Raw genomic sequence first — 144,179 nt, 5'->3', positions numbered from 1 at the left:
CCTGGACTGCAGTGGTCTCTGCAATTTTGTAGCTCCATTTATTGGGGCAGAAATTAGGGGGACATTTTGGTGATTTTCAGGAGTGGCACACAGTTTTCAGGGCAGTGAAACTCACTGGAGGTCTCTAACAATTCTGACCAGTTGGTGGCCACCAGGAATTTACCCCAGAAATCCTAATGAAGGGAGCCCCTGTGTGTCCCCCCACTGCTAAATGCAACCACTCTCCCCCCCAATAAAAAAAATCCAAAAGAGGTGGGATAAACATCCCCTCTTTCACTCCCAAGCCTCCCAAATTTAGGCTGAACTTCTGACAATTTGAAAGTTCAGCCCGGCTGTCATTGTGATACAGAAACAGCTGTCTGGAAAAATTCAACATATATCTGGTTTCACGAGATTCGGCATGCCAGAACTGTCTCATACCAGGGAATTTCAGGAAGCTGAAATGAAGCCTCAATTCTGGTGCCACTGCTTTTGCTTTGAAATGTTTTCCTAAATTGATTGTTTCCAAACCTCCATGGGGTAGATTGTATATACCACTCATCCACTATACCGGAGCAGTGGTAGCTGGTGCCCATTGGGACTCATGAGGTGGAAGGCAGAGAGACCAACAATAGGCAGAGGCAGAGCTGATGAGAGGAGGAAAGAGAGCCAATGACAGGCAGACCCAGCTACTTCTAGTTTTGCCCCCATCCTCCCTACTGAGTTCTGCAAGGCACACACTGAGACTATGGAGGAAGGTGCAGATCTTGGAAAAGTTACTTTTTTGAACTACAACTCCCATCAGCCCCAGCCAGTATGGCCACTGGATTAGGCTGATGGGAGTTGTAGTTAAAAAAAAAGTATCTTTTCCAAGCTCTGGGAAGGTGACAGTGTCACACCTGGAACTGGATATAGGCAAGAAGGGAAGTAGGTAGAGGCTGGCTGAGGTTGGTAGTTCAGTGCCCTATTCACCCTAATGGACCAGCCCCTATTGCACTATAGCCAATTTCATGCTTTCGCTGAATGATAAAGACTGTGGTATTGCAAGGGAGGGCAAGCATTTCTTTTATAGAGTTCTTCAGTGTATAGCTTCCATCTTCCTTTTATTTCATCTCGGTCAGTCAGTGTGTTTCCCTGTGGATTATTCAACATCCCTACTCGTGGTTTAAATTTCCCTTTCTTTTCTCTAATCTTTTGGAATAGGGCTCTTGTTCTTCCCTTTTTGTTGTCCTCTTTTATTTCTATACAATAACTATTGTAATAGTTTTCTTTGTCTCTACGTACTAGTCACTGTATTGTTGCATTTAGGGTTCTGACCGTGTTTCTATCTCCTTTTGCTTTTGGTTTCCTTCTCTCTTTAACCATTTTAAGAGTTTCTTCCATCATCCGTTGAGGTCTTTCTCTCTTTTTAACTAGAAGTATTGTCTTTCTGCATTCTTCCTTGATAATGTCTCTGACTTCATTCCATAGTTCTTCTGGTTCTCTGTTAACCAAGTTTAAAGCCTCAAATCTGTTCCTTATTTGATCTTTATATTCCTCTGGGATGTTATTAAAATTGTATTTTGGCATTAAGATTGCTTTGTTGTTCTTCTTTAGCTTTAGTCTGATTTTCGATATGACCAGTTCATGATCTGAACCACAGTCTGCTCCTGGTCTTGTTTTCATAGAAAGTATGGAACTTCTCCATCTTCTGCTACCAATTATATAATCAATTTGATTCCTATATTGACCATTGGTGATGTCCACGTGTACAGTCTTCTTTTCGGTTGTTCAAAAACTGTGTTTGCAAGAAACAAATTATTGGCTTCACAGAGTTCAGTAAGACTTTCTCCTTGTCTTAGGGATATAGTTAATCTTGCAGCAGCTTTTAGTAGCATTTTGAAATGAACTGGATGCTTTAAATGGTTATAAAATGACATGTAATTGATTACATACGTGTGTATGTGTGTGTGTGTGTGTCTGATGTAAAGCAGGTTATAAATCTACAAAATAAATTAATAATATTCATCCGCTTCCATTCTTGTTCTCTCTCTCTCTCTTTCTGTCTGTCTATACAATCCCACAGACATTTTCTCAACATTTGTCCTGCTTCAGGTGGCACACAGGGAAGTTAACAAGGGCAATCCTTGAATCAGCCTTAGAGCAGTTCAGAATCTCATCACAGGGACAGTACAAGAAGCAAGGTCCAGTAGCAGTCTGATGTCAAAACTCAGGGGCAATATGGGAGGCAAGGTCCAGAAACAGTTCAGCTGGTCTACTAAAAAAAAAAAGCTAAATAGCTAATGCAAAGACTTTCCAGCACTGTGGGCCTGGAAATGAAGACTTTAAAACTTGAGTTTTAGCGCAGCCTTTCTCAGTCTTTGTGTCCCAAGATGTTGCTGGATGCCAGGGACAAGCCCACATCCCAACCTTCCTGATTGGCTTCCTGTCTCCCATTTTGAAGTTATAGAATTCATTGCAGCCTTGCCACCTGGAAAAAGCACCCAGGGAGGACATGATCTGCCCCCAGATGTTTTTATTGTAGATGGCAACTGGTGGGCACCAATTTTAGTAAAATTGTTTACATATATTAACTATACTATCCCAGTCTGCATCTGTGTTGGAATTGCTTTTTAATATTTTTTAAAAAACCTTTTTTTAAAACAATATGTTTTTAACCCTTTTTTAAGATGTCTGTAAAGCTTTTAAAAGTGTTTCTAAAGTTGTTTTGTTTTAATGTATTTTAAGGTCTGTTTTTATGATGCTTTAAAGTGTTTTTAGTGCTTTTGTTTACCGCCCTGGGCTCCTGCTGGGAGGAAGGGTGGGATATAAATCAAATAATAAATAAATAAATAATACTGGCAAGCTTCCAGTAGGTTGGCAGACCAGCACTGTTGTGCCAATTTTTAAGGATGGTGATCCTTTGGACCCTAATAACTATAGACCTATCAACTATAGACCTATCAACTATCATCCTTTTAAATGTGGCATCCAGACTTTATGCAAGGTATCTTTTGCTTAAACTCCAGAAATGGTAGGACCACTCCTTTATTTATGACTGGCAAGTGGGCTTCAGGAAGGGTAGGAGTACAATCGATCAGGGGTATGTACACCATCATTTAATTAGAAAATATATCAAGAGTCCAAACAAGTTTATTTTTTCCGCTTTTATTGATTTTTCATCAGCTTTTGATTTGATAGACAGGAAACGATTATGGCAAAAACTGGCCATGACTATCATCAACAAAAGGCTACTTTGGCTTGTCCAATTACTACACCAGGACAACCTAATGCAGGTAAATGTTGGTCCCCAGGTGTCTTAACACAACCAATCTCTATCAACCAAGGTGTATTTTGGCCACTTTTCTGTTTAACCTGTATATTATAATGATTTAATTCCTGGCATGGCCTCTCTGTCTTTCTTTCCTCCTTCAATTAATAATCAGAAAGTATCAATATTGCTTTATGCTGATGATTTGGTCTTGGTTTCCTTAAACAAAATAGACTCCAAAGTATGTTGGTTAAATTTGGTCAGCTTTGTAAAGAGCAACACTTGAAGGTCAACTATTCCAAATCCAAGATTATGGTTTTTGGGGAAAGAGCTCCAGTGCATAAATGGTCCTTTGACGGGCATAACATTGAACAGGTTCAATCATTTAAATATTTAGGACTTCATTTTAATAAGTACTTATCATGGAAGCACCATTTAGCTGCAGTTAAATTAGCAAGTTCTAGTTCTATTGGACAGCTTAGGAAGTTTTTCTTTTCCAGGGGAGGTCAGCTGGTGAATCCTGCCCTGAAGATCTCTACAGCTAAAATTATTGCCCAAATGCTATATGGGGCTGAAATCGGGGAGGAGAACACATCAAATCCGTGTTTTAGGTTCTCCAAAATATATTTATGAAACAGCTTTGAGGACTTCCCTCTGGAACACCATCAGCCCATCTGAGAGCTGGGCTAGGTCTTCCTTCAATTGCAGCCAGAATTGACCTATCCTTTTTTAGATATTGGCGCAGATTAAATGGGATGGAAGACCAATCTCTGACTAAGCTTTGTGTGCCAGGCAAAGCTTGAAGAGTACAACCTTACTATGGACAGGTTTTTATCCCTCAGTTCATGTGCCCTTAAAAATTGGATTTTTGATCATGATGCAAATCAGGACAGGACAGCTATCATTGGTGCTCAATTTTCCATGTAGTTTCCTAAGTTTAAGTTAAATCATTTAAGGGCACACCATCTCGAGATTCTGACACACTCTAATCTCTGCAGGGCTTTTACTGGACATAGGTTTCAGCTGATGCCCTCAGCTTATCTTGATAGGAGCAGAGCTTGGAAAAGTTACTTTTTTGGACTACAGCTCCCATCAGCCCAATCCAGTGGCTATGCTGACTGGGGCTGATGGGAGTTGTAGTTTAAAAAAGTAACTTTTCCAGGCTCTGGATAGGAGATATCATGGGATCCCACATGAGGAGTGGAGATGTGTATATGGATGCAGCCAGCTTGAGGACATCATACATTACTTGTTGTTCTGCCCACTTTTTGAGAGAGAACCCCAGAGAGAAGTTCCTGTCTCCCATTATGCAGTTATCTTCAAATCGATCTCCACAGAATGTTGTACTTTCTTTATTAGAGGACAAAAATGTATGTATCACATATAAAGTGGCTCAGTTTGCTCTAGTGGCGAAGAGGTTGTGTTCTTGTTACTTGAAAAACTTAGAACTTTTAATATGATTGTTTCAACAGTTATAATGATATATTAAGTGGGATATTTAATGCTAATTTCCTGACCTGTTTTAAATCTTACATTTCTTTCTTTTGGTATTTTAGTATTTTTAATGAGTTTAATAATATTGTAAAGGTCTATGTCCAATGTAAAATAAATGATTGATTGATGTTGCTAGCTACAGTTCCCACCATTCTTGACCATTGGCCATGCTGGCTGGGTCTGATGGGAGTTGTAGTTCAGCAACATCTGGGGACCCAAAGGTTGGGAATGGCCACTTTAGGGCAAAATTGAAGGACCATCTGGTTGCCTGGGGATTTGGTCTACTCATGAGGAGTGATTTATGCCCAAGTAGGGATGGAAGGATCTGTCTGTTTTGGTTCTCTCACTTTTTTATTTTTTTTTATCTTAAATTCAGTTCTCTGCAGCAATCTTTTTTTAAAAAAAAAAATCCTCATGAAAATTCATCAGCATTTTAGTGTGACTTTCTCCTAACAAACACATTTTTGCAGGCAGATTTGACTAGGGGAGCAAGTTTCCCTATGATAATGCATTTTGTATGTTCTTTTCACTGAGACACTCATTTTATGCACACATTCCCCAAATATATGCATTTAAAAACATTGTTTGATTGGTGAACTGCATGGGATGGGGGGATCTGCCTTGTACATAGAGAAATAACATGTCTTAGCCAAAACCCTTCTCCTAGCCAAGGGGAACATTCATACGCAGGCACCTAAAAGGCAAAACTTTACCACTTTATTTTTTGCTGACTGGCCTGGTTCCTGTGCAAAGTGTGTGCCTGAATGCTGCTCGATTTTGCCATTCATCCTTCTCATGCATTTTGCAACCTGCTGCCTCCTCAGTCATTTCTGGTCTATCAGCTCTGACTTTATGCAGACAAGCTTACAAAGTTATTCCTTTACTGCAGTGATGAATGAGAAACAAATAGTTAACAAGTGACTAGAAGTCTCTGTATCCTTCAGCAGTCTATATAATGTAATTTCAGGCCACTGAGTAATAAATAGGCTGGCGTAATATTTACAGACATGTCTGGAATGCCGTAAGTTACTCGCTGTCTTACGGGAAAGTCATTAATGATCGTGTGTGGAGATTGACGATTACATGTTTGCCCAGGAGTCCTTCTGTGTCTCCTGACACTAGTTTAACTTATGCTTTTCTATCTTGCATTGGCTTGGCTTTCTTCAGGTTGTTTCCCAACTGGGGTTTGTTCCTAATGGGTTCCACAGTGCTAGCAAACCCTCTTCCAACAGAGCCCTCATCCAACCAACAGAAAAAGGATATAGCAACAGTCTCTCTTACTCACACCACTTGGACTGAAAAAAGTACAAGTTCTTCATATGAATGGAATTTTTCTCCCCTGTTGAAAGTACAAACTGAATCATTTTCTCTCCTTCTGGCAAGCAGATTTCACTGCTTTGAAACATGAAGATGTTTGGGGTGAAAAGGGAAAATATGGGAAATCTGTTGAAGGGTCAAAACACAAGGGAGCTCTCTCTCTCTCTCATATATTCCCTTTTAAAACATGAATAAAAAATACCAAATCTACTCCTGAAAACTTTATTGAGTGATTTAAAAGCTTCATCATTGGCCCACAGTGAATTTTGAATGCTGAGTTCTGCTGAGGATTTACTTGGTTAAGAAAAAACAAGACAAGAAAAGATCGTTTTAAAAAAAAAAAACACCATTCCAGATCAAATGCATAATATTTTGCAGTTCCATGAAAATGCTTGGTAACACTTTGAAGCTGCCCTGCGGCAGTTTTCTTGAAATTCCATAATATCATTGAAGGCGGAAAGAAAGAGGCGGAGTGCCAGTATTCGCTGATCATGGCGCTGATTGAAAACCGCTCTGCTGTGGTCTCCAAAGCTATTTTGATTCTTACTGCCTTGTTTCTGTCTTGATGCCAACTCTAGGAAAATACAGAAATCTGCTTCCTATTTAGAAGTGGGATTCAATAACAAAACAATCCCATAAGATTATAATAGAATATCTAGCTAAAAATATTTCCAAGAGACAGAAAGCAACCATTGTGGTATGGACCACTAACCCACTTTTTCAATGAGGTTTTCAGCAACTGAGAGCCTCCCAAAATCCAGGCATCAACAGGAGGAAACCTCCCTCTAAAACAACAGAATTGGACAGCACACAACTAACGAGTGGGCAACCTTCTTTCTGTTGAGGACCACATTCCCTTGGGAGTAATCTGACAGGGGTTGCATGCCCATGGCAGAGCTAATGAAAGGCAAGCAAACGAGAAACGTGTTCTGGATGAACTGATCTAGAATAAAATCACCTTGTTTCAGTTTTCACCATGGTTACCTCAGATCAGAATTCCCAATCACAACTAGGCTGGATTACTGTAATGCGTTCTATGTGGAGCTGCCCTTAAGGTTGGTCCGGAAGCTGCAGCTGGTGCAAAATGCAGTGGTGAGACTGCTCACTAGGGCAGGGTATCGCCAACATGTCACCCCACTGCTGAAAGAATTGCACTGGCTTCCCATTTGCTACCAGGCCAAGTTCAACGTTCTAGTTTTGGTGTACAAAGCCCTATACAGCCGTTGACATGCCCGTTCAAAGAGAGAAGCTCTTTGCATTAATGCTCTGTTGAGAATACACACATTATTATTTATTTATTATTATTATTTATTGAATTTATTAGTCGCCCATCTGGCTGGCTGTCCAGCCACTCTGGGTAACGTACAAAATAGGCATACAATACCTAGACATTAAAAAATCTAAAAACAATGAAGATAAAATCTAGCCCACCCCAAAAGCCTGCCTGAAGAGCCAGGTCTTCAAGGCCCAGCGGAAACTCATCATAGAAGGGGTATGGCAGAGATCATTTGGGAGGGAGTTCCACAGGGTGGGAGCCACAACTGAAAAAGCCCTCTCTCATTAGAGCAAAATGTCCATAAAATGCATCTGTTGATGAAAATGATATAAAAATGCATTATATTAGGGGAGATTGCCTTGCAAAAATGTGCATATTAGGCAGAAGTGCATACAAAAATGTGTACATTAGGAGAAATTTGCATTAAAATGCTGAGGAATGTTCATGAGGACCTTTTAAACATTTTTTTCCTCAAATTGGTGTGGAAATGTGGAGAACTGAGTTTCAGTCTGGAAAAATGAGAAACAAGAAACCAAAACTGGCAGATTCACCTACCCCTGATCGATGCTATATGGATTCAAAAAGATGAGTTAATTGAACAGTGTGTGTGTGTGTTTGATTTTTATGATGTGTTACAAGAAAATGGAAAAATCTAGACTTCTAGTCTTCTACCTGATAGCACTGGCCATCTGCCCTGCCCCCCAAGAATTCTTCCCTGATATAGTAGATATCATCATTTGATAACAGGCTGATCCTCTTGATTTTACCTTCTGGATTCATGCTCAAATGGATGTTTATCATCTGCCACTGAAGAAGACTGAATAGCTGAAATCCATCTGGCTATAGATACTGGCTCTGGAAAATATTTGTTTCATGCAAGTGCGCATGTCATTTCATTTAAATTGATTTGTATAGTCGCATAATTCAGTTTGTCAGTATATCTATATGGAGGTGAATCTATTGGCCATTGGGCAATGATATGGTTCTTATAAAGTTATCATTTCCAATTTGTTTCATATATGTAATAGATTTATATTTAACTCATAGCATACCTTGACTTTTTTTCCCCGCATTCTTATCCTTAGTCAAGTATGAACCAGCTTCAACTGTGAGGACTACTTTGGTGGTGCAGGCTCAGTGCTTAAAGCACAGCTTTCCAGGGTCTCAGGCAAGGCTATTTCCTGGCCTTGCCATTGGTGTTGCTACGGCTGGACTAGCAGGTACAGATGCGGGCCCCATGAGCCCCAGGGGCCCCCCCAGAGGTGCCACAGCAGAAAGTGGCAAAATGCCCCATAAAGAAGTGAATGGCTACATTGGCTGCTGAGGCTCCAGCTTCCCACTACTTTAACATTAAACAATTCTGATCTCAAGGTGAGGGTGGCAACAAGCTCTGCCAATATGATGCCACTTTAGTTGTGGAGCCAGTGAAAGAGCAGCAAGGGGGCAGGCTGAGAAGGCTTGGCCAATCCCCCCTTGCTACTACAGTGCGCTCCACTCCAGGTGCCATTTTCTCCCTAGAGTTAGGATAACTTCACATGGCAAGTAGCTGGAACCTAGCTGGAGAAGCTGGTCGGTGCAGCAATTTGCTTTGCAGTCCCCACTGATGCACTTGCCTGCCACCCACTTACTTGACTCCTAGGGTTACCAGGTCTATGGTTTTTGCCCAGAGATTCTGGGTTTGGGGGTTCCTCTCCAGGTCTCCAGGTGACTCACCTTAACCTCTGGACTCTCAGCTTTCATTTTTTCTAAAAACGTAAGTTTCTAGGTGGTCTGGTTCTTGAGATATACACCAAAATGTCAGCTACTCCCATTCCACAACTTCTGTTCAGTCAGCTCGAGGCAGGCTGCCCTAACCCCACACTTTCAAGTTTGTAGCCAGTAAGTGAAATCAGGGTTGTGATTTGTTGACCTCCAGGCAGTGCCTAGACCCCAGTGCAATGCCAGAAAATGATGGAAGGTTTCCTGCTTCTTTGAAAATCTCATAAATTAAGCATATAGCTGTCAGTTTTCTCTCTCTATTGTGTTCAGGAGTCAAACAAGTTTAAATTTTCCTAGGCTGTTGAAGAGGGCAGTGTTTTGAAAACCTTCCCAATATGAACCTTTAATCCAATACTCGCTTTTCTGGGAATAAAGCTGCGATGTTAATCCCACATACCCAGAGTAAACCTTATTGAATTCAATAGGACATGGTTAGGATTGTGCTATAAATTAATAGGACTTTTGAGTTAACATAGCAAAGAATTGTGTTTGTGTTGTAAATCTTTCTCTCCTCTCCAATCCTATTTTTTAAAGCAATTAGTCAGGGCTTACTTAGGTATCAGTTTTTATTATCTAGGAAACTAATACTGCTTTTTAAAAAATGTTCTGCAATGACCAACTGATTTGACAATAAACTATTATATGGGGTACATGTATTTTTACATCTACAGTTTGTGTATATATGGAGTCTTTCCAACAACCCTGTGAGGTAGGGTGGTAATTGGAAACCAAGGCAGCTCACAATAAGAAATAAATCCCTTGAAAATCCAATAACCATGAAAACAAGTATAAACAGTTGCACAACAGTTTAAAGTGCCATGATTCTGAATTTTGGGTTGGGTGAATGAAGTTCCTTATCACTTGAGGTTGCAGTTCTCTGCAAAGGGAAATGGACTGCCTTCAAGTCAATCCTGACTTATGGTGACCCTATGAATAGGGTGTTCATGGTAAGCGGTATTCAGAGGGGGGTTACCATTGCCTTCCTCTCAGGCTAGTCCTTGCCAGCTGGCTAGGGCCTGCTCAGCTTGCCACAGCTGCACAAGCCAGCCCCTTCCTTATCCGCAACTGCCAGCTGGGAGGCAACTGGGCTCCTTGGGACTATGCAGCTTGCCCACGGCTGCACAGGTAGCAGGGCACATAACCCCTTGAGCCACTCACTGTGGGAGTGATCTTTAGCTGGCCCTTGACACCCAGGAGACACGAGCAGGGATTTGAACTCACAGATCCTGGACTCCCAGCCAGGGTCTCCTCCCCACTGTGCTATACCAGCTGCCTGCAGTTCTCTGCACACTTCCCTATTTGACTAAGCCCCATTGAATACACTGGGACTTGCTTCTGAGTAAACAAACAGGATTGCACTATAAAGATCTTTACAGGTTGTATAAATAATAAACATCTTTGACGGTCATGATTATATAAATATTTCTTCATACTGTGTCCCAATAAGTATTTGATTTCACACTATGGTTGTAGTTTATTATTTCATCTACATTTTAAGTGTGCCCTTCTTTTGGGGGGAGGTCATGATTCCCTTCTGTTGCATTTGGGCAGATAGGCTGAGAGATGGTGAGTAGCTCATGGTCACTCAGTACACTTTATAGCTCATTGCCATTTTGAAAAAATTAATTAAAATGATTCACATGCAGGCAAAGTTTATGAAGTAGGTCCACACAATACATTTAAAGCACATCCAACTCACATTTAAAGTGCATGGCTTCCCCTAAAGAATCCTGGGAAGTGTAGTTTTCTCCTCAGATTTATAATTCTCACCACCCTTAACAAACTACAGTTCCCATGATTCTGTAGTGAGATTCATGTGCTTCAAATGTTTGTTGAATGTGCTTTAAATGAATGGTGTGGATCTGTCCTAATGTGCATTCATTAGTGAATTGAAAAGAACAATTTTAAAAGATACTTTTTTAAACAGGGGAAGGGTTGTAGCTCAGTGGTAGGGCATATGCTTTGCATGCAATGATCTAGAATTCAATTTCTGGAAAAGACTATTGCCTGGAATCCTGGAGACCCAATGCTAATCCATGTCATCAGTACTGAGCTAGATGATAGCCAATGGCCTGAGTCAGTACAAGGCAGTCCTCTGTTCCTAAAAGTGGAAAGAGACCCAAGGGCCACAGTGACTCAGAAATTTATTTATGTATTTTATTTACAATATTTATATGATGCTTTATTGAAAAAAATCTCAAAGTGGTTTGCAGAAGGAATTAAAACAATAAAATTATTGGCAAAAACAGTTAAAGACAGGTATTAAAAACTTTCAAAATAATAAAACCAACAATGAGTTAAAAACAGATAAAAACCATAATAGCTTCTACATTCTGGGATAGGCTTGCCTAAACAAAAATGCTTTTAGCAGGTGCTGAAAAGAGTACAATGAAGGCGTCTGCCTAATGTCAATAGGCAGGGAGTTCCAAAGCGTAGCTGCTGCCACACTAAAGGACTGATTTCTTACAAGAGCAGAACAAGTACTATACGGCAGCCATAACATGGAAAGCACACCTTGAACTTTGCCTGGTAGCAAATGAGCAACCAGTGCAGATTTCAGAGAAGAGATATTATGTGCTGATAGGGTCTCACTCATGTCAGCAATCGTGCCACAGCATTCTGAACTACAGCCCCCGGGTCAGATTGTGCTGCATGAGGATTTCTGTGAATTTGGCTGACTGGCTGCCAGGATTCTTTTTGGTTTTTGGTTAGGAACCCTGACTGGTTGTGGGATGCTGAGTTTTCTGCTTCACTCATTGGAATCTTGTTGTGGTTGGTATGGTATTGCATTTAGGAAATTGTCACTGTCTTTTGCTTTGCTTTTCTAATTGCATTTCATTTATCTTTAACCTCATTCCCTTACATTCATAGAAGTAACTATAGTGGTTCTATGCACTCAGCTGAACCCCCTTAAAGCGAATTATGATGCACCTTATTGGTTGCATGACGGTTTGTTTCTTGCCCAATAGTGGTAAAAAAGAATTCATATATTTGGAAGTGTAGCTGCAATTGTTGTTGTTCCCATGCTGCTGCCTGTGAAGGTAGACCAATGATGTGTGTTTTCTCTCTGTCAATTATTACTCACTGGAATTGGTTTGGCTATCAAAGTGAATTTATAGCAGCCCACAGGGTAGACAGAAAAGGGTAGAGAATCTTCTTATTTTTACTCATTTCTCAAACCTGTTTCTGAAGTGAAAGGTCAAATCTGTAAAGAAGTTTGGAGCAGCCATGTTAAAAGATAGGGGGAGGGCATTCCAAGCAGGAGGTTGCCAACCCTACTTGGATATGGATATCTTTGCAGGGGATCCCTAGTCAAGCTTTACCAACAGCACAGTCTAAACTATATCTACTCAGAGGTACGTCCTGTTGAGTTCTATGGGGCTTAATCCCTCAGTAAGTGTGTTTAGAATTCAGGGACATCCATCTTTACTCCTGAGTGCTCCCATCTAACATCTTCACAACACTAGGCTCCTTTCGTCCTACAATGGCCTTCTGGTGACTGGCCTGGCCTGAGGGCACTTAAACCCTTCTTGTCAGAAGCAAGTAGGCTAGATTAAATGTTCCTTACCTGGGCTCCATCTTTTAGCTAAGATGTCTATCTTAATTTCCAATGTTTTTGTTGGAATTGTATGCTCCAAGCAACTGTGGTTGATACTTAATATTTCATGATTAATGAAATCACTCGGGCTCACCACTGTGACATTACTTGGGCCTGCCCCATGACATCACTCAGGCCTGCCCCTATGACATCACTAGGGCCAGCCCCCTAAATCTCACGGTTTGGGATGCTTCTGACCTGGCAACCCTAATCAGGAGGTCTGTTCTGCACAACATAAAAGGCAGACCTTTAGTGTTGTGGTACTGACACTGGAATTCCCTCCCCTTAAATGTTAGACAGGCACCATCTCTGTTATCTTTTTGGCACCTACTGAAGACCTTCCTCTTTCAACAAGCCTTTTAAGTAGAGACCTTATCCCTGTGGTGGAACTGCTCTTTAAGATGTTTTTTAAAACTTTTTAAGAAGATATGTTTTTAAAGATGTTTTTGTTGTAATATGTTTTTAAAGATTTTTTTTACTATCTTTTAGAGTGCTTTTAGTGTTTTTGTTTGCCACCCTAGGTTCCTTCTGGGAGGAAGGGCAAGATATAAAAATTTATTAATTAATATGTATTAGAACTTTCCAGCTGAAGTCTGCAGGTTGCAACCTGGCAACTCTATGGTGCTTATTTGTTTTCCTCTATCTTATAATTTTATAAATGCATCAAAATAGTCCAAATGTTATCATTCCCTTACATCAGTTGTAGTCAATATGGTGTCCTCCAAATGTTTTGAGCTCCCATAATTCCTGACCATTGGCTATGGTGTCTGAGGCTTATGGCAGTTATAGTCCACCACAATGTCTAACCAATCCCAGTCTTGCCCATGTGCTTGTGGAATACCATAACATCATAGCAGGGAGAGGCAGACTTTGGACTTGTTCCCTTTATCCTAAGAACTACCAACCAGAGCCAGGTACAAAAGACCTATTCTGTATTAAAGAACATGGTGAACATTTGAGCACACTCTGAGCCTAGGATTTTGCTTTTTATACCCGTACTGAGCTGGGCTCACAGACGTTTTATACAAATGTCCACTCCTGCTTAGCTCTCTTCATTTCAGCACCCTAATTTAGGTGAAAATCAGTCATTTTGTTGCTGCTATTGTTCAACAATTGGGAGTCAGAAATCTTTGCCCATCTACTACAAATCACCTAGAGATCTACCAGTATAAGGGTAGCAATGATGGTTCCCTTTAGATGCTGTTGGACTCCAGCTCCCATCAGCCCCAGCTCCCATGGCCAATCATCAGGGATGATGGGAGTCATAGTCCAACAACATCTGAAGGGCACCCAGTTGGCTACCCCTGTACTAGTAGGTCCCAGTCTACCTTCTGCCTACCCATGCATTACCTCATTCCAAATGGAGTGGGGCATGGTTCTAAAGGGGCCTGGCTTGACTATAAGCTTGTTGTTGTTGTTGTTATGTGCCTTCAAGTTGATTACGACTTATGGCGACCCTATGAATCAGCGACCTCCAACAGCATCTGTTCTGAACCACCCTGTTCAGGTCTTGTAAATTCAGGTCTGTGGCTTCCTTTATGGAATCAATCCATCTCTTGTTTGGCCTTCCTCTTTTTCTACTCCCTTCTGTTTTTCCCAGCATTACTGTCTTTTCTAGTGAATCATGCAATTCAACAATGTCCAGCCAAAAAAATGCTGCTACTGTTGTAAGCAATATCTTAAGCTGACACAACATCCTCTGCTTCATTTTATATTCAAGGGACAGAATCTTGAATTTAAAAGAATTTACCCTAGATTAAATACCGTTTTTCATTTTAATGTGAAAGCTTATGGGAGAAATCTTCACTCATGCTTTCGAAAGGATGTACTTAGTTTTTCTGCTACAGGAAAACAGTACTTTCAGATAAAATAAAAGCCTTGGGCTATTGGAGCAAAACGCCAAGATATTTGATCCGAACAAACAACACATCTGTCTGCTAGTTAAACATTGTGGAATGATGATCTACTGGATACTTATCTTTTCTAGACTAAAACTGAGATAATATCAAGCATAGCTGTCTTTGAAGAAAGAGAAAATATGGAAATGTGAGAAATCTATTCTTTATTAAAAGTACAGTAATTATCCATTCTGTATCCATTTGTGTTCTGCACAGTAGAGCGACACATGTCTCTTGCCTTGTAACCATGTGATCCCAGTTTGTAGGTACATAAACAAATTTGCACAGGTTATACTCCTCCTGGTAGGAAGAGCTTTGTGAATGAAGGTATGATAGCAGTATACCAGCACAATAAAATCTTGTTATTTAAACTGATGAACCAGTTGGATCAGGCCAAAGGGCCCATCAAATGCAGCATCCTGTTCTCACAGTGGCCAACCAGATGCCTATGGAGAGTCTGCAAGCAGAACATGAGTGCAAGAGCACTTTCCCCTCCTGTGGTTTCTAGCAACTGCTGTTCAGAAGCATATTGCCTCTGTCCATGGTGAAAGAGCATAGCCATCATGGCTAGTAGCCATTGATGGAGCCAAGCTTTCTTTCATGTTCATCTCTAAGGCGTTGCCTTATACTAAATCAGTCCATCTAGCTCAGTGGCATCTGCACTGACAGGCAGCAGCTCTCCAGGGTTTCAGACAGAGAGGCTTTTCCAGCCGTACTTGGAGATGCCAAGGATTGAACTTGGGACCTCCTGCATGCAAAACAGGTGCTCTACCACTCAACTGTGGCCCCCTCCCCAATCTCTCGGACTTTTATTTCACATAGAATATGTTGTATTTGTTAACGTATGTTTCATTTGTCATTTTATTGCAAATTACACACACTTGCAAATTACATATTTTTGGCTATTTTTTACACAACTAAGGTATTTTCTCAGTGAAAGCTACTCATTACTGACCGCCATGAGCAGAGCTTGGAAAAGTTACTTTTTTAAACTACAACTCCCATCAGCCTCAGCCAGCATGGCCACTGGATTGGGCTGATGGGAGTTGTAGTTCAAAAAAGTAACTTTTCCAAGCTCTGCCGCCATCATGGGTAATAATTTTACTAAGGTCATATGTTGCTTTTTAAAAAGCAGAATGTAGTTTAATCCCTCAAGATAGCAATAACACAGAGACACTATTTTAAATCCTATGTAATTGGACTGACAAAGGAGGGGAGAGTACTGGTTTATCCAGTAACGTTATCTTATTAGTGCCACAATCAATTACTGATCAGTGTCAGATAGCAGGCTTAATGAGGAAAATGTTGGTGCATCATATGCAAAAGAGGGACCACTTCTAATCCTTGATCTTTAAGAAATAAGGTGTTTTTTGGCATGGTTTATAGGTTTTGCATTGTCTTTTCTGAATCTTTTCAGTGATGCTTCCAAAAATTATTTCAATACATTTTATGGATGTTTTCTGGTCAGTTTGAGCTCTCTTGGGCCCAAACTGGGCAAAAGGTGTCAAATGTATGTCCCAAACTATTTGGTTAAAAAAGAAAAACCTAATGAAGATGGTCTGTTTATTGAAAGCTACTTATTAACTATGGCCAACAAGGCTGACCATTTAAACCCTGAGCTCCTTCAGGAGGAAGGGCAGGATATAGATCCAATAACCAAATTTCACTGGTGTCTTGGGCTATTTAAAAAAGGCTACTTAATTTATTCACTGTAGATGGTCACAACTACTCCTGGACCATAGACAAAACAAAAAGCAGATGTTCAGCATGGTTCAGTATGATCAACAGCAGTCTTCCCTGACCTAGTGCCTTACATATGTTTTGGACTACAACTGCCAACAGCTCCAGCCAATATGGCTAATAATCATGGATGATGAGACTTTTAGTTCAAAGCATCTGCAGGGTGCCAGGCTGAGGAAGGCTGGTCTGGGGAAAACAGCTGTTATGAGTGTTTATTGCCTAGCACCCACCATAAGCAATGGAACACACATACACTAACCATGGAGCAAATTTGCAACTGTTTTTTAAAGGTTAGTGATTAGGAGAATAGGATAAGGTAAAGGATGAATATTCACAAATGCATATGTGATACAGAGAGAGAGAGAGAGTCCCTGATGCATGAAGGAAGGCAAGGCTGAGATTAATCCATCCCTTTGAAAGCAACTTGCCAACTAAATAACTTGCTGCTATGCATGTGTGTAACATGAACTCTGAAGAATCATCGCTGAAGAACCTGGTGAGACAATTCTTAGAATGCCAAATCTGACTTCATCCTCAAACTCCTCTAGAATTGGCTATGTATGGAACTTGACCCAATTTTCAATTGTTTGCATCACCCTACTTTTTTTTACAAGGTGGGTGGTATAAGCAAAACTCTTAGTAGATGCCATCTTTTTCTCTCTCTTAATTGTAACCCCATTAATATATAATTAGCCCATCATTTATGCTTTCTTAAGGCAGGATAGTGCATTGTTTGTTTCAAAATCCCCTGCAAGAATTTCAATTAACTCTTCTTTTGTGCAGCTAAGTAAGCGCTGATTAAACATGCATTAGCATACAAATGAAAAGTTCGTGCCAGAAGAACAGCACCAAGCCTAGATCATGGCTTGTAGCTAACAGCTTAATTCTGAAAGGCCAAATTAAAAACCATAAATGCAACCAATAATGCAATTTCAAGGAAAACAGGGTTGGTTCTGGCTTGTCCCAGCCTCTAACACGGGTGATTCATCTACTTCATCTCCCTAGATGTTTCTTTGCAATAGCTGGCTCCAATTCTGAAGCAGAATTTTGCCAATATGTAAATGGAATATCCCTATTTTTAGATCTACAATCCTTATTTAACTCTCTCCATTCCTGAAGGAAGAAGCCTCCTATTTTGCCTGCTCTCTCCGCTTCTTTCTCCCTCAGTGAATTCATCCCAGCTTTTGAACAAACCCTTGAGTAATTCCACACCCTCTATTTAAGACACTCCCTTGTCTGGATGGCTTCCATATCGAATGATTCGGTAATGCTAATGGAAACTGTGTTATAATGAAATGGTTTTTAAAAATCCATACAACTCCAATCAATTTTATCTGTGTCTATCCTTCTGGAAGAAATTCAAAGGCTCATTCATTCAAGAGAGCCACTTGGCACAAATCCCAGGATTATCATGATGCAGATGGTAAATCATTAACACACTATATACTGTTATGTATTTTGCTAAGGATCATCCTGGTCTTCCAGACCAATGCTGTGCTAGAAATGCACAGTAGGAAGGAAGGAAGGAAGGAAGGAAGGAAGGAAGGCAGGCTACTAAACTCAAGCATCCAAACAGATTTGGGCAACATTCCCCAGTTTTGAGAAGAGGAGCAGTACAAGGTGGCATCCTGTTCTAAATATGTATGTCAGGGATGAGAGTACGGTTCACTGGTCTGTACCTGATAGTCTTTTAATTGTGTTATCGTTACTCAAACTCAGTCTGTAGCACTTCACATTTAGTTCAGTTTGTATGATCTCAGACCAATGAGATTATACAAACTTTCCAGTTGGCCATTTGTGAAAATAACATTAATGTTGTCTATTCTCCTGGTGATGATCACCTCTTACACCATAGATATCATTATATTGCTCTATCTTTTGCTATTTACAGTGCTGCTGTTGTTATTGATTGCCCATCATCAAGCAACCATCTTCCCCTAGGGGCAGGAAACTATACAAAAGGTTTAAAATCATTGTGTGTGTATGAATGACACAGATCATCAGCAAGACATCTCCATGGGATTTTTTTTAACACAACAACAAATCCTCTCTCACACCCTCTCTTCAGAAGTTGGCCAAGGCAATAACTGTTAAAAGTGATTGTCAAATTCACTTTATTTACTTTTCCTTTGGAAAAAACAATTCACTTTGGCTATTATTGCATGGATTAATATTATAGCAGAAGCCAACAGAAAGATGATTGAAAACATAAAAAAGAGGGAAATGTAATCAGTAAATCTTTTATTTAAAGTATGCATTAATAATGTGTGTTGCATTCAGATTTTTCAAATAAAACCATTTGTTTGTAAAAATCTTTTTCTTTTAATAAAATTCTATTCAGTTTAAACCTATTAATATAAACAAGCAACATTAAGATAAATAAATGAAAACATGATGTTAATATATGATGAACTGATGATGAAAGATGAGACTACAGAAAATCTGTGTACTTCACAATGACCTCAGTTTTGTACTGTAATGTATGTGACTGTGACTCTGAGCAGCTGAGAGAATCATCCTTTTAAAATATAGCTGCTTATGTACAGTATTTGCAAAGCTGTTTTTACTATTAAGCATTACTGCCTTATTCTCCCACCCCACCACTCACGCATGTAAGGGAGAGCTATATCAGTAGGGAGACAGAATAAGAAACATAACAGGGAATGTTAATGGTACCATCATCACCTCGATAAAACAGTGTAAAATGGAATATGGATTTCAGCAGGATACCGCCAAAAATATGACAACAGCATAACGTTAATATAAGAAATCATTGTAAAATATTCCTAGGTTCAAAAACACTGTTGTTAAGTTCATCACAGTTTTGTTTTGTTTTTTAAAAAAAAAATAGGTATCATTAAAGATCTCTAGTGCTTGTATGGAAAGCAACTGATTTTCTTGGTAGGCCAAAGATGAACAACTTTGGAGCTCACAGTCACATTCAACTATTATGAAATTCTCCACCATTTCCTAGTCAAGGGTGGGACGCCTCAGGCTCAGGGACTGAATGCAGTTCCCCAGGCCTCTCTTTCTGGCCTTTGGGACTCTACCCAGGCTACACATCTCATTGGCTGTGCTCTACACCCTCCTTGAATACTTCTGCTGTGATAATGCCTTCTTCTTGCCTGGATGGAGGATGGAGAGATCTGAGGGGGACGCACAGAAAACCTCTGAATTTTGTGTGACTGGAATACAGCATACCATACAAAGGGGTCACATCCACTCTGCCCACTTTGCCCTCTGGTCCACCCACTACTGGCATATGGGCCCTGGAAGGCTGCCCGCAAGAGAACGTGGCCCTTGGACTGAAAAAGTTTCCGCAGCCCTTAAGTATGTCTTTGATACAGCTGTGACATCCTTATAGTGCCAATGTACTCTGCAAGAAAAAAGCTGACAGTGGAGCCTTCCACACAACAATGAAGCAGCAGACTTGATGCTGCTTATACATGCACGGCTGGCAAAATGTACACGTGACATCACCTTCACTGAAATGAGCGGTTTCCCTATTTAATCTGGATTTACTGTTCCCATGGAAAACCCAGTAAGTTAAAAAAAAAAAAAAACCACAGAAACAGTGAATCTGGATTAAATCGGAGAGGACATTTTGATTAGGACAGTGTTGTGTGGATGCTGTGCAAAACTTGCATTCGTGAGCAGGACACAGTCCACAACAAACTACCATGTAGAAGCTCTATGATGGCTGATTGATGGAACAATCTCTTTGCATCTGCCCTCTCCGGGGAAAAAATCTGAAATGGCAACTCCTGCTGACTTCAAGTCCAAAAGATTCAGATCCTGCCACAGGCTTAAGATGAGCTTTGATATTCATGTTGTCAACAGAGGGGGAGGAAAGCAGCCTTGCAGACTCCTAAAATATAAGCTAAACGCTCAGAATATGCTGAAGCAGGAATTTTGGTTTCTTACAAAATTAGAATGTATTATTTTCCCATTGCTGGAATTCAACTATCTATCTAGGATGTCAAGGATTTTATTTTTTTTAAGAAAACCTCCGAATCCTGGTGTTCACAGTGGGAGCTACATATTATGGCAGTGTTGTTGCATGTCTTGCTCCAAAGGAGAGAAATGTTTTTGCAAGGTCAGCTTCCAAGTCATCATTAATGTTTACAGTTTCACTAGCAGCCTGCATTGCTATAGTAACCCTGAAAAGCACATTCCTCCACAAGACCAGATTGGAAGGAAAACAAATCCTTGTAATCTCTCTATTCCCCCCCCCCAAGGAGAAAATGGGTCTCTTGTTTAAAGAGTACATCAGTTTTGTACATTGTTAGCTAACAGTACTCTACAGTACTTGGCCAAAAGTCTCTATCTCTTTTAGAAACACAGCTTTTATTCTGGGGTAGACAGCCATTTTCAGCCTGAGGGCTGCATTCCTTTCCAGGCAACATTCTGAGGGCCACATGCCAGAGGTGGGCAGGGCCAGTGTCAAAAGTGGGTGGAGCAATAAATGGAAATTTTACAGCAGGCCGGTGTTCCACAGGCACCCCCACCCCAGCTCTCCACCCAGAAAAGCAAGAGACATTACCAGAATCTGACACATTCCAACCAACCAAAAACAGTGTATGTGAAGGGTGTGAAGCAGAGCCAATGAAGGGTGTGGCCTAGGATGGTTCTGAGAGCCAGACAGAGAGGCCTGGAGAGCTGCATTTGGCCCCTGGGTCTGAGGTTCCCCATCCCTATTTTGCCCCAAAGTAAAAGGAGTGCAAAAAAGGCTGATGGGAGGCTGATGATATGTTCCTTGCCTAGCAAAAGTTTTTTGGGGGGAATTTGGTGGCTATTAGTGGTACTAGCGGTTGGCGTTAGGTCACTTTAGACTCTGGACTGAATACTCCTCTTCACCACTACCCCTTGAACTTCATGGTCTTATTATGTTCCCTTCTTCTACCATCTCTAAATGGGATCAATAGCTACTAGCCCTGATGGCCATGTTTGACCTCCTCTATTGGAGACAATTTGCTTCTGAATACCAGTTATGGAAAGTGGAGGACGGGAGAGTGCTGTTGAGCTCAGGTCTTGCTTATGGGTTTCCCATAGGCACCTGGTTGGCCACTGTGAGAACAGGATGCTGGAACAGATGGGTGACTAGCATGGTTCAGCAGGCTCTTCTCATGTACTTATTTCAAATGGTCTGATGGGGTGGGAACCTCTTTATGGTCATGTCTATTGCTTCACTGTCTCTGAATGTGGTAAGCCAGCCTTGCTACATTTGATACCCCCAACCAGAGGTGCCGTCAGGGCAGGGCTTCCAATTAATGGCCATTTAGCTCCTCTATAAAACTCAGCCAGTTGCTCCAGGATTTTGCTGAGTCAACATGGATATTTGGCCTCAGCAGCAGGAGCAGTATCCATGGTCCTGAACCCACACCCTGATCTCCCTCCAAGGTGCTGCCTTCGCCTCCCCTTGTCTCACCATCCTTCATGGAGAACCAGAACCTACCAACTTTTCCTTGCTAGGACTATCATCTCTCCTTGGTGGTGAACATCTCCGAAGATCACAAAACAGACCAACAAATACAATGTCCATTATATTTGGGGAAGCAAAATGGGGAGTGGCTACAAAATTGTGGCCGCCAGAGCCCAATCCAAACATTGGTACAATGGGCTCTGCTGGGGCACTAGCGAGTGACCAAGGGTGTTTCACATTGAGGTCCAGCCTCTGAGGAACCTTAAGGTTCAAGTCTCCCCTTAGCCAAGAATTTCATTTGGTAACCTTGGGCTTGCATTATCTTTCAATCAAATCTACCTCACTGGCTTGTTATGTAAATAAAATGGGAAGGTAACCATGTATGCTGCCTTGAGCTCCTTAGGGGAAAGGTAGAGTACAAATGTAATAAATAAAAACAGTACCAGTTTAAGGGAGCAAATTGATTATATAAATTTACCATTAGAAATAGTTTCTGCTTAAGTTCAGCCTCCAGAAGCAAATACAACCATGTGTGGGGAAAGAGAAGCTCAATACAACAAAAGTGACATGTTAAATGACTATATTGCTGTCTAACTCTCTATCCAGCAAAGAAATGTTAGCAACTTTATCGTGAATTCAGTGAATATATGGATTGTAGTTGCAGGCTCCACCCTGGCTACCATACATTCATCTGAAGGTGAGCACAGGTGAGCATGTACAAATGTAGGTCATAGACTCTGGGTTGTATCCACCCTTAGTCCTACTCAGAGTAGACCCTTTAAAAACAACGGCCATAACTAACAGGTCCATCAGTTTCACTAGGTCTGATCTGAGACAAACTTAGTTGGATACAACCCTCTATCTCTGTGAACAGGAATCTTGCCACATTTAAAACTCTATGCACAGGCAAACATGGACAGATCAGGAGCACAAACAGCAGATGCAGTCTCCTTCCATGTGTTTACTGAATGTGTGGAGGACCTTATAGGGAAAACACCAAAGACTGTAGGTACTTCGTTCATTGCTGATAAAATCTAAAGAGGACAAAGTAGGGAATCAGGCAGAAGTTTGTTCTAAATGGAAAAAAATACATTCACTCCAGCTAATCTGTGAGAGATACCATAAGATAATAAGCACAATCTATCAGAAATGTCTCCTGTGCAATCTCCCATGACATGCTCTCTGTCTTAACTCCATTGCAAATTGAGATACTGAAGCAGTTGGACAACTTGCTTGGGTGTAGCTATGGGGAAACTGTGGCTCTCCAGACATCGTTGGATTGGCACGTCCATCATCCTCAGCCATCATGGTCAGTGGTCAGAGATGATGGGATTTGTTGTCCAACAGCATCTGTCCACAGTCTCCCATCCTTGGTATATACTTCAACAAGTCATTATCCCCTAATCACAATTGTAACTATCATTCAAAGTATTGTGTCATCTTCTGTAAAATGAAAGCCAAGATGTCGCTCAGTGGAGAAGACATGCTTTGCACACAGAAGGGCCCAGGTTCAATCCCCAGCATCTCCAGACAGGGCTGGGAAATATTCCTGTCTGAAACCCTGGCAAATTGCTGTCAGTCAGTGTAGACAGTTCTGACTTTGATGGGCCAGTGGTGTGATTCAGTATAAGGAAGCTTCGTATAGTTCCTCCTTTGCTGACAATAATTTTAAAAGGTGGGGAAATGCAGGCATCTGCAAGAAAAAGTAGCTTAGCTCATGCTGCTTTATTCTAGAAAAAAAATGAGTGTACTAACAGTGAAATGATTCATCAGAGAAAAACAAGAGTGTGGTTTACCGAAGAAGTCTTGAACTGTCTCATGAACAAGAAAGTTAAGGCACTGGATGGTGATTTCTTCTTTTAAGATTTTCAGCCTAATATAACGAGTGCTTCCAATAACCCTACTCATAGGGTCACCATAAGTCGGAATTGACTTGAAGGCAGTCCATTTCCATTTTTCCAATACAACAATCCAGGTTTTCTTGGGCCAGGAGCCTAATCAGCAGAGAGGCAGGGGGCAGAGAAGGCTAGCTTACGAATTCACCGGCTGGCCTAAACAGCACAGAAGACAGGGACTGAGCTGTACAGATTGCCAGGCCCAAATATTGGAGTCGCTGGCTCTCATGATCATCTTCTGCTTAGACCAATGATATCGAATCTCAGGCTTGAGGACCAAATGTGCCCTCCTCAAGTGTTTTTGCCTGGCTGGAACATGTCCTTGAACTGTGATAATGTCTCTTGTTTACCTAGATGGAGAGATGTGTGCTTGTGCAGAGACCTCTGAATTTTGTGTGGCTGGAAAGCTGCCCACTGTGCAAGAGTCAGTGAGACATCCACAGCTCCACCCACTTTTTGCCTTTCATCCTGCCCACCACTAGCATGTAGCCCCTGGAACGTTGCCCCAAAGGGAAAATAGCCCTCAGGCTGAAAAAGTCCCCCACATCTGCTTTAATGCATCAGGGGGTTCATCGGAACCCTCGGGGTTGTTCTTTCAAAGCATTCACTTTTGCAGGGGTCAATCTCATTCCTGCAAAGTTGCGTTTTTCAACATGTCAGTCTTTGTGGCTGACGAGTGGCACCACTGGTAATTTTCTTTGTTGCTTTCTGAATGTTAATACTGTCTAAACCAGTGATTATTCTACTCATTGGGATTTCATTGTGAATGAAGATTAGACATGGGTGGGCAAGGCAGGAGAGGATTACATTTAAGCACTTGTCGGCAACAAGAGTGCTTCGCATGGCAGCACTTTTAGCTCTAAAACATAAATACTTTGGAATAATAACAGCAGCCATAGTTTGCAAAAAAAAAAACACAACCCTACTTAAAATAAAACAACACAGCAACTAATTCCGAGAAAGTTTCCCCACCCTATAGTTCTCTCCCCCAAGAATTTTCTACACATTATAAGTGCTATGAGTCTGGAAAGGTCTCTGCTTGGATAAAGAGGCACAGGGGGGAATCCTGGGATGCCACTAGTGGCAGGGTCATTGGCAAGGGGAGGTGTGGTGCAAGGGGTCAACCATGCCATTGTCGGAGAGGAGGTGACAGCGGTCTGAAAGCCATGGCCCTCACTGGGCCATGCCTCAACCAACTTGCCCTCCCACCTGGTGATGCTCTTGGTGATAGTTCGTAATAAAACTACTCTCATCCACCATATGATTGTGGAAGAAGTAGCTGACCTGGTATATGTATTACCAAGACATTGGGGTGTGAGGTGGGGGACCAGATCTGACCCAACTTTACTATCTGGGTACTCAGTGTAGTACCATCATTGGTTGGAGGGTCCAGTGAGCGGGGGGGGGTTTGCAGTTATTCATAGGACATGTCCAGTCAGTCTGCATTAAGTTTATATTAGCAACATCCTTGAAATTTGAAGATGTTCATGCACTTTTAAATTATATTCCTGTTGTATGGGGATTAATGGCAGGGCATCAAGAATGGCCTTTGCATGCCCTAATGGTCGCTAAGAGACTTATACTTCGAGCCTGGAAGATCAAATACCCACCAACTGTAATGCAATGGTTTGATCACTTAAATGCCCTTGCCACATTTGAGCCTACTTTCTATAAACACCAAGTTCAATTGGATACATATTTAAACATTTGGATGAAATATATTGAGCTATATGCATAAACTAAAATGGATGGATTGATGTTTAAATGTACAGATGTGAATTGATGGTTCTTTAATGAAACTGCAATTTAAAAATCAATAAAAATTGATAAGGATTCCATGTCCCTCACCAGGAAACCAATCCACCTCAGAGCTAGGTGTGAAGGTTTGTACCTGGTGTTAGGCCAGAGAGAGACAGGAGGTGGATTTTGTTGGTGTACCACCTACCCTGCTGCTCAGTAATCTCCCTGCCTGAGCTGACAGAGGCTGTCTCAGATGTTGCATTAGAGAACCTGTGGGCAGTGGTCTTGGGGGACTTCAATGTTCACACCAGGTCCACCTTGTCTGATTTAGCTCGGGGCTTCATGGCCATCATGGCAAGCTTGGGACTTCCTCAATACATCACTGGCCCAATACATATTCACTAATAGGCAAAACAACCCCTGTGGTTTAAGAATGTACCTATAGCCCACAGATATTTCTATCAAACTTTAAAAAGCAGGGAAATTGAGCAGCTATAGTGAATGCACCAGGGGAGCAGGAGACCTGACTTCTTCTCTGAGATATTGGACTGCCCTACAAATTGGTCAAAATGCAAACACAATTTGGGTTGGTCTTTCACAGTCCAAACCACTTGCTGTGTAGCTTGGAAGAATTTGGTAACGTGCCAAATATGGTAACATTGTGGGATGGTCTGCCACCAGAAACTTATGGAATTTGAGGGATTCCTAAATGCTCTGGAGGATTTTCCTGTTGGTATGGCTGGTGCTTCCCCCAAGGTCCTGGTCTCACTGTGGTATTTTATCATGGAAACTGGTTGACTGACCAATAAAAATCTCTTTTTTTAGATATATTGTTATAAATCAGAGTTGGGAAACCTGGGGGCCTATTGGGGCCCTTCAGGCCTCTATCCGGCCCTTGGACCTCTCCCCAGACCACACCTCTCACTGATCCTACTTCACATCTGTATGTTTTTGACTGGCTGGAATGTGCCCTTAAACTCTGATAATGGCTCTTGCTTGTCTAGATGGAGGATAGACCGGGGTGCATGTATAAACTAGCCTACTTTACAAAATTTACACTGATTTTGCGTCTGGCCCTGGCCACCTCCGACATGGCTCCCCCAGAAGATTAGCCAGAAGGGAATGCAACTCTCAGGCTGGAAAAGGTTTTCCATTCCTGTTGTATGTATTTTCACCATTAACTGCGCTGATTTATGCTTTGTTACAGTTATGCTGTATATCACCTTGACCTCCTTTGGGAGAAAGGATGCTACTTAAATGTAATTAAATAAGTACAAAAATAATCAAGAATTTGCAGTCCAGTATTCAAGCAATATATTAAGATTGCACTGGAGTTTTCATTCACAGCTGCTGGTCCTTTTGTGGGGATTATTAGAATTTCCATGGTTCTGCCATCGGAATTCACAGGAATGGATGGCAATCATGCAACTGTGAGTAATCTCTAACTTGATGGAGTAGCAGACATTCACATCCTGGATTACAGTTTCTGCCTTTTCTTCATATTCACTTGCATTACTTCCTTTTTCTCTGCTTGCTCTTTATAGTCTCCTGGCTCTCTGGCAGGGCTGAATTGGAGCCAGGAAAAACTGCTTCAAGTGCCATAGCCCAGCCCTTAACATTTTGCTGAATATGTGTGGGATGAGGGGCATAGGGTGGCCTCTTCTGCAATCCTGAAAAAGAGTAAATGCATCACCATAAATAAGACAAATAGGATTTCATAAATATTTGTGTAGCCAAATTTAAATGCATAGATTCAAATTTAGAAACTGTGTCTATAATTTAAATAGAAAACATCTCCCCATACTGAGGAAGACAGTGGCCAGGTGACCTGTGTGCTTGCTCAGTACACTGGCCACATCCGCATTATGCATTTAAAGCACATGGAGAAGGGCTGTAGCTTAGTAGTACAGCATCAGACTTGCATGCAGAAGGTCCCAGGTTCAATCTCTGGCACCTCCAGGTAGGGCTGAGAGAGACTCCTGCCTGAAACCCCAGAGAGCCACTGTCAGTCAATGTAGACCTTGGTGTACAACACAGTTGCCATTTGCCATAAGTGGCAAAATGGCTACTGACCTGTGGCAAATTGGTGCTTTACTTCCAACACCTACATTTTAAAAATAATTTATAAAATAATTTTATATGTGTATTAGTTTAAAAACGTGTCTACCCTCCCACCTTAACAATCACAGATTTGTCCTTGGGTCCTATACACTTTTCTGACTTTGAGAAGTACAATATTGTTTTTTAATTCATGCAAGATCCATTTCAGTTTGACATCAACAGTTCTCAACTATCTCAAGAACTTGTGAGGCTTCTTTCCTTGGAGAAGCACCTTTTCAAGACAGATGTGATTTTAATTCAGAGCACTGAACATCTGAAAGATGAGTCCATTGTTATGATGTGGCCTCATATTTTAAATCAACATGAGGTTGTGGTTCTAACTACAGTTATTTCAAAACAGTTTTCGATTTTCGGTTCAACATAGCTCTGCGAATCCACTTTTTCTGTGGTAAAAATTGTGAAATCAAAATATAGATTGTAGGTATTGGATTAAAATTTGGAGGCAGCATTGCAATGTAGTCTAACTGATTTTATGCCTGATTTCCCTGCACTACCAAATGAAAAGATACGTTAGATTTCTCACTGATTCTATCAATAAATAATTCAAAACATTACTGTGCACTTTTTTACCCTCAAAACACAGTTAATTTTTTTTCTTGTCGTGTGGTGAAAATGTTGACACATATTTGGCAAAAAAAACTGTTGGCCACCCCTGGTGTACCGAGCTAGATGGACCAACGGTCTGATTTGGTATAAGGCAACTTCCTATGTTCCTAAGATATCACTTGAACAATCGTGGCCTTCCCCAAAGAATCCTGGAAACTGTTGTTTGTTAAGGGTGCTGAGGGTTGTTAAGAGACCCCTATTACCCTCACAGAGCTACAGTTCCCAGAGTGGTTTAACAATCAGTCCTTCTAGCCCTGTGAGAATAGGGAGCTCCTATCAACTCTCAGCACCCTTATCAAACTACAATGCTCAAGATTCTTTGGAAAAGGCCATGACTGTTAAGGTGGTATCACAGTGTAGATGTGGCTGCTGTCCAAGTGCTAACCATTGATGGACAACCTCAATGCCCCTGCAGGTCTCCCTTCTTCTTTATCTTTATGCACCAGACTTGGACTTCAAAGTGTCCTCTGATAAATCTTCAGGTAGAAGACTGTCCACCATAACATGTGTCATGAAAAAGCAGTAAACTGTTAGCCAGTGACTTAACTATTGTTGTATTTTTACTGCCAAGGAGGGGGAGAGATCTTGGAGGGCTTTCTGCCACAGGCATCAAAATTATTTGGCTGGACTTGGGTACTCTCTGCAGTTTGACTGTTCTGGCCCAAGACATTTTGGGGGCGGTACTGGGGCCTCTCTTTGTACTTTGTCTTATGGGAACTGGTGTATTTGCTCCATATACCTGCTTCAAAATGTGGTAAGCCAGCCCTGTTGCGTCTTGGGGTCCTCTTTTTTATTCCGATGGGCGAGACCCGTGACTTCTCTCCCAAAGTCCTACCCTGAGTGTGCCACTGTACACATGTCCATTATGACATCGGCCGAGAGCCACCCATACATAGGGCTGTCTGTGGACATGATAATGAACATGCATTAGTTGGAGACAAGCCGCTCACGCACATTCAGCAAACTGTATGAAAGTACTACAGTTGCACATGAGCATGTGCAGAGTGTCTTTCTCTCACAGAGATTGGCTGCAACTGTCCTACCCCCAATCTCTTTTATTGGTTGTGCTGTTCTACATCATTATGTGCCTGTGTCTCCACTTTGCAAATAATAATGGGAAAGAAAGCAGTTGTGGTGGGTGACTCTTGGCTTCAGCTGAGTTCCCTGCCACCAGCAACCCATCTATGTCCCCCAAAATAAATTATTTATTCCTGCACTCACCTCAGTGGAGCTTTGAGGAGCTCTCAGAGACAAGCATCCCTGATTAAATTAACTCAGCATCCATACTTCCTTTTCTACCCACAACATAATTGTAAGGGTTGTGGGCATATCACTTTGTTTAAAATCTTACCAGATATTTTTATACTCCTGTAACCTCACTGCTGTGAGCCAAGATGACTCAGCTGAGGAGTTCCATAGCTCAGTCCAGGGGTCTGTGGGCACTCCCCATTACGTACACACTATATCTCATTTTTATGACATTAAACATGCCTCCTCCTTTCTTAAAAATCCCCCATACACTAATTTTCTATAATTATCTTATCTGCATTAAATGTTCTTTAATTGTTTGAAATGCATGTATCTTTAAAAACCACCCATACCACTGAAGAATGTTCATCCAGCATCAGATATCCTCCAGTTAATAACAGACAAGGAGCACAATCCTGCACCCAATCATGCAAACAGAATTCAACAGCTGCATAACTGAGAAGTATTGAGTCCGTGGCTTGTTTATATTTCCTTGGTTTTAATGACAATTCTACAAGTGTTCCAAATCTCTAAGTCATTTCCAAAGGAGTTATCCCACTAATCTTGCTGAGATAATTCTGTAGTGATTAGCTTGAGGTTTCTAGTCAAATACTGTACACAAAGATGCATATTTTACAGGGGGGAAATGCAGGATTATGCTTTCATTGCTGCTTTATGGAGACTGGGAAAAGCTGTTTTTAACAGAGACAGAGTTGTAGCCAACTAAGTCTTACTCAGAGTAGACCCACTGAAATTACTGAACCTAAGTCAGCCATGTCCATTAACTTTAATAAGTCTACTTTCAGTAGGATACCACCCTGGTATAATAAACTATGGGAGAGGGATGGATTTATATATGCAAATTATCCAGGTACACTAAAGACAAGTATGAGAGAGAGGTGTTTGAATTTGCTAGTTTTCCTCTGCCTTCTTCACCCCTGTTTCCTTTTGTGATGCATTTCTTAGACCGTAAGTTTGTGAACAAGAACTGCCTTGTTGTTATTGAACTTATACTTTGAGCCTTTCCAGCTGAATAGCAGGGCAAGAATTATTTTTTAAGAAATAAATTGTGAATCAAGTAATGTTCTTAACCATTAAAGTGATGATTTGATGCTAGATTTTTTTTAACACATCTACTACAAATAAGCTAATAAAGAAACCGAAGCACAATCCTACCCCCCTACCCCACCCCCTCTCCAGCTTGCCTGGAAGAGTTAAGATGGCACATAGGTTTCTCTCTGCTGGCCAGAAGAGCACCGCTTTGTGGGGTGGGGGGCTCTGCTGTGGTGGAGCCCCTAGTTCCACTCTGACAGGCAAGAAACTACTGGTGGTGGTTCCCTTGCTGGCAGCAGCCAGCAGAAAGCTCTGAAATGGGACACTGCAGGGTAGGGGTGGGATATCAGCACCTTTGCAACCACTAAATCCAAAGCAGATCCTCAGGCTCCTCAAATGGGCCAGCCTGGACGTGGGACCAACAAAAAATGTGCAAAACACAGGACCCTCCCTCAACTTCCACCTTGGCCGATATGAGCAGCAGGGCTTTGGGTGTGGCAGTAGAGCCACTCCTTCACTCTGTGCCCTTGCTCCCAGCCAGGGGTTAGGATTGCACTGCCCCTCACTTGGGATGTCTAGCACAATTCATGTGAAAGCCAATATCACCCAGCCATTATCAGCTTGAATATGGAAGGGTCACATCCACAGTCACCATACTTTTAAAGCACATTGCATTCCTCCAAGAATCCTGGGAACTGTAGTTTGATATGGGTGCTGGGAATTGTAGCTCTGTGAGGGGCAAACTACTTTCCCAGGATTCTCTGGGTGAACCCATGACTGTTAAATGTGCTTCAAGCGTATGGTGTGGATGTGTTCCAGGGTTTCAAATTCCTGCTCTGCCACTTGCTTCCTTGAGGGTCTTGAACAAACCATCTCCCACTACAAGTATACAATACGGGCAATACTTCACTGGGTCTTTTAATGTGTAAACAGATATATACACACACACAGCATTCTACTATTTTTGTATTTTTGGTACTGCTTTTTATTTTTGTTTGATATTCTGTTACTTTTCTACTTTTAGATTGTTCTCGGATCTGTTGTGAGGGATCTTGAGGGTCTCATACTGAAGCAGGATCAAAAGGATTTTAATAATACATATACAGACAAATAGATAGATCTGAGTTTTGACTTCCATCCATCTCTGACTTTCCCAGCTTCATCTGAACACCCATGAAGCAGCAACCTTGCCAAAGCTAAGCCAACCCTGGATCTTGTCAGTGTCTGGACCGTTTGGACAACCCATCAATGCCACATTGAGTTTGTTTGTGAGAGCTTTTACAAGAGAGGTCTGAAGGGGGAGGGGACTGATCTCACTGATAATATTACATAAGAAAAGCCTCCCTACTGGGAGGAAGGGTGGGAGATTAGATAGATGATAGATGATAGATAGAAGCCCTGCTACATCCAACCAATAGTCCATCTTCTCTAGCATCCCATTTCCTGCAGTGGCTGGCCACATGCCTCTGGGAAGCCCCAAAACAGAACTTGGGGGCAATAGCCCTCTCCTGCTATTGTTCCCTTGCAATTGCTATCATAGGAACATTGGAAGCTGCCTTATATCGAGTCAGACCATTGGTCCATCGAGCTCAGTATTGTCTACCCTGACTGGTAGTGGCTCTCCAGGGTTTCAGGCAGGAGTATCTCCCAGCCCTACCTGGAGATGTCGGGAATTGGACCTGGGACCGAGATGCTCTTCTACTGAACTACAACCCTTCCCCAAACGATGTGACTCCCAGAAGGACTAGATATTTCAATTAACATCTGTTCCATATTGCTTTTGAGAAAGCTCCACTCTACTCCAAAGGATAGAGACATAGGAAACTGTCTTACACTCCGTATTGTCCACAGTGACTGTTAGCAGCTCTTTAGGATTTCAGACAGGATCTTTCACTGCCCTTTCTGGAGATGCCATCAGGGATGGAACGTGGGACCTGCTGCATGCAAAGTGGATGATCTACCACTGAGCTACAGACTTTCCACTACATATCCATGCAACATCCTTAAGTATGTTAAGAACACGAGAAGAGTCTGCTGGATCAGGCCAGTGGCCCATCTGGTCCCCCATCCTGTTCTCATAGTAGCCAAGCAGATGTCCGTGGGAATCCTGCAAGGACTTCAGTGCAACAGCACACTCCCCACTTGCAATTCCCAGCAACTAGTATTCAGAAGCAACCAACAGAAGAGGTAGAACACATCCATCGATAGCCTTTACCTCCATGAGTTTGTAATTGTGTTTTAGAATGTTTTAAACTGTTTTCATTATGCTTTTCTTTTTCTTGTTACATAGTTTTATTTTTATTTATTTATTTATTTATTTATTGTACTTTTAGACCGCCCTTTAGCGACAAGCTCTCAGGGCGGTATACAACAGAATAAAACCACATTAAAATACAGGTGAGTGTGGGTACAATACAACTATAAAAACATTTTAAAAGCAAGTGAAGACAAAGATTAAAATAAGATTACAATTAAAATTAAGATTAAAATTAAAATGCCTGGGCAAAGAGGTAGGTCTTTACCTGGCGCCGAAAAGATAACAAAGAAGACGCCAGGCGTATCTCATCAGGGAGGGCGTTCCATAATTCGGGGGCCACCACTGAGAAGGCCCTAGATCTAGTTATTGCTCTCCGGGCCTCCCTATGAGTTGGAACCCGGAGAAGGGCCTTCGACGTCGAGCGTAGCGAACAGGTAGGTACATAGCGGGAGAGGCGTTCCACCAGGTATTGCGGTCCGATGCCGTTAAGGGCTTTATAGGTAAGAACCAACACTTTGAATCTAGCCCGGAAACATATTGGTAGCCAGTGCAGTTGGGCCAGGACAGGTGTTATATGGTCAGATTTTTTAGTCCAAGTAAGAACTCTGGTAACTCTGGTAAACATAAACTCTTGTTTATGTTTACCGCTCTGGGCTCCTTCGGAAGGAAGTGCGGGACATCAATTCAAATCCTCATCATCTTCTTGTAAATCCATGCATGTTAGTGGTCATCACTGCCTCTTGTGGGAGTGAATTCCATAGTTTAACTATGCACTGTGTGAGGAAGTACTTTTTCATCTGCCGTGAATCTTCCAACATTCAGCTTCATCAGATGTCCCCGTGTTCTGGTGTTATGAGATGGTCATAGCACAATATTATGAGAAAGATGTTTCTTCTGATCCTGGAGATGTCATATCGACTTCATGATTAGGAGCCATTGATAGCCTGAATTTGTCCAGTCCCTTTTAAAATAATCTAATTTGGTGCCCATCACCACATCCTGAGGCAGTGACTTTCACAATTACACACACAGCATGAAGAACAACTTCCTCTTATTTGTCCTGTTCACTGGATGAACCTAAGTCCTGGCACTGTGAAAGAGGGATATAGGCTGCTCTCCAAAGGATAATGTAGGGTTGTGGGATTGTGGGGTCTGTAGCCCTTCAGAGGCTGTTTGGCTACAACTTTTTATCTGCCCAGCCAGCATGACCAACAGTCAGGGATGATGGAAGTTGTAGTCCAACAATGGTCACATCCATGCCATACATTTAAAACACAATTAAAACACATGGCCTTCCCCCCAAAGAATCCTGGGAATTGTAGTGTGTTCAGGGCAATAGGGAATTGTAGCTCTGTGATGGGTAAACTACAGTTCCCAGGATCGCAAGGGAAGGGAAGCCATCTGCTTTAAATGAATGGTGTGGATGTGACCAGTATCTGGAGGGCTACAGGTTCCTCATCCCAGGATAAAGGATCCTGAACCTGGAATGGGGGCTTACCAGGGCTTAGCATCAGAAGTTTTAGTACAAGGGCTCAGAAAAGTGCCTCTTAGCAAGTGTAAAATGCCTGTCCAGGAGTGGGGAATTTGTCATTGTCCCCATTTTACTGGACTTCAACTTCCATCATCCTGATGATTGGCTATGCTAGCTGGGGCTGATGGGAACTGGAGTTCAGCAGCATCTGAAGGGCCACAGCTTCCCCACCCCTGCTTTTGAATAACAACCCTCAGGGCCGGTGCCAGGGGGGCAGCCAGGTTGGGCCCTGGCTGAGGGCCCCTGAGGCCAAGAGGGCGCCCACCTTAGGATGGGAGGGTAGCAATCCGTTCTGCAATCCATGGCAGTGTTGGCTCCTGAACCTGCCGTGGATAGCAGAGAGGGAGCTCCGAGGCACCTCCCCCCATATAGTCAGTGCAGGCTTCAATAAGCCTGCATGCATGACCCACCTACCTCTCTCATCCAGTGAATGCAGCATGCACGCCTGCCATAAACCAAGATGACAGTGGAGGCTTCCTTAAGGGGCTGCTGCCACTGCCGCCATCTTGGTTAATGGCCAGCATCCGCACACAGTGCACACATACCTGCCATCAATTAAGATGGCAGTGAAGGATTCCCTAAGGGGCTGCCACTGCTGCCACCATCAGTGCGCATGTCATTGACAGGGCTGATAAAGGTAGGTGGGGCACCATGGGCCCGGGACAGACTGGTGCTCAAGGGCCCAGGCATGCCTGGTGCCAGACCTGACAACCTGCACCCCACACCTATGTCTAGGGTTGGGACAGAGCAAGAGCTTATGTTTCAGCCCTGGCTCAGCTCTGGGGCACATGAGGTTTAGCCTGAAAACTATTGTTTGGGCTGCTTTGTTACTGGGTAATAGGCCAGAAATGCTTGTTAATGTTTCATCAATGAGAGCAAATGGTTGGGAGATTATGTCCGGATAGCTGGAAATCTCTGTGGAAATCTCATCTAAAGATACTCACCAGAGTTTGAAGGAGGTGACAGTGGGGAAGCAAGGGGTGAGAGGGAGGAGTTGGAAGTTGGACGTCAGATGCAGAGAGACAAAAAGAGAAACTCACTTTTCCAGCTGGAGAAATTAGAAAAATTAGAATTAAGTAGAAGTGAGGGTGCAGTCTTGGAGGACTGCCCAGGTTGCTCTCTGGGGGATCTCCTGCCTGGAAGGAATGCCTGTTTGCCTCCACTTATGATCAGCTTGTAGATTTGTTAGTAAGACAAATATTACCAAGATGTTCTCTCATCCCAAGAATCCTGAACCCTGTCCTACTCACTGCTCTGCGAAGTGGGGAGTATATAACACTACTACTAACAGTAGTAATAATTATTATAATAACTCCGCCTGGAGCCTGCTGAGTGACCTTGGGCCTAACCTACCTCACAGGGTTGTTGTGAGGATAAAATGGAGAGGGAGGAGAGCCGTGTATGCCACCTTAAACTCCTTGGAGGAAAAGTGGGATATAAAGGAATAATAAATAAATACTTAACATTTGTATAGGGCTTTCAAGTGTTCAAAGTGCTTCACATGCATTTTCTAACAATCCTTAAATATGCACAGAAAAGCATAGTTGAGAAGTGCATTGAAATGCATACAAAATGTGTACAAAATGCAAGCTTAGGGAAATGTGCATGAAATTTAAATGCATTTTCAAGTAAGTTTTCCCCTTTAAAAATCTGCAAAAATACAGGATGGAATGGACATATGACTGAGCACATGACTGACCCAGAATGGAAGTAAAGCTGATTTGTCCATTCCTAAAGACAACCCTGTAGGGTTAGTCAGTGTTATTCCTTTATTTTTAAATTTATATCCAGTCCATCTTCCCAAAAGGAGCCCAGAGTGGCAAAAAGCAAGTAATAAAACATTTAAAACATCTTAAAAGCAGTTGTAATACTAATGCAGACTGGGATAAAGGTTATTATTATCTCCCACACTGCAGATGGGGATGGAGGGAAGAGATTGAGAAACAATGACTTGCTTAAGGCCACTTAGTAAGTCCATGGCAGTGATGAGATTCAAAGTGGGGATTTTCTGGCTCATAGCCATTAGCCACTATATTATGCCAGTTCTCTGGTTTTAGCATCCTTAGCTCTGGAATGTGTGAAGAGCTAACAACAAAGAGAGTGTATCTAAAGATGCACAGAGGTGTATTTTCCTTCTTTCTGAATAACTGCAATCCACTTCGTACAACTGGGGTTTAAGTGCAATCGTATGTACACATACTTGGGGGAAGGGCTCATTGAGCTCATATGGGGCTTTTGAGCAGTAGCATAGAGGCAAATTCAGAAGTGCAGGGTGCCTTCATGATTGTCACATCACACCCCCTCACAGCCATGCCCCCACACAGCCACACCCCCTTCTAAGATTAAACAATAAAATTAACGTTCAGTCTCTTACTTTGTTTGGAGTACTTTCCCTTAGGGATGCATTGCAACGATCAATTGAGATCTCCATGTGTTGCCTTTCAGCTAGATCTACTATTCTCTGTGTCCGTACATGGGCAAGTGTACTAAGATGCTGTAAGGACTTCCTTTGCCGAGTTTCCCTTCTGGTTGTCATACTAAGACTCAGAGTAACTGCATTTGGGCAGAGCTTATAAGTTTTAGCAGGAAACTTAAGCATGGAAATTCCTGATCCTAACCTCAGGTATTGGCTGCAACACACACACATTTCACCTTACCATGCATGACAAATATATATAGAACATCATTAAAAGCTGAAACACATCACACACAGATGTTCTTCTCCCCACCCCACCCCACCCCAAATGTATTTTTTCTCTCCTTCCTTTTTCCCTGGCTTTAGGCTGGAACAAAACCACATATCTTCACCCTTCCCCCCCCCTTTGCTGCTTGGTTGAGAATAAGTTCCTTGTTTGGAAATTAACTCAAAAAGACATGCTTCAACACAGGATTGAGCTCTACTATTTTTCATTCAGACTCAAAGTTTTATCTGCCCCAATTGCAAAGGATTGGGGGCAGGAGCCATGGAGGTTTTCACAATAGTAGCCTGATCGCATCCATGTTTCTTGGTCCTACTCTGTAATCCAGGATATTGAACTCAATAGGTCAAGGCAGTGAATCTGTAGCCTTCCAGATGCCATTGGACTCCAACTCTCATCAGCACCAGCTAGGATGGCCAATGAGTGAGGAATGATGGGAATTATACTCCAGCAACAACTGGAGGACCATAGGTCACCCACATCTGCCGTAGGACTTACTTTGTAGGAAACATTCTATTTATGCTCATGTGAACATAGTTAATGCAAGACAAAAAGCTGAAGAAGGGCTTTTTAAAATCAAATGTGCCTTCTGGCCAATATAGGGCTTACAGTTCAGATCATATACGCATGGAATACAATGCTAAATGTAGGCATCATTTGCACAATTGTGCATGCACAGCACACCCACAGAAACTCAACCCCCTCTCCTCACAAATATATATATATCCCAAACTGTCAGTGACTGTATGCATATTGTATTTTAAAGAGTCCTCAATCTTTTTAGGCAACAGTCCTATACTCACTTACCTAGGACTATGAGACACTGAACTCATCTGAGAAGATATAAATACTCTGTTACTCACCATCATCAACAAGCCTTTTAAATAGAGACCTTATCGCAGTCTGTGTTGGAATTGCTTTTTAATACATTTTAAAGCTTTTTTTTAAAGATATTTTTCAAGATGTTTTGTTTTAATGTTTTTGAGGATGTTTTGTTTTAATATGTTTTAAAGTTTGTTTTTATGATGTTTCAGAGTGTTTTTAGTGCTTTTGCCGCCCTGGGCTCCTACTGGGAGGAAGGGTGGGATATAGCAATAACAATAAAAATAACAATAGCAAACAGTCCCTGCTAAATCCCATTGAATTTCATGGCAGCCGCCCTGGAACACTGGGAACTGATGAGTTGAGGAGTGGGTGGGGGGAGAGAGAAAGTATTTTGGTCCTGATCCTGAACACATGCACTAAAATCTCTCAGAAACCCATATGGGAGGTATATTTTCATCATCTTTTCAAATGCCTAGTCTAAGTCCACCGCTCAGTGGCAGAGCATCTGCTTTGCATGCAGAAGGCCCCAGTTCAATCCCAGGCGTCTCCAGATAGGGCTGGGAGAGACCCCAATCTGAAATCCTGGAGAGCTGCTGCCAGTCAGTGTAGACAAAACTGAGCTAGATGTCACTCAGTATAAGCCAGCTGTGTTCCTATGAGTTTGTCCCATTCATATCTTTAAGCATCCCTTCCTTCCTTCCTGATCCTAAATTCCGTTGCAGTTCTTCCCCACAACCCCCTCCACCTGCTGCCCCCGCCTGAACACAGCAGCAAGTGTGATTGTTGCCATATTACCAGCATCTCTTCTTCCTCTCCGGGGCGGAAGGAGTTAAGTTTGGGAGCACAAGACACGTTGAGGGGGAGTAGCCAAAGCCGAGGCAGCAAAAACATCACAGCACATTCCTGGGTAGTCCTCAGCTGCCAGCATCTGATTAAAACCATATCTCTCGCTGTGAGTGGCTAACTAAACAGAAGGGTCGAGTAGGACTGAATATTTAAGAGGACACGTCGTGGCAGCTTATTTGCCGGTGATAGGATCATGTACCGAGCGGCTCAGATCTAGCCTTGTAAGTAACGCGATTTTTGGGGAGAGGTTGGTGGTTTTAGGGCTTCCTCCAGGCAGGTAAGCTCCGCTTTCCAAAGCCTAAATGGTTTTAAGGGTTGTGTTGGCTGCTGTTCGAATGCATTCAAGCGATGTGTGTGTGTGTGTGATTACGATGAAGTATCGTTAAGGGCGATATTGACTAAGCTGTAGAATGAAACTGACTAGCTGCTTTATTAAGGCTTTTCAGTCTTGAAGCCTCCTGTGACTTGATGTTTGTGAGTTCGAGAGGATTTCAAGAAACCCCCACTCTCCTATAGCTGTTTTTCGATGGGTTCGCTAGGGAATTGCGTCTGCAAAGTTTCCCGGGTGACCCTGCCCAACGAGGAAAAGGAAAACAGCTAGCACACTTGGTGCTTTGAACCTTTAATGCATCCTCTAATGTTGAGTAACCCACTGGAATGGATGATATGGGCTATCGATAACTATACAGCCTCCTTAGTTTGCTTTTTAAAAAACTCTCCTTGTCACCAAAAGAGCCCTTTTTATTTTTTAAAAAAGGTTCTTTTCTTTTTTTAAGGAGTTTAGTAATCTTTCCAACCTTGGATGATAAAGAGAAGACTAAGAGAATGGGAGGAGGGAAGGGAAGCAGCTAGGTAGCTAGCTAGCTGTAAATATCATGGAGTCTTGCCTGTACTGTAAGCTTTAGAAACTTGGCTTGGGGATAATGTCCTTGCAAAAACTGGGTGGAAACTACCTCTCTGTGGGACCAGGATTCTGCCAATTCCTCTGGAGAATACAGGCTAGGAAGAGTGAAGGAAGTTGAAGGAAAATAAACAAGTATTGGAAGGGGCTAGGCCAAGGTGGTCAAATATATCCAAAATAATAAATCTTGCCATTGAATTGGCTATGAAAAAGAGCTTGGTCTGAGCAAGCGAAATAAAACAAGGTAGCAATTAAGCTATGAAAGGCCAGATCAAGAACCCCTTGTTAGAGACATGATGCAGTGCAGTTAAGTTGGCACATGGTTAGTCAGTGTGGTGCTATCTGCCCCAGCCAGCACAACCGCTGGCTGTGGATTATGGGAACTATAGTCCAGCATCCTGTGGAGGTCCCACATTGGCTATCCCTGGGTGAGCACCTGAAATACATACAGAATGGTTAGACTTAACTGGGCCCAGAAAAATGTCAAGGCAGTGGACTTGATAGTCCCTGACTAATGTCTTCAACTTTGTGTCGCTCGGCCTGGAGCAGGACTACTACCCAGGAGTAAATTGCTCCGGTAACTCCTTCATTGCCCAGGTGGAAACCATAGCACACTTAAAAACAAGTGATGAGGCACTAGAAAGTAATTCTTCCACTTAAGCTAGCTGAATGGGATTTAGTGTGTGACTAACCGTTAGCCAAGGAGGCAGGCCTATTTTAGGAGCTTGTCACACAGGGTGGTGAGGCTTAATGTTTAAAAGCCTCTGCAGTACTCCTGGAATTCTGTTGACTTCCTTCTCCACCCCCTGGTAGCTGAGGAAGGAGGAAAAAATATTTCCTACAGGATAAAATCTTGTAGATTTAATGCATGTGCATCTGGAAGGGGGATGTCTTTAGAATGAGAAAATATACCCAGCTTTCTGGCAAGTTACACGAAACAATATTTTAAGTCATTGTGGTTTCAGGAACGGGATTTGATTTTGGTTTACTATGGTTGGGGGAGGGGGTCTGAAAGGTACCTGGAGAATGCTGGATTGGCATGGTTAACAGGAACAGTTCTTGCTCGCTTAGAAAGTAGGCTTGCCACTTTCTTAGCCTCTGTGAGCAGCTGAACACATATAAACGGAGCTCCTTACCAGAAGACTTCACCAGGAGTGGTTGAAGACTTGCCAGGCTCTCCTGTTGAGCAGAAAGCCAGTAAAACAAGGTAACCCCGGAGACATGCAGTCTCAGATCCCTATTTATCAATCCAGATTTGTTAGACTCCTCCCTCAAATCTCATCAGTCATTTTCATCAGGCTACAGAAGAAGCAAAAAGATGGAACTGCAGAGCTCTCTATCTGATCTGTGGAAAAAACAGCAACTTTTGGCAGTTCGTCCCTTTGAAGTCTTTCTGTTCCAGCTGGTCATTAGAACTCTGTAACTATGAAATAGTGCCCAAGATTGTGTTTTTTCTTCCTTCTTTCCAATCCCTTTTCCTCTTGTGCTGTGTCTAAAGGCAGGGACTTATTGTTGGCATTTGACTGAAGAGCTGAATAAAAACGCTTTAAATAAAAATCAATGGACATAGAAAGCCACTAATATTTTAGAATGCTGTCCATATCAGCATGCTGATGTCTTGGAATCCCCTTCAAGCATCTAGTCTGAAGCAGGGTGGTGCTGGTGGAGCCAAATAATGATTACCCTAAAATAAAAATGTATCCTTCTGCAAAAAAGGAACAAAATGAAGATGAAGGGCAGGTGAGTTCTGCTCACAGGTGTAATGAGGTGTGGTAGGCTAATCACCAAATAGCCAAGAGCCATGACTTCTGTTAATGGAATCAAAGGTAGATGGGCTAAAAGGAAGGCTTCATGTCCTACTACTACTACAACTAATCAGCTTAAACCTTTTTTTGTTACGCCTGCTTGTTTGAATTAATGGTAAAACCTGATGCTGTAGAGTTGGTAGCTGCAGGGCTGAGAGAACATGTTCAGACAAAGCTGCTGTGCCTTGCTCCCCCTCCCTTCCTCTCAGTCCCATTTTCTGTTGTGCTGAGTCATTTTAAATGGTAGAACTCTTGTCCTGGCGACTTCCAAAAATGTCCTTGCAAGCAGAAAAATATGAGAGTGCCTACACAGTCTTCTTTGTGCAGGTATAATGCATAACTGTGGTTAAACATTGTTTGTAACAGGGCCATAGAACTTGGGAACAAGCCTCTGATCTTGGAGACCAGCTTGACTTAAGTCCAAAACTTGTATTATGGTTGAGTCAGCTTAAAATTGGTGTGGAAGATAAGGCAAAGTCCTTTTGTTAATCAGCTGGCCCTTTATAGAAGGCATGAGATCTTGTAGAGTCATGGCGTTTATTAAGTCAGGTAAATGCCAAGTCATTCTTCTGATCACAGCAAGGGATGAAATAGCAAATAAGATAACTTGCTAACTTAAGTGTTTGTATCCTACCCTGTGCAACCCAGAATTCAATCCAAGGGCAGCCTCTGTAAAATAACTCCTGAATGCATGGATGGATGGGAATATATGTATTAATCAATTTGGACCTTCTCAGAGCAAAAGATTTGTGGCTGGTAGTACACATACCACTGAATTGCTTACTACAATAGCCTCTGGGAGTGTGGAATTAGTTGGTTACAATGGAAGGTGCTCCCTGAGTGGAGTAATGGTCCAAATTAAAATTCCTGAATCATTCTTGCTTGAGGTCAATTGCTCCAAGTGGGGCATGTCGCTCAGCAGTGTTTAAAGAGAACGGTTTCCAGTGGTTGAAGCAGAAGTGCTGTGATGGCACTTTGCAAGTACTTGAAAGGTTGCCACACAGAGGAGGGCCAGGATCTCTTCTCAGTCGTCCCAGAGTGCAGGACATGGAATAATGGGCTCAAGTTCCAGGAAGCCAGATTTCTACTGAACATCAGGAAAAACTTCCTGTTAGAGTGGCACAACAATGGAACCAATCACCTAGGGAGGTGGAGGGCTCTGTGACACTGGAGGCCTTCAAGAGGCAGCTGGATAGCCACTTGTCGGGTATGTTTTTATTTGAATTCCTGCATTGAGCAGGGGGTTAGACTCAATGGCCTTATAGGCCCCTTCCAGCTCTATGATTCTATGATAAGTCATCTTTGGCAGGACTCTACTCTTCATAAAGAGTAAGGGGACCTCTGTAATGTGGCACATTACTCAGTCTTTTGGAGAAGTTTCCTCAAGTGGAAATAAAGGGTTTGATTAGATGGCAGCCTGATTAAGGATGAGGATGAGAAACCAAGACTTCAGTTGGGCTGCTTCTCAGAAAGTAATGAACAGCCCTGCATTAATGATCTATTAGCTAACTGCAAGGTAATAAAAGTGTGGATTTAACAAGTAGCTTTGCTGAAATAGTGATGCTTAATTGGAGAGGACAGCAGGTGGCTTGCAGTAGGTCTTGTGCATCTCTTTTAAGATTTTTAATAGAATTTTGAGAGAACCTGAATTTTTCAGAAATATGCTACTTTTAACCATGTGGCACGACAGGGCCACCTAAGGACAGTGTATTGGCAGTGATCTAGCATTCCCTGCTGGCTCAGCAGATCATCACAACTGAGTAATAGGATAGGAGGGACTATTGAAGTGTAGGGCTTAATCATAGGACAGTGCTAACTACCCTGTCTAGTGGAAAAGGCATTCATGTTTGGCTCTGTGCTCCAGGATGCACCAGCTGATAACGCCAGATGTTCCATAACCTGCCTGGTGGTCACAGAAGTAGTCTGTGGAAGGAACTGTATGTGTGTGAGAGAATACACCAATTAGAGCGGCTTCCTTTGAAGTTTGCAACTACCAGCAGCCAGTTCCTCTTGCATGGCAGGATGATTACTTAAATCAGAGATTTCCAACGTGGGCGGTAGCGCACCCCTGGGGGATATTACAGCCTTTCAAGGGGGTGTTGGCATGACTACAAACTTTAGGGGGGCATTGACATTTGGCGGTCTGATGTGACAGTTGAAGTATTTAAGTTTAATTTTATTTAATACACAAATCATTAATTTTTAAACTGTCTTGTCCCCAGTTAGAATGCATTTAATAGTCTCAGTTCATGGAAATAACACTATAAATAGTGTGTGTTCTTTAGTAAAGAAATTCTGGATAGCGGCCAGTGTCATATCAAGAAATGGGGATATTAGCCACACCCCGGCACTAGGTAATGTTCCGATGCTGTCTTGAGGGATGTTGGAACCAATCACGAGAGAGTGTTTGATAAGCTGGATGTATTGGTGGAGGGCGCATTCTTCCAACGGATGAGTGCCGTGTGCAAACAGGTGACGCAGACAGTCAGTTATTCACTGGTTTTCTTCAGGAATGGGACACACTCGCTACCCGTTGTTTCTGTGATGTTTAAATGAACTTGTTTAATGAAACAATGCCAGTAAACTGAATGAGTTTGTTGTTAAGTAACACAGTATGACTATTACTGTGGGCTTTCTCAGTGGTGGCCCCTGAATTATGGAACAATCTCCTTGTGGAGGTACACCTGGCGTCAACATTACTATCTTTTCGACGCCAGGTTAAAACATTCCTTTTCTCCCAGGCATTTCAATAAATTTAATAAATTTAATAATTTAATAATTTTAATTTTAACATTTTAGTATCTCAACTTATTTTTAGCATCTTATTATGCTAGTATATTTGTATTTTAGTATGTTTAAATTGTTTTATAAATGGTTTTAATTGTATTTTGCTGTCTTGCTTGTTGTGAACCGCCCAGAGAGCTTTGGCTATGGGGCGGTATAGAAATTTAATAAATAAATAAATATTACTATCCAAGTATACTCCAGATATTGTGAAGTTAGCCAAGACTCATCAAGCTCAATGATCACACTAGTATTTTATAATAAATCTCATTTTATTTACTTTTCTATAACTATGTATGTATATTAATAAATCATATTAAGAATTCAATGTATAATCTAAGTGCAATAAAAAGGCATGATAAAAACAATCAGTAATAATCATTGAAAATACCTTTTATGCATTACTCATATTTTAAGGGAAGAATAGGAAGCATTGGCACATACTTAATTTGAGGGGGGCGTTGGGCACAAAAAGATTTTGCAAAGGGGCATTGGGTCAAAAAAGGATGGGTAACGCTGACTTAAATGAAAGCAAACCCCCAGTACCTACAAATTTTACTTAACAGTGTAGTTAACTATGGGTGTGCTAATGTGCTCTTGCTTGGCTGCTACTGCCATAATCAACATGAGACTGCATATACTACAGTATATTTCATTCCTATGACAGTGGTGTAGATCTGGGGATTTAGGCCCACATGTAGGCACTGAGGAGCCCTTGCATTATTTGACTGATTTGATGCCAAAGCCAAGAACTTGGTTTTTTGACTGTGATGCTCACCAGGACCGGGCATCCATAATGTCAGCTCCCTTTTCGCCCTGGTATCCCCATTTCAAACTCAACCACTCTCTGACAAACTACGTGAGCACGCTCGATAGAACTAATATTAGAAGGGCTTTTACTGCCCTCCGTTTTCAGGCCATGCCAACAACTTACTTAGAAGGCCGTTATAGTGGCATACCTGTGGCTCAACGCCTTTGTATATACAGCTGCAAGGCCATAGAGGATTTAGCTCACTATTTACTTTATTGCCCACTCTATGAAAATCCTAGATGGAAGTTCTTATCGCCTTTTTTAGAGGTTTTAGTACCCTGTCCAGATAAGGAATTGGTCAGTATGCTTTTATGCGATAATTTTAACCCAGTGATTATTGCAGTAGCCAATTTTGCTCTGGCCGCTCAAAAACTAAGAGAATCTTTCGTCATAAATTCTCCAAGCTCAATATAGCCACTTATTATTTTACAAAATGTAATAATTTTTTAACGGAAAGCATGTATGTATTTCTACCTGTATCTGTATTTGTGCATAAGGCCTATGGTTCAAAGTCACAATAAAATTAACTACTACTACAGTATATTTCATTCCTATGACAGTGGTGTAGATCTGGGGATTTAGGCCCACATGTAGGCACTGAGGAGCCCTTGCATTATTTGACTGATTTGATGCCAAAGCCAAGAACTTTCTACCATCAGTATAGTAGGCCTTGTGATTAATGCATAGCAATGGTCTAAGGGTACATTCCTTCTGGATTAATATAGGTAATTCCTGCTGTTCGGTCAAACTATGTTATGACATTTTAAACTTCACTGCTCACCCCAGACTGGAAACCACCTAGGGTATATTCCCTGGCCCATCCATTAGTTTGGCATAACTGGGCCTGCAACAAGTAGGGACTTGGGCCCTGGGATCACTGGGAAGAATAATCCCAATTAGGGTATATAGGAAGCTGCTTATACTGAATCAGACCATTGGTCCATCTAGCTTGGTGTTGTCCACATGGGCTGGTGAAAGCTCTCCAGAGTTTCAGGCAGGGCTCTTTCCTAGCCCCATCGGGAGTTGCCCAGAATTGAACGCGAGACCTTCTGCATGCAAGGCATATGCTCTACTGCTGAGCTACGGCCCATTTCCCTCATGGATGGCTATGTGTCCTCCTTTAGAGGTCAGTGCTTTATTTGAAGGGCTGTGGTCAAAGTCTAAAAGATGAAGAATCACTGGAAGGGAGGACAGGGTCTTGATGTTCACTATCAATGGTTAGTACCTGGCCAGCAAACTGAGCAGGTATGCTGATCAATCTTCCTACTATGATTAGGTGTATTGTGTTTCCATCCAAATGATTTCTAAGTCTGTATCTAGATATAAACTAACATATGCATATCTATTCTTTTTGGGGGGGATGATGTAAATGGCCATTCTCTGGCACCCCAGAATCTGAATTGCCCCTAAACCTTGACTGTCTTGTAAGTGCCTCCTGAACTAAATGTCCTAGCTACTATTCTTTCTCACCTTTTTATTCTAGAAGATGCTAGTCCCTAAACACTAGGCCAATACTCTGAGAATCCTCATGTAAGGAGGAAAATAGATGCAGCTGCATTCTTACATGGGTATATGTAGGCTTCCTCATGAGCTGAAACTCTTGAGTAGGGATGAAAATATCTGTCAGTTTCATTTCTCATTTTTCCAATCTGGAATTCAGTTCTCCACATTTCTAGCAATTTTCATTATTTTTTTAAAAATCCTCATGAAAATTATTATCTAGGATATCATCGTGAATTTCTCCTAATAAATCCATTTTGTATGCAGTTGTGAATAATTTCCACTTATCCCAATATAATGCATTTTGTATGTTTTCATGAAGATATTCATTTCTATGCACATTTCCCCCTAATATATGAATTTTTGTAAACATTAGTTGGCTAGAGAACTGCATCCTCAAATTGCAGGTAACTTTGAGTTTTGAAGGATTGGCTGTGTTTTCTTCTTGTGTTTCAGAATGTGTGAATTTGATAGATTTGGTTTTAAATGTGAACTAAATAGAATTTCTCCCCTATGCCTACTCCTGAGCATTCAAGGACTCCAGTTCACAGGGACAGCCTTTGTGCATTTGTCAGACTGTCCTATTGCAGACATGCTTAAAACCAGAGTTACTACAATATTTTCTGCTTCATTCCTAAATATTCTTTTTGGGGGTGGAGGGGGTGTTGGCGATCTAAGGTTTGCTTGTAATTTGGTGGTAAGGGGAAGATGTGGCTATCTGCATTTGAGAAACCCCAGTTGTTGAGCTTTTTCCAATTATAATATAATCTGGCAGGTTTGTCAAATCAATACAGCAATGTGACAGCTAAAAATGTAAAACATTTGATAGGAAGCCTTGGTGTCACAATCACTCCAGGATCTAAGAGCAAGAAACAGGAGGTGACCCAAATGAGATCCATCAATGTGGTTGGCTAGTTCTTCATGTTCATATAATACAGGAAAGGTCTCTTGGTGTCAGACAGATTTTACAGCCAAATATGTCACAACTGTTTAGCTTTTTATTACAAAATGAAATTCTTCTAAAGCGAATTGGCTCTCATCCACTGGAGTCCGTACTTGGTGAAATACTTTCTAGGCAGCTCTGCTTCCAGAAATGTCTTCCCCATAATTTGCTTCTTGCCTGTGATGCTTGGCTTAGTGTCTAGCCATCCAAGTCACCCAAGTATCTTGCTCATGGAAGGGTGGTTGCAATTATTCTGGGTTTGATGGGCCTTCTAGGCTTCAAATTACAACCTCTTTTGTTTAAAGGCAGTTGCCATTGAGTGCAAAAACCAATGCTGTCTACATGGGCCAATTGTGATTGCCTTTGCTTGGGGTGGTTCAGTGAAATTGGTATAGGGATGACTAAACAGTATCTTATAAACATGAGACAACCTAGAAAAGTAGCATGTGGGCTTCAGTTGCACAGGTTTGCATGTAATATGTAGCTGGGTTTTAATTCAGCCTTTTCTAGCACAGAGGAGAAATATGATGTTCCCACCTGTACCATTGTTGCTCATGCCTATCACCCAAGTTTCCCTGCTAACATTTCAGGTGAAAACATGGGCCTGCTTTAGTACCACTGTCCAGGGCTCCATCCAGAATGAGCAGGAGGGCCACCAAATGAGGAGCAAGGCTGGCTTGTATCTCACTGTGAAGTAATACACAATTTCATCTAAAGAGGGGTCCCCCAAAAGACCTGGAAAGCCAGGGTGACCAAAACTCGACTAAGGTGCTGTTTATAGCATGTTGCTGAAAGCTCTTGTTTGCACACTCAACCTTGGACTGTCCACTACCTTGTCTTGCACTAGTTCCTGAAGCAAAGAGTGGTGCATGATGTACCCATAAACCTAATTTCACAATGGATCTGGTTCTACAGAGAAGCTGCACCTTGGGTAATGCTGCTGAATTTGAATAGGCTGTTGAAGGAGTAAGTGGGTGGGAAGCACCTATCCATAAACTGATGCTGTCTGTAATGTACATACATAAAAACAAACATATCAAGATGCATTCACTGGGGTGGGGATTGTCAAACAATAATACTGAAACGGCCCTCAACTTCTGTGCAATAGGAACAGCATTTCCCGAATAGACAGTTATTGGAAAATAAGAATTTGGAGCATGTAGTATACCCGGACTACAGACCTAAACTAACTTTCTCTTCCCCAGGGATCCCCAGGAGCTGTAGTTTCACAGCATAGGGAAGAAGTAGAGGATCCCTTGCATTAACTTTGAGGCATATGGTGAGGTGATGAAGAAGTCATAGCAGTCAAACTGGTATAAAAGCACACATTCGGCTCTATTTTATTCTACTTTATGTATGGCTTGTTTTTATGTACACTGCTTAGAAAGGCATATGATTAAGCAGTATATTAGTGTGCTGAACAAAAAATAAAAAAATAAAAGTGTATGCTACTACATGTAGGTTGCATTTGGTAATGAACATAGCATAATCTGGCAGATGACTTAAACCACTTTTAGAGAAATCTTCCTCTACTTTATCTGGAAAGAACAAAGATGAGAGCAGGAAAAGTTGCCTGAATGATCCTGGTTTTATATGGATTCTGAGTATTCGCTGTACCAAAGAAGCTGGCAAAATTGCACCCACAGATGCACATGGGCCTGCAGAGACCTTCCCTGGCACTTGCAACAATGAAGACTGGTGGGTCTGATGTCAGTAGGACATTGAATCTGCTTTGGATTTTAAGGTGCTTTCAGCACCTTGGACAGCTCCTTGAAAGTCCGCATTAAAACCCGCAGTGGATTCACTGCCCCACTAACATCAGACCCACAAGACTCCACTGACTTGCAAGAAGCATTCTTTTGTAGCCGATAGACTAGGTTATGGTGTGAGTGCCCTCACCTGTTTCTCCCATTTGTAAATGTGCCCCAAAAGGTTGGCAACCCCTGCTATATTAGATTCAGGTGTAACTTTACTTTGATGGTCTTTTGTAAGCAGCTTTGAGAGCCTCTCTTCTATAAAGTGAAACACGAGTATTCTAAATTCTGTGTTTGAGCTGAAACTTGCCAGGTTCATCAACTTCAGAACTTGCTACCTCTCCTTGAAATAGGTAAAGCTTCATAAATGACTCTCCTGTTGGCTTGCCTGGACTAATGCATACCATGACACTTGGTACAAGTTATAATATTTGTGCTGGCCTTGCAAATGTTTGACATAATTGCTAGTATGATATTCTACTCCTGAGGAATGCAACCAAGTAATGATGAATTCATGTGCCTGGCTAAGCAAAGAAGGAAAAACTTTCCAGTGGAAGGGGTACTTCTTCCTTGTCATTTCTAGATTACAACAGGCCAGGTAAATAACTTTTTACAGTACTATCAACACAGATGTACCTTAACATTGAAAACAAAGCCCTGTGTGGGCATGTGATCAGAGGAAATGCAGTCACCCCTTGCTGCATGATGCAGGAAAAGCATAAATGGCTTCAAGAACTGGAGGAAAACGGAAGACCCAGGAAATCTCTTGTTTTTAGAGGTCTTTTGAATAGGTACCCCAGAAAGTCAGACAACTTGGGAAGTTTCCATGAAATAAGAACTGACTGAACAGCATGTGGTAACTAAAAAGAGGTGGCATGCTCTTTAAGTTGTGGCTCATTGCCATCTCTTTCTTGTGACTACTCTGCTTAATAGATGGAAGAAGGCAGAGATGTGTACTTAAAAACATGGCTTGTGTATCTTGGATACGCTTCTTGCATGTAGGAAGGAATTGCCAGCCACAAGTGTCCAAAATAGCAACACTTTAATGTCTTCCCCTTTAAAAGGTCTGTTATGCTTTAGATGTAGCAATACAAAGGTTCTTAAGATTCTGTTTAGGATAAATGTATGGACAGCATATGCGTTTCTGAAAGGACTTCAGGTTTTTTTTAACTTAAAACCTCCTACCAGGAAGCTCTTCATGAATTATGAGTGAGGTCTAGGAAAAGGATAACTCTGCTGGGGACCTTATAAATTTCTGTCAAATTCAAGCATGTTGAATTTGGGGCCAGCACTACCATTGGGCACAGTGAGATAGTCTCCTTGGGTAGAAGATGGCTGGGGGCTGGGAAGCTGCAGCAAGGGGTTCGACCACATGGCCTACCTTGCACTTGTATGCTAGAGCCTGCTGTCCTCTAGTGCAGTGGAGGAGCTGTCCCATTGCCATCATTGAAGTAAGGCAGGTGTAGGGAACCTTTTTTCCTGAATTATGAGTGAGGTCTAGGAAAAGGATAACTCTGCTGGGGACCTTATAAATTTCTGTCAAATTCAAGCATGTTGAATTTGGGGCCAGCACTACCATTGGGCACAGTGAGATAGTCTCCTTGGGTAGAAGATGGCTGGGGGCTGGGAAGCTGCAGCAAGGGGTTCGACCACATGGCCTACCTTGCACTTGTATGCTAGAGCCTGCTGTCCTCTAGTGCAGTGGAGGAGCTGTCCCATTGCCATCATTGAAGTAAGGCAGGTGTAGGGAACCTTTTTTCCTCTTGGGTGCTGCTGAACTACAGCTCCCATCATCCACAGCAAGCATGGCCAGTGTCTAGGAATGATGGCAGTTGTAGTTCAGCAGCAACTGGAGGGACAAAAGTTCCCCACACCTGAAGTCAGGGTAACAACGGTTAGTCTGACTAGCTTCTCTTTGTAAAAAAAAATGTTTGTTTAAAAAATGGGGGGAATCTTATCCTTCACCTTAGGCAGAGGAAGATATTGGGCTGGCCAAGCCTGGACTGCATGCAGGTCACAGAAGAGAAAGACAACATGCCGAATAAGGCACTTTTCCATCTGTCTGGCTATGTAGTAATAGAACGTGATAGTAAATAACAAATGGTAAGTGCCGGTAGCAAAGCAGTGGGCAGATGGCCCATAGGGCTGTTGCTCAGTTAAAGGATGCTTGGGCCACATCTGCATTATACTTTCAAAGCAGTATTGTACCACTTGAAATAGTCATGGCTTGCCCCAAAGGGTCCTGAGAGCTGTAGTTTTTTAATGGTGCTGAGAGTTATTAAAAATGTAAATGTAGTACCTTCAAGTTGATTCCGACTTATAGCGACCCTATGAATAGGGTTCTCATGAGGCTGAGAGGCAGTGACTGGCCCAAGGTCACCCAGTGAGCGTCATGGCTGTGTGGGGATTTGAACCCTGGTCTCCCAGGTCATAGTCCAACACCTTAACCACTGCACCACACTGGTTCTCCTGTTTTCCTTTCAGAGCCACAATTCCCAGAGTGATTTAATGATCAATGTCTCTTGCAGGACCCTTTGGGGGAAGCCATCGCTTTTTAAAGTGGTACAATACTGCTTTGAAAGTGTAATGCAGATGGGGCTTTAATTGGTTGGCAAATTTTTCATTGGAATTGGAGCAGGGTGGCCCTCTCTTCTACTCTAGAGGAGAGATCGCTGTTTGAAGGGTGACCTGGTCCAAGTCAACTGTAAAGTAAACCATATGAAGGGAGATCAGGGTTCTTCAAGCTGCCCATCAACAGTTAGCACCAGGAGAGCAGATTGAATAGGCGTATCAGTCACTTGGTCAGACTTGTTCTGTGCACGGTAGTCTTTCTAAATGTGCATCTGTACTTGACATATTTGTTTATACTAACTTTCTTCTTTTTGCAATAAGGGGCTGCCTTAGAAGGGGGTCTGTTGGAAGAGCCAAAAAAATCCTTAGATCAGGGTTGGGGAGCCTGTGGCCCTCCAGATACTGGGCAACAATTCCCATCATCCTTGACCATGTGGCTGGGGCTGATGGGAGGTAGGAATCCAACAGGTTCCCTGTCCTAGACAGTGTAGGACAGGGTTGCTTTTAGCATCTGGACTCGAACCTCCATAGAAAGTGAGTTGGAGTGTGGTAAATGGTAGGAAAACTTAGATGAGGGGGGAATGAGCCCATGGCCTTCTGAGGGTGAGGGAGAGTTGGGGGGCTAGTCTGCTCTGGGGAACTCCAACACTGAGTTTAGACAGTTGTACACTGACTAAAAACAGTCGAGCCTGAAAGCCCAGGAAGCGGACAGGATGTCGAGAGCACGAATGATGTTCCAAGTTTTGGAGCTCAAGATGCTCACAAAGATTTTTTTTTAAAGCTACTTCAGAGTTCTTTGCATCTTTCAGAAAAACTTCTGAGAGATAATGTCATGGGTAGGAGGTAGAAAAAAGCATGACTAGTCAAAGGTAGTTAAACTCCAGCCTAGGAAGTCTGACACCTCCCAGTCACAGAAGCAGAACTAGAGTGGCTTATGTTAGCTCTGCTACTGGAAGCAACAAATGACTAGGAATGTATCACTGAACACTAAAGTCAGGATCATTCAGACCATGGTACTCGATCTCTGTGTGGATGTGAAAGTTGGACAGTGAAAAAGGCGGATAAGAGAAAAATCAACATTTGAAATGTGGTTTTGGAGGAGAGCTTTGCACATACCATGGACTGCGAAAAAGAGAAATAGTTGGGTGTTAGAACAAATTAAACCAGAACTATATTAGAAGCTGCAATGATGAAAGTGAGGTTATCATACTTTGGACACGTAATGAGAAGTCATGATTCACTAGAAAAGACAATAGATGTAGATGTACTGCCCTCAAGTTGATGCCAACTTATGGCGACCCTATGAATAGGGTTTTCATGAGGCCAAGAGGCAGTGACTGGCCCAAGGTCACCCAGTGAGCTTCATGGCAATGTGGGGATTTGAATCCTGGTCTCCCAGGTTGTAGTCCTTAACCGCTACACCACACTGGCTCTCAGAAAAGACAATAATACTGGGAAAAACAGGAGGGAGTAGAAGAAGAGGAAGGCCAAACAAGAGATGGATTGATTCCATAAAGGAAGCCACAGACTTGAATGTACAAGATCTAAACAGAGTGGTTTACAACAGATGCTGTTGGAGGTTGCTGATTTATAGGGTTGTCATAAGTCAAAATCGACTTGAAGGCATATAACACACATAGGGCAGGAGGGGCTGGTGACAGAGAAAGAAAATTGGCATGGTAAAGGAGGCATTGGGGTGTGGGAAAATGGAGAGGTAGGGGACAGGAGGGATGAGGGGTTGATGAGAGAGATAACCTATGTATAAGTATGATAACCTCAGTTTCATCATTTTAGCTTCTAGTGATAGTTCTGGTTTAATTTGTTCTAACACCCAATTATTTGTCTTTTTCACAGTCCCTCTAGGGCTCTTCTTCACTGCATGTTCCTCCCTGGTAGGGTTGCTGCCACCACTGCTCTTACTGAGCTTGCTGTGTTGCAGGTCTCTGAGGCGGGAAAAGAGGGGTGAGAAGGAGGGAGGCTTTCGTTGCACACCAAAGGAGGAGGCACTGCGACAGCCTGGCATAACTCGAGTGAGTGATGCTAGGGAGGAAGGTGGGCAGTCACTCATGTTGTGTGAGGCAGCAGCAGCAACAGATGTGCCTCTTCTTTCTCCTCAGGTGTTCAAGTGAAAGCCTCCCTTCTTCTCACCCATCCTTTCCCCCCTCTCCTGCCGGCAACTCCTGCAAAAAAAGGAAGAGGTGCCACAGCTGCTTTTTTTTCCTGGTGTGAGCAAGCAAGCACCCATCCCTTCTGCCTTGCATCACTCTCTCAAGTCGCACCAGGCAGCACTGGCAGGCCCCCACCGCAAGTGGTGAGGGCCTCTTCCGAGTTACTGGGTCCTTGGCAAGTGCCCAGTCTGGCCATCTGCTGGCACTAGGCAGGGTTCAGAGGCATCTGAATGTATAGGTGCTGAGAACAAATGAGAAAAGGCTGTTGTCTTCATGTCCTGCTTAAAAAGCTTCCTGGAAGCATCTTTCTGGAAATTACCATGAATGGGATACGAAGTTGGGTGGATTTTTATTCTGAGCCCCCAAGGCTCTTGGTGCTATTGGAGGATGGTTTCAGTGAGCACTGGTGGATCAGAATAAAGACTGTTATACTCTGTTCACAGCTTTGTATTTTGTTCATAGTAGAGGCCAGCAGAACACTCTATTTAAGGTGTATACTGCGCATTGGGGCAGCTTAACAATAAAATAGCAACACTGCCACATACAAAACCATTGGTTTGTCTAGCTTGCTATCTTCAATAGTTAGTGAAGTAGCTCTCTGTTGCGTGAGTGAGGACCTCAGGCTCAGGGGGCCAAATGGGTGCTGGCCTTTTTATTTAGCCCTTTGAGTTTTCTCCAGACCATACACACTCCTGAGTTCTTTTGCCTTCTTGGAATGTGCCCTTGAATTGTGGTGATGCCCCTTGCATGCCTGGAAGGGAGGATGGAGAGATGTGGTGTGTGTAGTAACCCCTTGACTTCTTGCAAGGTCAGAGTCTAACCTGCTGTTCAAAAGTAGAAGTTGCTCCTCTGCCTTGGCTTCCTTGAGAACTGCCCTGTTGGTTTTGATTTCGAGGGGCCTGTTGTCCTGCCCCTCTCTTTCTTGGAGTTGCTGGAGGATGCTTTACATTTTGCAGATGAGCTATTGCCACACTGGTTCGATGCTTACACCAGGAACCTCCATCTGTAGTTACACTTCCGGAGCATACAGGAGAGAAGCCCTATTACTATTGAAAGTAGATCCTATTACTATTGGAACTTGTTGCTTTTACGTTATTGTTAGTTTTTATTGTTAGTCTCTTAATGTTTTGATGTTTACATGTTCTGCTTTGTACATTGCTTAGAGTGGCTGACAATTCAGCCAGATAAGCGACTAATAAGTCAAATAAATAAAATAAAACATAGAATGAGGTTCCATCTGGCCACATCCACCACTGGGAGCATGCAGCTCCTGGAAGATTGCCCAGGATCAAATGTGGCCCTCAGGTTAAAAAAGATTTGCAACCTCTGCTCTGGTGGTCCAGGCTGGAGTCTTCCCCAGTCATATCAGTAATTGCACCTGGCACCTTCTGCCTGCAAAGCATGTGCCCTATTGCTGATCCTTTCCATAACTGCAGCTGATCCTGGATGAGAGATTTACACGGTTTGGACAATGTCTTATGTCTCCTGTTACTTTAGGCAGGGCTTATGTTTCCTTGGCATCTCTCTGACAACCAGGCTACTGTAAGTTCCCTAGCAGAATGAGTGCCAGCCATGAGTGAGGCGGATGATGGCAAGAAGAGATGACTAAGTCATGAATCTCTCTTCACTCTCATTATTGGGCTTCTCAGCTGCATGAGCCCAGCCAGCAAAACATCCATGGATGACAGAACATGGCTGGGGAGCAGAGGGGAAATGCCACCCTTAATGCAGTTCGGAGCATCCAATAAAAGCTTGTTCCAGACCCTGAACCTCTTTTACCATACGGTCAAGGTGAAAACACTGTTGCAACAAGGGATGGGTGGATCTATTAACTCTAGTTTCTCACTTTTCCATTCTTCAGTTCAGTTTTTCACCTTTCCACATCAGTTTGACGTTTCTTCACAAATCCTCTCACAAAAATACCTTAGTATTTTAGTACTGATTTCTGTTGCTATGCATATCTTTGTGTGCAATCTTTCCTAAAACACATTTTTGCAAAGCAATTTTCCCTGACATAATATATCTTTGTCTGTTTTCACTAATATATGTACACTTTACCCTAGTATATGCATTTTTGTACCCCTTAGTTGAATGGAGAACTGCATTGCAAACCTCAGAAGTGCAAATTTCACAGGATGGCTTTGTTTTGTTTCATACATTATTCCAGAAAGTACAAATTGGGAAAGTTCACTTTCCTGATGCAAACTGAATCGAACTGCTCCCACATCCCTAGGTACATAAGAAGAATGTGCTGGATCAGGCTAATGGCCCCTCTAGACCGCCATCCTGTTCACACAGTGGCCAACCAGATACCTATGGGAAGCCTGCAAGCAGGACCTAAGAACAAGAGCATTCTAACCTCCTGTGGTTTCCAGCAACTTGTATCCATAGGCATAGTGCCTCCGACTTTGGAAAAATAATAGGGTGGTCTCCTTTCTCCAAAAGGGGTGTGGGGACAAATGTGTTGAAAAATGTGGGGTTTGCTTATGACGGCATCCAAATTCCTATGTGCTGGGGCCTGTGCCCCAGGCGGAAGAGGCTATTTAGCACATAGAAAGCTAGTTGTCCTGCAGTCAGATGGCTTTGACTTCTGGAAACTGGCAAGAAACTCCCTCAAAGCTGTTGACTGACCTGCCCAGATAGAATTGGAAAAATATACTTTAGGCCCTCGGCTATTTGGTCAACACTGGTGTATTCTCTGGATCTACTTTCAAAGGGAGCTGCCAAGGGAAATTCTGTTTGTCTTTCCTTACCAACACTGGCACTTGAGATTCATTGGGAGGCTCCAAAGACCTCTTGTGCTATTTCTGAAAGCACAGCAAACTTGCAAGGGGCTGGGAGAACTTGGAGCATACAGGCTATAAACATGAGCAGGCCTGCTGACTGTAATTGTGCAAGTCGGAGGAAACAAAACATACAGACCTAGCAATCGTGGCTTTAATGCTACCTTTGGGGTGATGGGTGGCTGAATCTATAGAATGTAGACCTGAAAGATCAGACTTGGCGTGTTCTGCATCATTAATCCAATCCAGAGCTTGGAAAAGTTACTTTTTTGAACTACCATCAGCTCAATCCAGTGGCCATGCTGGCTGGGGCTGATGGGAGTTGTAGTTCAAAAAAGTAACTTTTCCAAGCTCTGTTCCAGTCACAGGAGCCTTTGCTTAAATGGCTGTGGGCATGCCTTAGGAGATCCTTCAAATCCTCAAGGGGTGTGTTGAGGGAGAACTTCAAACAGCATTGACTTTTGGTCCCTTATCTATGTAACAGTGGCCATTCAAAACAGGTGATGATGATGTCATACTTAACCTGAGTGTACCTATTCTGGAGAGAAAGCAGTTATAAGGCCCTGATCCAGAACATGTTCCTAGTCCAGGCCAGGGACCCATGTGTAGAGTTGCCAGGTATCCAGTTTTTGCCCTGATACTCCGGTTTGGGGAGTCCTTTCCAGATTTCCGGGTGATAAATAAATAAAATAATAAATAAATAATTCATCTTAATCTCCAGACTCCTAGCTTTCATTAAAAAAAGAAAAAAGGTTCTAGCTGGTGTGTTTCAAAAAATATAAACCAAAATGTCAGCCACCTGCTCTGCCTCCCCAACTTCTGTTACTACTGGCTGCTCTAATCCCTGTCTTTTCAGGGATAGCCAATAAGTCTGGGTTGTGATTGACAAGATTTCTTGACCCCAGCAATAGTTAAACTCAGTTTCCTTTTCCTGCTTGTCTCGCATCAAGAATTCAGTATATATATAGCTTTCAGCAGTATAAAGAGTATTTTTTCTATATAGGATTGGGACTTGCTTCTGAGTAAACATGCATAGGATTGCACTACAACAGAAGATCACAGAAGGATCTTGGTAGTCATAAAAGTGTATGTGCAGGGTTTTTTTAATTACTTGCAAAAATGGCATATTATACATTTTGTCTTTCAAATAATTTTTGAACAGAAGTTTAAAAAACTGTACATACTGCAGTGTTATACTTTTCTAATTAAGGAGTCAAGTTTAAATTTTACTGGAAGAGGGTAATTTATTTGTCATTCATAACCTGTTTTGAAACCTTTCCAATATGAAGCTTTTCTGGGAGTAATGCTAATTCCACAGATCTGGGAGCTAACCCTATTGAATTCAGTAGGACTTACTTTTGAGTAGATGTGGTTAGGATTGTGCTGAAAATCAGTGGGACTTTTGAGTGAACATAGAAAAGGATTGTGTTTTAAATCTTTCTTTCCCCCTCTGATCCTTTTTTTTAAAGCAGTTAGGCAGGATTTACTTAGGTGTCATTGCTTTTATTTAGCAGGAAACTAATACTTATTTTTTTTTAAAAAATGTTCTGCAATGGCCAGCTGGTTTTGACAATAAAGTATTATATGGGTTGTATGTATTTTAACATCTCCAGTGTATGTGTAAATATAGTCTTTCCAACAACCCTGTGAGGTAGGGTTGGAAACCAAGACAGCTCACAACAAGAAATAAAGCCATTTAAAATCCAATAACTATAAAACAAGTATAAAACAGTTGCAAAACAGCTTAACTTGGCACAATTCTGAATTGTGGATTGGGTGAGTGAAGTTGCTTATCACTGAATTGCAGACCTGTGCATGCTCCCCTGTCTGAGTAAGCCCCATTGAATACATTGGGACTTTCTTCTGAGTATACACACACAGGATTGTACTGTGGGGTGGTTATGGTCCCTCTCTGTTGTTTTTACCCTGAGGGGCAGTTTAGGCTGAGAGATGATGCGTAGCCCATGGTCACCCAGTAAACTTTGTAGCTCATTTCCATTTTGAAAAAAAAAATTAAAATGATTTACATGCAGGCAAAGTTTATGAAGTAATGCAGATCCACATAATACATTTAAAGCACACCCAACCCACATATAAAGTGCATGACTTCCCCCAAAGAATCTGGAAAGTGTTGTTTCCCCCTTACAATTATAGTTCCCACCACCCTTAAACTACAATTCCCAGGATTCTGTGGTGGGTTTCATGTGCTTTAAATGCACAGTGTGGATCTGCCCTAGGTATGCTGTGCATTCGTTAGTGAAATTAAAAGAACAATTTTAAAAGATCCTTTTTTAAACAGGGCTGTAGCTCAGTGGTAGGGCACGTGCTTTGCATGCAAAGGTCCAAAATTCAATCCCTGGAAGACACTATTGCCTGGAATCCTGGAGAGCCAGCGCTAGTCCCTGTCAGCAGTACTGAGCTAGATGGTACCAAATGGCCTGACTCAGTATAGAAGAAGAGACCCAAGGGCCGCAGTGACTCAGAAATTGATTTATATATTTTATTTACAACATTTATGTACTGCTTTATTGTAAAAAAAAACTCTTCAAAGTGGTTTATAGAAGAAATTAAAACATTATTGGCAAAAACAGTTAAAGACAGGTATTTAAAAACATTCAAAATAATAAAACCAACAATGAGTTAAAAACAGATAAAAAACATAATAGCTTCTACGTGCCTGGGTAGGCTTGCCTAAACGAAAATGCTTTTAGCAGGTGCTGAAAAGAGTGCAATGAAGGTACCTGCCTAATGTCAATAGGCAGGGAGTTCCAAAGTGTAAGTACTGCCATACTAAAGGACTGATTTCTTACAAGAACAAAACAAATACAATGTGTCATCCGTAACATGGACAGCACACCTTGAGCTTGGCCTGGTAGCAAATCAGCAACCAGTTCAGATTTTAGAGCAGAGATATTATGTGCTGATAGAATCTTACTCATGTCAGCAATTGTGCTGCAGCATTCTGCATTAACTGCAGCCCTGGAGTCAGGTTGTGCTGCATGGTGATTTCTGTGACCTTGGCTGACGGGCTGCCAGGATTTTGTTAGTTCTGGTTAAGAACCCTGACTGGCTGTGGGATGCTGAGTTTTCTGCCTTATTCATAGGAATCTTCTTGTGGTTGGTGTGGTATTGCATTTAGGAAATCATCACTGTCTTTTGTTTTTCTTTTTGCATTTCATTTAACTCTGACCTTACTCCCTTACAAACATAGAAGAAACAACAGTGGTTCCATGTGGTCAGTTCAACTCCCTTAAACCCACTGAAAATGCACCTTGTTATTTGCATGATGGTTTGTTTCTTGCACAATAGTGGTAAAAGAGAATTCACATAATGGGAAGTGTGGCTTCAATTGCTGTTGTTCCCAATCTACTGCCCGTGAAGGTAGACCAAACCATGTGTTTTTTCTCTGTCAATTATTACTCGCTGGAATTGGGTTGGCTGTCAAAGTGAGTGTATAGCAGCACACAGAGTAAGCAGGAAAGAGTAGAGAATCTTCTTAACTCTAGCTCCTTTCTCAAACCTCTCTCTGCAGTGAAGGGTCAAATCTGTAAAGTTTGGAGGAACCATGTTAAAAGGCAGGCAGAGCATTCCAGGCAGGAGGTTGCCAACCCTGCTTTGATATGGATATCGTTGCAGAGGATTTCTAATCAAGCCTTACCAACAGCACAATCATAATCATATCTACTCAGAAGTAAGTCCCCTTGAGTTCTATGGGGCTTAGTCCTTTAGTAAGTGTGTTTAGAATTACAGCCTTCAGGGGCATCCATCTTTATTCCTGAGTACTGCTATCTAACATCTCCACAGCACTAGGCTTTCTTCCTACCATGGCCTTCTGGTGACCGGCCTGGCCTGAGGGCACTTAAACCCTTCTTTCTAGAAGCAAGTAGGCTAGATTAAATGTTCCTTACCCAGGATCTCTAAGTAGGTGAGAAGGAATGAGCCTGTCACTTCAGCTGGACCTGGAAGCACCATCATTTAGCTAAGATTTCTATCTTAATTTCCAATTGGATAATTTTTTTTTAGTGGTATGCTCCAAGCAAGTCTGGTTGATGCTTAATGTATCATACTTAATGACATCACTAGGATCCGCCTCTGAAATCTCAGGGTTTGGGATGCTTCTGACCTGGCAACACTACCCATGCAGCTTCCTTCTATGGAAAATAGCTCCCCCCTGGCTGTTTTCCCCAGGGCAGTTGGCTGCAACCACTATCTTAAGAAACAATTTCAAGAGAGAAAAAGGTGTGGGGCCCTACACCTGAGTTTCCTCCAAATTTGAGAGCAACCAGGTTAAGTATGGTGTTTAAACACATTAATAACATCACCTGAAGCCTTTCCATGACTCATACTGCCACTGGCATGCATGTGGTGATGACACAGAAGATCATGATTTGTGCTTGGTTAAAAAAATGGGGAGTCACAGGATTGGGAACTTGCTTAGTTGCAACTACACAAATGGTCACATTGAATCACCTTTTGAACTTCTTGGCTGTGACTTGTGCCATGCTAACACATGGCCCAAAGCAGAGAACTGTTTTAATTTTGTTAAAAAAAACACTATGAAGGTATGTCACAAATGGATTTAAGCCCAGTTGGTGAATTCCATACCTTAAAAACCGGGCTCTTTCACCTCGGCAATTCATAGTATTTACAAAGGTGTTGTGCCAGATTCCCTGCAGCGCTTCACTTTGCAAAGATGAAGAGGGGCGGGGGGAGCCCTGATAAATATTTTGATACCCAAATGGATACAATGGTGTGGAGCTTCTGTGTGTCCCAGTGCACAGGTCTTCAAGCTGCCTGACCTTGGAACATTTCTCAAGGTGCCTCCTGGAGTAAGGAGTTCCTCTAGTTGAAATTAAGTTGAGCATGCGCTCTTCCTAAGAGGAAAATTGTGTTTCTTGGCCTGCATCTTCTTAGCTGAAGATGAGCATTGAAGGATCAAAGGAATCTCAATCCCTAAAATATTAACTCTATAAACCTGTAGCCTTTGTACCCTTAAGCAACCAGGTCAGCATTCCGCTAGCTTCAGTTGAGCGCTAATAAGCACCAAGTAAGAAGTAAAGAATTCAATCTTGGAGAAAGCAGGTCTCTAGAAAAATAAATGCTGCTATATCTTTTAATTTATAATAGACCACCCCTCGCATAAAATATCAGGGCAGTTCACAACAAAATGTACAATAAGACATAAAATACAAAATGGTAAAAATGTCTGGCTCACCTTGGGGGGGAGGAAGCTTAAAACAACCTGAATAGGCCAGTCAGCCTGATTTGCTAGAAAAAAGCATGGGAAACAGGCTGCACTTCCTTCTGTCCCACTGTGGCATTCCAAGGGGGGCTTGTACACATCCAGCTTCGCCCTAGACAAATCCAAAATCCTTCCACAAAGCACACACTTTGGTTTGGGATTGATACAAAGTTCCTGCACATCCCTGTGCAAAAGCAGGGGGATGGCACTGCTCCTGCTGTTGTCTGTTCTAACTTGACTATGAGGTCCTCTGATGCTTAAAACAATGGTGTCCCTTAGTCAGTGTAGCTAAATTAATAGGGTGCCTTTGTCACATCTTACTTCCAGCACCATGTTATAAGCATATACTGCATAGTAAAACTATGAATTATATTCTCTCTAATGCCTGGGTCTTGAGATGCTGGGCTTGAAGTGGCGTGCACAGGTTTCTGGATTGTTTGAAGAGAGACTTATATTTATTTATTTATTTATTTATTTATTTATTCGACTTATTAGTCGCTTATCTGGCTGAATTGTCAGCCACTCTAAGCGATGTACAAAGCAGAACATGTAAACATCAAAACATTAAGCGACTAACAATAAAAACTAACAATAACGTAAAAGCAACAAGTTCCAAAAATAATAGGGCTTCTCTCCTGTATAGTCTGGAGGTGTAACTACCGGTGGAGGTTCCTGGCGTAAGCATCGAACCAGTGTGGCAATAGTTCATTTGCAAGATGTAAAGCAACATCCTCCCCGATCTTAACATCCAGCAACTCCAAGAAAGAGAGGGGTGGGACAACAGGCCCCTCGAAATCAAAACCAACAGGGCAGTTCTCAAGGAAGCCAAGGTAGAGGAGCCAGGGTGTAAACGCGACTGATAGCAGGCAAAACAAACAGAGGCTGCATGGCAAAACGACAGCCTTAGCAGGGGCACCTCCCACTCCTCAGAAGCCGAAAGATTATCACAGCAATGTCGTCTTCCAAGGTCAGGCCGCAACACCCGACCCGCCAGTCTCCGGCTCCTGCCTGCCTCTGCGTCCAGCCCAGCTCGGCGCTCTCCACCATGAGAGGCGGCGGTGGCGGCGGCGGCCTGATGTAGGTAAAGTCTCTGGGACATGCCGGTAGCTAGTGTCCAATTCAGGTCAAATAACAAGGGAGGCAGTATGGAAAGAAGGGGGGGCTCCCCCATCTTTCCCATGCACTCCAAACGTTGCAGCTTCCAGTGGGGGGGGAGAATTACTCCGTAAAAGCCATCTGTAGAAGAGCTCCGTTGACCATAGCTCCCTCGCCCGTAGCCATCTTCCACCTCCATATGGCTCCAAAGTGTGTGATGTTTGTTGAAGCCTCATCTTGTGCAAGTGGCTGAATGGTGACCGCCACTGGTACAGTGGAGCAACTGTATGGTACCTTCAAGAGTGCAAAACGGAGTACTCAAAAGCAAGCATGTGACATCTGCATCCTATGTCCTAAATACTTTGAAATCCAGCCTCAACTAGAATTTCCAGATTAGGCTCAGGAAAAGCGACTCTGCCAAAATCAGTCAGCATTTACTTAAGGGCTTAACAAATACCTGCCACTGGAATGAAGGCCAGGTCTGGTGTATAGGAACGCTGAATAGCTAGTAGTGACCTGTTTGGCTTGGAAGTTGTAGAATTCCAAATACTTGCAGCTGAGCAGGGCATGCAGGCAAGTAGTATGGCAGAGCCTTCCTAGGGCTTCACCACTGAAAGATCTGCCCATCTACCACATTCAAGTAACACTCCCATAGTGTAAACACCAAGCCTGTGGGGGCAAGTGGAGTTAGCATCTGGGGGAAGGAGTTCTTGCACAAAGTTCCAGCCCCCTTGATGAAAGGGTGGGGAAAACAGACAAGAGATTATACATAGCAGCATTTCCAGCTGCAACTGAGCCACAACATTTGGAAGGTTATGAAGTATTTTCATTTATGAATCACTTCCCATGAAACATTATGAAGCATATGATACTTGAAAGACCATCTTACCTCTTACATACCAAGTCGATCACCATGCTCTGTGGCGGAGGGCCTGCTGCAGATACTATCTTATCAGGAGATACTTTGGAGTCCAGTTTCGATCAGGCACAGACAGGATGACCAAGGGGGATACCACATCAGTGAAGGCTGACCTAAAGTAATTTTCTTTAGTTAGAAGAAGGATGGGGAATGTGTGGTCACCTAGATGTTGTTGCTCTCCACTTCCCATCACCCCATGGCGTGAGACAGAAAAGTTTCTATACTTTTTATACTCCCAGGCATTTTAAAGTGTATTTTAACAGTATTTCACTATTATTTTGTATTTTGGACGTTGTTTAGTTCTTTTATTGTTTGTTTGTTTTTGTTTCTTGATTTATTGTATTTATACACTGTGCTTGTTTTATCTTTTTGTACACCGCCCAGAGAGCCTTTGGGCTTTGGGCGGTATATAAATTAAATAAAATAAATAAATAAATAAAAGTGTAAATGTCAATTCCATGTTTTGAAGTGGTGCAGCTATGCTAGGGTTGTGTGATATTTCTCCATCTCCATGACTTCTGAGGAACTGGGATCTGGTGCCTAAGTGTATCATAACTTTATCCCAATAATTTATTAACGCTTTGTAAGTTAACATTTTGAAGAGCCTTGTAGAGGCTTAAAGAACTCCTTGGAGTAAAACTGGAATGAAGGCCCTATAGTGCAGAAGCGTGCAGCCTCTGTAGCCACTTAATAACCATCCTTAATGTTTGATAACTGGTTTATTGGTGTTCAATCTACTTTGCAACAGTCCTTGATTCACTGAAACGAAAGACCCTTGGAAACCAGTGGTGCTTCAAAGTGACTAAAATATGAGATTATAGCTTTCAGTGTTTGTGCTTGGATAGGTTAGTTGTCAGCCAGGGAACTATGCTAACAGATGGCATTGAACAGGAGATGGAAGGGTCAACATCACTGGTCCCACCCACACTCATTCCTATGCAAGCTAAAACTAGGCAAAGGGACATATCCTGTGTATGCAGCCCGATGCCTGGAGTTCTTTCCTTAAGCATCTCAGTGTGCATCATGAGGGAATGGCTTTAAAAGCCTCTGTTCATGCTGGGATGTGGAGTGTGAAAGAGCCTTCTGCCTGGGACTTGGAGTGATTGGCTAGGAAATCCCCTTTAAGATCTGGGTGGATGTGAGGACTGTGGTGAAATCCAGATTGAGCGAGCACCCCAGGCTTCACAGGTGTCCCCGCATAATCTGAATTCTATGGTAAACTCTGAGTTGGGCCTGCTAAACTTAACGTTACCCATACTTGTGTCCATCACGGATGCAACCACTGTTCTGTAAAGCAGATGCATTCAGAGGAGTTGGTTTTATAGCAATGGTTCCCCACAGACCACTTGAACATTGCTGAGGGTCTCTAGAGACCGCTTCGTGATTTTTCTGCTGTTGTTGCAATTGTAATGTACTGTGCTAGAGGCAGTATGCCTTTTGTTTCTTGTTGCTTCTTTTTCTTACATGTTGCATTTTATTGTATTGCAATTTGAATTCCATAGAATGCAAATTGTAATGCAATAAAATACAATTAAGAAATAAAAGCAATGGAAATGCAGTTCAATATGACCACTTAATGCAATGGGTGTGCCATCTCCTATCTTCAGCCACAAATCCACAGATGCCGTGGACCACCTGAATTAAGCTTGTGGCCCCTGGTGGTCCACAGACCACAGTTTGGGAACCCCTGTTTTATAGTATGCTAAGAACCTTGTAAATGAATTGCATCAATTCTTCATGCATCTGCATGAGTAATCTTTACACCCTTAGGTTATTGATGAAGGAGCATAGCGCAGTAGTAGAGCATGTGCTGTGCATAAAAAAGGTTCAGGTTCAGTCACTGCTCACCTCCAGTTTCAAAGCATCTAGCAGCAGAGGATTGGAAGGATCCCCTTCTACAGACAATACTGTGCTAGATGGACAAATAGTCTGACCTCATAAAAAGCATCATTTATCATCTTCCTGTTTCTAGAACTATATATTGTATCGCCTAAATTCAACACAGTGGCAACACTGACTGAATCTAGATTTTTCTCTCCTGAAGGTCAAAATAGTATGCCTATCCACTGAGGATTGCTAACTGGATTCCAGTCGCATTATCAAGTGCAGCATTTGCTCCTGGAGTTGAGGCTGGCCTCTCACCATGTCGAATGAAGCAGAAACAACTAGTGTAAACAATCAGCCTGCCCAGCAACAGGCACCACCAAAAGCACAGCCTTCCAAAAAGGAGAAAAAGAAAGGTAAGGCATAAATAGATCAGGAGGCAGGACAATGCTGCTGCTCCTAAAGAGTTGCTGTACTCAAGAGTTGGTAGGCAGTTAGTCCAAGAATTTTAAATAAGTTCTTAACACTGCAACCTTTTGATAGGAATGCCTGTCCATCCTTGAGTTTTCTAATGGGTTGCTAAAGTACACACAAGACTCGGACTGTCCTACATGCCCAACTGGTTTTTGATTTAAAGGGGTCATAAACCAGTGCTTTGAAAGAAGCAGATGAGCAGGAATTTGGCAGAAGGCTGCCACCTTGGGGCTTTGGCTTGGATTGCATGGTCACAAACAGACCTGTGTCCAAGCAGACATTGGAGAGGAATCTGCAGCAAGCCCTGGCTCTTGACACTTAACATTTTCATGAGTGAATTGTCCCTGCTCTTGCTCAAGTGCATTCCACTGCCAGTACAGAGATGAAACAGTTGTTACCCATTGAATCTCAGTATATCTGGAGAACATACTTACAGGCTACATACATAGAGGGGGGCAATTGGCATCATTATGAAATGCATAATTAAGAACAAACAGATACAGATTCTGATTATTTATAGCTTCAACATACCACAGGCAAATGCACATGACTAGAAACTGGTTTTTCAGGACCGGAAAAGACAGAAGAATTCCTCTTGGCCAGATTTCAAGGTGATGGTGTAAGATACAAGGCCAAACTGATTGGCATTGATGATGTTCCAGAAGCAAGGGGAGACAAGATGAGTCAAGATTCAATGATGAAGCTAAAGGTGGGTCTGTCTTGTTTCCTCCTTTTTTTAAAGTAAAGGCAGTAGATAAGGATTGCAACTCTCTTAGGGCCAGGGATTGTAAATGACATCCTCGCAAAACTACAGTTCCTGGAGGCTCTTGTAGCGATGGCAGTTATACCACCCGTTTTCAATGGGCTTAAACTAATGGAAATGGAAGTGACAAACTTGCAAGTTTCTTATGGTGTGGATTCAGATTACCATGTCTAAGATGTTGCATAGCAGAAAAATCCAGAGTAAGATGGAACATTGCTAGAAGGTTATATAGTTGGAACTTATCTGATGCCTTGTGGATTCAGGTGTGTTCCATGATGAATTTCATTTCATGGGTGGAATGTCACCATCTTGTGTCGGTGCCAGAACTCTGTTCTTTGGGGAAATGGAGATGAGGAATAACCATTCTTATGACAAATGTGTACTTGCTAATGTATTGAAATAGCAATGGTAAACTCCTGTATTTGAAAAGTTACTGTGCACAACACTGTTCTCCTGTGTCATGATGCAACAAATGACCCTCTGAATAGCCTCCAGATGTGGAGTTCATGGTGGCTACTTGTCAACAACTGCATTTGAGTCTCTTAAATATTACTGACCTGACTGACACTGGCCTGGAATGCAAGGGAACTCTTGCAAGAGTATCCACCCAATCCATCCAATCCTAAAGTTGAGATTGTGAGGCAACTAGACAAGTGTGTGGCTGTCACTAAGAGTTGGAGCTTCTCTAAGAAAGAGATGGGAAGCTGGCAGCCCTCCAGATACCACTAGACTTGTTACTACCATCATTCACTGACCATCCTGGGAACTGGAATACAACATCTGGTGGGCCTCAGGTTCCCCACCCCTGGCCTAAGTGATAATCCTAAACCATACTTAACTAAGTTTACATTGTCAGGAGTACACCTTGAATACTGAAGCATTTCCCCTTTATGTTGGTTTTGCCTTTGTAGGGAATGGCAGTAGCAGCTCGTTCTCAAGGACAGCACAAACAGAAAATATGGGTGAACATCTCTCTTACTGGGATCAAAATCATAGATGAGAAGACAGGGGTAAGTTCCAGGAAGGCCAGGCCAACCCTATTGTGAGATCTATCCATTCTCTATAATGTGACACCAGTCTAACCTCAACCTTGTTGGGGTGAAGAAACTTCTAAAGATGTGCTTAACCAAACAGCAGCTTTCCTACTGGATACACTTCAAAAGAAATTCTGTAACTGGTCCAGGCCAGTTAGTTATTCATATAGTTAATTATCTATGTAGTTAATTTTCCATCTAGGTAAAGTATCTTTTAGTGGACCTGAACCAAACCCTAGTGTGGGGATGGCTGTTGCTTTGCTAGCAAACCTTAGCTCATCACATAAGACACATAAACCCTTGATAAGAAATTCTGGTTTATGAATGCCAAGCGAAGATTTTAATTGTGGCATTTTAATTTTGTTGGACCAAAGGGTAAGCAACAGACATGCTATCTTCCAATCGCTACTGGGTTTATGTAGGTATATAAATAACCTCTCCTTTGTAGTCCCTTCTAAGCTGAAGAGTGAAACTTCCCTGACACAAACTACTCTTGACAATGTTTTGGCCATCTCTATAATGTTTTGAGGCATGGCCCAGAGCTACTTGTGGTCAGGGTTTGTGTGCACATGCTGGCATGACTTATGCAGCGAGCCTGAAAAGTTCCAGCTCTGTTGACGCTGACAACTTTGTCTACGGTATCCTTTGTTGGATGGTGGATGCTGAAATTAAAGGAAGCTGGGCTAGCAGCAGTCCTTACGGGAAAGTCAAACTTCCAGTGCATGATTAAGACTGTAAATTGTTGTCGTTGAAATAAATGATATACCGCCTTTCATTTCAAGGACATATTACAAGGCGGTTCACAAACGAGTGAAAACCAATAGCAAAATAACAAGAATAAAACCCAATGACAAAAATACAGCTGCCTGTAATTAAAATACAGAGTGAAAGAACTACATTAAAGCATCCATCACTAAAATAGAGAATAAACCTATCAAAAGAAAATGGTGTCAATGATTGCCAGCTGATTATGCCAAACTAGGTCTTCATCTGCCACCTTATTGTGACTAGCTTCATCCCTGCATTCTGTGACTGAGGCCCACCGGTAAAGCCTCAGCACGTTGGCCTTGTGGGGAGAAAGTATGAGAATGCATCCTGCATAGACAGTTAAGTACAGGTGATATGCAAGAAATTCTGAAATCGATGTTCCATACTGCCTCAGAGAACAGGACTAGATTTATGGGCTTAAAAACTTTTATAAGAAGGCTGATTTTGGTTGGACACTGGGGTGAGGTTGGGGAATTATTGGCTATTTAAGAGCAGTTCAACGATGGGACCAATTGCATAGAAGTGTGGTAGACTCTTCACTGAAGAGCTTCAAACAGAAGCTAGATAGCCATTTGTTAGGGGTGCTATAGCTCTGTTTGCACCACTCTGAGTAATGAGTTTTATTTATTGAATTTGAATTTCTTAGTCGCCCATCTGGCTGGCTATCCAGCCACTCTGGGCGGCGTACAAAATAAGCATACAGATAAAATAAAAATTAAAAATCTGGACACAATATAATAAAATCTAGTTGGACAAGATTGCCTCCAAGATCTCCTCTAACTCGATGATTCATCAAGGCTCAAAGTAGTACACCTTTTCAAGAGTTAAAGTCCGGTCTTGTGTCATCCGCTTTGATTCCAGGTCATTGAGCATGAGCACCCAGTCAACAAAATCTCCTTTATAGCTCGGGATGTGACTGACAACCGTGCCTTTGGCTATGTTTGTGGAGGAGAAGGGCAGCACCAGTTTTTTGCCATTAAAACAGCACAGCAGGTAAAAGTTTAAATTGCGGGCTATTGAGATGCGGGATGCTAATATACAATTGTTCAAAATAACTAGCGCTCTGGTTGCATAGAAGCAACTAGCGTTGTAGATACGTGGATCTACGTAGGTTCCATGCTGAACAGAGCAAAAATACAAATAGTGCTCTAATTAAATTCCAAGACAGACAAAATAAATTACTTCACACAATGCATAGTTAAAATATCTGCTCTCACAAGGAATAGTAATGGACACAAATTGGATGACTTTAAGAGAGGATCAGACAAATTCATGGAGGATGAGGCTATCAACTAGTCATGATCATTATTTATCAGATTTATACCCTGCTCTTCCTCTGAAAGGGAGCTTAGGGAAGCAAACAGACGGCTTAATGTTCTACCTCTGCTATTGCAGGTAGTATGCTCTGAATGCAAGTTGCTAGGAATTGCAATTGGGGAGAGTGCTGGTGTACTTCGGTCCTGCTTGCTGGCTTCCCATAGGCATCTGGTTGGCCAGTAAGAACAGGATGCTGGACTAAATGGTCCTTTGGTGTGATCTAGTAGGCTTAGGTAATCTCCAAATCTTGGAATTTGCTGCTGGATTATAGGGGTTGGCGTGCAAGTCCCACTCATGATGCCTTACATTGTCTATACTACTTTCTCTTATGGAACAAGTCATGTACAAGACCCTAAAAGACACATAACTTACAATATAAAAAAACTTGGAGCAGGATTCATAATGAATGATAAACTCTGTAACTAAATTGTCTTTTAAGCTAACACCTGTTAGAGCCAATAGTAATAGGAACAGATAACCTTGATTTCACAATGTGTTCCACAGTGGGGAACTGATACAGAGAAGGCATAGTCTGTCTTGTTCTTGAGAGACACAGTTCAATGCATCTTGTGCTGATTTTCTTTTAAAAAGGGCAGTAGAACATATGGGAACACGATGAGAAAATGTGTATCATGTGGCTGTAATGCAACCCCAGTTTTATCTTCCACAACGGACTTAGTGACATACATTCTCTGCCCATCTTTAGACTAGTCCACAGTGGTGACTTGGAACTAATGAAACAAGGCTGCTTTTGGCTCTATGTTCACATTTAACTTGTATCAGTTGCAAGTTTCCCCCCCCCATGTGCTTTATCCACAATGAATAAACAAATACATCATGTTGAATCCAGATTAAGTAGCTCATGGCTAAGTCCAATGGATAGTGATGGGACATAACCATCTTTGTCTGGATCAAACCCATTATTAAGAGTTGGCATTTTTATGCTTCTTTAACATTATGCTCAAGGACACATTTAAACTGGTTCCATGCTTCCTCAAAAGCAGGGGTTGGCAGCCTTTTCGGACCTGTGGGCACATTTGGAATTGTGCCAGCACCACCCCTCTAGTGTCTTCTTTCCCCCTTGCCTGGGTCTCTTCACTTCTACAACAGAAAGAGTGCATGTTCACATGCATATACTCTCCTGACTTTTCTGTGAGATCTGGGTAAAGTTGGATCCAGTAGAATAACGATAGATCTTCATGAATGTACATGATTTTACATGGTCTCCCTCCCTCAAAAAAATCGCATCAAATTAAAGCAGAGGTCACCAGACTTTAGAGGCCTGTGGGCACATTTGCAAACGAGATAAACTTTCATGGTCAACCTGCATGTGGCTACAAGAGAATGCTTCTGTTAAAGCTGAACTCCAGTGAGAGGAGAGACCCCTGTGGGTATCAGGGAAGCCCCTGTGGGCACATGTGTGCCAGCAGATGCCACGTTGACAACTGTGCTAGAAAGTATCTAAGGTTGCACAAAGACTCTATCCTTGAGTTCTACAGTACGCATCACAGCAGGTCTGTAGTCACGATCCTGTATACATTGGCTAACTAGTGGTTAAAGGTAGGAATCCAGGGAAACAGTTCAGCGGGTCTGTGCAGATGAGTCATAGAATCCTAGAACAGTGGAGTTGGAAGGGGCCTATAAGGCCATTGAGTGCAACCCCCTGCTCAGTGCAGGAATCCAACTTAAAGCATACCTGACAGGTGACTTCCCGCTGCGTCTTGAGTGCTTCCAGTGTTGGACAGCCCACCACCTCCCTAGGTAATCAGTTCCCTTGTAGTACCACTCTAATAGTTAGGAAGTTTTTCTTGATGTTGTCAAGTCAGTTTGGGTCCTTGGAGAAAAATGTTGCTAAAGCCCTATTTGGACATTATGAAACTCAAAGCATGGCAAAAAAATGGTACTTTGGCCAACTATTATTATTATTGCATTTATATACCGCCCCATAGCCGAAGCTCCCTGGGTGGTTTACAACATTAAAGGTAGAAATGCTGGGAGAAATTTCCACTAGGCTAGACCTGAATTAGGGCTCAAATTCAATTCTACTTCAATTGAAAATAAACTAAACTGTGATAGATTGCCACTTCATGGTAGCAAACCCCTGTCCATTCAGTCACTTGTGGCACTCCTGCTTAAAGATATGGCCTGTTTCTGTCTTCTAGGCTGAACCTCTAGTTGTAGATCTGAAGGATCTCTTCCAAGTAATCTATAACATCAAGAAAAAAGAAGAGGGTGACAAGCGAAAGGTAATGCCGCCTACTGTTAAGCTTTTCAGTTTTTTAAGCTACCAAGTAGCTGTTCGTAAGCGACAAATGAAGCTTGCTATTGATCCAAAGCTGCATTGGGTAAATGTCATTTGGACTTTGAACTTGATTGACCTAAGATAAATTGAACAGGGCTGAAATTTAGTGGTACCACTTAATACCAGGGAAGTCTAGTTCAAAGGCAGTGAAGATAGATCAACAAGATCTGAGAACGTAAGCCTATACCCATCCCATTGAGGGCAGGGACCATAGCTTGATAGGAGAGAACATACCTTGCTTGCAAAAGGTCCCATATGTAACTTGTCCATGCTCTAGGTGAGGTAGCAGGTGATGGGGAAAGACTCTGGCTTCTGAGAGTGGTTGGGGAGCTGCTGCCTGTTAATGCAGAGAGATGGACAAATAGCATGATCTGGCATAAGGCCTTTCCATATATGCTGACGAAATGACTTCTCTTTCAGAATGAAGAGGCCAATAAACCTGCTGAGGTAAGAAATGAGTAAACAGTCTTTAGGCATGAAAAGCCAAATGTGATCCCTAACAGACATCAAATACAGCTGCTACTTGCAAACAATATGAGATGTGGGAAGCTTGTTCTTTCTCTGTATTCATATAGCAGAGACCAAAACACTGCCTTTTTTATTTTTTTGCTTTGTTCTAGAATGGTGGTGATGAAACAACTATGGATCAAGTTGGCAAAATAAAGCTGGTATGTTATCTGTGTTCTTGATTTTATATCATGTTTTGTCATGGGACCCAAAGAGATACATGTGGTTCCCAAGTGGCTACCCTACAGGGTTGTCATCTAGGGTTGCAGGGGGGGCATAGAACCCTTACTTTTTTGGGAGGTGGGTCAGCCATTGAGAAGACTCTTCTCAGTAGCCAACTCACAGGCTCCCCTTTCATGCTGCTCGGCTCCTAGGGACATCTGTTGTAGTGGAGTACGGCTCGCGAGATTGCTGGAACAGCAAGAGAAATGAGGAAAAGTGGAAAGGGGTGTGGCTGTGAGAGGGTGTAGCTGTGACTATCGTGAAGGAATCCTACACTTCTGAATTTGCCACTACACTATTGACCACCCATCCAGGCCTGCTTAGCTCCAGCAAGACAATGGTCTCTCTTCGAGGTGGTCTAAGTACCATTTTGAAAAATGTGATTGATTGTCAGTTAAGCCGTATAAATGAAGCTCTCATAACAACCGTCTTACATCTTCTCAATCATCCAAAAACTCGACAGTATGTGCGAGCAGATGTAGAATTAGAGGTAGGAGCATCACTTTCTTCTATAGTCTTAGTATACCGTTTAGATCCGTACCGTTTAGTACATCCCGTTTAGATTCCTGTAACGCGCTCTACATGGGGCTACCTTTGAAGATTGTTCAGAAACTTCAATTGGTACAGCGAGTTGCAGCCGGAATGCTTACTGGGGCTGGCTATGGGGAGCATACAACCCCCCTGTTACAACAGCTCCACTGGCTGCCAGTTTGTTTCTGGGCACAATTCAAAGCGTTGGTTGTGACCTATAAAGCCCTATACGGCCTAGGTCCAGGCTGTCTTGTAGATCGTATCTCCCTATATGAGCCTGCCCGGGCCCTGAGATCTTTGGGAGAGGCCTTTCTCACAGTCCCAACACCCTCACAAGCACAATTGGTGGGGATGCGAGAGAGGGCCTTTTCGGTGGCTGCCCCTAGGCTTTGGAATTCCCTTCCTAAGGAGGCAAGGATGGCCTCCTCTTTATTGTCCTTCTGTCGGCAGGCAAAGACTTTTTTATTCCAACAGGCTTTTAGAATAAAAGGTGGTTAGGACAGTTTGTTGAGAGGTTGCTGCATTGTTTATTGCTTAATCGCACTATTTTTAATGTGTTTTTATTTATTTTAAGTGGATGTTAAATTTTAATCGTGCTAATGGTTTAATCTTATTTTAATGTAGAATTTTGAATGTTTTAATCATATGTATTTATGTTTGTTGTAAGCCGCCCTGAGTTCCACTTGGAAAAAGGGCGGGGTATAAATAAATAAAGATAATAAATAAATAAATAAATTGTGCCTTCAGGCCACTGCCAGGGTCCCTATAGAAGCTTATCTGAATAGCCGATTGATTGATTTCTCTTGAGTAGCCGTTTTCTTGAGTAGCAAGTACGTTTCTTGAGCAAACTGGACTAACAGAGCAAGATAATCTGTTCCAGCTCAAGGCTGCAGAGGTTAATAAGCATTTTAAACTCAAAAGACCTTGTAGGCTGCAGTGTATGATTTTAATTTTTGTAAACTTTACTTGCAGGGTGTTGACCAGATGGATCTGTTTGGAGACATGTCTACTCCTCCTGACCTGAACAGCCCCTCAGTGAGTAGTAAAGACTTGGCCTTGTGGACTTCATCACTGGGAAAGCCTTTAAATGAATCAACAATAGGAATCTTCCCTGTATTTGATGCTTAGGGAGGATTCAGATGACCAGAGTTGATGCAGATGACCAGTTGACTACTGGCCTGACTGAATCCTCTCATATGTACACATGAAGCCAGTACCACCCCCAAGCTAAGGTGCATAGGACTGGGTCCTTTGCCTTTTCATGCCTCATAGGAGTTGCCATGTTGGAAGGATGGCAATGGCTTAGTGCAGGGGTAGCTGCCATGGTGCCCTCTGGATGATGTTTGACTGAAACTCCCATCTTCCCTGACCATTGGCCATGCTGACTGGGGCTGGTGAAAGTTGGAATCCAGCAGTATCAGGAGACCACCATGTTGGTTACCCCAGCTTAGTGGAAGAGCATATGCTTTAGGGATTGATTCTGACATCTGCGGTGGCAGTGCCTGAATCCCAAAGTGTTCTATCCAGATAAGCCAAAGGTTGTGAATTGTTGTTGTTTAAAAAAATCCATACACATGTGACTGGGTCAACAAATTTGCATTAGGATTGGAAATGTATGCAGAAGTACCATACGCTTCTATCAAACATCTTAAGTAAGGTAGCCTACTGAGAATCCTGGCTGGATTCATGTAAACATATTGCCTCCATGTTCAGGCTTGCTACTTGGAAGCCTTTGGGGAAATTTACGACTGTTGGGCAAATACCTGTGCATGTGTTTTTTCCAAACCGGCCACCATGTCATTAGGGGTCCTATCCATGGGTATCATAGTGGCCAGTGGAGGATAGAGCCCGTTGGGACTGGAAGGGCAGAGAGACCAATGGGAGGTGGAGCCAGAGCCAGAGAGTTCTAGTTCTGCCTCTATTCTCCTCTCTGCTGAGTTCTATCATGGCAACACTGAGATCAAGGAGGAAGCAGCTGATAGCTAGGGCCACCCCCTGGACAGGCTGTAAATAAGAAGGTGGGAGCAGGCCAAGGGCATGTTAAGGTTGGTGGGGCAGTGCTCCATTTGCCCTAATGGAACAGACTCCACAGCCAGCATAAACATTCTCTCTTTACCATGGCTTCAGAACTGTCTAATTGATGCTCCTAATCTACAGAACTCCCAACTTGAAGATTGAACAGCTAGTGCAATCAGGGCACAAACGTCGCTATAGGGACGGCTGTCAAATAGCAAAAGTGTATAGGTCATAGATCTCTTGCTTGAAGAATCGCTGGAATTCATTGCCAATCTGCTTGCTCTGTGGTTTTTTCTTTTATAAACACATCAGACTCTTGCACATATCTAAAATGACTCTTCTGCTAATCCGTCTTCTCTCTCGAACCTACTAGGAGGAGGATAAAGAGATCCTGTTAGTGGATTTAAACTCTGAAATTGAGGCCCCTCCAGCTTCTCTCAAAGAGGAGGATCTTTTCTTGAATGACATCACGCCTCCCCTACCACTGTCCAAGCCGCAGCCACCTTTCTTGCCTGACAATGCTTTTTCTGCAAACCTCAGTTTCTTCCCTACCCCCAATCCTGACCCTTTCAGAGATGACCCTTTCACGCAGCCTGACCAATTGGCACGCCCCCCACTTGATTCTTCTCTGAAGCCTCCCGGTCAGAAGATGGGAACCCTTGTGACTAGCCCCACGGGGAGTGGTGGTATGAATGGGGATGTAGACTATTTTGGGCAACAGTTTGACCAGATTTCCAACCGAACTGGCAAGCAGGAAATGCAGGCCAGCCAGTGGCTGCTTGAGAGTAAGCCGACCCAGCTAGCCACGAGGACTCCAAATGGGGTGCCGGAGAGAGAACAGAACGGCTTCCCTGCCGCATCCCCAGTCAATGTCTTCCTGGAGAGTTCTTCCAAAGGATTACCTGTGCAAAATGGATTACGGCTAGACTCGGATAGCAACATCCCATTGACGTCACATGACTCTATAACGATTAACCCACCTCCCCAAAGCACCAAGCCGGGAAGAGGAAGGAGGACTGTTAAGGTGAACGTTGGTGCATGTGCAAAGTGGTGACATGCATGTTTTCCTACTTAGACTAGGTGAAGGAATTTCCCTCCCTCTCCTTGGCAAAGCCTCTGCTGGCAGAGAAATAACTTGCCTTCAGTCCTATTAAGCTGTTGTCGGCCGTAGTCACTGTAAACCTTAAACTCTGTGGCTTGGCTTTCTGTGCACATCAATCATTCTTTCTAATCCTAACTCTGTCTCTCTTCCTAATGCTGCCATGTTTCTGTAACTCTGGTAAGTAAGATGCTTAAAAGCTCGTACTGCATGTGTTGAGTATAGCTCTGGGAAATGGAAAGCAAGCCATTTGGTGTAGTTCAGTAATGCAGAACTAGAAATGGAGCATGTAAGGGATGAATGGGAACTGTTTTTTGTTTGCAGCATGCTGAGATTGCAGAAGCTCAAACACAAGATCAAGGAGAAGTTTGCAAAATGTCATGGTGTAACATCGCCCTTGCTATCTAAAACTTCTCTATCTAAATGTACCTTGTCTTGGCTACTATTCTACAGAACTGACAAGAAAACTGCAGATTGGAGATGGACAGCCTGTGGCCCTCTAGGTGTTGCTGAACTACAGTTCCCATTGTCCCTGCTGGCCATGCAGGCTGGGGTTGCTAGGAACTGGAGTCTAAAGCATCTACAGCAGGAGTGGGGAATCTATGGTCCTCCAGATGTAGGGGCCAAACTTCTATCAGCCCTAGCAAGCATGGCCATTGGCCAGGGATGATGGGAATTGTAGTTCAGCAACATCTGGAGGGCTAAAGATTCCCCACATCTGATCTAGAGGGCCACAGATTCTCCATCCCTGTTGTAACTGGAAGCCCACAATCCAGTTTTAATGAGCCAGGACTTAACTGCATCCTTAAATGCAATCCATAGAGATTCTTCAAGAAGACAAATCCATGCTTATCACAACTGGAGAAGAGCTGTAATCATTATTACAACCTACAGGGCAGTTTCAGGGGGTTATTATAGTAATCCTGGATACTGCTGAACTTCCTATATACACCTAGCATTATGCTCAATGCATTTTTTCCCTCTTCAGAGTACAGCCAATGACTTGTTTGGCTCAGACATCTTTGCTCCTGGACTTTCTGCAACAAGCACTCTGACAACTGCAGCACAGCCTTCACCTGCACAGACCAGCCCTCTAGACATCTTCCAAACAAGTGCCCCTACAGCAGCAACCATGCCTGTACTAGGTTAGCAAAGACTATTCTTTTTTTTATGGCAGGGATGGAAAACCTGTGGCCTTCCAGATGTTGTGCTAAAACGTCTGTCACCATCAGTCAGTTGACCATGGTATCCTCCTGGATAGTTGGGAATGATGGAAGTTGTAGACCATCATCTAGAGGGCCATAGGTTCCCCATCCATGGTTTAAGGTCCTCCTGTGATCAACTTTATAAGCTTGGGATGCAGGACTTTGTGGCATGTCTTTTTCTAACATAAAAATAAAACACAACTCTAGGGCATGATTTAAATCCTGCAGAGGCAAGCCTAGACATTTGAGGGCAGAACTGCCTATGTGTTCCCAATCTCACTATACTTCATTAAAGCTTCCTAGACCATCTTTTCAGGGTATAATACCCCCACAAGGTGATATACAATTCTGGAATAAAACTTCATATATGGAATCATCCATATTATGCCCCTTACAGGAACAGCACAAATTAATCTGAGCACAGCCATTTAAATTAAATGCACATGGTGGAAGGAGTGATGGAGGAGCAACTGCAAGTGCTCCTTGATGGCACTGATTATCTGGGTCCACTTCATTCTGAGTTTAGGCCTGGTTTCAGGACTGAATCGGCCTTGGTTGCCCTGATGGGATGACCTGTAGTTGGATAGGGAGTGCGACCTTGTTGCTGCTACTTGATTTCTCAGTGGCTTTTGTTACCGTTGGCCATGGTATCCTCCCAGATCAACTATGTGGGATGGATATTGGGGGCATGGTATTAAGGTGGTTCCATTCCTATCTGCATGGTGGAGTCCAGAGTAGCATTGGGAGTGCTCTTCAACCCACTGGCACTTGTGCTTTGGGGTTCTACAGGGCACTGTTTTTCTCCAATGCTATTTAACATCTATACAAAGCCACTGGGAGAGGTCATTAGTTTTGGAGCACAGTGCCATCTGTTTACTGACGATATGTAGCTCTATTTTTCCATAACATCTGAATCAGAAGAGGCTGTGCAAGCTTTGGACCAGTGTCCTAATGCAATGGAGGACTGGATGAAGGCCAGTAGACTGAGTTTGAATCCTGGGAAGATGGAGCTTCTGAGGGTTGGTGGTTCCCATGCCTGGAAGATAGGCCAGTAGCCTGTTCTGGTTGTACTCCCTCTGAAGAAAGAGGTACATAGCTTGGGAGTATTCCTGGTTTACATCTTTGCTATTAGAGGCCCAAGTGACCTCAGTGGCTAGGACTACCTTCTACCAGCCTCTGCTGTAGCAGCTGCTAAAGGTCTCTGGCATGGGTCTTGGGAAAGCAAAGATTAATGGGTGGTAAAGGGAACTTATTTGGGAGCAGGGAAAAATGTCCTGCTTTAGGAACATATATGCCACTAAGAACCACATTGCTATAGTAATACAGCTCCTCCAGCTGACCTATTTATTGAGCATTCATTGTGACTTGCTTGCACAAAATTTATGTAGAGGTTAGATTATGTCTGCTCTTTACTGAGCATTCATCATCCTGATTTGTTTGCTGGGTGTTCATACATCTTCCCTTCGATCATACATCTGGCTTTCAACTTTCAATGCTTTTTCCCATTACTTTCCTAACAAAGTCTGTTTTTTTAGATTGGTTGCGCTAAGGTGACACTTTAAGTTGATCCACTTTAATTGTGTAAACATAAATTTCCTGATATGTGCTTGAACCATTTCTGCAAAATAGTGATAGTCTGGAGGCCCCAATAATTGTACACTTGTCCTTTTTAAGATGGAGAAATGTGGACTGGGAAATACATATCTTATAGGAAAAATGACTTTGCAAGGCTTGTGCACGAAAGGTGGTGTCAAGCCCAGTGCTGCCAGATGAAGGGTTTTGCCTAAAAGGTTCTCCTTCTACCGTCACAGGCACTATGCCTGTGAATACCAGTTGCTGGGAATTGCAAGTGGGAAGAGTGCTCTTGTGCTGAGGTTCTGCTTCCCATAAACATCTGATTGGCCTTTGAGACCTGTGCATTGAGCAGGAGGTTGGACTTGATGGCCTTGTAGGCCCCTTCCAACTCTATGATTCTGATTCTAGGAGGTTGGATTAAATGGGCCTGATCCAGCAGGGTTCATATATCCTTAATGCAGGTGGATGGTACACAACATACCAATGTTCATTTTTGGTTTGTTGGTTTGTTTGTGGAGTTCTCCAATGACAGAATAGTGTAATCTTTCAATGTATGGGCTTTTTTTCCCCAGGTGGCCTGCCTACAACGGCTTCCCCAACACCAGGGTGGGGTCCCCAATCTGCAGTCTTCAGCCAGCCATCTGCAGCCTTTCCTGGTTCTGTTTTGAGTGCTCAGCCAGCCAGCTTTATTCCACCTCTTGGTTTTGGTGCCACTCCACAAGTTCCTAGCTGGAATCAGCCCACGTCGTCCTTGGGAGCCCCAATCCAGCCTCCAGCTCCTGATCTCTGGGGTCAGCCTGTACGAGTTTCTCCTAATGCGTGGGTGCAGCCCTCCACCACTGGAAACCCTTTCCAGCCCAACATATTCCCACCTACACTAGCAGCCCAGAACCCATCTATGTTGTCTTCTATAAGTCCTCCTCCTCAGCTGCCTCCCAGAACTGCACCTCAAAAGGAGTTGCCCAAGAAGGAAAGTGATGCCTTCACTGCTCTGGATCCCCTTGGTGATAAAGAAATAAAGGATGTAAAAGCAATGTTCAAAGACTTCCAGCTGACAAAGCCACCCGCTGTTCCTGCAAGAAGGGCAGAGCAGCAACAACAACAACAAGGTCTGTTGGGGGCTTCTGCGACCTTTGCCAGTTACTTCAGTAACAAAGTGGGGATTCCTCAAGACTTGGCTGACCATGATGACTTTGAAGCTAGTTGGTTGTCACTAAAGCTGGTGGTAAATCTGCTATTATTCCTTGAGGAATCTTAATCAAAGCAGTGGCCTGCCTTCCTCCACCCCTGCTGATTATTTTTGAGTGGTCTTTGAGTTTGCCTTAATCTGGGATGGGCAGAAGGTGCCCATCTATTAAAACAGGAACCATGAACCTTTTGGGGCCTGTGGCCACACTTGTAAGCCAGAGAAACTGTTATGGTCATGCCACATTTGCAAACAATTCTGTTGGATTCAAGCACTAATTTCAGTGGGAGGAAGGGTGGAAAGGGAACCCTGTGGGCACCAGGGAAGGCATCTGTCTTTACATGCATACCATAGCTGCCATATTGGTGACCTGTGTACTTCTAGATTTGCAATATATCACCAAGGATTTGACTCCCAGTTTAACAATAGCATCAACTCCTCCCCCTCCCAATAAAAGTAGGCTGCTGTAATGAAAAGATGGGGGGGATGGGTTTTTTGTGAAAGGCCTGTGGACTCTGTTCTGGTACTGCAAACAAATTCCTGGGCTGAGAAACACTCAAACATCTTATTCTTTAACTCTGTGTCCATCCCTCTCACCCACTATTTTGCCCTTGGCTCTACCTAGTGGACCTCGGGGTTCTAGGGAAAACACAGACCCCAGAAGCTAGGAAAACCAAGTGTTTGACTTGATATAAGGCAAATTCCATGTATCGTTCCTAAGTCTGCCCACCCCTACCTTAAACCATCTTAGCTGGAAGGCTTCTTGGCCGCCATTGGTACAGTGTAATGATGGGAGTCCCCAGTCAAACTTCACACATTTGCAAATTCACTGGGTGGCCTTGGGCGAGCTATCCCTCTGCTCCCCAAAATCTGTAAAATGGGGATAACATCCTAATTAGATATGAATACACAACATGACTAGAAAACTTGAAGATTTTTCTGAGAGCCTTCTTCACAATTGCTCCCATGCTAGTAACAGAAGATGGAAAGACTGCATCCCGTGTGCATGTTAGATTATGAGTTAGCAGCTATGCAAGTGACATGTGACCCTCGAATGAAAAAAGGTTGTCACTACCGATCAGGAAGATGAGGGCTGGCTCCCTAAAGAGTGGCAGGGAGTTGTTGCCCTGGGCTCCTGCTGGGAGGAAGGGTGGGATACAAATCACATAATAAATAAATAAATAAAGCACCACCCCACACACAGTAAAGTGCTTCCTTGGCTTCAGTATGCTTTTGGGATACCCAGCTTTACAAAGAAACAGAACACAGCAAGCTGCCCTGTACCAGGGTCAGGCCAATGGTCCATTAGCTCAGTACTGACTTCACAGACCGGCAGTGGCCCTCCAGGATTTCGTGCAAGGGTCTTTTCCAGCCCTACCTGGAGATGTCAGCGATTTAACCTGGGACTCCCTACATGCAAAGCAGATGCTCTACCACTGAGCCTTGGCCCTTCAACTAAATTGTATTTAGCTTTGCTCAATAAAAGGCAAGAGGCGATTGTTGGAGTAAGACCCCTTAATCGATGGTGGATTTTTTACACTGCGACACCAAGTCTGCCATCTTGGCAGAAAAAGTTGTGCCAGTGTATAGAAGTGATGATTTACTTACGTAAGGGCTTTCCTGACTTAATTAGCATTGTGCTGTCTGAGGAAGTGGCTGAAGATTTGCAACTACTAAATGTGGAAACGTTGGGTTGCATTCAACTAAAGCCTACTTGGAGTAGACTTAGTGAAATTAATGAGCCTATGTTAGTTGTGTCTATTAACTTCCTTGGGTCTAGTCTGAGTACAACTAGCATGGAATACCACCCACTGTAGCAAAGTGGTCTTTGAAGAAAAGTCTTGTCCAAAAATTGCTGTTTGCATGAGTCTGCAGTAACTGCAAGCATGTTTTTAGGGCTGCAGACACTGGCTCTTGTCAGAGATGATACCCAGTATGAACCATTTCATATTTGGTCCTTGACTTCAGGGAGCAAATGCCTACCTGCATCTGTCAATGACACTTGGGCTCCCTGTGTACACACATGCAGAGTACACTGTCTGAATTTCTAAGTGTACACAAATGAGGCACCACTTTGCCAGAGTTCCCTGGGAAGAGGGATTGATTGATAAACCACTTTGAACTGTAGCTGCATGAGGGGAATAGGAGCCTCCTGACAATTTTTGAAATGACAGTTCCCAGGATCCTTTGGGGGAAGCCACACCTGCTTAAATTGGTAGGACGCTACTTTAAATACTTAGTGCAGATGGGGCCTAAGATAGGTTTAGGTTCAAAAACTGCAACTTGTTGCACTTTTCTGTTGTGAGTGTGCTTGGTGCCAAGTGTGGCTCTGTTAGCTGTGCTATTGTGAAGCAGGTTGCTTATGGTAGTCTAAAATAAGTGTTCTGTACTGTAGTGCCACCAAAGCCTGTTCCCAGGCAAAATGCTGTGCCACCTGTCAAGCCTCCTGAAGACCTATTTGAAAACCCTTTCAAGGTGGATCCTTTTGCTGTCCCATCACAAAATTCAGTAAGTATCCAAACAAGCACCACTTCTCTCTCTCTCTGGCTTTTTGTGTGTGTGATAGAACTCACTTATATGGAGTACCGGCACACACCCACACCCCTTTTATTTTGCTGCCCATAGCAACTATTTTGTGCTCGCACTCACAGCACTTGCATCAAGGTATGAGTGCCAGCAACACCTCATTTTTTACAAACAAAAAAGAAAAGTTATGTGCATATGACTGCAAATGTGTTTGGTGTGGGAAAACATATGCCAGTGCTTTCTTTCTAGAGTTGAAACACTAAAGAGGTCATACTACCCTGTAAAACATCATTCCTATTGAAACTGAACTACCTGAGTTAACACTCTGTGTGCAGGTGGAGTATAAAAATGATGGATCTTGGCCCATGCTGTTGAAATGTGATTGCATGGTCAAAAGTGATGGGCAGCTGAGCCCTGCAGGGCAGGCTGTGAAATGAGTCTGTTGGTAAAATGGTCATATGTTGAAAACAGGATGCTAGATTAGATGAACCGTTTGATCCAGCAGGGCTCCTAACTACTAACATGCAGTGCCTCTTTAATTTTTTTTTAAAAAAAACACTAGCTTATTTTAATGCTGCTGTTTTAATGCCGACAAATCAAGTGTGCTTGTATGAATGCTAATCCCTGTGACTGATTCAGTGAAGGCTCCATGCAGTCTGTGCAGATAATTCGTGACCAAATGAATTGACAGGGGTTATACGCATGCATCATTTGTTGCCATGAACAACACTCCACTGGTAGGACTGAACTGCCATAGTAGATGGTCTTAAAAGCACTCTGCTTTCTTCTCCCTCATCCTACCCCTGCCCCCAGTATACCCAACCAGGCCCTTTACCATAAAGAGAGCATGGGAGAACAGTTGCCAAAAGTGCCTTGAGAAATGAATTGTGCAGTTGTTGCTTGCATCCTCCTTCACCTGCAGGAGATCTTTACTCTAGAGCAGCCTTTCCCAACCAGTGTGCCTCCAGATGTTGTTGGACCACAACTCCCATCAGCCTCAGCCAGCATTGCCAACGGTCAGGAAAGATGGGAGTTGTGGTCCAACAACATCTGGAGACACACTGGTTGGGAAAGGCTGCTCTAGATATTGCAGTTGGTGATCAGGGGTTGATATCCCAACCACAAGTTCCACTTAACCACCATGAGCTACAACTGCCTCTGTACTAGTTGCTGAAATCTTACTAGATGTGTTTAGCTTAGATCTGTCAACCACACACTGTCTTTGTAAACTCAGCAGTTAGGGAGTTGCTAGTGTTCATATAGTACTCTCATCGTATGATGGGACACTGCTGAGAGTACCATATGCCCCAGAAGTGCAAGTAGCCTGTACTAGAAACCAGCTCCAGCTCTCGGGAATCAACTACCAGGAATCTGGCATGGGGGTTAGGTGCACCTAATCTACTGAAAACATTCTTGTTTAGAAGACTTTCCCTGAGGTGTAACCCAGTCATCTGTAGGATATCAATTTTATATCTGGCAAAATTGTTTTGTGTTTGGAGTTTGTATGGATGGCTTTCATTGTTTTTGGAGTTTGCTGAGTAGATTTTATTTTTGGAGTTCATGTGATTTATTCTGTTACCTTGTTTCGGTGGCTTTAGAGTGTGAAGCAGTCTGTATAATAAAGTACTTGCAACAATATTTCCAGATTATGCAGAAATAAAATAATCTCTCTTCTCTAGACTGCAGTTCAGCTTCAGCTGGCTTCTGCTCCATTTGATGATCCTTTTGGAAATCCGTTTGCATAAGCAAGGTAAGTGGTTCTTAATGTGGTGAGGTGGCAGTCAACTCTCATTCTGACTAGACCTAAAAAACCAAATTGGGGAAGTGTTCTCAAAATTAGCTGGGTCCATGTTCTACGAGATAACACATTACATGAATGCAGCCTTGCTTATCCTGGCATGCTCCAGAGGTGTTGGGCTACAACTTGCCACCCTGGGCTCCTGCTGGAAATGAAGGGTGGGATTTTCTCTCCCCCTCCCCCTCCCCTCCCCCTCCCCCTCTCCCCCCCCCCCATGAACCCTGACCAGCATAGATGGGTGTTGTAGTTTAAAACATCTTGAGGGTGCCAGGAAGGCTGCATTAAATCATATTGTGCACAAACTTTTTCTTGCAAATAGGTGTGAGGAAGTGGCTTTAAGTCTCTGTCCCCATAATGTGATCACAATCTAGATTGTGGCCCCCATGCCTGGGGGGATTCTCCCGTTGGAGCAAATTATAGCTTCCCCCTGCAAAAGCAGGCGCAGGGGTCCCACTCCAGATTGGGACCACAGAGGGGTGGCAAACCAATCAAAGTCCCCTATTCCTATAACAGTCTAGGCTAGAATTCTCATGGTGGCTGTTTATGATATAAACATTTTGCACTCAAGGGCAAGCCACATCTTTATTTAGATTTTGTTGTTGTTAACTGCCCTTCAAGGGACTTCCAGAGTGGTGTACAAAAGCATGACTGAATGAATTGATAATGTACTAAAACCAGCAAACTTCAATGTGGCAAAATACAGATTAAAACCTGAACAACTATAGCAAAACCAGAAACAACCAAAAGCAATCTAAACCCCTGAAATCCTAAAATACCAAAATGGCGGGGCAAATAGATACCACTTTGGAAAAGGCCCTCTCCATTGTAGAAACCTAAGCATACATCTACTGAAAAAGTGTACTTGAAGTAGGACAACTTCAGAAGATCTTAAGACACAAGCAGGCTGGTATGAAGAAATGTTCCTTCAGGAACTTGGTCTCCTGTTACTTAGGGTTTTTATAAAGGTAAGTACCACCACTTTACATTGAAGTTGGTTGTGAATGCAGATCTTTCAAAATGTAATATGAACAATGCTGCCTTATACTGATTGGAATTCAAGTTGCTGAGCTCAGCACTAAATGAAGCTTCTGGTTGTCTTTTAAGGGCAGTCTCCTATATAAAGTATTATAGTAAATCAGCGGTGAGGTTACCAGAACATGGAACACCACGGCTAAGACTATCCCTGTCCGCTCTTGAGCCGCTGACCTTCAAGCAATAATGCTGGATCAAGTATCTCCCCCCCTTAAAAAAAAACTCGGGGGCTGTCCACCATTTTCCTGATTTAACATAACATTGTTAATGTTGCTAAGTTAAGAGATGGCTGTTGGTCCAGAGCATCTGCTTTGCTTATAAAGGGTCTCGGGTTCAGTCCCCAGTACCTCCAGGTAGGGCAGAGAAAGACTCCTGACTGAAACCCTGGGGAGCCACTGCCGGTCAGTGTAGACCAGGTGTGGAGGGCCTTTGTGCCCTCTGGATGTTGCTGAACTACGAGTCCTGTCATCCTTTGCCGTTGGCCATGCTTGCTGGGGCTGGTGGGATTTGTAGTTCAGTATCTGGAGGACCAAAGGTTCCCCATGTGAAGACAACATTATGCTAGGTTGACTAATGTTTAAGTATAAAGGACCTTCCTGTGTACCAGGTACAGTCATAATAGTATTCAATGTTATCTCTCTTCCAGCTTCTTGAAGGTTGAAAGGACTGTTATATTGCATACCATACAATCTAAAAAGTATCCCAGCAGAAAATGAAAGTTGAAAGACTGGATGTTTGCATGATGCTGTTGTTGAATCAATTATTACCTCCTGTCTGCACACTTTCAATAGTCCCATGCAGTGAGCTCCAAGAGAAGAAGGTTAGTGTGGCCCAGCCCTGGGATGCTAACCATCTCTGTCTCATATTTCTCTTGACCAGAAGCGAGTGTAAAATCAGCAAAGGAATAACTGGATTGCTGCGGTGCAAGAATGTGATGAATAACTGGATACCCAGCTGTATTGCTGTCTTCATTCTTCAAGCATTATCTGCCTCATTCTTCATCATCCACTTTTGGATCACAGTTCGTTCCACTCAGTCCTTGGATCATAACCATCAGAAGCCAAGGAAGGAATCTGCTAGAGACCAAACTGGAACTGATGGTGAACTTCAGCCCTATGTGGATTTAAGTAACTGAACACTAATGGTGTCTCCTAGTCCTTTAACCACCTTCACGTTTTTGTCAAGGCTTGGATGCACTTAATTATAAATTGGATGAGAAACTGCACAGACTAGTATTCACCTCCACTCAAGGGAAGAGAAGCATGATCGTAATTTGCAGCACTGCGTCAACTAGAACATGAAATGGTCACAAGTTCTCCTCCCAGGCTTAACTGCAAGCTTTAATAACTGAACAGAACTCAATTTCACACCCTTCCTGCCCCCCCCCCCAGTAATGTAAAGGTGAAGCCATGTTTGTATAGTTAAGAAAATGATTGAATACTTTGGCTTGTAACGGGAGAGTTGTAAAAGTGTAATGAGTTATTGTAATGTTCATGCAGTCTGGCTGTGATTATCGTTGAGAGCCATGCACTCACAACGTCTTGTCCAGGATGGTTTGAAGTGAATTGGGTTTTTTCTAAAGCATCTGGTGTGTGAGAGTATTGACCTCTAGCAAGATTCCGTTTCCATACTTGAGCCATTATTGAGAAAAGGATGGATACAGAAATAGAAGGGTATCCTTTTTAAAAAAATTAAAAAGCCAGTGAATGTACTATCACTTGTAAAATTGAAAAGCAATTAGACTTGGAACAAGTAAAAATTGCAGTCATGGCAATGAAGATATGGTATAGCTAGAACTTGATGCAGAGAGATAATGCATTAAAACAAGAGGCTTCATAACAAATTGGGCAGAACCAATGCAGGAGCAGTGTATATGTGTCTCTCCATTACAGCATTTATCAATATAAACTTGAAAATGGTATCCATGTTTAAATGGTAAGGTAAATGCACAATTGGAGATCTGCTTACTAGTAAATACTATGTCTGTAGTGACCTGTTCTGCCAGTAAGTTATGCAATCTGCTCTGTACATACTCTACTGCACTTTCCTGTAATGCAAAAAAGCTATCGATTTATGTTGTTTTTTTTCTCCGACTGGAAATGTAGGAATTCTTGGATTGTGTTACATTGTAAAAAGTAGTAAAATATTCTGACAATTAAATGTAACTTCATTTCAAATGTGGCTTGTGGCTTGGAATAATACAATGAAACTTTTTAACATGGTTTTACAGAACCTTGATACTTGTTGCTCTCATATTTGGGTGGCCTGAGCAAAGTATCCCAGATATGCAAAAGACTAGCATTGATAGTAGTACTTTCCCCAATGGGGTTGGTAAGCAACTTGGGCCTGGGTTCAAAGCACAACCTTTTGGGACCAGAGGGTACATTTTGAAAGGGCCATGGGTGCCTATCATAAAACGTCTCCCAGAAAGACATGGCATAATACAAAATGACTGCCACATGTAAAAGGCCAGAAAGACAGGACTATAAAATGGGGCAAGCATTCTCCCACCAATCAGCTGTCCTATCCAATGGGGGGAGGCACCTATATTGGCCACGGTCACACCTGCTCACATAGAGAAGCTCTTTGCATCTCTCCTGTGTTCAGAATGGATGGGAGAACGAGTGTCCAATCTTGGTGTCCAATAAGGTGTAGGCATGTTTAAGACAGTGTGCTCAACATAGGAGAGGCTTCCTCAATGCAAATAGTCTGTCAAGCACTGTGGAGGGGATATATACCTGAGACCTTCTGCAAGTGCCATAGGAGGTACTGACAGGCACACTGGCACCTGTGGGTGCCACACTGGGGATTGCTTATGCCAGGTAGTAAAACAGGTCCTTGCTCTTGAGCAATGGAGGACAAATGGACTCGGAATCATAGAGCTGGAAGGGGCCTATAAGGCCATCAAGTCTAACCCCCTGCTCAATGCAGGAATCCAATGCAGGATGAGCATCCTATATGAGCAATACGTGCCTTTCCAGAATGCTGTACAATATGCAAGGTTCTATAGTTGATGAATCTAGTTAAAGACTAAAGCCACTGTTGGGGAAGCCATGTGGACATACATGACCAGCCACTCACCAACAGTATTGTGGTTGTGGCCTTAGTGAAATGCCTTAAATGTTAGTCCCCCACAACAGTGTAGACTTCCTGCACATTAAAAGCATTCCTAAGCTTACTGTCAACTTTTTGCAGGAGAGTTTTAGTTGAAATAACATGGTGTGTAGCCCATGGGACTTAAAAGTCCATTTGTAGGTGGATGTAAACAGGGCCGGCACCAGGCATTACTGGGCCATTGGGCACCAGCCTGCCCGGCGATGAGGCTCCTGCCTGTTCTATCTACCTCTCTCTGGTCTACTACTGTGTGCACTGTATGTGCAGGGTTGCCATCAACCAAGATGGTGGTGGAGACTTCTCTAAGGGACTGACACCCCTACTGCCATCTTGGTTGATGGCACATGTGCACGCAGCACCAGAAGACAGGAGGGAAAGGTAGATGGGGCGAGCAAATAGGGAAATGGCCTAGAAGCTCCCTCCCTACAATCTGCGCCAGGGGAGCGCTACTCTCCTACTCATACTAAGGGCCACTCTGGGCCACAGGGGCTCTCAGCCAGGGCCCGACCTGGCTGCCCTTTGGCGCTGGCTCTGGCTCTGGCTCTGGATGTAAGAGACAGGAGCAGCAATGTGTAATCAAAAATATGGCTCTGAAATGGTTCAGTATGGCCTCAAACTGAGTGAAAGCATAGTTAATAGTTGACTCTGATTTCAGTTTGTGATGTGTGTGTGAAAGGCTTCTATGAAACTTAGGTAGTGACAGTGGGTATGTGGCAAAGAACAGACTAAACTGATTTGCAGTATTTTCAAGACCTTGGACCAAACATGAGCCTTAATCAAGTTTTAACTTGGGACTGCTTCAACGTTAGTGTCTGCTACTGGAAAATACACATCCCCGGAAACATGGTTTGTGCTGAGGAGTCTTATGGGCAGGAGTGCAGATGTCTGGGGTTGCAGACCCCTTACTTTCTTGGGAGCAGAGTCCAAGCTAGATCTTTGTACAAGCCAATCAACATGAAAGGGAAGCATGTCAGCCACTAAGAAGAATCCTTGTCCTTTTGTGCTCATTGGAGCCGATCAGAGTGAAAGGAAGTGATTCAGTCACAGATTTGATTTTTCTCATTAGCTAACACACAGGCTCCCCTTTCATGCTGATCGGCTCCTAAGGTGGAGGACAGCAAGGGAGACAAGGGAAAGTGGGAAAGGGTGTGTGTCTGTGAGGGGGCCTGATTATCAGGAAGAGACCCTGCACTTCTGAATTTGCCACTACACTACTGCTTATGGGGTGTGGCTCCCTGGTGCATGAGTATTCTCAGTGGGTTGTAGTCAATGCTAGTCCTACTGAGAGTAGACCCACTGAAATTAATGAACCTAAGCAAGCCGTGTCTATTGAGTAGGACTAGCACTGAATACCACCCAGTATATTTGGAAAAGCAGTTCCAATACCCACACTGGTGTCAAGAAGGGAAAGGAAACAAAATAATACACAATTGCTTGTGCATAAAGTGTTGTACCTGTCCCAAGACTGTATTTTTTGTTGCAGTTTTGCACACTGAGTGCCTGAGTAGTGGTTAGTGATGGACTTAGACTGTAGAGACCTGGGTCTAAACAGCTCCATTTGTGAGGCTAGTGTGAGTAGAAAGGAGGGTAGGTGTGTGCATGCATGTGCTGTTTTCAGGGATGGTCCCACCCACTCTGACAATTATCAGAGTTGGCATAATGCCCCCGAAGGACAGGCCAAAAGGGAGCATCGCCCTTGAGACAAAAAAGGTTCCTAGTCCTTCAAACAAGGGTGAGAGGCATGCAGGAAACGAGGATGGCTCTGCACAAAGGAAGATGCAATGGCTTTCAGCAACACCTTTATTGTCAGCTCTTGTTGCTTTTATTTAAAAACTGAACACAGGCCTGGAGCGAGACACTGATTTCATCCTTGATCTGCCAGTCTGAAATCTTGTTATAATTGCTGACTAAGATGACTGTTGCTGCATCATATGCTCATTGCCACATACCGAGTTAGTTTATTAAAGCCTAGTATCTGTGAAGGGCAGTAGCTCAGTGGCAGCGCACGTGCTTTTTACATACAAAGGTCCCTGGCATCTGCTGGGGAGAGGGGATTCCTGCCAAACCCTAGAGAGCTGCTCCTAGCCAGCATAGAACAAGGAAGGGGAACCTTTTTCAGTGGAAAGGCCGCATACCCTTCTAGGCAATCTTCCAAGTGCCCCTTGCCAGTGGGGGGTGGGGCCACAGGCAAAAGTGGGTGGAGCAATGAATGTAAATGTTGCCTTTGTAGAGTAGGCTAGCTTCTACATGCACTCGCACACCTCTCTCTGTCCTCCACGCAGGTGAGCAAGAGGCATTATCAGACTGATTTATTTATTTCTGGATTTATATCCCGTCCTCCTTCCCAGTAGAAGCCCAGGGTGGCAAGGACACATTCCGGCAAGGCAAAACCACTTGGGGTGTGAAGTAGAGCCAGTGAAGGGTCTGGCCTAGGGAGAGTCCCTATCCCTGGTGTGACAAAGTGGGGTTAGATAGATTTAATGGTCTGGCTTGGTAGAAGGTAGATAAGGGTCTGATCCTTTTAAGGATTGCTATTTGAAGTTTCTGTATATAAACCATATACTCCATGGCTGAGCTAAAGCCCTTTCCCGCTATGGCTGTTGGTGTACACAAGGCTCCTTTCTGATGCATGCTTCCTAAAAAAGTCTGAAAATCTTGCAGTGAGGGGAATTCCCCCAGCAAACCCTCCCCCAAACCCCACTTTGCTCTAGCCTGCAAAAACATGGGTTTGATGTTCTTTCCCCAGCTACCAGGTTCAGGATTAAGCAAGTGCCGCATACAAACTGCTAGTAAATGTTTAATTTTTGTTTTATTGGACATGGATTGTTAAAGAATCAAACATCACAGCAGCATCTCTGGAAAGTAAATAATCTGATTCCAAGCAACAGTTTAGTTACAATGGGCCCTGCCAAACCTTCTGTATAACCAAGTTACACTTATTTATTTATTTGTTTGTTTGTTTGTTTATTACATTTATATACCGCCCCATAGCCAAAGCTCTCTGGGCGGTTTACAGCAATTAAAAATAATAAAAACTAACAGAAACAAAAACTTATGATTACCACAGGGCTACTCTGCAGCTGGTGTGGAATCAACGTTGGAGCAGATGCATCCAGATATTTTCTCTTTGAAGCATCTTACAAGCATAGCCCAATGAGCATTGCAGGCATGACACAATGATCCAGAAGGGAAGCCAGATCTTTCACAGCTTTGACCTGTTCCAAAGCTCCACTGACTGAGACTATGCGGGCACAGTGGTGGTGGTGAAGTGCAATCATTTTGTTGACAGCCGTTCCATGGCGAAGACTTTAACATGAACTCTAGCTCAGGTTTACTTAGATCTGTCCTGATTAGGGTTGCCAGGTTCATGGCCTGAGACTGATCCTGTATCTTTAGGAGAAGAGAAGGTCAGCCCAGTGCAGGTGTTCTTGCAACAGTGTAATGGGAAAAACCACAAGGTGGAATTCTCCCTTCCCCCTGCACAACTTTTAAAGGTACAGAAGACCTCTTGGTTGCCAGGCCCGGCCTCCAAGAGGTGCAAGAACACCTGCACTTGGCTGACCTTCTCTTCTCCTAAAGGTACAGGATCAGTCTCAGGCCATGGACCTGGCAACCCTAGTCCTGATAGCTTTTCCCATGTGTTCTCATTGACCTCCATACCTTTTTATCACCCATAGCTGCCTGTTTCTCCAAACAACTGTGCAGATGGTGCCCTAAGCCCTGGCCACTGAACCTGCCCTGTGCATCTTAAGATTTGGTGGGTGGATTTTTCATCCATTCATAAGACACTAATTGAAGCTCATTCTTGGGCCTGATCTGTGCATGCAGCATGAGGCGACAAAAAGGGACTCTATCATTTCAGGATGCAGGCAGAAGATACAATAAGATCTCCCTCGTCCATGATTTAATTGTTGACAAGGGTGCCGACCTGGCTTGTGTAACCAAGACCTGGGTGGGCGATCAGGGAGGAGTTGCTCTTTCCCAGCTTTGCCCACCTGGCTATACGGTTCAACACTGTGGTAGATCCGAGGGTCGGGGAGGTGGGGTAGCTGTGGCCTATAGGAGTTCTCTCTCGCTCATCAAGCACCCTGTCCAGTTGACGACTGGTCTGGAGTGCCTCCACCTTGTGCTGGGTCAAGGAGACAGACTGGGAATTCTGTTGGTGTACCGCCCACCCTGCTGCCCAACAGCTTCCCTAACTGAGCTGACTGAGATAGTCTCGGAGGTACTGTTGAGGTCTCCCAGACTATTGGTACTGGGAGACTTCAACATCCATGCCGAGACTGCTGTAACTGGGGCAGCTCAGGACTTCATGGCCTCCATGGCAACCATGGGGCTGTCTCAATTCGTTAGTGGCCCAACACATGTGTCAGGGCACACTCTTGATTTGATCTTCACCACTGGACACGGAGATGGTGATCTGGAGGTGGGGAGTCTTTCAACGACCCCATTGTCATGGACAGATCACTGCTTGCTGAAGTTTAGGCTTACAGCATCCCTTTCCCTCCGCAAGGGTGGGGGACCTATTAAGTTGGTCCGACCTCGGAGACTAATGGATCCACAGGGCTTCCAAAGGGCTCTGGGGGATTTTCCGGCTGAGAAGACTGGCGCTCCTGTCAAAGCCCTGGTTGAACTATGGAACACCGAAATGACCCGGGCTGTGGACACGATCGCTCCTGCGTGCCCTCTCCCTTGCAGAGCTCATGCAGCTCCGTGGTATACCCCGGAGCTGAGAGCGATGAAGCAAGAGAGGAGGAGGCTCGAGTGCAGATGGAGGCGGACTCCCGACGGATGCAATCATGCCTTGGTAAGTGCTTCCACTAAATGGTATACAGAAGCGGTGAGGGCAGCAAAAAAGCGATATTTTGCTGCCACTATTAAATCATCTCTCAACCGCCCAGCGGAGCTCTTTAAAGTTGTCCGAGGGCTTCTTCATCCTAACCCTCCGGATAACTTAGAACCATCTCAAACCCGCTGTAATGAGTTTGCTGGGCACTTCCAAGATAAAATCTCATGCATCCGCCAGGACTTAGACTCCAATATTATGGCAGTTGAACCTAATGAGGTATCCGGAGCACTGTCTTGTCCTCATTTATTGGATGAATTTCAGTTGGTACAGCTTGAGAACGTTGATAAGATACTTGGACTGGTGCGTGCAACCACTTCCGTACTGGATCCTTGCCCCTCTTGGCTAGTGAAAGCTGCCAGGGTTGGAACTGCCGGCTGGGCCAGGGAAGTGATAAATGCCTCCTTGAGAGAGGGAGTGGTCCCCTGCTGTCTGAAAGAGGCGGTGGTGACACCACTCCTGAAGAAACCTTCTTTGGACCCAGATAATCTGAACAACTATAGACCGGTTGCGAACATCCCATTTTTGGGCAAGGTTCTACAGCGTGTGGTTGCCGGACTTCCCAGAAGGATTGCTCCGCCTGTGGCTGCCTCTGAGATGAGCTCTGTCTCAGAGGAAGCTTTTTTCAGTTTAAAATCAGTCAAAAGGGAACTTTGACTGGTATAAATGTTCTCCCAGGCAAGGGTGAACCGAAGATTATCCACAGAAACTTCGTTAGGCTGTAGGTGGCTGGAATCGATCAGGAATTCCCTGGGAAAAGAAGGCATACCTAGCAGCCGAGGACGGAGTTAGGACTTCCAGCAAGCTGGGCTGAAAAAAGCGAGACCTTTTTTCTTTTAAACGATCCACAACGGGCAAGCTTTCTTCTGTCTAATCTTATCATTTGGCTTAAATTACTACAGTAAAAGAGATTTGTTTAAGAATCAGAAATCAAGATACCTGGGTGAGTTACACTTCTCTCTTTTATACAAGGAATTAAGGAGGAGGAAAGAAAATTTAAAAAGCTTATCTTATTTTTTATGGCAAAAAGCTGGCCTGAATTTGGAAACTATAAAGATTAAAATGGATGAGGGGCAATTTACCCGAAGAGAAAATCTGATCTAGATGATTATTTGATTGATATATGTCTGGGACTACTTTTTCTTGGACTACTTTCTTTAGACGAATCTGCTGTTTGTGTATGTTACTAATTGTTCGGCACTGTGAATGCAAATTTGTTTTGCATTCTTGGACGTGCGGGAGATAAGAACTGTGCTGGCCAGATGATGTCAACAGGCCTGGAATATTAACTCCCTTATTGCTGGAAAAAGAAGCAAATTACTCTTTGCTTGGGAATTGTGGCTATATTGGAAATTTGAAGGGTTCTTTCTTCGGCTTTAAGAATGACAATCAAAGAAGTGACAGAGACCCTGGATGTATCCCTGGAAGGGTTTTCCCCTCTGGATATGTTTCAGAAGATAATGGATGAGATTAAGATAACGAAACAAGAACTGGGACAGAGTAGACAAGAGATGGCAACTGAATTTGGTAAAGTGAAACAGGAGCTGAAAGAAATAAAGGATTATATGAGAAAAGGAGCAGATGGACAAGCAATAGAAGATGAAAAAAATTAAAGGGAAGGAGCAAATTCTGGAGATTGGATCAGATATAAAATGTGGAATTGGAAAAAGATTTGGACTTTATGGCAAAAATTAAAGGGAGGATGCAAGTCCTGGAGATTGGAACAGATATATCAAGTGTGGAACTGGAAAAATATTTGGAGTTTGTGGATCCTGGAGATAAAGATTACTGTTTGGAATTCGGCGTTGTCCCTGGAGAAATTGATGAAGATATCAGAGATAAAGTTATCAATGTTTCGATGGAATTTCTGGACTGGAATGATTTGATGGAACTTGAAAAAGAGAAAATTTATAGAATTAATTCCAGATATGTGACAATGGAAAAACTCTCAAGAGATGTGCTAGTGCATTTCGTAAAAAAGAGGAACAGAGATATGACTTTACAACAATATTTCAGCAACACATTCAGAATTGACGGCAAGGAAATATTTGTGATGAAAGAAATTCCCATCAGACTCTTACTATATGACTATGACAGCAAGATTATTATGGGTGCAAGGATGGAAGTTGGAAGATGGAATTAACACTGATAATGGGAAAATGGCTATTGAAATTACTGGGCCTAGCAGACTTGATGAGATGGATTAATTGACATGTTTATTTGGAGAAAAATCGATGGATATATTTCTCAAGGAGTGGAAACCTCTCTTTGACTTTTTGCGGAAAGAATAAAGTGATGTTAATGAGATTTGATGATTAATTAAGATAACTACTGGAGGAAAGTGATTTTGTAATATATTAAGAGACAGGTTTGTTATATATCATAGACCTATAACTGATCTGCGACAAATAAGAAGTCAACATTTTATTTTATTGTTTAATCTGTTTCTTTTTTGTTTTGTTTTGTTTTGTGTTTGAAAATTTGAATAAAATTAATGATAAAAAAATAGAGCGTGTGGTTGCCAACCAGCTCCAAGTACTCTTATGAAACCGATTATCTTGATCCATTTCAATCCGGTTTTAGACCTGGTTTCGGCACTGAAACAGCCTTGGTCGCCCTGTATGATGACCTATGTCGGGAGAGGGACGGGGGGAGTGTAACCCTGTTGATTCTGCTTGACCTCTCAGCTGCTTTTGATACCATCGACCATGATATCCTTCTGGAGAGACTCACAGAATTGGGAGTTGGAGGTACCACTTGGCAGTGGCTCCGCTCCTATTTGGTGGATCGTCTCCAGAAGGTAGGGCTTGGGGAACATTACTCGATGCCCTGGACTCTCCATTGTGGAGTCCCGCAGGGATCGGTTCTGTCCCCTATGCTCTTTAACATCTATATGCCGATCTGGCATGCATTACCGAAACCTGGGTGAGCGATCTGGGAGGTATTAATCTCTCCCAGTTGTGCCCACCTGGGTATTCGGTTCAGCATCTAGGTAGATCCGAGAGTCGGGGAGGGGGAATCGCTGTGGTCTATAGAAGTTCCATCTCTCTTGTTAGGCACCCCATCCAAGTGGCTAATGGCCTGGAGTGTCTGCACATTATGTTGGGCCAGCGAGACAGACTGGGAATACTGTTGGTGTACCGTCCACCCTGCTGCCCAACAGCTTCCCTAACTGAGCTGACAGAGGTGGTCTCGGACTTGGTGTTGCGATCTCCCAAACTTTTGGTATTGGGGGATCTCAACATTCATGCCGAGACCGCCTTGTCTGGAGCAGCTCAGGACTTCATGACCTCCATGACAGCCATGGGGCTGTCTCAATTTGTTACTGGCCCGACGCATGTGTCAGGACATACTCTAGACTTGATTTTTGCCACTGAAATGGGGGAAGGTGATCTGGGAGTGAGGAATCTTACATCTATTCCTTTGTCATGGACAGATCATCGCCTCTTGAGATTTAGACTCACATCGTCTTCTCCCCTCTGCAAGGGTGGAGGACCAATTAAGATGGTCCGTCCCTGGAGACTAATGAATCCTGAAGGATTTCAGAGGGCTCTGGGGGATTTCCCGGCTGATAAAACTGACGATCCTGTCGAAACCCTGGTCACTCTGTGGAATACGGAAATGACCCGGGCAGTTGACACAATTGCCCCGGTGCGCCCTCTCCATTGCAGAGCTCAATTGGCTCCTTGGTTTACCGAGGAGCTAGGAGTGATGAAGCAAGAAAGGAGATGGTTGGAGGGTAAATGGAGATGAACTCCCGACGGCTGTAATTATGCACTTGTGAAGGCCTCCACGAAACGCTATGTGAAGGCGGTGAGGATGGCGAAGAAGCAATACTTCACTACCTCCATTCAGTCATCTTGTAACCGCCCAGCGGAACTTTATAAGGTTGTCCGGAGACTTTTACACTCTGGTTCTCCGGACGCAATATTACCATCAATGGCCTGCTGTGAGGGGTTTGCGAGGCATTTTCAAGACAAGATCATAAACATCCGTCGGGACCTTGACTCCAATATTGTAACAGTTGAATCTAATGAGGTGTCCAGAACACAGTCTTGTCCTGTTTTATTGGATGAGTTTCAGTTGGTACAGCTCGAGGATGTGGACAAGGTGCTTGGACAGATACGGGCGACCACTTCCGCTCTGGACCCTTGCCCCTCGTGGCTAATAAAAGCTAGCAGAAATGGAACGGCCGGCTGGGCCAAGGAGGTGATTAATGCCTCGTTACGAGAGGTAGTGGTCCCACCTTGCCTGAAACAGGCGATAGTGAGACCGCTCCTAAAAAAGCCCTCCTTGGACCCTGATAACTTTAACAACTATAGGCCGGTAGCAAATGTTCCATTTCTGGGCAAGGTTCTAGAGTGTGTGGTCGCTCGCCAACTCCAGGCTCTCTTGGATGAAACTGATTATCTGGATCCATTTCAATCCGGCTTTCGGCCGGGGTTTGGTACAGAAACAGCCTTGGTCGCCCTGTATGATGACCTCTGTCGGGAGAAAGACAGAGGGAGTGTAACTCTGTTGGTTCTCCTTGATCTCTCAGCAGCTTTTGATACCATCGACCATGGTATCCTTCTGGGGCGACTCGCGGATTTAGGAGTTGGAGGCACTGCTTGGCGGTGGCTGTGCTCCTATCTTGGGAATCGTCTCCAGAAGGTGATGCTTGGGGAGCACTACTCGAGTCCCTGGGTGCTCCAGTATGGGGTCCCGCAGGGCTCAGTTCTGTCCCCCATGCTTTTTAATATCTATATGAAGCCGCTGGGTGAGGTCATCAGGAGTTATGGAGTGCGTTTCCAGCAATATGCTGATGATACGCAGCTCTATTTCTCCTTTTCATCTTCCTCAGGTGAGGCTGTTGCTGTACTGAACCGCTGCCTAGCCGCGATAATGGACTGGATGAGAGCGAACAAACTAAAACTCAATCCTGACAAGACTGAGATGCTGTTGGTTGGGGGGCCCTCTGCTCAGATGGTTGATATCAGACCTGCCCTAGATGGGGTTACACTCCCCCTAAAGGAACAGGTCCGTAGTTTGGGGATCTTATTAGATCCGCTTCTGTCACTTGAGGCTCAGGTAGCCTCGGTGGCATGAAATGCGTTTTACCAGCTTCGGCTGGTAGCCCAACTATGACCCTATCTGGACAGGGAGAACCTAGCCTCAGTTATTCACGCTCTGGTAACCTTCAGATTGGATTACTGTAATGCTCTCTACGTAGGGTTACCTTTGAAAACGATTCGGAAACTTCAGCTAGTGCAGAATGCTGCGGCCAGAGTTCTTACTGGGACGAGGAAATTCGACCACATAACACCTATTCTGGCCCAACTGCGCTGGCTTCCAATATGTTTCCGGGCCAGATTCAAAGTGTTGGTCCTTACCTATAAAGCCCTTAACGGCACTGGACCGCAATATCTGATGGAACGCCTCTCTCGCTATGTTCCTACCCGTTCACTCTGCTCGACGTCTAAGGCCCTTCTCTGGGTCCCAACCCATACAGAGGCCCGGAGAACAGTAATAAGATCTAGGGCCTTTTCGGTGGTGGCCCCCGAATTATGGAATGCCCTCCCAGATGAGATACGCCTGGCGCCTTCCCTGTCATCTTTCCGGCGCCAGGTAAAAACCCACCTCTTCACCCAGGCATTTTAATGTATTTTATGCTTTTAATTTTATTTATTTTATTTCTTGTTTTCTTTTACTTTGTTTATATAATGTTTTATATTGTCTGTGCAATACACACTTGCTGTATTTTAAATATTGTGGTTTTATCATGTTGTACACTGCCCTGGGAGCTGCCAGCTATAGGGCGGTTTAGAAATGCAACTAAATAAAAATAAATAAAATATATGAAGCCGCTGGGAGCGGTCATCAGGAGCTTTGGAGTGCGTTGTCACCAGTATGCTGATGACACGCAACTCTATTTCTCCTTTTCATCTTCTTCAGGTGAGGCTGTTAATGTGCTGTACTGTTGCCTTGCTGTGATAATGGACTGGATGAGAGCTAACAAACTGAAGCTCAATCCTGACAAGACTGAGACGCTGTTGGTGGGTGCCTTCTCGACCCAGGTGGTGGATGTTCAACCTGTTCTGGATGGGGTTACACTCCCCCTGAAGAAACAGGTTCGTAGCTTGGGGGTCCTTTTCAATCCATTCCTGTCACTTGAGGCTCAGGTGGCCTCAGTGGCACGGAATGCGTTCTACCATCTTCGGTTGGTAGCCCAGCTACGCCCCTATCTGGATAGTGATGACCTCGCCTCAGTCGTCCATGCTCTGGTAACCTCGAGATTGGACTACTGCAATGCACTCTACATAGGGCTGCCTTTGAAGACAATTCGGAAACTACAGCTAGTGCAAAACGCAGCAGCCAGACTGCTGACGAGGACCAGACGGTCCGCACATATAACACCTGTTCTGGCGCATTTGCACTGGCTACCTATTTGTTTCCGGGCTAAATTCAAAGTGCTAATTTTGACTTATAAAGCCTTACATGGTGCGGGACCACAATACCTTGCGGAACGCCTCTCCCGCTATGAACCTACCCGCTCACTACGTTCAACATCTAAGGCCCTCCTCCGAGTCCCGTCCTATAGGGAAGCTCGGAGGGCTGTTACTAGATCCAGGGCCTTTTCAGTGGTTGCCCCCGAATTATGGAACAGTCTCCCCGATGAGGTGCGCCGGGCGCCTACCCTTCTATCTTTTCGGTGCCAGGTTAAAACCTTTTTATTCTCCCAGGCATTTTAATGTTTAATGTTTATTGTTAAGTTAATTTTATTCCAAGTGGTTAAATGCTCAAGCTGTATGTTTTTAGTGATTTTACCTGATTTTTATTTTTACTGTATTGTATTTTATTCCTTGCTGTGAACCGCCCAGAGAGCCATTGGCTAAGGGCGGTAGAGAAATGGAATGAAATAAATAAATAAATAAATAAATTTGTAAATGCTCTTCTACACTGAAAACAAATCCCTAGAAAGAGAAAAAATGATATCACAGGAGCAGGGCTTGCTTAGAAACATTTCCCTTCATCTTGTTTTTCTGTCTGCTGGGATTTGCTGTCTCTCATCTGTGCTCTGAAGTGATACAGCCTATTCGGCCACTTCCATCTGTTACCTTGTGGAGGTGCAGTCTCAGTTCAGGCCTGCCTGAGCTTCCTTCTGGCTATACGAACTTGAAATGCACTCAGTGTCAGATCCACAATGTAAGAGGGGCAATGGTGAATGAGAAGTCTCCCAGTCGGGGCTGGCCCTACCATTATGCCAGGAAAGGGAAACATGTGGCCCTCTGGATGTCGGATTCCATCTCCCATCATCTCCAGCCAGCATAGCCAATGATCAGGGATGATGTCAGCTGTAATCTGGAAGGCCACAGACGCCCCATTCCTGCAGTGAGGCGGCCACATCAGGTAGCTGAGGCTGGGCAGAGGCAAAGCCCTCCCCAATTATCCCCCTAAGCTGAACTGTCTTGCACCTCCGAAGCTCATCAGCTGCCTTTAGATGAAGCGGAAGGTCCTGTTCTGTTGCCGGAGTTGAAATAAGATGCGGCGGCCTGTCTGCCCATGGAATGAGGATTCTCTTTGCTACCTTTGCTTGAGATAGCAAAATGTCCTGGGCTAGCCCTGCTTCCAGACAGTTTATCAGCTATTATATTCTTCTCCCTGAGGATCCCGATCCTCGTGCTCTCCTTGGGGTGCAGCATGAACACCACTTAATGGCAACTGATAATGCTGAAGCAAAACTAGGAACAGCTTTTCAGTGATGTGGCTTTTTGACCCTCTAGAGGTGATCTAGCTTGTTTTCGGGTGTGCCTACTGCATTCCTATCTCCACATTCTTGTAAAGGTTCCTGCCACGCTTGGCATCGCTGTGGAGTGTGCGCCTGATCTTTTCTTGCCCGCCTGATACCAAGTGAGACCGTTAGTACATCCTGCTCAGTGATCTCTACACTGACTGGCAGTGGCTCTCTAGGGTTTCAGACAAGAGTCTTTCCCAGCCCTACCTGAGATGCCAGGGATTGAACCTGGAACTTCCTGCATGCAAAGCAGATGCTCTGCCACTGAACTACGAGCCCTTCTGCACGATTTGTGGAATTGGAGAGAGGAAGTGCAAATACCTACGCTTTCCCTTCTGCCTTTCTCTCTGTCTGGGGAATGCCCCAGGCAATAAACTTTCCAAATTCTGCAATGAACACCTGAGCACTTCCCGAAAGTCCACACCAGACCAGACCTCCCTTTGGCAGGGTTTTTGTTTGTTGTTCTGCTAATCTATAACAAAAAGGGACAAAAAAAGCCTCCAGTTTGCTTTCGGGCATTGCTATCCAGGACAGCACCATGAACATCTTCTTGCCTCTTATAGGGGTGCTGTGCATTTTAGGAGCAAATAGCTTTGTCTCAGCAGGGAGGAAAAGGTAAGTCAACTTTAAAAAAAATAAAACTCTGCCCTCCTCTGCACGAAAGCTCCTTTGCAGGAGAATTAGCTCTGATTTCTCTTTCTGGAGTCTGACAAAGTTTGATCATAATGCGTCCAGCATCAAGATAGTAGGTGAGGCTGCAGTTCTTTGTATGCAATGTGTACAATTGCCATCAGCACTGTTGAATTCAGTGGGATGTACTTCCAGCTCAAACATGAATCAGCTCAGGTTTAGGAACGCAGGAAGCTGCCTTTTAGTGAGTCAGACCATTGGTCCATCTGGCATAGCAGTGTCTACATGGATTGCTCTTTCTTCTTCTGCATGTGAGGCAGATGCTCTACATTCAGCTAGACTTTTTTTTATAAAACCAACCTGGAATTTTGAGCAAAATATGTCAACGCAACTATCCATGTTACAGAATTCCTAAAATAAAATCATTGTCAGACTTGCTGTGTTTGGGAAAGAGAGTCCCTGCCTTCTATTAGTTGTGTGTTGGATCCTAATTCAAAAAATACGGCAGCGCAGGCTTCCCTTATGCTCCAGCTCTCAAGGCAGAAATTTATGTAGCCTCTAGCAGCCCTACCAAATCTAAACTGAAGTATGGCAACAAATTTGTCATCCTTAGTTTTGCTTCAGCTTCTGATACTGAGGTCATATATTGGTCATCATTACCATCGAGAACCCTTTTCTCCACGAATGTGTCTAATGCCCTTATTCAAGATGGTGGCCATTAGTACATTTTGCGGGAACAAATTCCGTAGTTTTAACTATGTTGTGTGTGAAGAAATACTTTTGTCTGTCCTGTCCTGAGACTTCCACTGTTCAGTTTCATTGGCTGATCCAAGGTTCTAGTATTTTTAGAGATGGAGGAAATCCTCTTCTCTCTCTCTCTCTCTCTCTCTCTCTCTCTCTCCACCTTTATACACCTCTATCATATCCCCTCTTAATTTGCATTTTCCCCTCCCCCAAAGCTCCCCTTTCCTCATATGGGCATTACTCTGGCTCTTTCATCATTTGGTTGCCCTTTTCTCACTTTTTCCAGCTGTACCACACACAATATGTAAATTTACATATGTCTATGCGATGCCTGAGCACTTGTGGTCCATATTGGAGAACTCCCTTGCTGCTAATCAAGGTGGCATCACCTTAATTGTGGATCATTCTGAGCAGGCCTGATGGTGTTGCTCTGTTTGGCAAAATATCACTTCTAGCTAGGGGTGCCAGGCTCAGGGCCTGAGACTGATCCTGTAGCTTTAGGAGAAGAGAAAGTCAGTCAAGTGCAGGTGTTCTTGCAATGCTGTAATGGGAAAAACCACAAGGTGGAATTCTCCTTTCCCTCTCCCTTTCCCCACCTCTGGCAACCAAGAGGTCTTCTGTACCTTTAAAAGTTGTGCAGGGGGAAGGGAAAATTCCACCTTGTGTTTTTTCCCATTACAGCGTTGCAAGAACACCAGCACTTGGCTGATTTTCTCTTCTCCTAAAGATACAGGATCAGTATCAGGCCCTGAACCTGGCAACCCTACTAGCCCTGAATGCTGTCTGAATATAAAGTGACCTTTGAGAAGAGAAAAGTTTGCTGCCTCCTCTCTCTGTCAACCAAGAGATCATACTTGGCTGCTTTGTATGACTACCAGGTCAAAGGGAAAGTCACAGCCACGTCTCTTTCCTCAAACCCATGTGGGTGCCGCTCCTCTGCGCCTGCCAACATTTGAAAAGCCAAGGTCCAAGCTGCACAATACAGCAGGCATATGATTTGGCCTTTTGGATTTATTTATTTTTAATGTTGATCATGTGTTGAGTCCAAGAATCAAGGCAGAAGTAAATCACAAACACTTTGTTCTAAAATGAGAAGTAACAACTACGGTAAAAATAACAAGTATGCCTAGGCCTAAAAGTTCCCCGTTGTTGCTTCCTGTCAAAATTGGAACCACAGCTGCAGTCCCAGAAAAAATCCTCAACCCCAACCATGGGCAGCTGTTTTTTGCATCAGGATGAAAGCTCCCATCGGTTACAGTGTTGGGATGCATGGCTTACAAATCTACTTGTACCATAATTCCAGTTTTTATTTAGTTATTTATTTAGACCATTTATATACCACTTATATTTAAGTAAAACTCTAAGCAGTGTACAACAAGTCAAAACATCTTAAAACAGCAACTGCAAAAAACAATCAATAAAATACAATTAACTGAACAAAACACCCTCTTTAGTATCAACATAATATAAACAGTGCATACAAAATTAAGTACAAGATATACAAGGGAAAAAATCGTAATAGACTGAACAGAATATTCTCTAAGTTTCAAGGGAAAAAAAGTTTAAACGCTTATTTTTAAACATAATAGATTAAACAAATCAGTTCATTTCTTAATCACAGTATCATAAACAACAAAACAATTAAAACAGCCGCCCCCCTTTATAACAGAATTTTCTCTAACTACAGTTGGGGGGCGGGAAATCGTTTAGTTTTATCTCCCCCAGCCCTTGTAGCTGCTATTTAAAAGGCAAAGGAAATGCAAGACCCACTCATGCATTTAACAATAAGATGTAGGCTAGCCCCAAAAGTTCCTCTCCCTGACCTCAAAGTCTCCACCTTCTATCTAGGCTAGCCACATGCCCTATTTTGCAGAGGACAGTCCTTTGTTCACAGGGCTGTCAGGGCACAGTCCCCAGTTTGAAGGCATCATCCATTTGAAGGGACTTCATTTTAAATATACAGAAAGGTAAAGCAGTGGCCTTCCAGTTGCCCATCAACAGTTAGCACCTGGATAGCAGACTGAGTAAGCTCACAGGTCACCTGGTCACTGTTTTGCTCTCTGTTTCGTGGTGAGATGTATTGGACTACGACCTGGGAGACCAGGGTTCGAATCCCCACACAGCCATGAAGCTCACTGGGTGACCTTGGGCCAGTCACTGCCTCTCAGCCTCAGAGGAAGGCAATGGTAAACCCCTTCTGAATACCAATTACCATGAAAATCCTGTTCATAGGGTTGCCATAAGTCGGGATCAACTTGAAGGCAGTCCATTCTTTTCCAATTATTTATACATTTGCATCTGTACGTGCATAAATTAGCACAGTAGCTTTTTCCATTTCCCAGTGTGTGCATGTATGCGCTCGCACACACAACAATTAGAAAGAAGCCAAAAGTAGAAGAAAGTAAGTGCAAGATGCAAGGAGGTGTTCTTGCAGAGTGCCTCCTCAGAATGACATGTGGAAATCTGGATCAAATACTCACCAAGCCCTTTTAAAGGGTGTAAGGCAGGTGTGGAGTACCGTTGGCCCTCCAGATTTTGCTGAGCTATAATAATAATAATAACAATAACAATAATAATAATAACAATAATAATAATAAAATTTAATTTATGTGTCGCCTATCTGGCCGATGGCCACTCTAGGCGACGTACATGTAAACAGTTAAAACACAATGCGATAAAATACATTAATACAATATATAAACAATACAGCAGCAACAACAATACTAGTGCTGGGTAAGAGGCATTTCAGTCATAGAAGTTAACCCTCCCCGGAAATCCCAAAGGCTTGTTGAAAGAGCCAGGTCTTTAAGGCTTTACGAAATACATTTAGGGAAGAGGCGTGCCGTAGATCTTGTGGGAGGGAGTTCCAGAGGGTGGGGGCCGCCACTGAGAATGCCCTCTCTCTAGTTCCCGCCAATCTAGCTGTTTTTGTCGGCGGGATTGAGAGAAGGCCCTGTGTGGCTGATCTTGTCAGGCGGCATAATTGGTGGTGTTGAAGGCGCTCCTTTAGATAAACTGGGCCGAGACCGTATAGGGATTTAAAGGTTAATACCAACACCTTGAATTGGGCCCGGAAGACAACTGGAAGCCAGTGTAGATCGAACAACACTGGTGTGATGTGATCCCAGCGGCGACTATTCATAAGTAGTCGAGCCACCGCGTTTTGTATAAGTTGTAGTTTCCGGACCGTTTTCAAGGGTAACCCCATGTAGAGCGCATTACAGTAATCCCATCGAGAGGTGACCAGGGCGTGTACTACCAGTGGGAGCTGATGAACAGGAAGGTAGGGTTGCAGCCTTCGTATGAGGTGTAGTTGATACCAGGCTGCCCGGCTCACTGCCGAAATCTGAGCCTCCATGGACAGCCTGGAATCAAGCACAACCCCAAGGCTGCGGACCTGGTCCTTCAGGGGTAGACTCACCCCATTGTACTTCAGGTCAACATCTCCCAACCTTCTCTTGTCCCCCACGAGTAGCACCTCGGTCTTATTGGGGTTCAACTTCAGCTTGTTCCTTCCCATCCATCCACTCACGGATTCCAGGCACTTGGACAAGGTCTCCACAGCCAACTCTGGTGAAGATTTAAACGAGAGATAGAGCTGAGTGTCATCCGCATATTGGTGACACTGCAGCCCAAATCTCCTAATGATTGTCCCCAGCGGCTTCATATAAATGTTAAATAGCATGGGAGAGAGAATAGAGCCCTGTGGCACACCACAATTGAGAGGCCAAGGGTCTGAAACCTCCTCCCCCAATGCTACCTGTTGGTACCTATCGGAGAGAAAGGAACGGAACCACTGTAATACAGTGCCTCCAATTCCCAATCCCTCCAGGCGATGTAAAAGGATACTGTGGTCGACAGTATCAAAAGCCGCTGAGAGATCGAGGAGGACAAGAAAGGTGAATTCTCCCCTATCTAATGCCCTCCTCATATCATCTACCAGAGCGACCAAGGCTGTTTCAGTTCCATGACCAGTCCTGAAACCTGATTGGTATGGATCCAAGTAATCCGTTTCATCCAAGTGTGTCGACAACTGGTTGGCCACCACTCGCTCAATGACCTTGCCCAAGAATGGTAGGTTCGAAATTGGGTGAAAGTTATTGAAAACTTGGGGATCCAAGGAGGGCTTCTTCAAGATGGGCTTTACAATTGCCTCCTTGAAGGCTCATGGCATCACACCATCTTTCAAGGATGCGTTTACCACCGCTTTAATCCCCTTGCCCAATTTCTCTCTGCAGCTCATAAGGAGCCACGATGGGCAAGGATCAGTTAGGCAAGTGGTAGGCTTCACAGTCGAAAGCACCTTGTCCACATCCTCAGAAAGGAGAAGCTGAAACCGATCCCAACTTACCGGCATGCAACTGGCCAACTCTGGTTCACTTACTGTATCCACGGTGCACGGGATCGAGCTCCGTAAGTGTTCAATTTTATCGACGAAGTGCTTTGCCAATATGTCACAGGAGGCCTTTGACTGTTCCAAGGGTTCCTGGGCAACTGGACCGACCAGGCTTCGGACCACCTGGAACAGCCTCCTGGGACAGCACTCTGCAGACGCAATAGAGGCAGCAAAGAAAGCCTTCTTTCCTGCCTTTATTGCTACTTGGTAGGCAGCTACTGCTGCTCTAACCTGTGTCCGGACATCTTCGGAGCGGGATTTCCGCCACCGGCATTCTAGTCGTCTCACCTCCTGTCTCAGACTACGCAACCGCGGTGTATACCATGGTGGTAGCTGAGTTTTATTCAGGGGGAGAGGACATTTCGGAGCCACCCGGTCTAATGCCCTGGTGATCCCATCATTCCACTCCCTCACCAGGGTTTCAACCGGGTGACCTTCAGCAGGTTCCAGTTCCCCTAGCGCAGTCAGGAATCCATCCGGATGCATCAGGCGCCTGGGGCGGACCATTCTAATAGGTCCTTCGCCCCTGCAGAGGGGGCGTGGCATTGAGAAGTCTGTGTTTACCAGGTAGTGATCTGACCATGACACAGGGGTGGAATAAACCACTCCCAACTTCAGAGCACTTCTCTCCTCTCCCAGGACAAACACAAGGTCGAGAGCATGACCGGCTACATGGGTGGGCCCAATATTACTAAGGTCCAGTTCCCAGGAAGCCATGGTTTCCAGGAAATCCCGAGGGGCTCCAGTGAGAGTGGTCTCAGCATGCACGTTGAAGTCACCCAGCACTAGCAATTCTGAGGACAACGCCCGTACAGCCGAGACCACCTCCAGCACCTCGGCCAGGGAGTCTGCTGTGCAGCGGGGTGGGCGGTACACTAGCAGGATCCCCAAACTGCCCTTCGGGCCCAATCTCCAGTACATACAATCAACAAATTGAGTCCTATGGAGAGGAGGTCTGGCAAAAATCAAAGTCTCTCGATAGATGACTGCCACGCCACCTCCCCACCTTCCCACCCTCAGCTGCTGTGCGTAACGGAAACCTGGTGGACACATGGCCTCAAGAATGGGAGCAGAGGCCTTGTCCAACCAAGTCCCCGTAATACATGCCAGGTCTGCCCGCTCATCAAAGATCATATCATGGATGAGCGAAGTTTTTTGTGCCACAGACCTAGCATTACATAACAGCAGTCGAAGGTCGGTAGGAACCTTGCGTCCCCCAGTTTTCGTCTGGTTCTGGGCCGACCCGGAACAGGGGATGGGTATAATGCATCTATCCCCTGTTCCCCTATTCTGGCGTAGTCTGCCAGCAGCACCCTTCCAGCGCCTGCCGCCCAATCTTCCAATAACTTGGCCCCTCACCTCCCTCCCTGGCTTGCACATGCCTCTATCCCTATCTGCCAGTCAACAGGCCACCCACCCTAAAACAATATTGGTCCGGAGACCCGCCTCCGTACCCTATAACAACTGTAAATTGATTAAATTAAATTAAATTAAACTAAATCAATATAAACACACACTCACACACGACTAACACAACCACACAAATACAAATAATAATAATAAAAAAGCAGCAGCACAGCAGCACAGCAGCACAGCAGCACAGCAGCACAGCAGCACAGCAGCACAGCAGCACAGCAGCACAGCAGCACAGCAGCACAGCAGCACAGCAGCACAGCAGCACAGCAGCACAGCAGCACAGCAGCACAGCAGCACAGCAGCACAGCAGCACAGCAGCACAGCAGCACAGCAGCACAGCAGCACAGCAGCACAGCAGCACAGCAGCACAGCAGCACAGCAGCACAGCAGCCTCTCCTTCCCTTGGGCAATGGTCTCTTCTTCCTGCAGGCACTGGGTCTCCCAGGCCACCTCAGCCAGCCGGTTTATGTATCCCTCCAAAGAGGGACAGGTGGTAGAATCAGTCCTGGCTGGCTGGGTACCTGGGGCCTGGTCCTGCCAGGCAGAAGTCCCTCAGGGAAGGGTGGTGGAGGTGGTGGTTCCCATAGAACTCAGTTAGCACCCTATAACTCCCATCAGCCCCAGCAAGCATGGCCAATGGTCAGGGATGATGGGAGCTGTTGTTCAGCAACATCTGGATAGCCAAAGGTTCCCCCACTCCTGCTGTAAGGGTTTATTTAATATACCATTTTGAAAATAAAGGTGATTTCCCCTCCTCCCCACATTAGGGTTGCCAGGCTCGGGGCCTGAGACTGATTCTGTATCTTTAGGAGAAGGGAAAGTCAGCCAAGTGCAGGTGTTTTTGCAACCCTGTAATGGGAAAAACCACAAGGTGGAATTCTCCCTTTTCCCTGCACAACTTTTAAAGATACAGAAGACCTCTTGGTTGCCAGGTCCGGCCTCCAAGAGGTCTTCCGTATCTTTAAAAGTTGTACAGGGGGAAGGGAGAATTCCACCTTGTGGTTTTTCCCATTATGGTGTTGCAAGAACACCTGCACTTGGCTGACTTTCTCTTCTCCTAAAGATACAGGATCAGTCTCAGGCCCTGAACCTGGCAACCCTACCCCACATGCACACAACTTCCACCCCCACCCCTTAAATGTCTTTGTTTTAAAAAAAAAAACAGTTTGTTGTCTTTCACATTCTGGCAGCACGCAAACCACTTCCTTTAAACTCCCTACCTGCGGGTTTATGAATTTTCCTGATGCAAACTTTACCAGCCATAGCTCAGAGCAGAGCACATGCTTTGCACGCAAAAGGTCCCAGGTTCAATTTCCCGCATGTCCAAGGAGGGCTGGGAAAGACCTTTGTCTCAAACCTTGGAGAGCTTCTGCCCTTCACTGTACATCAGGGGTAGCCAGTGAAACACCCTCCAGATTAGCACTGTTCTGAACTTTTCTCTGCCTTTATTTTGCATAATTCAAGGGATGCCTGGGGAGAAAAAAAAACCCTCAATGAGAATAGAGAGGACAAGAACTCTGGAGATTATTCTCTGTAGGGTGGGCTGAGGGAGTGAATGGGGAATCCTACAATTCCCATGCAACTCCATGGCATTTAATGCTAGTTTGACTTTTTTTTTTAATTTGTTTTGGCAGCAGCATGAGGCTCTTCACATACAGGAGGGGGGGAAAGAACCAAATATTTTTGCTTGGCTGGAATGCCTACTTCAGTTTTGATAATGCCTCGATTCCCTGAATGGAGGACAGAGAGGGGTGTGGAAGTCTGTGTAGAAACCAAGGGTGTAGTCAGGGCCATGAGGAGTCGTAAACCTGTTACTTTTTTGGGAGCAAGGTCCCAGCCAGGTCCCTACATCTGAGTCAATCAGCATGAAAAGGGAGCATGTTAGCCACTGAGAAGAGTTCTTGTCCTTTTGTGCTGATTGAAGCCAATCAGAGTGAAAAGAGGCAAGTCAGCCACTGAGAAGACTGTTCTCAGTAGCTAACACACAGTCTCCCCTTTCATGCTGATCGGCTCCTAGGGATGTCTGTTGTAGTGGAGTGTGGACTTGCAAGATAACAGGGAGAGCAAGGGAGATGAGGAAGATGAGGGAAAGTGGGAAAGGGGGTATGGCTATGAGGAGGTGTGGTGTGGCTGTCATGAAGGGACCCTGCACTTCTGAATTTGCCAGTACACTACTGGTAGAAACTAGCTTAATGTACAGAGGTAACAGTTATATACATAGCTCCTCCCACTTCTGCCGTTGGCTCCACCTATTGCGTCCAGAGGCCTAGGACCCTTAGAAATAAGAACCTGGGCTAAGGCTATGTTTGTTAAATGCAGAGGTTTATTTCAGAGGACCTTCCTTGCTCACAGTTACATACAGACCGCTGTTCTTCCAGAATTCTTTGTAAGTCCTGGGGTGGACTAGCCTATGTCTGGCCCAGAGCATTCTGGAATCCTGGTCTGGATCAAGTAATGCCTCTGCCATAGATATTTACACCACCCACCAGTGGTGTGCTGGAAATTAAGGGAAAGCAGGCTGAAAAAAATCCCCACGCCTGCTCTATGGGTTGTCGCAAGAGGGTTGTCTGAAAACTGACTTGGCCCAGTGGTAAACCATAATTTTGCATGCCCCCACAAATAACACTCTTGTGTGTGTTGAGAGAGGTGGTATTCAAAAGATCTGAGGGTTTGCTCAGGAAGGAGCAATCAGCTGAGACAGTCACCACAAGCGTGATGTAACCAGGGCAGGAAAGGAAAGTTGGTTGGTTGGTTGGTCCCATGCAGAATTCTCATGTCAGCTGACTTACGCTTTATATCAGGGATTGCCAACCTTTTTGGACCAGGGGGCTCATTTCAAATGTTGAGAAAGGGCTGTGGGTGCCAGTCACAAAATAGCTGCCGTGGGAGTGTGGCATAACACAACATGGCTGCCCTGGGGGACAGATCATAATACAAAATTAGAGAGAGTGCCGTCGTTGCTGCCTCTCCCTCCCCTCCCACCCATGCTTTCCATTGAAAGTCAGCTATGTCCTGCTCATCCTGATTGTGGAGATATAGCTATTAAAGGCACAAGAACCCTGTTTTCCCCAATGCCAATCCTAAACCAAAGCCCAGGCTGCCACCCACTTACCTGGGAGCAAGCCCCACTGAACACAAAGAGACTTACTGCTGAGTGGACATGTCTACCATCTGCACTGTGAGTTAACTGTACAGTGAATTCTTAGGGTTGTGCCATCCTGAAGCCGGCCTTATACTTACGTATGAGAGTAGCCACATACTTTACTTGGCAGAGGAGAGTCCTCCTCTGGGCCAAGTCCAGTTTTAGAGATAAAGCATCATAAGAACGGACAGCAGGGAGCTTAAAGTGGGCCATCAACAGTCAGCACACAGGTCACCTTGCCTTGCCCCCTATGGTATTGTATTTATATTTAAAGTATAAGAAGTATTCTAAATTAGCATATGCAAACATTATGCAGAGATGTGTCCTCTTTTTTGGTGATGCCTTTTTTCTCTCTTTTTTCCCCCACTGTGTAAGGGGCCATCCTAGAGCAGGAAGGTTATGTAACTACACTGGCATGCGTGTGTGCGTGCGCAGACACACACTGTTGATTTTCGTTTACTGAATAATCCTGAATAAAAACATGTTGTTGTTCTATATTAAGGGTGACAAGAGAAACAGATGCCCCACCACCCATTGATTGCTTGCTGAGCCGCTGGAGTGAATGGGGACCATGCAATTCATGTGCAAAAGAAAGAGTAAGTCATGGGTATGTGATGGATCTTCAGATTAGGTTAGGGAGCCTTTGTTGAAAAACTCACCTTTTTGAGTTCCATTTTATATTGTGGTCTATCATAATTTGTGATGGCTCTGATATGCTCAATTCAGAACTGGCTCAGTAACTCCAAGCTCTCACAGCAGACATTTGTGGTGGTGTGTGGGCGAGTGTGTCTGTTTTCAGCGAATGTGCTGACTTGACGGCAGTCAGAATCAGAACAGTAAAGGACAAACTATTAGGGCTAGAGAATTTTATCTCAGGGCTGAGGGTTAGACACCATGATACATGAGCCTCTTCCAGACCTTACATTCTGTTCCTACAAATCCCCACCACGGGCTAAGGTTGGATTGCTAAATGAAGGGAATGGCAGGACCAAAGTGTAGTCAGGATATATTTGGTGGATGTTAAGAGTGCCACCTACTGGTGCATTGCAGGTTTTAGAAGGTTTCTCTGTACAATGATGGATGAAAAAAAACAAGCAAACAATCCCCCCCATCCCAATCTGAAATAATATATCATATGGTAGGGTCGACCAGAGCAAAAGAATAATAATGGGTGCCTCTAATGACCCTGGCCCTACCATTAGGCCAGGCATGGTAAATCTGTGGCCCTTTAAATATTGTTGGAGTCCAACTTTCATCAACCCCAGCCAGTGTGGCCAATGGTCAGGGATGATGGGATTTGTAGTGCAGGAACATCTGGAGGGCCGCATGTCCCCATCCCTGCTGTACACTGACTGGCAGCAGCTCTCCAGGCTTTCAAGCAGGGGGCATTCCCAGCCCTATCTGCATTATCCCTATCTGCTAGGGATTAAACCTGGGACCTTCTGCATGCAAAACAGGTGCTCTACCACTGAGCTATTGTCCTTTTATTGTCAAAGCCCATTCATACAATAAAACCTAAAATGAATTGAGAAAGACATATCCACAGGAAGCCATATGTATTTGGCATTTTGAATTGCATTTAGGTTAGTGTTTCCTTCCTCTCTTGGACATGTCATTGTAGGCCCATCTCCAAACATTGGGCCTCAAGAGGACCAGGCAGTCATGATCCACTCACCTTCCCCAACCCAGGAAATGCCCATCAAAGAGGAAGTGCAATTGTATTGGTGGAATGACCACGCTTCAGGGCCAACCCTACCATGCAGGAGGGTGAAGCAACATGCTTCAGGCTGCACCATAGACCAGTGCAGTTGGGGAAGAGATTCTGGCTGGAATTAGTATCTGATTGGTGCAGCAAGACTTTTGCAAATGTTGGTCCTACCAAGGAGGAGCTCACCATTTGGTCTCCACTTCAGGCAACAAGATGTCTGGTTCCTGTGCACTATTCACTAGGCTCCTCAGGACATGCTCTCTAGACCAAGGGTGAGCTAGACTAGTTTGTGGCTGGCTAGTAAGTTAACATACACCCACCACAAAGCATATATATGATAAGGGCCGGCCCAACTATTAGACAATGTGAGGTGGCCACGTCAGGCAGCAAATACTGGGTGGCAGGGAATGACAGCAAAGTGTTGGAGGACACAGCTTGCCCTGTGCCCCCTGAGCTAGCCTGCGGCCATCAGATCATTCTCCTTTATATCTTGTCAGAAGTATTGCTCGAGAAGTGTCCTGAATTACAGGCAGTTCAGAGGGAACTGGTGCAGAAATAAATTCAGTCAGCTTCTGCATGTGGAATTGGTGTGTCCATCTTGTCCTTCGTCTCAGGCAACAAAATATTTTCAGGCATTTAACACTGTAGAAATAGTAATCATCAGTATTTTCTAACCAGGTGTGCATTTTTGTCAAAACACAACAGACATCTTTAACATAAAAACTGTTTTGGAAAAGCAAAGGCATGCATCTACCGCGCACCTCCTCCTGCGTTTGCTCACATTTTCAACTTAAAAAAAAAAAAAATCAATGTCTGAGAGCTCATCATGCAAAATAATTGAAACTATTGTGGAGACACAACACATATGCATCCCTGTAATTTTGCTCACAAACCTCCCCCACCTGGCTTTCATCACCATTTCAAAGAATGTACATGATTTCACAGCCATTCCCCTCCCCATCGCTTTTGAGCCCCTGTAAATCCTTCTTTATGTCTTCTCAAAAGTATCGCTCGAGGAGTGTCCTGAAGTATGGACAGTTTGGAGGGAAGCCCTGTTCTGAAGCTCTGGGAGACAGACAGGTCTGTGAACCAGACAGCCCTTGTCCTGAAGAGCAAGTTGATTGCGGCAATGATTTCAAGTGTGAAAATGGTAGGCGCTGCCTTTATATTATTCTTTGAAATTAAATGATTGATTCAAATCAACACAATGAATACTGTAGAGTTTGTTTGTTTGTTTAGCTGCCGAACACAGGGCTGTCCCCAGGCAACTTACAATCAAGTTTAGAAACATTGCAAAATAGTTAACAGCCATCCAAATTTAACAAGAAATCAATATATAAAATAAAACCAACCTCCACGGATAACAATAAACATCAGCAACCCAGCCTGACAATACCATAAAGTCTTGTATTCCATCAAAAGTCGAGGAGAGGAAAGTCTTAATCTAGTACTTAAGTGCTGTCATTGTCAGCAAGATCACTGTCTCCTACAAAAACTCCCTAAATAAATACTTGATAGAGCACCTCTCTTGCATGTAACAGCCCAGCCACTGAGATAATTGAAGGGGGACCTTCATAGGGTGCCACCACAGGGGAAGGTCTGAGGACCAGTGACCCAGGTAGGGCCTTCTGTCTTGTGGCACCCACCTTGTGGAACTCCCTGTCTCTGGAGGTTCATCAGTTACCTTCTCTGCATCAGTTTCACTGGGTATTGAAAACATACCTCTCCACCCAGGCTTTTGGACTCTCTTGAGGTTATTGCCAGTTTAAGCTCAAAAGAACTTTTTTCACTCCTTCATTTGCTTCAGCATCTCCCTCTGGGTCAGCCAGCACTGAAATGTCATCGCTGTTCCCTTATATCAGAGGACAGACAATTCCACAGGTAGGGTGCCACAACAAAAAAAGGCTTTCTCCTGGTTACCACAAGATGTACACAAACAGGTTGTGGCACAACCAGGAGGCTTGGTTCAGCCAAAATATAGAGAACAATAAGATGTGCCTTTAACGACACAGCAGAATAGGGAAGAGGTAACCTATAAACAATGCATCATTAAACTATGGCATTTGCTCCCACAGGAGGCAGTGATGGCCACCAACTTGGATGGCTTTAAAGGAAGATTAGAGAGATTCAAGGAGGATAAGGCTAACACTGGTGACTAATCACAATGGCTATGTTCTACCTCCACTGCTGGAGACAGTATGCCTCTGGCTGCCAACTGCTAGAAAACACAAATGGGGAGAGTGCTGTTGTACTCAGAAACTGCTTGCAGGCTTCTCATGGGCATCTGGTTGGTCACAGAATGCTGGACTAGATGAGCCTCTGGCCTGATCCAGCAGCCTCTTCTTATGTTCTTATAATTCAAGCAACATAACTAATCACCTGTTCCCACTCTCTTCCCCCAAACAAATTAACCCTGCACAAACTGGAAAGTTAATGAAATGGCCCAGATTGCTTATAAGCTAGATATGTTCTATGCTTTGTTCTGTACCTAGGACACTGTATAAAGAAAAGACTGGTGTGTAACACAGAAGACGACTGTGGAGACTTCTCTGATGAAGATAACTGTGATGACAATCTCCGACCACCCTGTCGCGACCGTATAATTGACGTATCAGAGATTGGAAGAACAGCTGGCCGTGGGTAAATACTGGAAAGTTGTTAGGAGGAGAATAGAAGATATACCAAAGCTGTTCACAGGGCCAGTCCTACCACTGGGCAAAGTGAGATGGCAGATGCTCCGGTGGTTGATGCTAGAAACTTATAAGAGGCTGTGGTGGCAGCCTCCCGGGCCTTTTCTAATGAGCCCCATGCTCATTCCCCTCTGCTAGATGACATATCTCTGTGTATAACGGGGCCTGCCCAGTGCATCCTGTGCTAACTTGGTTGTGGTAAAGATGTTATTTCATTGTCAGTGATGAAGTAAAATTGCATTGCCAAAGTGGTTGGCTTTTTACATGGAACAGAAAGGGAGTCATCTTGTCTATCACCTCAGGGAGCAAAAATGTCTTGGACCAGGCTTGTACAGCACAATCATATGCATGTTTACTTGAAAGGAAATCCCAGTGATATCAATTGGACTTACTCCCTAGTAAGCATACATAGGATTGCAGCTCCCTAACCAAGGAAAAATATAGCTGAGCCAGTCGGGTAACCTGATCAGTAAAGATGCAATGTTCTGATCCAATCCATCAACACCGAAACAATTACAATTACAAAAAACCTTGAAAATATAATTATTTAAATGAGCTGTATTACATGGGTTGGTGTAATACAGGAATGGGACCCTGTGGCCCTCCAGAGATTGTTATTACTATATTTCTGCTTGTATGCAGCATGTAGATGTTCTGTTGGACTACAACTCCCATCATCCCTGGCCATTGGCCATGCTGGCTAGGGCTGATGGGAACTGGAGTCAAACATCATCAGGAGAGTTGCTGGTATGATGCAGAACATAACACAACAAAACATTGGCGACTGATTAGAAAAGGCAACCAGGATTATCAATCAGGAGCACAGAGACAAATTTACAAATATCTAAAAGGAAACAAGTAGTTGAATAAATATATCAAAAGAACAGTTTGTATAACATTCAATGCTTTCTGCCTTATATTTTCAAAAGGATTTTTGCTGTTCTAATACATGAGAAATAGGTATCAGCTTTCTAAGAAGCCTTTGTAAAAGCTTCGTTCCACCCTACCCTACCCCACCCTACCCTACCCTGTAATAACTTATCTTGAGCATAAGTGCCCACTGCCACAGCTTTTGTTGTCATTCCTTTATTGACAGATGGGATCGCTGTTGATAAATAACTGAAAACAGTTGCACCAGGCACAGCTGTTCATGTGACCAAGATCTCATGGATCAGCCATTAGCATCAGCATTATTTGGTTGATTAGCTAACCCCTACTGTCCTATCTACTTCCTTACAACCAGTCTAGGGGGGTGGCACTAGCTGTCAGCTCCTCTGCATCCTTAGTCTCAGTGCTGCCCTTGGAGACAAGGCTGGCCTAGGGGTGGGCGACCTGCGTGGTCGCCCGAGGTGCCAAGCTGAGGAGGGTGCAAAGTTGAGCTCGTGGCTGTGTTTTTTGAATATTCTCTCTGCAGTGAGCTAGGATGGCAAAATGCAAGTGTCTGTAACCTTTTTTTCAAGGTTCTACAGGTTGTTTGGGTAGCACTAACGACAAAAATGATCTCAGTATGTTTCTCAGTTTCCATGCTGATGTCATTTGTGCTAGGTAAAAATCAATGAAGCACAGCTTTACTTTGAGGCAACATTACCAAGCACTTAGTACTTCAAACATTATAAGCACTATATAAATTATAGTAAAATAAAGCCATAAGCTGTAATAAGTCAGCAGGATATCTTTTTTATTGATAAATTTTCTTTATTATTTTAATGATAGAAATAATGGATGTTCTAAAATAAAGATTGTTTACCAAAAGATAAGAACTGCTACAAAACAAAAAATATTGAAAGGTAAAACCTGTTATAGTTCTGCTGTGTTGCATACTGCATTTCCACTGCTCAGAATGTGGCTTTTCGAGCTTTGGCTTGTGTGAATTGTAGCACAGTGGCTGAAAGATCAAGGTTCTCAGCAACATTTTTCTCGATGAATAGGCAGTCACCACAGGGAAAGGCATAGGAGTGTTGTCAGGCCAGGCCTTGAAGGAGGACTCCTTCCTGAGTGAGTAACTGAGAAGGCCAGAAGCAGGCCAGAACCAGAAGACCTGTGAGACTCACTGAGCCCCAGGAAGCAGAAAGAAGCTCTTACAGAAGGGGTTTGGAATCTGGAGGAGGTATTCAGGAGAAGCACAATCTGATCCCTATTCCCTTGTACCCATGTAGGAGAAAATGAAGCACATCTATCATTCTGCTTGATCCCAGGGCACGGAGGAGCTGCAGGCGAGAATTCTGATGTGTAGCCCATGCATGAAATAATTCTCACATAGGGTTGCCAGGTCCATGGCCTGAGACTGATCCTGTATCTTTAGGAGAAGAGAAGGTCAGCCAAGTGCAGGTGTTCTTGCAACACCGTAATGGGAAAAACCACAAGGTGGAATTCTCCCTTCCCCCTGCACAATTTTTAAAGATACAGAAGACCTCTTGGAGGCCGGGCCTGGCAACCAAGAGGTCTTCTGTATCTTTAAAAGTTGGGCAGGGGGAAGGGAGAATTCCACCTTGTGGTTTTTCTCATTATAGAGTTGCAAGAACACCTGCACTTGACTGACCTTCTCTTCTCCTAAATATACAGGATCAGGATCAGGCCAAGAACCTTGCAACACTATTCTCACATGTTGCCACCAGCTCTGTACACACATGCATGGATCCTTGTAGAAAGAGCAACAGGGCCTCCAATATCACACCTGCACCAGACCAGGGGCCCTGCAAAGCTGACCATGGGGGAAAGGGGCACCAAAAGCACTCTACGCACATGGCACTATTTATCCTAGGGCCAGCCCTGCTTGAAGAACTAAGCTAAGAGAATGGAGACCAAACCAGAATTAGTTGGCTCTGCCTGTCATCGGCTGTAGCTCCACCCACCTTTGAGCTCCTTGATTTCTGTCTCACCAGTCCCAGTGGGCACCAGCCACCACTGGATAGTAGAAAGTTGCATTTTGTCACCATAACCAACAGAACCAAAAGTTGTCAACCATAGGTGTTGAGGAATACCAGCGATGACAATGAAAAAAGCTTCGATGGCTACAATTTGGAAATGGAGAAGAATGTTAAATGGCTGTTATTTCAGGCCTATATCTGTACATGCACTGATGAGTATGAGTACCCTGATATTTACAGTTTATGGGTTGTATCCCACTCCAAGTAGACTCACTGAAAATAATAGACATGACTAATTTAATTAATTTCTGCGATCTAATTTGAGTATAACCTAGCTGGATACAGCTATTTATTTATTTATTTGCTTGCTTGCTTGCTTGCTGTTGGTGTTTCTACCAAATATGTCCCTGTTTGAGAATGAATTATATTTGAATGGTATGTTAGGATACGTAAATAGCATTGTTTTATTACGTTCATAATATTGAAAAGTTGTTTTTGCTTAGTGTTATATTTATTTATTTTATTATTTGTTGTTATGTTACTGTTTTATTATTTTTTGTTATTAGGAAATGTTTTTTGCAATTGTTTTTGAGATGTATTTCTGTTCACCTTGTTGTAAGCCGCCTTGAGCATATTTTATGAGTAAAGGCAGCATACATATAAAATGATGAATGATTGCATGCATGAATACTATTTTTGAGTAGACAAGATCCTGGAAGATACTCTTTTGTTGATGTTCTTGCAGTATCAACATTCTCGGAATGGAACCAAAGGAAAGCCCATTTTACAATGAGTTTTACAACGGGATCTGTGACAGAGTTCGCGATGGGAATACTGGCACATACTATCGCAAGCCGTGGAATGTTGCTGTGCTCAATTATGACGTAAGCCCCTTAGTGTAAAGGCGGAGTTTCTTTTTGTACAGCATCCAGAAGTTGCAAGAGCTTTAGGGAAGAACTACACATTGCAAGGAATGCAGGACTGTCACTGAAAACAGCAGATCTGTACATCAGATTCTCTTGTCAGAAGAGTCCTGTTGGATCAGACCAAAAGCCTGTCTATCTTTCCAGGTGCTTCTGGGAAGCCCACAAGCTGGACATGAGCACAATAATCCCCTCCCATTCATGTATCCAGCAAATGGTATTTAGAGACATGCTCGGTAAATTCCTGAAACAAATGATACTGGGGGTGGCCAAATGTGTTTTTTTGCAGCAAAGCAAAAATCAAGCTCAGCATATACAAGATTATGTGGTGTCCTGTGTTCGTGACCATTTTAGTTGATATTTAAGATTCCAGACAAGGGTGTTTGCAGGAATGTTTCCAGGGGCAGGGTCAACGTAAATATTCCAAATAAATAAACCTACATACATAACTATTATCGGAGAACAGGTCTACAATTTCTGGTATAGATCTGGTGACTGAGTGGCAGTACAATCTGAGGAGACCTCTGAGAACTTGTGTTCCAGTCTCTCCCTTTGCTGTTTCTCAATATATAGGGGCCCTGCTCTCTATCTATGGGTAGGCCTGACATTCAGGCATCATATTTCCATCTGCCTTCTGAAACCCTCAATTCCTTCTCTGCCCCCCTTCACTTGCTTCACACCTTAATTCTTCTCATTGCTACTACAGGGAGCTCCACAGCCGCCCCAGGCCATTTCCTGGGGACAAACCGCAACATACGAGGGCTGGGCAAGAATTTTGATTCAGTTCCCATTTAAAGCCAAATTTATCAAATTTGCGCTTCCTGAAACAACATGAGAACCGAAACACAGGCGCTTTTCAAAATTCGTTTTTATTCGAATTTCGTGATGCAGTTTGCCAACCAGACAGTGTTTTCAAAAATGCATATGTCAGGGGAAAATGTGCATAAAAATGAATATATGAGTGAAAATAACATGCAAGAATGTATTATATGAGGAGAAAATGCTTGAAAAAAATGAGTACATTAGGGAAAACTGCTAACAAAAAATGTGTTTATTAGGAGAAATTTGCCCTTTAAAGTGCTGGAGAATTTTCCTGTGGATTTTTTAAAAAATGCAATGTGGAGAACTGAATTTAAGATTGAAAAATGAGAACCGGTGAGAACTGAAATTGAGAGATTTGCCCATCTCTACAACACACTAGAACAATAACACTAGACTACACATTAGTCATATCATATACTCCTCTATCTCCCCTCTGTGAAAATAGGCATTGCAACACTATTTGCAGCGTTGGTGTGAACCACATTCTGTCAGCCATAGCTCTGCCCCCTGCAGTATGGGTAGAATAATAATGGACTTCATATGGATTGGCATTAAAAGGGTTTAAAGGGGGGAAAATCTCTTTTGCATGAAATAAGACTTGAGAAATATCGTGAGCACCTATCTTTGCAACTAACTTTTGTTTTTTAGTTGACACAATCACAGCTGTACTTAAATCCTGGATATATGAATTGTTTTTTATTGAGGCAGCAATCACTTCCCTGCCAGGGAAAATCAACGTAAAGGGCTTAAAAACAAACCAAGAAGTTCCTTCTCTAGAGTCTAGATCAGCCTTTCCCAACTAGTGGGCCACCAGATGTTGTTGGACCACAATTCCCATCTTTCCTGACCATTGGCAATGCTGGCTGAGGCTGATGGGAGTTGTGGTCCAACAACATCTGGTGGCCCACTAGTTGGGAAAGGCTGGTCTAGATAATGGGTATTTAATTTGAGTCTTCTCTTTGACTGATTGGCTAAATGCCAGTCATTGCTATGATTTCAATCATTGTCTAAAAACATAAGACACTGAAAGGTGGGAGAAAGCTAGTTTCTCACAAAGTATTTGTTACAACTCTTTTAAAGACCAGCCATTTTTTTAAAAAAAAATTGCTCTTAACTTGTCAGGGGCAGGTATTGATAATTTATTTATTTATTGTATTTCCTTCCATTTCTATACCAACTTTCTTCCATCATGAAACCCAAGGTGGCCTACATGCAGTTCTTAAATGGTCTCCCATCCAGATACTGACCATACCGAAACCTATTGAGCTTCATCAAGGCAACGGCCTCCTGTGCCTTCAGACCATATCCTGTTATAACATATTAACCTATTCTCTTTAGGATGTTCTGCTGCTTTTGCTTTGGGAATGTGGTGGCCGTTGGCAATATAAGCAATACAGTTTGTATGGAATTATTAAATATATATGTACTTTGGGAGGAAAGGAAGGATTCATGAAATAATTAAAAGAAAATAAAAATGTACTTTTCTCTCTGTCCCAAATGTGCTGCCAGACATTTTCAATGACTGGCTCTGAGTTTCTAGCAATGTAAGATAGTGAAAACCACTCCTACCATTTGGTTGCATGTATTTCAGGCTATAGTCTATTAAACACCAGCTGAATTATCTGCTATATCTTTTTTTCCCGTAAGACAAAAGGAGACAAAAGAATGAGAAGTGAATTCTATGAGGACCAGGTGACAGCGATAAAAGAAATGTTCAGTGAGAGGCATAGGTCTGCTGAAAGAAGCTTTTCTCTAAAACTGTACCCTACAGAGATAGGGGACGTGAACTGGTCACTAAATGTCAGCAGAAGTATGAAAGGCTTCAGTAATGAAAGTCTAAGTCAGTTCTTGAAGAATTCTAAAGGAAAGGTACGTTATCAAAAAATGGAGAGCTCTGTGTTATTCTGGGGACTTGATATTAGCATGCCTTTAAGAATATTTTATGCATTTATTTAGCAAAATGTGTATAATGCTTAACAATAATAAAAATATCCAAACGTTTTACAAAATAGTATAAAATACTCATTAAAAAAGGAATGAAAACAGGCTTTTTAAAAAAGAGGAGACATAATGAAGTAATCGAAATAGAGATAAAATCAACACTTTTATTATGTGAAACTGGCACGGACAGATTCATTCTTAGTTAAAAGGTTTTAGGAAACAGAGCTGGAAGAGGCCTTGGAGAGCCACTGCTAGGCTAGTGCTGGGCTGGATGGACCAGTGGTCTGACTCAGTGATAAAGGGCATGTTCGTATGTACACCAATGAATAACGAGTGGAGAATATTATGAAAAATGTAGAGGTTTCCATCAACCACAATAAAACATCTAATTAAAACAATTTCACTGGACTTCCACTTTTTAAAAAATGGGCAGAAAGTTTGAGCTTTTACCAGCTGTAGAAGAGGCAGGACTTCAGTGGTGAAGCTTCACCAGGTATAGAGAGACAGTGATGGGAGGGATCATAGAATAGTAGAGGTGGAAGGGACCTATAAGGTAGGTGTGGATTTTCATGCATGTTGCTGATGATCAACCTGAACTGCTATACTTATTGAGCACTGTGGATTTTAATTTTGACAAGGAGTCCAGACCATGACAAGTTAACCTCCATGCAGAACAACAGATCATAGAATCCTTTGTTGTAAACTTTGACCATTACATTGATATTAGTCTGTAATATAGACAAGCCTGCAACTCTCCTATCAGCTAGGCAGTGATCAGTGCAAGGGGTGAGTAGGTTGATGGCTTAAAAGACGGTAAAGAAGACACAGATTTGCATAAACAAATTATTAATTATTTATTAATTATTAATAACTAATAATTAATTATTATTAATTATCAGTTATTAATATCAGCAGACAAGTAATGTCCTTTTTCCTTTGACTTTAATGTTTGATATGTTGTTATATTCTTGTTTGTATACATTTTTATTCTGCATATTTCTATACTGATAATGTAGTTCTATAAGATTAAATTGCACATTCTACTTTATTTGGACAGATGTGAATGTAGAAATAATTACTATAATTTAAATAGAAAAACCAATCACCATAATGGGCAAGACCGGGGCCAGATAACCTGTGTACCTGCTCAGTCTGCTGAGCCCAGGTACTAACTGTTAATGGGCCACCTCAAGGCCAGGGATGGGGAACCTGTTATCATCCAGAAGTTGTTTGACTCCAACTCCCATCCGCCCCAGCCAGGATGGCCAGTTGTCAGGGATGATGGAAGATGTAGTCAACAACATCTAGAGGGCCACAGGTTCCTCATCCCTGTTCAAGACCCTGCTCTCCCTTCTTATGGGTCTTTGTCTTTATGGTGGGAAGATGTAAAAGAGGATAGGCATTCTGAGTAGTTGTGTAGAAGAGGGAATGTCAGCAGTTGTAGCTTGCATGACAAACTACAGCTCTTGTGATGTCCTCTTCTGCGTAACTGTTAAAGGTACAGGAATCCTGTCCTCTTGTATCTGCCCACTCTATTTTAAACTGGAGTGGACTCAGAGACCTTCAAAGAGAGGATTCCTTCAAATAGAGGACTTTTCTCTATAACGAAGGACCATAGACACAGAAGAACATCTGGCCCCCTGTTTTCCTCTTGGCAGACGCGCAGAACATTAACCTCTTCATTCTGCATTACAGCAACAAACGTTTTTTCATGTCAAATCAAACATTGAACTTGGATCGTTCCAAATGCGGAGGCGTGACCTCCGCCTGACTGACACATTCCTTGATGATTTAAAATATCTGCCCAGCACCTATGACGGAGGAGAGTATTTTAAATTTTTGGAAACACATGGAACTCATTTTGCACAGAAGGGAACCGCTGGAGGAAAATATGAACTACTGTATGTATTGGACAACCAGACGATGAGAGAAGAAGGTATGCACTTCTCCATTGATTTCAATGGGTATACTCTGAGTACAACCCAGGTTGGATATCACCCTATATAGTTATAATACTGAACCATGGATTTTTAAAAAAAATGCAAACATACTTTTACATAACCATTATCAATGGCAATAAAATAAACGATGGGCCCCTCCAGACTGATGTTTCATTGCAGGTGTATTCTGCAACATGCTTATGACACAATAACAATGCATTTGTTGTGGATTTATTCTGCTTTATTAATTGTTCTGTGAGGCTTCCCCAATACTAACACATGACTGCTGTCCAGAGAGGTTATAGTGCAACAATAGTGGGACAAAAACACCCCGGAACATATGTGCTGTAAAAAGTTATGGGATTTTAGCAGGAAGTTCCAGGAGATGCATTAATTCGAAATGACTGCCCCAAAATGTTTCCAGGCATAAACAGTACTGAAAGAGGGATAAAGTATGACTGCCTCCAGATAGTATCATAAGCACAAATCATCATGGATGTATAACACAAAGAACTTCTGGAGGGGCACTATGAAAAAGGAGCAATCTAAAAGCAGTCAATATTGACCTGATTTGTTATTGTTATATGCCTTCAAGTCGCTTCTGTCTTATGGTGACCCTATGAATCCTTTTTTTGTTGTTGTATTTATGCAGCCCAAAATGAAGCCACTGCTTGCAAGAGACACCAGTTCTCAACTTTATATAATCATATGGCCAAAAAAAACCCCAAACCATTTATCCTTTGCAGTAAAGTATATGTGCATAACAAATAAATGATCTAGCTTCTTGCACAAGCAATTTCACTCTTGTCTCTTCACACCGTTGTAAGTTAATCTTGAAAGCTGTAACCAGCTTTTGTATATTGCTGGGGAAATGCCTGAAGCTTGTTCAATTCTGTGGGTGGAATCCAATGTAGCACTAAGTGAGCATTCCATCAGTGCAATGATTTCTGCTTGTGCAATGGAATATTCTGCCTCTCTCCTCCCCCCACCTGCCCCCTAATCTGTTCTAGAGGTTCCACCAACTGGAGCAAATTTGGGGAGCGCATGGGGTGTGCACAAGGAGAGGGGGGAAAGTCCCATTGCACAAGCCGAAATCCTTCCACTGACTGGATGTAGTAGTTGAATACTGGCTGCCCTGTGCTTCCAGGGAAGTGACCTAAGCTTAGCTCAAAAATGCCCCCCTTGTGTACTTGAAGACTCCTTTCTTCCATTTTCTCTTCCCTGTATGATATCTGTCAGCTGATTAAAAATTGATGGATGGATGGGTTGATCAGCTGGTGTTACATCTGATGTATTGGTGAAGCTGGAATTTTCATTACAAGAAATGAACATTGATATTTTAGACTCGTTCTCAATTGCAAAATTGTGACTAATTGTGGATAACAGGAGGAAAGCACCTAAGTATGACATTAGTCATCAAGTAGGACTTAGATGGATATCACCCAGAAATGAAAACTAACATGCCCTTATAAATACAATTTAATTACATTTCCAAATATAATTTAATGGTTCAAGAAATTTGTTAATGCACCTTTCCCTCCACCTGTCTCTAATAAATTTATTTTTAAACTCTTTTTGCAGGACTCACTGTAGTGGATGTAAAAGCCTGTCTGGGTTCTAGTACAGAATTTGGTTTAACAACTGACATGTTTAATGTCAAGGATCATTCTAAAAAATCTGAATGTAAAAGTGACAAGATTAGAAGTGGTAAATATATATATATATTATAGTTTCAAATGCAAAAAAAAATGTAAACAGGTGTTTGGCCACATCTTCTTCTGAAGTATTTTATGTTCAAGTTGGCACTGGAGATAGCAAATATACCACTGGTGCAAGGATCTGCAGCTGTGCTTTCAGCAAAAGCAAATTTCTATTCATCTATCTTCACATTTGGCCAGTAACACAGATTTGCATGATCTACAGTCCAGATTAAAAAATAATTGTGATGAATTTGGCAAAAAGGGGGTTTGCTTATCTCTCTAGACCTTTCCAGACTGAATGTTTGCAGGTTAAAAGTGAAGGAGGGGGACATGCAAGCCCTCCCCTGCCCAATGTCCTTAGGTGTACCTGTGGACTTTGAGCACAAATATCTGAAGGCAGCTTCTGTAGATTTGTCTGAACAAACTCAAAAGCCTCTGCAGGATTGGGAGTTTTAGTAAGGCAGGGTTCCTGATCTCATTGAGTCTTCTGTGTATCCCCAGTTGAATGCAGCTAGAAGCCCCCTTCAGATCTTCACAGTCTAAGAGCAGCCTGTGCACTTGGAAACACTGGGATCAGGCTTTGCATGCATGCTCCCCACTGCTCTTCACACTTTTAACCCTCACATGATTCGGCAAATGCCTGAAGAGAGATTATGAATACAACGTATAGTCTGTCTATGGGTCTTTTATGGGGAAAACTGTGCTCACCTGTGCATTAGGCTGAAGACAGACACATTTTCAGTGTGATGAAATTGAACTGAACACATGGGAGCTGCTCTGAAAATAAATTATTATTTCTTAGATTTGTTAGTTTCTTGCTATCCGAAGGTCTCTGAGTGACTTACAATACTCCACTGCTTGGGAGGGCAGCACATGTGTGTTCATATCTTTCTTTCTTTTTCAGCACTTTGAAATGGTCACTGTCTTCAGTCTTATTTGGCCAAACACTCTATCCTTTTGCATTTATTTGAGAGTATTTATTTCTCACTTAGCAAAATGGCTGTCATTACAGCAGAGAATGTTTCTGGAGAAAAAGGGATTCATAATGAAAAGACCCCTTGGGAAATGCATTGCACCCTGGGCAGAATGGGATGCCTGTCACTGAAGACCATCAGGCCCCTGTCAGGTGCCATGGTGCTCAAATCAGGAACTCTGTGGAACAGGCACTGGCTGGCTCCATGATTCACTGTGGGCGATGGTTGAAGGAGGGAACTACCAGCCAATCCAATGGGAAGATTGTCAGAGTAGGCTGCAATCCTCCTAACTTGGAAAGTCAGGTGATGCTAAAGGGTCAATCAGCTACTACCAAGGGATATAAAGATTAGGAGGCCTGTTAAATTCCCTCAATCTGGGTTGCATCCCTGAGAGAGGCTGCCTGATTTTCTCTGTATCTCTACCCAACTTGAGGAAATCAATTTCTGTGAATGCTACCAGGAACTGACCTGATCCCCACCTTCCAGACTAACGTGCAGCTTGGAACATAATCACTCGATATAGCTCAAACTTCTCCAAATTTTTGTGATACAGTTCTTAACTCAAGAAACATACCAAAAATGCATTGAAATTCATATTTAAGGATAAAATATGTGTGTTTTATGTTGATAAAATTGTTCTACCTCCCTGTCAGAGGCAGTGTGCCATTGATTAGCAGTTGCTATTCAGTCACAAGTGGGCTGAGAGCTGTTGCACTCAAGTCCTGCTTGCAGGTTCTCTATAGGCATCTGTTGGGCCACTACAAGAACAGGATGCTGGACTAGATGGGCCTTTGGTCTGGTCCAGTAGAACTCTTTTTATGGTCTTATGAACTGGAGACCAGTAACCCTTTGGAAGGCCCCATGTTGCTTGTTGTTGGCCTATCATCCTGCTGGGGAAATTGACCTCAAGATTACAAGAGTACATAATTGTATATAATATACTGAGCCCAGTTGGATCCAGCAGGGCTTTTCTTATGTCCCTAAAATACAATTATAATAAAATACATATTTAAATACATTTTAAAATGCACATGTAAAAATGAATTGTCCCTGATGAACTGACGTATGAATAAATACATTAAGTGATATGGACCAGAAATACATTGATCCCTTCATCCATGGTTTCCATTAATAACAACAGAAAACTTTCTCCCAAGTGAAGGTGAAATAGGAAAATCAAATGATCCTTCACTTGATCTACCAGTAATTTCCCCCCCCCATTGTCCCACTGACAAAAGGAAATCAGAGTTGCGGTGAGGATGGGGGAGAAATTTGATTCAGTTCACATTTAAAGGCACACTTACCAAAGGCTGTGAGCACACTAGTTGCCTACGGCAAAGTAATTCCATTGGCCACACCTGGAGGGGCAACGGGTTGATCTACCGATCAGTTGGGAAATCTGTTTGAAGCTGAATTTTTAAAAAATGCACTGAAGCTGAGCCCACCAAGTTTTACAGTAAAAAAGGGGCGAGGTTAGATTAGCATCATGTGCCCCCATTTTCAGAAGAGAGATGTGGAGATGCACTGGAACCAGCAGAACAGTAAGTGTCTCTCCTAACTCACATTTTCTGAAATAGTGTGTGAAAGGAACACAGCCATCTTCTGAATTTGGAAATACAGAAAGCCAAGTAACATGTACAAAAATGCATATACCAGGGTAAAGTGTGCATATAAATGTATATATTAGTGAAAATTATATACAAAATGCATTTTATTTGGGCAAATTGCTTTTCAAAAATGTGTATATTAGGAGAAATTCACACTAAAATTCTGAAGAAAAAGAATCACAAATTGATGTAGAGGTGTGGAGAAGTGAACTTTAGACTGGAAAAATGAGAAACCGGGAGAAACTGGAACAGACGTATTTGCCCATCCCTAGTGGTGAGACAACTTCCCGAGAATCCACAGTCCATTCATCTCCTGTTTCTTTCCTCTGCAGCTGTCAACTCTAGCCGCCATGGAATTATCCATGATGTGATCTCTCTAGTGCAAGGAGGAAAGAGCGTCGTTTTAGCTAGGCTGAAGGAACAGCTGTCGCAAGGTGACGTTATTGACATAGACTATGTCCAGTGGGCAGCTACGCTACCTGATGCCCCCACAGTGATAAAATATGAAGTAAGAGGATTTCCTTCCAAAATTGATATGCATATTGATATGTTGGAAAGGCTTTGGTAATCATGAACTCGAAGACTAAAGAGGGTTCCCCCCCTCTCTCTCCAAGAAAGATCTAAAGCAACCTGTGGTGCTCCAGATGATTGTGGACTGCATCCCTCATTATCTCTGATTATTGGCCATACCACAATCAGAGCTTTCACAATCACTATTACAGTACATAGAAAGGCAGATACAGTAACTCAGGGAAGTGAGCCAAGTCACATATCTGGATCAAGTTATACACAAGTTAACAAGCTAAGTGTATAGACAACATTCTAGGAAATATTTACTCACTTAGGGATCACTGAGGCTAAGACTAGTCCCAAGCTCAGTCCAGGCAGGGAACCCATCAGTGTGTCAAGCAGCCTAATGCTGTATTTTAAATCACAAATATACGGTGAAAAGTCAAGGAACTAAGAATAGCCATTTAGAAGGGGAGGAAATTCATGATAGAGAACATAAATGCCAAGTGTTATGTTTTAAAGATGAGTGCAATATTTACTTGGAGAGGAGAGTACAGTAATACCTCAGTTAACGAAGTACATGCATTCCTGGACATGACTTCTTTAACAGAAACTTTGATACCAGAAGTAGAAATAACATGGAAAGAATAGAGATGGGTTCCTACACCACAAAAAAGAAGAGCAGTTCAACATATTTAAGCAAACTTTTTATTCAAAACTAACAATACACGTGTCTGAAATGAAACAACCAATTCAGGAAAGTCTTGCATACAGATCACTTAAAGGCTTCTTCTAAAATGCATCCAGGGATGCCTGTCTTGCCTTTTTTCTTTTATCATGTAGCATTTTGCTATAGCAGTCTAAAGCTTTGAGCAGTTCTCCGCTTTGTACACTTGAGTAGGCAGGCAAGGGGCAGCCACCACCACCACCCTGTGCTTGGTCTCTCTCCCTCACTCACTCACTCTCTCTCTGCCATCCTCCCCTACACTCGAGCAGACATGTCTGCAGTAAACAATACTTACAGGGCACCCAAAGCACTGTTTACTGTGGAGGTACCTGTGCCACCTGGCAAGGAGCACCGTTCCAGCCTTGCATGAGAGAGCCGCCTGCAGCAGCCGCAGTCTAATAGACAAGGAGCCACATTCTGACTCTATCAGAGTGTGCACCCCACCCACCCACCCACCCACACATCACACCCAAAAAAGACTTTGTTAAAAGAAACTTCTTTCCTGGAGGATTTGTTAACTGAGGTATTACTGTATAAGAGAAGGGAATGTTAGGTGCTTTCCATGTTAGCAAGTCAAGGAAGCTTAGTTCGTGCTTATGCACAGAGAACTGTTGAATCCTCAAATTTAAAGCTTAAATATGGAAATCTCTGGGAAATCTGAATTTGGCTGTCAGGAACAGAAATGTCTACAAGTTGGCAACAGCAGAAAAGCTAGCATGAAGTCAAATTGTTAAGAGGTAGTATGGCATATTTCTGTTTCTTAGATTAATAATATAGAAAGGCAATATCCTCTGTCAAAGGCTGTAATAAATAAATAATAAATGGAACCTAAAGAAAATGGAAATACTGTCTTTTTAGTAAATGTATATTATCCATTTTTTCCTTTCTCTGTCAGATAACAGCTAAGAAATGTAACCTTTTTTCCTTTTGTGACTTCTCCATTGGTATTTACAAAAATTTGGAAAACTGTAATTCACCCACAACATATGTGAAATTACAAATATGATTTAATATATATGCTATGTAATTGTTGGTTATATTGAAAATTGATATATTTTAAAAACACCATCATCACGATGTTATGTGCATTTGTTCCTGCCTGTGATTTAACTCAGCCGGCTCTGGTCTCCTCTGCATGCCTGGAATGAAACATGTTAGACTGGTATGCATGCAGGACAGAGCCTTTTCAGCCATAGCCCCCAAGCTCTGGAATACCCTACCTATCCCAAGAAGCCCACACTGCTTCCTCCCTGATGGTGTTTCAGAGACTTCTGAAAACCATCTTGTTCTGGAGAGTCTTTGGGAGGGACTGAAGGTTTAGCCTGAAACTGATTTTATTTTCCCCCTTTTAAATTTTACCTCTTTAGTCCCCTTTTAATATCACTCCTCTAGAATTGTTAACTGTATTTTATGTATTTTTTATCTATTTTAATGTTGTGGGTTTTTTTTACTGTGTGTGATCTCATTGTGAGCCACCTTAAGTGCCCTGCTGTGGGGAGAAGGGCGGGATAGAAATATTTTAAATACATAGATACATAATAAATCATCATTGGCAAGACAGTAGCAACAAACTGCATTAAGGTGTTTACATTTCTCTGCAGACATATCCAATTTCTACTCTCGTACCACTGACGATACACGACTCCAGCATAAAGAAACAGAATCTGGACAGAGCTGTGGAGGACTATGTTGCTGAATACAATGTGTGCAAATGCCAGCCTTGTCAAAATGGTGGGACCGTCATACTGCTGAATGGAAGGTGTGAATGTGGCTGTTCCCCTTACTTCAGGGGAGAAGCCTGCCAGATACCCACACCAATTTCTGGCCCAGGTTAGCTCAAGAATTTAGAGTTCACTTCCATATTCTGTTCAGACCAAGTGGGTTTTGAAGAATATATAAAACTGTCTTACTGGCCCATCTAGCTCTATATTATCTACTCTGGCCTTGCTCAAGCAAACAGTGATTGCTGGACTACACCACTTAAGTGGAGGGAGATTGCTTGCTTAATACTCTGACATAACTCCCTGCACCTAGAAAATCAGAAGTTATGGAGAAAAGTTAAAGCATAGCTTTCTCCACGATGTCCCTCAACCATAGTCTCGAATGGTACAATCAAGGAACATGCTTTTTTATTTGTTTTTTTTAATTATTTTTACTTGCTGTCTTCTGTTTCCTTTGGAAATTAGGCCAGTAATCTCACTGGCAGCAGCTCTCCAAGGTTAAAAATATGCAAGGTATTTGAGCCATCATGAAGTTTGAATTTCCAGAGAGCCTTGCACTTTAAATTGTTTTTTGCTTCTTGAAATGTTACCCATTGTCCTTAGCTAAGAATCAAAACAGTGACAATCCATCATCCCACCCCACCCCCAAACAAAGCCATCTATCCCTCAGAGCAAGACTACTCGTTCATCTATTGCATGGAGATTGGATGTGGTACCACTGCCACTAACGCAAAGCAAGGGTCACTGTAACATTCATCAGGATGCGCCAGTTCCCCCCCCATCTCCCATCACTCATGCTAGGTCTGTAGCTCAGTGGTAGGGCATCTGCTTTGCACGCAGAAAGTCCCAGGTTCAATCCCTGGCATGTATAAGTAGGACTGGGAGAGATCCCGGTCTGAAATTCTGGAGAACTGCTGCTAGTCAGTGCAGAAAATACTGAGCTATATCGAATCACTATAAGGCATCTTATGTCTGGGAAGCCCCCTTGTTCCATCATGTTAAAGACAGGGGAGTGCCAGGCACTAAAAATGCAGTTGCTCTTAGATTAAAGCACCTATTCATTTCTTTATTTAAAAAATGTTTCACTTGGTATTAAGATGAAGCCATCTCCTTGTTTCTTGACATATTATTTATTTATTACATTTATATCCCATTTTTCCTCCAAGGAACTCAAGGTGGCATGTATGGTTCTCCCCCTCCTGATTTCATGCCCACAGCACCCGTCAGGTAGATTAGGCTGAGAGGCAGTGACTGGCCCAGGGTCACCCAGTGAGCTTCATGGCCAAACAGAGATTACAACCCTGGTCTGCCAGGTCCCAGTCCAATACTCTAACCACCACACCACACTGGCTGTCAGATCCCCGAGTCAGGGCTGGCACCAGCCCGCTGCAAGCCCTGCCTCCCCTGTGTGCGTGTGCACACACTCTCTTAAATATGCCCAGTTGTGCCATCTCATGTGTCAGCATGCATGCATGCCATCACCCAAGATGGTGGCGGGAGGCTGATGCATGAGGTGAAGCGACTGGGCATGTTTAAGCGCTTGCCAGCTGTGTGCTCATGGACAGGTGTTGTTGGCTGGGAGAGCAGAGCTCCTGCTCTGTAATCTACACCACCGTCCTGCAATCCACTGGTGCCAGGCCTGTCCTGAGTGCTTATAAAATGCATAGATCTTAAGGGCTGAAGTACAAGTTTGGTACAGACCTGGTACCAGGGACCTACAGCTCTGCCACACAGCTATCAAACGGCAGGGTGGAAGCACAATCTGTAGCAGAGAATTTGGGATTCCAGGTGTGTGTTTGTCACTGTGCATCACAAAAAGCGGCTGGCAAGGGGACAGCAAGTGTGGGAAGGGTTAAGCATGCCACCCCTTCACTTGAAAAGACACCCTCTTCCTTCTGTTTTGCAGCTGGTTCTGCAATACCCCTATCCATCTAAGAGACATTCCCATCCCAAATTGCATCTTGCCTAACCATCTGGGCTTACAGACTTGAAGACTTATTGTAATAACCGCAATGCAAGTGTTCTTAATGTTTTGATGTTAGACTCTTAAGAGATTTGCACTCCAATCTTAATTCAGTCCAGGCCGTCACTGATGGGAGCTGGAGCTGCTGGTCTAGCTGGTCTGCATGTGTGCAAGGAGAACGCACTCGAACGAGACAGTGTAATAATCCTGCACCCGGAGCTGGGGGCAAGCAATGTGCAGGAGATGCCTCCAACTTGGGCTATTGCCCTTAAATAATGGTGCAGAAGACCAAAAACAGGTTTGTAGCTATTTGATGTGTGCAATGAATACAGTGCAGCTCCCCGAAAAGGGACACCACAGCATATGGTCATAGAAGGGTAAAATAACTACTTCCAGGTCTTACTGGCTCAGGAACATTAAGAAGAGCCTGCTGAACCAGGCCAGTGGCCCACCTAGTCCAGAATCCTGTTCTCACAGTGGCCAACCAGATCACCATGTTAAGCCTTTAAGCAGGACCTGAGTACAACACCACTCTCCCATCCTGTGGTTTCCAGCAACTGGTATTCAGAAGCATGCTGCCTCTGACTGTGGAGGCAGAGCATAGGAAAGAAGGGGGTGACACCGGTCCCCATATAAACATCACTACTTTGTCTCCAAGTCCTGAGGTAGGAATGGCCTAAGGTCCCATGCAAGTGGACTGAATTGAATAAAGTCTTGTGGTTCAAGGCTGGCTAAAAATCCTTCTTTTAAAATGGCTAGTAGTAGTAGTAGTAGTAGAAAAATCGATCGTCTAAAGAGTGCGATTCCGCACGCCATGGATACAGTGAGCGAGCCAGAGTCGGCCAGTGGTTCTCCGATGGTGTGGGATCAGTTCCAGCTGCTTCCTTCTAATGAAGTGGACAAGGTGCTTTCAACTTTAAGGCCAACCACCTGCTTACTCGACCCTTGCCCGTCGTGGCTCATTATGAGCTGCAAGGACAGACTGGGCGAGGGGATCAAGGCGGTGGTAAATGCATCCTTAGAAGAGGGCGTAATGCCATCAGCCCTCAAGGAGGTAGTGATAAAACCAATTTTAAGGAAGCCCTCCTTGGATCCCCAAGATTTGAACAACTTTCGCCCAATCTCAAACTTACCATTCTTGGGCAAGGCGGTTGAGCGGGTGGTGGCGAAGCAGTTGCAAGTGCATTTGGAGGAAGCAGATTATCTGGATCCATTTCAGTCGGGCTTCAGGCCTGGATATGGGACTGAAACAGCCTTGGTTGCCTTGGTGGATGATATGAGGAGAGCGTTGGATAGGGGTGAGTGCACCTTCCTCGTCCTCCTGGACCTCTCAGCAGCTTTTGATACCGTTGAGCACGGTATCCTTCTGGATCGCCTGGAGGGGTTAGGCATAGGGAGCACTGTATTGCAGTGGTTCCATTCCTTCCTCTCTGATAGGTACCAAAGAGTAGCATTGAGGGATGAGGTCTCGGACCCTTGGCCTCTCACTTGTGGGTTGCCACAGGGCTCCATCCTCTCCCCAATGCTATTTAACATCTATATAAAGCTGCTGGGGACTATCATCAGGAGATTTGGGCTGCAGTGTCACCAATATGCGGATGACATGCAGCTCTATCTCTCATTTAAATCTTCACCGAGGTTGGTTGTAGAAACCCTATCCAAGTGCCTGGAATCGGTGAGTGGCTGGATGGGAAGGAATAAGCTGAAGCTGAATCCTGACAAAACCGAGGTACTGTTCATGGGAGACAAGGGAAGGTTAAGGGATTTGGACCTGGTGCTCAATGGAGTACAACTGCCCCTAAAAGACCAGGTCTGTAGCCTCGGGGTCATTCTTGACTCCCAATTGTCCATGGAAGCTCAAGTCTCGGCTGTGAGCCAGGCAGCGCTGTATCAACTCCATCTGATACAGAGGCTACGCCCCTACCTTCCCAATCATCTGCTCCCATCGGTGCTACATGCCCTGGTCTCCTCTCGCCTAGACTACTGTAATGCGCTGTACGTGGGGCTACCCTTGATAACACTCCGGAAGCTGCAACTGGTACAGAATGCGGCGGCATGCCTGAATAAAGGCAGCCGCCGGCGAGATCATATCACTCCAGCGCTAAAAGAGCTGCACTGGTTACCAGTTGCTTACCAGGCCCAATTCAAGGTGTTGGTTTTGACCTTTAAAACCCTACACGGTTTCGACCCAGTCTATCTAAAGGAGCGCCTCCAGCATCATCAGCTATGCCGCCCAACACGATCAGTCTCAAAAGACCTTCTCTCCATCCCATCAGTCAAAACAGCCAAACTGGTGAGGACGAGAGAGAGGGCTTTTTCAATTGTGGCCCCCACCCTGTGGAACTCCCTCCCAAATCATCTCCGCCATGCCCCTTCTATGATGAATTTCCGCCGGGCCTTGAAGACCTGGCTCTTCAGGCAGGCTTTTGGGGTGGGCTAGATTTTATCTTCATTGTTTTTAGATTCTCAATGTCTAGGTATTATATGCCTATGTTGTACGTCGCCCAGAGTGGCTGGACAGCCAGCCAGATGGGCGACTAATAAATTCTATAAATAAATAAATAAAATAGTAGTAGTAGTAGTAATAGAAGAATAAGAAGAATAAGAAAGACCTGCAACAACATGTGGCAGTGTGTCCTCCTTCCTAATAGGAATGTTCCTGTTCATTCCAACCAGCCATTCCCTTCAAGCAGGGCATTCCATTCTCTCTCCCCCCCAAACCCTTTTCTTTTCCAACTTACATTCAGCATTCTGTGATTACTGAGCACAGTAAGGTTTAGCTTATATGGTTTTGTTTTGTTTAAATTCTCCCGAGTATGCTGATATCTCCCTCTTGTTTCCCAGCGGCCCCATTTTGGTTCTGTTTCTGTTGTCACTCACCAGCTGTGTTCGCTGTTAGAAGGAGCTGTTCTTATTATCTGTGGTCCTGGGCTCTAATATCCCAAACTTCTTTCTCTCTGTACTGTCAGTAGTTATTTAGGAATTTCCCAGGCATGTGGCAATCATTGTCTTCATTTATGTCCCCATCAGTTTGACACAAGTTTCGGGCAGCAGTATGCAGTCATCATGAACTTGACAGTGTAATCATTTATCTTAAACCATTTTTAACAAATGCTTAAAAATTCAGATTCTCAATGCAAATATTTCACTGACTCGTAGAAAATGCCTGTCAAAAGAAAGAAACAAAGCACATTTTCTCTTTTTTTTTTACAATAATTTTTATTCAAATTTTCATAAAACATACAAAACAAAATCATAAAACATTCAAAGACAAAAAACAAACAAAACAAAAATGATTAAACAAAAAAATAAAATGTTGACTTCCCATTTGTCGCAGATCAAATCAGTTATAGGTCTACAATATATAACAATCCTGTCTCTTAAATTATATTATAAGATCACTTTCCTCCAGTAGTTATCTTAATTAATCATCAAATCTCATAAACATTACTTTATTCTTTCCACAAAAAGTCAGAGAGGTTTCAATTCTTTAAGAAATATATCTATCAATTTTTCTCCAAATAAACATGTCGATTAATCCATCTCGTTAATAATAATAATAATCTTATTGTCATAACCATAGTCCAAATAAACATATCGATTAATCCATCTCATCAAAATCTGTTAGGTCCAATAATTTCAATAGCCATTATTTCATTATCCATATTAATTCCATCTTCCATCTTCAATAGTCCTGTTAAGTCCAGTAATTTCAATGTCCAATCTTCCATTATCAGTATTCCATAATAATCTTGCTGTCATAGCCATAGTCATATAATAAGAGTCTGATGGGAATTTCCTCTATCCCAAATATTTTCTTGCCATCAATTCTGAATAAGTTGCTGAAATATTGTTGTAAAGTCATATCTCTGTTCTTCTTTTTTACAAAATGCACTGGCTCATCTCTTGAGAGTTTTTCCATTGTCACATGGCTGCAGTTAATTCCATAGATTTTCTCTATATCAAGCTCCATCACGTCATTCCAGTCCAGAAGATTATCCAAGCCATTGATAACTTTATCTCTAATATCTTCATTAATTTCTTCAGAGATAACGTTAAATTCCAAACAGTAGATTTTATTTCTAATATCCATGAACTCCAGATCTTTTTCCAATTCCACATTTGTTCCAATCTCCAGGGCTTGTATCTTCCCTTTATTTTTTCTTTTCTCATCTCTGATCTCATTCTCCTCTCTCACAGGATCCCCTATTTCTTTAAGCTCCTGCGTCATTTTGCTCAGTTCAATTTTCAGCTCCTTACTGCCCTGTCGCAGGGTTTGTTTCGTTATCTCAATCTCATCCATTATTTTCTGAAACATAATTACTTCCAGATTCTCAGCCACTTTCTTGATTGCCATTTTTAAAACCACGAAAACAAAACAAAACAAAAATAAAGAAGAACCACTTCTTATTTCAGCAACAATTGAGTTAATATTCCAGGCTTGATGACATCACAGTATAAACAGAGCAGCCTGCCTTATCTCTCTATGTTCAAGAATACAAAACAAATTTAGTTCCCAGCATCAAAACAGTTAGTGGCGTCGTGAAGAAGCAGATTCGTCAAAATAAAATAGACCAAAAAGAGAATAGTCCCAGACAATATAATGTTCCTCGGAATAGAAATCCCTCTTCTGTTTATATCTTTAGAATGCACTTCCAGGACAGCTTTTTGCAATAGAAACAGAGATAAGCTGTTAATTTCGTGAATAACAGAGAAGAGTTATAGCTCACCCAGAAGTTCTTTAAAGCTGATTCATTTGACAAATCTCTTTTTGCTGCAACAATTTAAACCAAGTAAAAAAAATAATAGAAAGAAGGGTGCTTGCCTGTTAGTCCATTTTCTCTTTGAAGAAAAGATAAACGTATCGCATTAATCAGATAGAGCTTGTTCGGAAGTCCGTCCGGCATTGCTGGCTGGACCTTTTCTCATAAATTAATGAAATCCAGTCCTCCCAACAAAAACAGGCTTTTGAGGTTGATCTCTACGTTTCTCCCTGCCCGGGAGAAATTTCATCAGTCAAAAAAAAAATGTTCTGACTGATTTATATCTGAATAAGCTTCTTTTGAGGCGGGAGCCCATCTCAAAAGCAGGCACAAGCGAAGTCACCCTTCCCGGAAGTCCCAACAAAGCACATTTTCTCAGGGTCTTGCTTTGGTCTATGGCTGGGGTTGCCTCAGATAACATTGTGCACTGAAGACGTTTGGATGGCAGTGGAAATATTAAAGAGAGTACTGCACAGAGAGACCTGCATGATACCACCCTAAGGACATGTGCAGAATTTAGACTATGGTGTGTAACCCAAGAAATCTCAAGTTTAGTTTTGCAGATCTCACTTTTTGGGAAGCCATCAGCATTCTTTGAAAATGCAAATGTAGAGAAGCAAGGATGTCTGCATTGCACCAGCCTCGCTTACATTGTGGATTCTTTGGTTAGTTGATCTGTCTGACTGTGTGTCTTTTGGCAGGTGTCTGGTAGGAAAGTGACACAACTTGAATGACCCTCAGATTGGCACACAAACCTCCTGCCATCAAAGAGTTTTAGAAGATATGCCAGATGATCCCTAAATTTTGGAGTTCCTGCTCTTGTTATTGTTTTTTTAAAATGTTGAGAATAAATTGCTGGGCTAGACACTGCTGTGTTATTTATTGGTGTCATTTTTTTTGTTAAGTTTGTATTCCACTCTTTCTCCATGGAGCTCAGCTCAGGGTTTTATGGCTTGTTTGCTTAATCGATTTGTAAAATTATTTATATGCTACTTTTTGGGCCCAAAAAGGACCCTCAAAACAGCTTGCATGAAAACACAAAACTAATACATTCAAAACCAATTAAAATACTACAAAACTGAGAACAGAATAAAATAGTTAAGTCACCAAAGATTTTATAAAAAATACTGACTAAAGCTAGGTGGAAGTCTTAACAGCTTGTTTAAAAGCTTAAAAGAGGAGGGAGCCAGACAAGCTCTTTAGCAGGGGTGGGAAACCTTTTTTAGCCTGAGGGCCGCATTCCATTCTGGGCAACCTTCCAGGGGCCACATGCCAGTGGTGGGCGGGGCCAGAGTAAAATGTGGGTGGAGCAATGAATGTAAATTTTAAATTTGTACAGTAGACTAGTTTCTACATACACTCACATGGTCCTTTCCAATCTCCATCCAGACAAGCGAGAGTCATTATCAGAGTTCAAAGACATTCCAGCCAGGCAAAAACATTTAGGGCATAAAGCAAGGCCAGTGAGAGGCATGGCCTCAGGGGAGTTCCAAGGGCCAGACAGAGAGTTCTCACTCCCAGGCCTGAGGTTCCCCACCCATGCTCTTTAGGGACTTCTATAATATGAGTGCCACAATAAAATAGGTGTTATGTCCAACAAAGCAGGGCTCCAAAGTAGGGATGGAGGAGAAATTCAATTTGCTTTGCATTTAAAGCAGAATAGATCAAGTCCGTGCTTTCCAAAACAATATGAGAACCGGAACACAACCGTCCTTCATGATTTGCACTCCGTCCAGTTTTGTAATGCAGTTCTCCAACCAGTGTTTACAACATGCATATTGTAGGGGAAAACGTGCATAAAAACGAATATATTAGTGAAAACAACATGCACAAATGCATTGCATTAGGAGAAATTGCTTGCAAAAATGTGTACATCCAGCAAAGCTGAATACAAAATGTGTTTATTAGGAGAAATTCACAAGAAGATGCTGAAGATTTATAATGAATGTGCAGAGCTGAATTTAGGATTGGAAAAAACGAGAAACTGAGAGAACCAGAACTGACAGATCTTTTCATTCCTACTCCAAAGGATGCCCCCCCCCTTGAGGGTTCTCTCAACTGTTGCCTTGGTCTTGTGTATGGATGTTGCATTTTCGGTCATATAAGGGCAGGCACTCAAATAATAAATTTGCTATTGGTATATTGAATGCTGCCTAGGTTGATCTTTAAAAAGTTTGGAAGGAAGAGGACATAAGAATCCATAAGCTAGAAAAGAACCTCTCAGCTTTTCTGAAAGAGCACAGAGGAGGGTGTCTTGGAGCAAAGCTTTAAGACAGGGAGGAAGGGAAAGAGGGAGGGTAAACCTGTGGCCCTCCAGATGTTGCTAAACTAGAGTTAACAAATACATAAACAAATACAAATTAAACTCCCATCATCCCTGACCATTGGGCATGCTGGCTGCAGCTGATCAGAGATGGAGTCCAGCAGTAAACGGACAGTCACAGATTCCCTATTCCTGCTGTAGGATAACAAAAGTCAAGTTTAATTTTTTTTTTAAAAGCTATCCTCTGTGCTTTTCCCACCACTAAGGTTAGGCAGGCGTTTTTTGCCAGTATGGAGGATGTTTTATGTCTACTGCCTGGTGCCATACAGGCTGCAACACACACACACACACACACAAATTCCCACCACCAGTGAAACCTCACTCAAAAATGGGCTTGTGAATTGCCACCTTACTGAACAGTTCTAACAGCATTGGGCAAGGGGGAGGGGGGAAGTTGAGCACAAAGGGAAGTGTCCCAGTCCTGTAAGAGAACTGTAACATCAGCATCAGACGTCTGACACTCTGAGTCATGCTTCCTGACATGTTTGCCGAATGTCTTTCTTACTTTATTTGGCTTTTGTTTCTTTTATATATATATAAAAAGCCTTTGGGACCAGAATGGGGATTATTGTCCAGCGGGGATGAAAAATCTGGTCTCTTCTTTCTCTTAACAAAGTAGTGCTTTGTTTTTCTAACATAGTTGGGAGGGGTGTCTCTTAGGACGAGCCAGTGAGTTGGATGACTTTGCAGAGTTAGAATTTAAATTAAAAGTTGGCTACCTATGAACAAACATTGACAGGTTTTCTTGGGTTGCTGCCTGCTGCCAACTTCTCAGAGTGGCATAAACGTTCCAGAGATGGTGCTGGCCAGGTGTGGCTTCCAGTGGAGAAGAGAGCGCTGAAGATTTAAGGCTTTTTTAAAAGTACTTTATTTGCAAATTTATAGATGGCGCATAAATGGAAACATAGGAAGCTGTATTATATTAAGACTACTGGCCTCTCTAGCTCAGTATTGTCTATACTAGCAGTTCCCAAACTCACCCCCCCTAAGACTACTTGAAAATTGCTGGAAGACTTGGCAGACTACTTAATGATTTTTCTGCCTGTTGTAGCAATTGCAGTGCACTGTATGAGATGTTGTGTGATTTTGTATTTTTATTGTATTTTATATTGCTTCTTTTATTTCTTATGTAAAATGATTTAAAAAATTAATCTATAAAATAGATCTTATAAAATTAATCTTACCTTTTCATGTAGTTCAGTCTGAATTCCATAGACTTTGAGCCAATAAATAAATACATCACAGCAATGTGCATAGGTTTGAATTTAGTGCAATGCACTGTGAGGTTTTTGCTCCACTGCAGGCACAAAGACTTTGATCTTTGTGAAATCTGATATGAAATCATCTGATCCAAACCTCATGGACTAATATACAGGACTTAGCTGTTGACCAACTTTCACACTTCTTGAATGCTTTGACAGTCCTAGGCTCCAAAAACATATTAAAAACATTTAAAATCTGTATGTTGAAATGTGTATTTTGAGAGCAAATAGTTGAGAAATACATATTTCAATATGTATTTCAATGTGAAGCTTTGTGTGCATTTTATTTTTCAAATGTAGATTGAAGCAGGACATGAGTGGACACATATGTAGGTGTCAAGACCCAGAAATAAACTGATTTGCCCATTTCCCAAGGTTTGCATCCATTCTCTCTAGATCTTCCATCCCCAACATTAGTAAGAACTTGGGCAGCAAAGGGATCAGAAAATACTGCCATTGGAGGTGGGAGATGCTAGAACTGCTGAATTGGAAAAGCAGAAGCTTTCAGAAAGAACCACACAGACACAAATGCACACACACACTCTAGGAGGTATTTGAGATGTGGTTGTGGTCCAGGGAGGAAGAGGGCGGTGAAAGGGAGCTAGAAGCAGCAACTCTGGTACAGGCTTTGTGTCTGATTTTTTTCTTTCTCTCAGATTTTGAGAGTGTGTAGCTTATTAGCGTTTATTTCTAGGCTGCCTTTTCACCAAAAAGGCCCGCAAGGCGGTTCACACACAAATAGAAAAACATAAATACAAATCAAAACAACACAATCTACAAGAATTCAAACCAACAAAATTATAACATTTCTAAAAAGCATTGATCCAGTGTGCACACTATGTATATTTTTAAAACTTAGTACGGAAAGGATACATAAGAACATAGGAAAGTGACTTAAGGCTGATCCAAATCATTGGTCCATCTAGTACTGTCTTCACTGACTTGACAGTGACTCTCCAGGGTTTCAGAGAGTGGATACCTGGGGTTGAACCTGGGACCTTCTGCACGCAAAGCAGATGCTCTGCCACTGAGCTACGGCCCTTCCCCCTAAAATGGTTGCATGGCAGCAGTCAGCCATGCAGAAGGAAGGACATTTATTAATGCTACAAAAGTTGCAGGGAGCCATGTTGGATATATATTAAACAAATCCAAAAATAGCAATAGGGTTATGAGGTAATGAACAAGCTTTGAAGTTCTCCAGAACTCTTTGTCAGGCTAGATGTCTTGTTCTGGGCCTGACACACTGGACACAACAAGGCAGGCCTGTTGTTGCAGCACTACAGAGAACCCAAGATAGCAACTAGGCTTTGCCTCCAGTCCACCCCTTCTATGCTCCTCCCATCCCCCTTTGTTGGACAATTGCAGATTCTCAAAGGCCAAAGCTCTGGCTTGAAGTTTCTCCTTTGCATCATGGCTTTCTGCCTGGTGCACTCCCTGCACTATTGGACTAGTGAGATGGGAAGGGGCTTGGTTCCCCAAAGCCATGAACCTCTTCCAACTCCTCAACAAGTTGACCTGTAGCTTCTGATTCAGTGTCTTGGTCACTGCTAGTCTCCAAGGTTGTGACATTACAAGTTAGGCAAAACAAGAGAAAAGTGTAGGGGTTTGGAAAGACTAGGTATGGAAAAATCTGACTATTCTGATTGATCTCCCTTTCCCAGCCTTATG

General features: G+C 43.2%; 2 protein-coding genes across 4 annotated transcripts; both read left to right on the top strand.

Moving 5' to 3' along the window:
- Positions 1-38,557: 38,557 nt before the first annotated feature.
- On the top strand, positions 38,558-88,185 carry DAB2 (DAB adaptor protein 2). 3 transcript variants are annotated; one of them, XM_061616935.1, is made up of 15 exons: positions 38,558-38,774; positions 65,874-66,069; positions 66,697-66,836; positions 67,802-67,900; positions 69,554-69,685; positions 72,172-72,255; positions 72,732-72,758; positions 72,932-72,979; positions 74,544-74,606; positions 75,961-76,611; positions 77,675-77,831; positions 80,039-80,575; positions 83,048-83,160; positions 84,858-84,928; positions 86,888-88,185. In XM_061616935.1, exons 2-14 carry the CDS (start codon positions 65,973-65,975, stop codon positions 84,921-84,923), a joined length of 2,214 nt encoding a protein of 737 aa, XP_061472919.1. In that variant the 5' UTR covers positions 38,558-38,774; positions 65,874-65,972; the 3' UTR covers positions 84,924-84,928; positions 86,888-88,185. The 3 variants fall into 3 exon arrangements, with proteins under 3 accessions (XP_061472919.1, XP_061472927.1, XP_061472938.1); XM_061616943.1 differs by lacking the exon at positions 86,888-88,185 and adding an exon at positions 86,655-86,852; XM_061616954.1 differs by lacking the exon at positions 75,961-76,611.
- A 14,062-nt stretch (positions 88,186-102,247) lies between these two features.
- C9 (complement C9) lies at positions 102,248-139,793 on the top strand. Its single transcript, XM_061616920.1, has 12 exons — positions 102,248-102,357; positions 112,573-112,666; positions 114,784-114,928; positions 116,271-116,418; positions 120,081-120,219; positions 122,728-122,949; positions 124,717-124,957; positions 126,543-126,668; positions 129,575-129,750; positions 132,081-132,309; positions 134,278-134,461; positions 139,628-139,793. Exons 1-11 carry the CDS (start codon positions 102,281-102,283, stop codon positions 134,433-134,435), a joined length of 1,755 nt encoding a protein of 584 aa, XP_061472904.1. The 5' UTR covers positions 102,248-102,280; the 3' UTR covers positions 134,436-134,461; positions 139,628-139,793.
- The last annotated feature ends 4,386 nt before the right edge of the window (positions 139,794-144,179 follow it).

The sequence above is a fragment of the Rhineura floridana genome, chromosome 1, assembly GCF_030035675.1.
Source record: "Rhineura floridana isolate rRhiFlo1 chromosome 1, rRhiFlo1.hap2, whole genome shotgun sequence".
Classification (NCBI taxonomy): Eukaryota; Metazoa; Chordata; class Lepidosauria; order Squamata; family Rhineuridae; genus Rhineura; species Rhineura floridana.
The sequence above is the reverse complement of the archived record's forward strand: the minus strand, read 5'-3'. Positions and strand labels throughout refer to the sequence as shown.

Bases quoted from the DNA above. Each gene is read 5' to 3' on its own strand.
- DAB2 (XM_061616935.1), top strand. From the start codon at position 65,973: ATGTCGAATGAAGCAGAAACAACTAGTGTAAACAATCAGCCTGCCCAG. The intron at 66,070-66,696 runs GTAAGGCATAAA...CTGGTTTTTCAG, and splicing joins CAAAAAGGAGAAAAAGAAAG to GACCGGAAAAGACAGAAGAA. The intron at 66,837-67,801 runs GTGGGTCTGTCT...TTGCCTTTGTAG, and splicing joins ATTCAATGATGAAGCTAAAG to GGAATGGCAGTAGCAGCTCG.
- C9 (XM_061616920.1), top strand. From the start codon at position 102,281: ATGAACATCTTCTTGCCTCTTATAGGGGTGCTGTGCATTTTAGGAGCA. The intron at 122,950-124,716 runs GTACGTTATCAA...TCTGCATTACAG, and splicing joins TGAAGAATTCTAAAGGAAAG to CAACAAACGTTTTTTCATGT. The intron at 124,958-126,542 runs GTATGCACTTCT...CTCTTTTTGCAG, and splicing joins CCAGACGATGAGAGAAGAAG to GACTCACTGTAGTGGATGTA.